Genomic DNA, 144,179 nt, shown 5'->3' on the forward strand with positions numbered 1-144,179 from the left:
ACCGAGAGATGTGTGCGCTCCGACCGGCCCCGCACGCCGCTCTTTCTTGGCTCATTCGAGTTTACTGTCTTTCGCTCTAACATGCCTTACCTAGGGTTAGGTTAGTATGCTTGCACGTTTGTACTTTAACTTTTTTCGGCTCGGATTCTTTCGACGCCGATGCCGGCGACGCAGCACTCTCTCGCCCGCCAGCCACCGAGAGATGTGTGCGCTCCGACCGGCCCCGCACGCCGCTCTTTCTTGGCTCATTCGAGTTTACTGTCTTTCGCTCTAACATGCCTTACCTAGGGTTAGGTTAGTATGCTTGCACGTTTGTACTTTAACTTTTTTCGGCTCTGCTTCTTTCGACGCCGATGCCGGCGACGCAGCACTCTCTCGCCCGCCAGCCACCGAGAGATGTGTGCGCTCCGACCGGCCCCGCACGCCGCTCTTTCTTGGCTCATTCGAGTTTACTGTCTTTCGCTCTAACATGCCTTACCTAGGGTTAGGTTAGTATGCTTGCACGTTTGTACTTTAACTTTTTTCGGCTCGGCTTCTTTCGACGCCGATGCCGGCGACGCAGCACTCTCTCGCCCGCCAGCCACCGAGAGATGTGTGCGCTCCGACCGGCCCCGCACGCCGCTCTTTCTTGGCTCATTCGAGTTTACTGTCTTTCGCTCTAACATGCCTTACCTAGGGTTAGGTTAGTATGCTTGCACGTTTGTACTTTAACTTTTTTCGGCTCTGCTTCTTTCGACGCCGATGCCGGCGACGCAGCACTCTCTCGCCCGCCAGCCACCGAGAGATGTGTGCGCTCCGACCGGCCCCGCACGCCGCTCTTTCTTGGCTCATTCGAGTTTACTGTCTTTCGCTCTAACATGCCTTACCTAGGGTTAGGTTAGTATGCTTGCACGTTTGTACTTTAACTTTTTTCGGCTCTGCTTCTTTCGACGCCGATGCCGGCGACGCAGCACTCTCTCGCCCGCCAGCCACCGAGAGATGTGTGCGCTCCGACCGGCCCCGCACGCCGCTCTTTCTTGGCTCATTCGAGTTTACTGTCTTTCGCTCTAACATGCCTTACCTAGGGTTAGGTTAGTATGCTTGCACGTTTGTACTTTAACTTTTTTCGGCTCTGCTTCTTTCGACGCCGATGCCGGCGACGCAGCACTCTCTCGCCCGCCAGCCACCGAGAGATGTGTGCGCTCCGACCGGCCCCGCACGCCGCTCTTTCTTGGCTCATTCGAGTTTACTGTCTTTCGCTCTAACATGCCTTACCTAGGGTTAGGTTAGTATGCTTGCACGTTTGTACTTTAACTTTTTTCGGCTCTGCTTCTTTCGACGCCGATGCCGGCGACGCAGCACTCTCTCGCCCGCCAGCCACCGAGAGATGTGTGCGCTCCGACCGGCCCCGCACGCCGCTCTTTCTAGGCTCATTCGAGTTTACTGTCTTTCGCTCTAACATGCCTTACCTAGGGTTAGGTTAGTATGCTTGCACGTTTGTACTTTAACTTTTTTCGGCTCGGCTTCTTTCGACGCCGATGCCGGCGACGCAGCACTCTCTCGCCCGCCAGCCACCGAGAGATGTGTGCGCTCCGACCGGCCCCGCACGCCGCTCTTTCTTGGCTCATTCGAGTTTACTGTCTTTCGCTCTAACATGCCTTACCTAGGGTTAGGTTAGTATGCTTGCACGTTTGTACTTTAACTTTTTTCGGCTCTGCTTCTTTCGACGCCGATGCCGGCGACGCAGCACTCTCTCGCCCGCCAGCCACCGAGAGATGTGTGCGCTCCGACCGGCCCCGCACGCCGCTCTTTCTTGGCTCATTCGAGTTTACTGTCTTTCGCTCTAACATGCCTTACCTAGGGTTAGGTTAGTATGCTTGCACGTTTGTACTTTAACTTTTTTCGGCTCGGCTTCTTTCGACGCCGATGCCGGCGACGCAGCACTCTCTCGCCCGCCAGCCACCGAGAGATGTGTGCGCTCCGACCGGCCCCGCACGCCGCTCTTTCTTGGCTCATTCGAGTTTACTGTCTTTCGCTCTAACATGCCTTACCTAGGGTTAGGTTAGTATGCTTGCACGTTTGTACTTTAACTTTTTTCGGCTCTGCTTCTTTCGACGCCGATGCCGGCGACGCAGCACTCTCTCGCCCGCCAGCCACCGAGAGATGTGTGCGCTCCGACCGGCCCCGCACGCCGCTCTTTCTTGGCTCATTCGAGTTTACTGTCTTTCGCTCTAACATGCCTTACCTAGGGTTAGGTTAGTATGCTTGCACGTTTGTACTTTAACTTTTTTCGGCTCGGCTTCTTTCGACGCCGATGCCGGCGACGCAGCACTCTCTCGCCCGCCAGCCACCGAGAGATGTGTGCGCTCCGACCGGCCCCGCACGCCGCTCTTTCTTGGCTCATTCGAGTTTACTGTCTTTCGCTCTAACATGCCTTACCTAGGGTTAGGTTAGTATGCTTGCACGTTTGTACTTTAACTTTTTTCGGCTCTGCTTCTTTCGACGCCGATGCCGGCGACGCAGCACTCTCTCGCCCGCCAGCCACCGAGAGATGTGTGCGCTCCGACCGGCCCCGCACGCCGCTCTTTCTTGGCTCATTCGAGTTTACTGTCTTTCGCTCTAACATGCCTTACCTAGGGTTAGGTTAGTATGCTTGCACGTTTGTACTTTAACTTTTTTCGGCTCGGCTTCTTTCGACGCCGATGCCGGCGACGCAGCACTCTCTCGCCCGCCAGCCACCGAGAGATGTGTGCGCTCCGACCGGCCCCGCACGCCGCTCTTTCTTGGCTCATTCGAGTTTACTGTCTTTCGCTCTAACATGCCTTACCTAGGGTTAGGTTAGTATGCTTGCACGTTTGTACTTTAACTTTTTTCGGCTCTGCTTCTTTCGACGCCGATGCCGGCGACGCAGCACTCTCTCGCCCGCCAGCCACCGAGAGATGTGTGCGCTCCGACCGGCCCCGCACGCCGCTCTTTCTTGGCTCATTCGAGTTTACTGTCTTTCGCTCTAACATGCCTTACCTAGGGTTAGGTTAGTATGCTTGCACGTTTGTACTTTAACTTTTTTCGGCTCGGCTTCTTTCGACGCCGATGCCGGCGACGCAGCACTCTCTCGCCCGCCAGCCACCGAGAGATGTGTGCGCTCCGACCGGCCCCGCACGCCGCTCTTTCTTGGCTCATTCGAGTTTACTGTCTTTCGCTCTAACATGCCTTACCTAGGGTTAGGTTAGTATGCTTGCACGTTTGTACTTTAACTTTTTTCGGCTCTGCTTCTTTCGACGCCGATGCCGGCGACGCAGCACTCTCTCGCCCGCCAGCCACCGAGAGATGTGTGCGCTCCGACCGGCCCCGCACGCCGCTCTTTCTTGGCTCATTCGAGTTTACTGTCTTTCGCTCTAACATGCCTTACCTAGGGTTAGGTTAGTATGCTTGCACGTTTGTACTTTAACTTTTTTCGGCTCGGCTTCTTTCGACGCCGATGCCGGCGACGCAGCACTCTCTCGCCCGCCAGCCACCGAGAGATGTGTGCGCTCCGACCGGCCCCGCACGCCGCTCTTTCTTGGCTCATTCGAGTTTACTGTCTTTCGCTCTAACATGCCTTACCTAGGGTTAGGTTAGTATGCTTGCACGTTTGTACTTTAACTTTTTTCGGCTCTGCTTCTTTCGACGCCGATGCCGGCGACGCAGCACTCTCTCGCCCGCCAGCCACCGAGAGATGTGTGCGCTCCTACCGGCCCCGCACGCCGCTCTTTCTTGGCTCATTCGAGTTTACTGTCTTTCGCTCTAACATGCCTTACCTAGGGTTAGGTTAGTATGCTTGCACGTTTGTACTTTAGCTTTTTTCGGCTCGGCTTCTTTCGACGCCGATGCCGGCGACGCAGCACTCTCTCGCCCGCCAGCCACCGAGAGATGTGTGCGCTCCGACCGGCCCCGCACGCCGCACTTTCTTGGCTCATTCGAGTTTACTGTCTTTCGCTCTAACATGCCTTACCTAGGGTTAGGTTAGTATGCTTGCACGTTTGTACTTCAACTTTTTTCGGCTCTGCTTCTTTCGACGCCGATGCCGGCGACGCAGCACTCTCTCGCCCGCCAGCCACCGAGAGATGTGTGCGCTCCGACCGGCCCCGCACGGCGCTCTTTCTTGGCTCATTCGAGTTTACTGTCTTTCGCTCTAACATGCCTTACCTAGGGTTAGGTTAGTATGCTTGCACGTTTGTACTTTAACTTTTTTCGGCTCGGCTTCTTTCGACGCCGATGCCGGCGACGCAGCACTCTCTCGCCCGCCAGCCACCGAGAGATGTGTGCGCTCCGACCGGCCCCGCACGCCGCTCTTTCTTGGCTCATTCGAGTTTACTGTCTTTCGCTCTAACATGCCTTACCTAGGGTTAGGTTAGTATGCTTGCACGTTTGTACTTTAACTTTTTTCGGCTCTGCTTCTTTCGACGCCGATGCCGGCGACGCAGCACTCTCTCGCCCGCCAGCCACCGAGAGATGTGTGCGCTCCGACCGGCCCCGCACGCCGCTCTTTCTTGGCTCATTCGAGTTTACTGTCTTTCGCTCTAACATGCCTTACCTAGGGTTAGGTCAGTATGCTTGCACGTTTGTACTTTAACTTTTTTCGGCTCGGCTTCTTGCGACGCCGATGCCGGCGACGCAGCACTCTCTCGCCCGCCAGCCACCGAGAGATGTGTGCGCTCCGACCGGCCCCGCACGCCGCTCTTTCTTGGCTCATTCGAGTTTACTGTCTTTCGCTCTAACATGCCTTACCTAGGGTTAGGTTAGTATGCTTGCACGTTTGTACTTTAACTTTTTTCGGCTCTGCTTCTTTCGACGCCGATGCCGGCGACGCAGCACTCTCTCGCCCGCCAGCCACCGAGAGATGTGTGCGCTCCGACCGGCCCCGCACGCCGCTCTTTCTTGGCTCATTCGAGTTTACTGTCTTTCGCTCTAACATGCCTTACCTAGGGTTAGGTTAGTATGCTTGCACGTTTGTACTTTAACTTTTTTCGGCTCGGCTTCTTTCGACGCCGATGCCGGCGACGCAGCACTCTCTCGCCCGCCAGCCACCGAGAGATGTGTGCGCTCCGACCGGCCCCGCACGCCGCTCTTTCTTGGCTCATTCGAGTTTACTGTCTTTCGCTCTAACATGCCTTACCTAGGGTTAGGTTAGTATGCTTGCACGTTTGTACTTTAACTTTTTTCGGCTCTGCTTCTTTCGACGCCGATGCCGGCGACGCAGCACTCTCTCGCCCGCCAGCCACCGAGAGATGTGTGCGCTCCGACCGGCCCCGCACGCCGCTCTTTCTTGGCTCATTCGAGTTTACTGTCTTTCGCTCTAACATGCCTTACCTAGGGTTAGAACACGGCAAAGTCATTCAAAAGGAAAGTTTGATTTTAGGTGTCAACCAACGTACCACTGTGAAGCTAGCAGCACTTTCAGCCAGAATATTTTTACACATTGAATATAGGTTCTACGCGCAAATAGTGTTCACTTATAGTTACATATAGAATTGAAAAAATTGATCAAAATATAATTTTAGCACGGAAATACATGAAAAATCTTCAAACTGACTGAATACAATGAATTTGACAAAAAATATAGTGTTTAAGAAAAGACCAACTGAGCGAAAATTGAATTTTCAAGTATTCCGCAAATACGAAGTTTCGAAAAATTATCGTATTTAAAACGTCGATTTCTCGAAAACCGCCAATAAAGGCAGCACCACGACACATTCGGAGAAAAGCAGATTCCTTATAGATTTGACTTTGATATGTCAGAACAGTAGTAGCACGTTTTGACTTGGCCATATATAATACAAAAAATAGCGTATAATTTTCAATTTTATTAACTATGTAGATATAACAAATTTAAAAACGGTTTGGTATTTCAACAGAATTTACTGGATAATTCATCAAATACTTTTTTATCTTGGTCATACATCAAAACTGTACGTTCATTAAACTTGTAATAAGTGGGCAAATCCTAAAATAACAAAAAATGATTTTACGCCCTCTTGTGGATTTTTTCCGGAATTTTTAAGAAAATATCGTTTTTGAAAAGGCGATTTCTCAAAAGCCGTCAATAAAGGCAGCACTACGACACATTCGGAGAAAAGCAGATACCTTATAGATTGGATTTCAATATGTCAGAACAGTAGCAGCACGTTTTTACTTGGCCATATATATTACCAAACATAGCGTGTATTCAAAATTTTATATAAAATGCGGACGTAACATATTTAAAAACCGTTTGGTATTTCAACTAAATTTACTAGACATCTAATGGAACATCTTTTTCTCTTGGACATACATATATACTGTACGTTCATTAAACTTGGAATAAGTTGCGAAAAGTATAAAATACCAAAAAACATTTTACGTCCCCTTGTGGATTATTTCAAAATTTCAAAAAATTATCGTATTTGAAATAGCGATTTCTCGAAAACCGCCAATAAAGGCAGCACTACAACACATTCGGAGAAAAGCAGGTACCTTATAGATTCGATTTTTATATGTCAGAACAATAGCAGCACATTTTGACTTGGCCATATATAATATCAATGTTATGAAAGATAACAGGATACCGATTCTAGGCTTTATCAAACATAAGAACACCACTACCACAACTTAACACTGTAAACAATAAAATAACATGCAGACAGTAAAGTATGCAGTACGACAGATCTAGGGTAATCAAGAGTAAATTGTTTATCTAATAATTACACTGTAAAGAAATACTAACACCACAACCAAACATAGCGTTTATTCGAAATTTTAAAAAAACAATGCAGACATAACATATTTAAAAAGAGTTTTGTATTTCAACTAAATTTACTAGATAAGTTATCAAACTTTTTTTGTCTTGCTAACACTTCAATACTGTACGTACATTATACTTGGAATAAGTTGCGGAAAGTATAAAATAGCAAAAACCAAGTTACGTCCTCTTGTGGATCATCTTCAAAATTTCAAAAAATTATCGTATTTGAAATAGCGATTTCTCGAAAACCACCAATAAAGGCAGCACTACGACACATTCGGAGAAAAGCAGATACCTTATAGATTCGATTTTCATATGTCAGAACAGTAGCAGCACGTTTTGACTTGGCCATATATAATACAAAAAATAGCGTATAATTTTCAATTTTATTAACTATGTAGATATAACAAATTTAAAAACGGTTTGGTATTTCAACAGAATTTACTGGATAATTCATCAAATACTTTTTTCTCTTGGTCATACATCAAAACTGTACGTTCATTAAACTTGTAATAAGTGGGCAAATCCTAAAATAACAAAAAATGATTTTACGCCCTCTTGGGGATTTTTTCCGGAATTTTTAAGAAAATATCGTTTTTGAAAAGGCGATTTCTCAAAAGCCGTCAATAAAGGCAGCACTACGACACATTCGGAGAAAAGCAGATACCTTATAGATTGGATTTCAATATGTCAGAACAGTAGCAGCACGTTTTTACTTGGCCATATATAATACCAAACATAGCGTGTATTCAAAATTTTATATAAAATGCGGACGTAACATATTTAAAAACCGTTTGGTATTTCAACTAAATTTACTAGACATCTAATGGAACATCTTTTTCTCTTGGAAATACATATATACTGTACGTTCATTAAACTTGGAATAAGTTGCGAAAAGTTTAAAATACCAAAAAACATTTTACGTCCCCTTGTGGATTATTTCAAAATTTCAAAAAATTATCGTATTTGAAATAGCGATTTCTCGAAAACCGCCAATAAAGGCAGCACTACAACACATTCGGAGAAAAGCAGGTACCTTATAGATTCGATTTTTATATGTCAGAACAATAGCAGCACATTTTGACTTGGCCATATATAATATCAATGTTATGAAAGATAACAGGACACCGATTCTAGGCTTTATCAAACATAAGAACACCACTACCACAACTTAACACTGTAAACAATAAAATAACATGCAGACAGTAAAGTATGCAGTACGACAGATCTAGGGTAATCAAGAGTAAATTGTTTATCTAATAATTACACTGTAAAGAAATACTAACACCACAACCAAACATAGCGTTTATTCGAAATTTTAAAAAACAATGCAGACATAACATATTTAAAAAGAGTTTTGTATTTCAACTAAATTCACTAGATAATTTATCAAACTTTTTTTGTCTTGCTAACACTTCAATACTGTACGTACATTATACTTGGAATAAGTTGCGGAAAGTATAAAATAGCAAAAACCAAGTTACGTCCTCTTGTGGATCATCTTCAAAATTTCAAAAAATTATCGTATTTGAAATAGCGATTTCTCGAAAACCACCAATAAAGGCAGCACTACGACACATTCGGAGAAAAGCAGATACCTTATAGATTCGATTTTCATATGTCAGAACAGTAGCATAACGTTTTGACTTGGCCATATATAATACCAATCATAGCGTATAATTTTCAATTTTATTACCAATGTAGATGTAACATATTTAAAAACGGTTTGGTATCTCAACTAAATTTACTGGATAATTCATCAACTACTTTTCTCTCTTGGTCATACATCAAAACTGTACGTTCATTAAACTTGGAATAAGTGGGCGAATCTTAAAATAACAAAAAATGATTTGACGCCCTATTGCGTTGTGGATTTTTTTCGGAATTTCAAAAAATTATCGTTTTTGAAAAGGCGATTTTCTCAAAAACCGCCAATAAAGGCAGCACTACGACACATTCGGAGAAAAGCAGATACCTCATAGATTTGATTTTACTATGTCAGAACAATAGCAGCACGTTTTGACTTGGCCATATATAATACCAAACATAGCGTATAATTTTCAATTTTATTAATTATGTAGATATAACATATTTGAAAACGATTTGATATTTCAACTGAATTTACTCGATAATGCATCAAATACCTTTTTTTTCTTGGTAATACATCAAAACCGTACGTTCATTAAACTTGGAATAAGTGGGCAAATCTTAAAATAACAAAAAATGATTTTACGCCCTCTTTTGGATTTTTTCCGGAATTTTCAAAAAAATATCGTGTTTGAAAGGGCGATTTCTCAAAAACCGCCAATAAAGGCAGCACTACGACACATTCGGAGGAAAGCAGGTACCTTATAGATTTAATTTCATTATGTTGGAACAGTAGCAGCACGTTTTGACTTGGCCATATATAATACCAAACATAGCGTATAATTTTCAATTTTATTACCAATGTAGATGTAACATATTTAAAAACGGTTTGGTATCTCAACTAAATTTACTGGATAATTCATCAACTACTTTTCTCTCTTGGTCATACATCAAAACTGTACGTTCATTAAACTTGGAATAAGTGGGCGAATCTTAAAATAACAAAAAATGATTTGACGCCCAATTGTGTTGTGGATTTTTTTCGGAATTTCGAAAATTATCGTTTTTTGAGTGGCGATTTCTCGGAAACCGCCAACAAAGGCAGCACTACGACACATTCGGAGAAAAGCAGATACATTATAGATTCGACTTTACTATGCCAGAACAGTAGCAGCACGTTTTGACTTGGCCATATATAATACCAATTATAGCGCATATTCTCAATTATTTGAATAGCGTAGATGTTCACATATTTTGAAAATGTTTTGTATTGTAAATAAATTCACCTAATAACGTAATATTCCGTTTTCTTACTTTTTCAAACACAGATACTGTGTATTAAGTAAACTTGGAATAATTTGCAACTTGTATAAAATGTTAAAAAAGGTCTTACTTCCTATATATCATTTTTTTAATTTCCCAAACATGCTGTTTTTGGAGTGATGATTTCTTGAAAACCGCCAATAAAGGCAGCATTACGTCACTTTAGGAGAATAGCAGATACATTGAAGATTCAATGTGATTGAACCAGAACAGTAGCAGCACGTTTTGATTTGGCCATATATAATACCAATGTTATGAAAGATAACAGGATACCGATTCTAGGCTTTATCAAACATAAGTACCACAACTTAACACTGTAAACAATAAAATAACATGCAGACAGTAAAGTATGCAGTACGACAGATCTAGGGTAATCAAGAGTAAATTGTTTATCTAATAATTACACTGTAAAGAAATACTAACACCACAACCAAACATAGCGTTTATTCGAAATTTTAAAAAACAATGCAGACATAACATATTTAAAAAGAGTTTTGTATTTCAACTAAATTTACTAGATAATTTATCAAACTTTTTTTGTCTTGCTAACACTTCAGTACTGTACGTACATTATACTTGGAATAAGTTGCGGAAATTTTAAAATACTAAAAAATCATTTCAAGCCCTCTTGTGAATTATTTTCAAAATTTTATAAAATTGTCGTTTTTGGAGTGGCGATTTCTCGAAAACTGCCAATAAAGGCAGCACCACGATACATTCGGAGCAAATCAGATAACTTATAGATTCGACTTCACTATACCAGAACAGTAACAGCACAATTTGACTTGGTCATGTATAATACCAAACATAACGTGTTTTCAAAATTTTATATTAAAATGGACGTATCGAACTTAAAAGCTTGTATTTCAACTTAATTTACTGGATAATGGATCAAATATATTTCTCACTTTGTTCAGTATTGATGTGTGACTGGTAGGAAATTATATTTGAACAAGTATTCAGTAAATTTGTTTAAAATACGACAGCTTTATTAATTTTTAACGTCAGCATTATTCAAAAGTTGAAGAATACACGCTATGTTTGGTATTAAATATGGCCAAGTCAAAACGTGCTGCTATTGTTGTGACATAATGAAATCAAATCTATAGGGTATCCGCTTTTCTCCGAATGCGTCGTAGTGCTGCCTTTATTGGCGGTTTTCCAAAAATCGCCCTTTAAAAAACGATAATTTTACGAAATTTTGAAAATAATCCACAAAATGGCTTAGAATGATTTTTTGGTATTTCATATTTTCCACAACTTATTCAAAGTTTAATGAACGTACAGTATTGGTGTATGTTTAATAGAAAAAGATGTTTGATGTATTATCTAGTAAATTTAGTTGAAATACAAATCACTTTTTAAATATGTTACGTCTGCATTGTTTATGAAATTTTGAATTCACGCTATGTTTGGTAATATATTGGCCGAGTTAAAACGTGCTGCTATTGTTCTGACATAATGAAATCGAATTTATAAGGTAATTAATTTTTAACGTCAGCATTATTCAAAAGTTGAAGAATACACGCTATGTTTGGTATTAAATATGGCCAAGTCAAAACGTGCTGCTATTGTTGTGACATAATGAAATCAAATCTATAGGGTATCCGCTTTTCTCTGAATGTGTCGTAGTGCTGCCTTTATTGGCGGTTTTTGAGAAATCGCTATTTCAAAAAGATATTTTTTTGAAAATCCGAAAAAAATCCACAAGAGGACGTCAAATCATTTTTTGTTATTTTGAGATTTGCCCACTTATTCCAAGTTTAATGAACGTACAGTTTTGATGTATTGCCAAGAGAGGAAAGTATTTGATGAATTATCCAGTAAATTTAGTTGAAATAGCAAACCGTTTTTAAATATGTTACATCTACATAGTTAATAAAATTGAAAATTATACGCTATGTTTGGTATTATAAATGGCCAAGTCAAAACGTGCTGCTACTGTTATGACATAATAAAATCGAATCTATAAGGTATCTGTTTTTCTCCAAATGTGTCGTAGTGCTGCCTTTATTGGCGGTTTTCGAGTAATCACTATTTCAAATACGATAATTTTTTGAAATTTTGAAAATAATCCACAAGAGGATGTAAAATGTTTTTTGGTATTTTATACTTTTCGCAACTTATTCCAAGTTTAATGAACGTATAGTATATATGTATGTACAAGAGAAAAAGATGTCTCATAAGATATCTAGTAAATTTAGTTGAAATACAAAACCCCTTCTAAATATGTTACGTCTGCATTGTTTATAACATTTTGAATACACGCTACGTTTGGTATTATATATGGCCAAGTCAAAACGTGCTGCTACTGTTCTGACATAATGAAATTTAATCTATCAGGTATCTGCTTTTCTCCGAATGTGTCGTAGTGCTGCCTTTATTGGCGGTTTTCGAGAAATCGCTATTTCAAATACGATAATTTTTTGAAATTTTGAAGATAATCCACAAGAGAACGTAACTTGGTTTTTGGTATTTTATACTTTCCGCAACTTAATCCAAGTTTAATGATCGTACAGTATATATGTATGTCCAAGAGAAAAAAAAATGTTTGATAAATTATCTAGTAAATTTAGTTGAAATACAAAACGGTTTTTAAATATGTTACGTCTGCATTGTTTATAAAATTTTGAATACACGCTATGTTTGGTATTATATATGGCCAAGTCAAAACGTGCTGCTACTGTTCTGACATAATGAAATTTAATCTATCAGGTATCTGCTTTTCTCCGAATGTGTCGTAGTGCTGCCTTTATTGGCGGTTTTCGAGAAATCGCTATTTCAAATACGATAATTTTTTGAAATTTTGAAGATAATCCACAAGAGGACGTAACTTGGTTTTTGGTATTTTATACTTTCCGCAACTTAATCCAAGTTTAATGATCGTACAGTATATATGTATGTCCACGAGAAAAAAATGTTTGATAATTATCTAGTAGATTTAGTTGAAATACCAAACGGTTTTTAAATATGTTACGTCTGGCCAAGTCAAAACGTGCTGCTACTGTTCTGACATAATGAAATTTAATCTATCAGGTATCTGCTTTTCTCCGAATGTGTCGTAGTGCTGCCTTTATTGGTGGTTTTTGAAAAATCGCCCTTTCAAAAGCGATATTTTTTTAAAAATTCTAGAAAAAATCCACAAGAGGGCGTAAAATAATTTTTTGGCATTTTAAGATTTGCCTACTTAATTCCATGTTTAATGAACGTACAGTTTTGATTTATGACCAAGAGAAAAAAGTATTTGATGAATTATCCACTAAATTCAGTTGAAATACCAAACCTTTTTTAAATATGTTACATCTACATAGTTAATAAAATTGAAAATTATATGCTATGTTTGGTATCATATATGGCCAAGTTAAAACGTGCTGCTACTGTTCCGACGTATTAAAATCGAATCTATAAGGAATCTGCTTTTCTCCGAATGTGTCGTAGTGCTGCCTTTATTGGCGGTTTTTGGGAAATCGCCCTTTCAAAAACGATATTTTTTTGAAATTCCGAAAAAAATCCACAAGAGGGCGTAAAATCATTTTTTGTTATTTTAAGATTTGCCACTTCTTCCAAGTTTAATGAACGTACAGTTTTGATGTATGGCCAAGAGAGAAAAGTATTTGATGAATTATCCAGTAAATTTTGTTGAAATACCAAAACGTTTTTAAATATGTTACGTCTGCATTGTTTATATAATTTTTAATACACGCTATGTTTGGTATTATATATGGCTAAGTCAAAACGTTCTGCTATTGTTCTGACATAATGAAATCAAATCTATAAGGTATCTGCTTTTCTCCGAATGTGTCGTAGTGCTGCCTTTATTGGCGGTTTTTGAAGAATCGACCTTTCAAAAACGATAATTTCGTGAAATTTATTAAAGAATCCACAAGAGTGCGTAATTTTTTTTTTGGTATTTTAGACTTTCCTCAACTTATTCTAAGTTTAATGAAGTGCATTATTGTGTGTGACAAAGAGAAAAATATCTTCTTTGATTAACTATCCAGTAAATTTTGTTGAAACACAAAATCAGTTTTAAATTTGTTGTATATACATTGTGCATAAAATTGAAAATTATACGTTATGTTTAGTATTATATATGGCCAAGTCAAAACGTGCTGAGACTGTTCTGACATAATGAAATCGAATCTTTGGGGTTTCTACTTTTTACCAATGGTGTTGCAATGCTGCCTTTATTGGAGGTTTTCATGAAACGACCGTCCTAAACGACGAAAATTCAGTCATTTTTAAACAACTCTCAAACAAGTATAAAAAAAATTTTATGCACTGTAGCAGTCGCTTTAGCTTGTTTACTATGTATTAACAATACGAGGAGTGTAGTTAATGATTGTTTTGCTTTATTTGCCATTGTGAAACTAATTAAAATGTACACTTTCTTTTAAAAATCATTGGGAACATTTAATTTTACGCGTGGGTATTTTCTGCGATTCTGTCAGTCACAATTTCGTGTTTTGCTGCTAGCTTCACAGAGGTAACCAAACGTCGTAGTTGTCAAGTCAAGTTTATTTTTTCCAGTTGTGCTAGGTTGCTTTAGTTTGTTCCATTTTTAGAAGTCAGTATAATTCAGAGAATTTTATAGGATGCGTTCATTTTTATTGGGGCGTAAAATAGGAAAACCAATCAATTTCACAAAGTATTCTAGCACCGAGCACCGAATTCGCTGAAAAGACGGACGGACAAGCAATAGGGAGGCAATTTCGTGTTTTGCTGCTAGCTTCACAGAGGTACCGGTACGGTATCGCCTTGATGGCGATGATGCTGTACTGGTGCCGGGGCGGCATCGTAACGTTATATCAGTATATAACTTATTTTGGTTTGTTACCTTTTGACATTTAGCACGATTCTGTATGTTTTAATTTTAGGTTTTTTTCCTATATTCATGATATTTAAATTCAACGCCGTCGGATACCGGTACCCGTAAGTTAGTAACCAACGTTGTAGTTGTCAAGTCAAGTTTATTTTTTCCAGTTGTGCTAGGTTGCTTTAATAGGGAGGCAGTCGAGCAATATAAAAGTGTTCCGTTCTTCCGTATGACAGTATGATTAAAATAAGTAGATAAGCCATTTTAGTAGGGAAATAAAGGAAATCTTTATTTTAGCAGGGGCATAACGGGATGGCGATTTTAGAAGAGACATAACACTTGCCAATGTTGGTCAAAAAGATAATCTGCAATTACAAACATGCACGTTGGATCAGCGCGATTACGGTACACCATCAACATAGCCATTTTAGTAGAGACATAGCCATTTTAGTAGGACTATATCGGGATTGCGATTTCAGGAAGGACATAGCCATTTTAGACGTCACATAGCGGACATAGTCATTTCAGTAGGGACATAGCCATTTCATAACGACCCTGGCGGGTATGACTACTACTGTACTGAGCGTTAGGAATACGCTCGTCGCCGCTAGCTACTGTATCTTTTTTGTTTACTAAGTACCATATTATTGTCTGTTATGTTGATTATGGTCCTGGAACGAAATGAACACAATTTAGAAAGTTTTGAAGTATCTGATCATGTTGGATCAGTCAATTTATTTTTGTCATTCATCACTGTCTGACTGTAGCAGCAGTATAATTTATCTGTATATAGTCAACCATTTTTAGACAATTTTGTTAATACAGCGATAACCGCCAGATATTTTTTGTTCCAGCGTTAGGTATTTTTGTTGATGTGTCCATTTTAAACATTACAGCATTTTGCCTGTACCTTCCTTTTCCAAAGATTAGCAAACAGGATCAAAAAATAGCCCATACACAGAGTTTGGAAATGTTTTTTCATTAACCATCATTCCAATACCACTTCTCATGCATTCTTTTGTCAAAATTTTGTTGAAAATGTGATCATACTACAGTAGTAAAGCTTTTAGCAATGACACCTGTTTACATCTGTACGCATTCACCCAAAGCATTATCCTTGAATACCATAATTTTATGGTTTGTCTAATCTTCTCTTTGCCTGCATGATGCCACTGATGTCATTTTAGTGCAGTAGTGATAACTCAACAGCGTTTTTCTAGTATATGTTATTATATTATACTCATTTGTAATAATGAATTTGAATTCAAATTACTCTGAAAGTTTCATCTTTCAAACATAAGTCACTTTTACCTTCTGATGCACTGATATGTTCTATATGAATTTGTAAGTTAATAATATGTCTTTTATCAGCTAGTCGATTTATGGTGAAACATTATTCAAACAAAACATTCGTATATTCCCAGTCTTCAAAATCTCAATCTTAAAGAGGAAGTTATTATTACTTCTTTATTTTTTTCTAATTGACTCTTGAGATCAATGAAATCGGTAGCCTATTTCATAAAAAATTTTGCTTTTTATTTTAATTGCGAAGGACTTTTTTATATTTTATTACTCAATTGCCTCCACATTAATCATTTGTTCGTCCGTTTGATTTCCAGCAAACTCTGTGCATTCAGGCCTTATGGCAGTATGGTATTTCCTTGTTCACATATTTGAATATTGCTTTTTAGTGTTTTGTGCGATCAATACTTTAGCGACCTTTTAATGATATAGTTTTTATTAAAGTTAGTCTCTGTTTTTATTTAGGTACTTTAATTTAGCAAATTTACAGCCAGCAATAACAGGGAAATATTGCTAGTTATACAGCAAGATGGGTGTCTGTTCTTGTACTTCGAAGTTTATAATTATAGTCATCAATCTGATATTTTGGGTATGTATTACTAATTAGTTATTTAATTAACAGAAAACGGTTTTTGTATTTATAAGGTAGAAAAGTGGCTTTTGCCTGCCATATCAAATTAGCGTATGTTCGATCCACTTTCATTGATTGTTAGCTTTATTACCGGTATGTATGAAAATTTTTTTTCCATTCCACTTAACGAAAAGTGTTGTTGCTTATAAATTGAACACGCATCACATATATTTATTCTATGCTTCGCACCACAATAGAAATTACTATTAATTCCTCATTTCACTGGAAGTCAAGCATGAAGTTTTGGTCTGTAATATGTACCCCAGCTTTAAGCTAACTGTAATAGGCTGTTAGTATGAACAATTTTTCGATTCAAATGGCAAATTACTGATCACCATCAGATCTTTGTGAGACATGAAATGTTTTACTATAGTTTGTGTTGTGTCATAACAAAAAAAAACATTTGAAGATATATGTTTTATTTATAAGCGAATAATGTTGATGATTGCCTTTTTATTTACTCATTCAATATCAAATCATATGTTTTAGATTCAAAATTCCTGTCTTTTCTGTTAGTAATTAGATCGAAGTTTGCATTGTATGTCATGGCACTGTGCTTTATAAGCAAGTTTACACAAATTCATAAGTGCTCCTTGATATTAATATTATAATGGTAATATATATTTAATGTTTCAGCTTGGGACTGCCTTCTTTATATATGCTGGGGTTGCTTATTTGGTCAGTACTGATGGAGTTTTGGGTGATGTGGATTACAAACCCGCATATATTGTGTTCGCAATTGCAACTCTTCTGTTTTTATGTGGTCTCGCTGGTATGATTGGAGCATTTTCAGAGAAAAAAGTTTTTCTGGGAATAGTAAGTTCAATTTAGTTTTAGTTATTTTATAGATGTTGTTGAATATAATTTTTTTTTTAATAAAGAGTATTATTAATGGAAAAATATATAAATAAAGAATTTGCAATCATAATTATTATTTCATTATGCATATCCTGACATTTGCATCATATTAGTATATGATTGTCTGTCTTCCTTCCACCATCTGTACATTATTTTATTTGACTGTCTATCATAGACCCTGTCTAATGTTGATTGAGATTTTAGAATATTATTTGTAAATCTTAGCTAGCTTATGAAAAAAAATTATTATATGTTTACCGTAACCTTAGCATATCGTTTTCAGTTTGTTTTTGTTGTGACTGGGACCATGGTTCTTCTTGTATTTGTTTCTGCTACATTATTCGTGAAAGAAGATGATGCAATGAATAGCACTGATACCTTTGTACTGAAGCAATTTCACCAGTAAGTTGTACTAATATAAATTCTGTTGCGGTAGGGAATGTACCTATGTGAATTTTAAACCACTTCAGATATACGATATATCTACAGTTGGTGGCCTTGTGGGTATATATTAATTTAAGTCTAGATTGTGTACAAAATCATCCTTTCCACTGGTTAAAAAAATTTGGTGAAAAGTACTATTCTAATACTCATTTTTCTAGTACTTACTTCTAATACTTCTAATAAGACCAAACTCACTGGATCTATTTATATTTAGTTATGACAGTCCCAATCTGACTTCCACTGAAGATCAAACAGTTGAAATTGGTGGTACGAACACCACTGGAAATATGTCAACAACTGCGGCACCTGCCACCACTATACCGACCACCGTAGCACCGACTGGACAAACCAATTCAACTGCTTTTATCGACTCTATACAGAAGAGCGTGAGTAATGAGTATTGATATTTGTGATTATATAGAGAATATTAAAAGTGTTTTTATTTTAATTTATTCAATTATTTTGACAAATATTATGTACATTTAGCTGCATTGTTCTTCGAAAGTTTACTAGGGAACTAGGGGCCTACATTATATCCATCATCTTAATGGTAAGTTCCAATAGTAGCAATAATAAAATATCAATATTTTTTATGCCAAACATGTGATAATGAGAGAACAATATGTTATACATTAGCAGTTTCATGGCTGGTTGCTTAGTTATGTATGATCCATTTGAATTCCTTAGCAATTTTATGCTTCAATAAATTTGCATCCCCATTAACATATGTTTCGTTTTAAAAACTTTTAATAGCTACTTATTTTGAAGTGTTAACTGTTGATATTTACTTTATACCTTGTAAGTTCCAAAAAATCTATTGTGCAAACATTGAGTCAGCGTCACATGACTATAATGACAATTTAAAGTCACAAGACCTTTGATTATGGTAGCTTCCTGTTAAGCATGTAGTGGGTGTTAAAACAAAAACGTTGGTGTAGTTCCATCAAACTATTTTAAATGAATACCTATCTTGTCTTTTTGTTTTTCTCAATGACTGACCCTCTTATTGTTTCACAAAAAATTTATTTGTTGTATACCTCAGCTTAAGCTAGCTAAAGATTCCAACTTCTCAATTCATAACTTAGGTTTATGAAGTGTTGTGGGCGCTTGTACTGGTTTTGCTATACCCAACAATGTAGCTGTATAACTGGCTAATATTGCTATTAAAAAGATATGAATAAATGCAGTTAACAATGTCTTGACTTGTATATATTTGTATACATCCAATTCAAGCTTCATTAAAGGTAAATTATCACAAAATCAAGTTTAATGCATATTTGAGACAGCAGTTTTTTCAACAAATTGATCTATTTTATTTATATTTTGATTCTCCCAGCTTCATTGTTGCGGATGGTACAACTACACAGACTGGAACCATTTTGACTACTGGAGCAGTCTTCCTAACCACAAAAATAAGGTTCCCTACTCTTGCTGCAACCATACAGCTGCTGATGCCATGAACAGAACTTGTCCGACTTCAAATCACACGATGGATATGAAGGATCCACGAATCTATACTCAAGTATACAATTTTATTTGTGGATTAGGCTATTGTTAAATTTGTTTCATATTTGCTACATATTGATGAAATCTTCAAACACTTCCATATAATGGAGCAAATTGAACATTCTATCTAATCTGAGATGCGTTGAGACTGTAAGATTACCTACCGGTACTATTTCATGGATAAATCTATATTATAAATAATATATATGGAAAATAGGAATTATCGATCAATAAACATTTCTTTTTACTAAAAATATCATCTGAAATAAGAAAAAATCTTATATATATATTTATATCTTTTATGTCTCTTGTTTTGTTGTATATCTAATTTGTTTAATTAAGAAAAGCTTACATCAGTTTTTATTTCAGAATAGTAATTTCTTTCAAATTTGTTCCTTTTTTAGTGAACTCGTTTACAGAGTGTTGCATTTTGGGGATATATTCGTTATAATTAAAGTTGATTGATAATGAATAATGGATGCTTTGTTACCTCAATACAACAAAAATTGGTTTCATATTGCTCTTTGGGTGTACTTTTTAAAAAATTTCACATCGTTGTTGTATAGTAGTTTTTGATTATTTTCTAATAAAATTTCAACTTGAAAATGTAATCATTATTTTTAGAATTGCAAGCACGAAGTTGATGTTGTTGTGAGTTTTGTGTACAAATTCCTGGAATGGACTGCCGTTGCCTTCTGTATCCTGGTGGTATGTTACTTTATGATTAACTTCATGCTTAAAATTTTCCTACATAGTGGTATACAGTATCCTACTTGCACTTTATGTGTTGAGAATTGAGGTTATTAACTGTCTGAAACTAAAGTCTAATTTCCCTTAGTATCCCACAGCTTCGCTAGTTTTCTGACATTCCGAATTTGCATATATCACCGTCGTATCTAATGAAATAATTTTGTTCTATAGTTCCTCGGCTTTTGCTCGTCCGTATATCTGATGTGTAGAAAGAGAAGATCTGATGGATTCAATTATTCCAGCATCATCGCATAGTTTGGAATATGTTCAATTTGAGGACTGTGGATTAACCACATCTTTTTCTTTAAGAAAAAAACTTCAATTTTACTTCGGTTCCATTACATTTGAACCCACGTGCATTTGGACCCACAACAATTGCACCTATGGAAATTTTATTTGTTTTACGTATATTTAAACCCATACTAACCCTAACCCATATGTTTTAGCACCCGCATATAGATTGAACCCGCGGATATACACATAGGTTCAAATGTATGGGGGTTCAAATGTACGGTCACCTATTACTTCATACAAACTTCATTAGGGATGGATGGTCACTTATATTGCAAATGTCTCGTTTCGAGTGTAAACTGATGATGGATGTAAACTTCAATATTTTGTTCTTATATATAATGTACATATTTATATTGTTTCTCGTAAAATTCTTAGGTAGAATGCAAAAAATTGATGTATGACTTCCACCAGAATTTGTAATAGAACCGCAAGGATTTGTTTATGAAGTAGTAGACTTAACATCATCTCTTTATTACATATTCTTTGTTGCAAGAATTTACAGCCACATCATGTTGTTTTTATTAGGTCTTCTGCACTGCTAAACATAGATTTCCAAACCTATGTTTGGTAAAATTCTTCTTGACCTAGCTCTTGACTGGGATCGTTCCAATTTCTCTGCATAAAAGACCTTGCATAAAATTAGCATCACATGTTCTTTCGTTGGCATTGTATTTAGGGCCAAATCACACATTGAAAGGTTTCGGTTTGACGAAATTTGCAATCAGAAATAAGTTTATTTAAATAAGATGTCGGTATTTTATGATAACTACTTTTCTACTACCATATGAAGCACCGCGTTGATTTTTGGATGATTTAATTCAGTTTTTAAGATCTCTCTCTGTGTGCTTGTGAAAACGGACTAAATGGACAAGCGTCTTTTACATCTTTACAATGCAGGACCCAATCCATTGCTTTTTAACAAAACACCGGTAGATCGGTCCGTATGAATTATGAACTCTATTTGAGCGTTAAAGTGTCTTTGATTGCTATAGAAAATGTTGTTGCAGAAATTTCCAATAGATGACGCATGTAACCTGGACGTAACCGAGACTTCATAACTATTTTGAAGCAACTGCAATTTGTTTTCGCAACTAGTTTGTGTTGCTATGTCAATCGTTAAGTGCGTGAATATATTTTTCATTCGGATTGATTTGAAGTGTGAATATTAAATGCATTTTCACTGTACTGGTTTCTCCCTTGAACTTTTGGATGCTTGGAAGATTTATCTGAACAGAATGGCCATGCCTAAAATTCCCCTTGTATGTACGAAATTTCCAGCGTGTACTAGAGACTTACTTCTTCAAAAATTATGTCGGCACAATGATTCTGAAGTATTGCGTTCTTCTTTGTTTCACCCGTTTGTGGGTGGATCAGGCGAAGAATTTTGAGGAACAAGCTTTGAATCGTATCCGTGATTCGCCAGTGTGCGATTGGTGGTGAATATGCACAAATAAGTCTATGTATCTGAGAGAATTAACTACTCAGATGTTCGGCGGGTAATTACCGCGCGCATTGCTGTTTCTTGTCGGTTCCCGATGAAAAAATTCTCACTCTGTCATAATTGCCGGTTGACGCGATCCATTTCTATGCGATGGGTTTCATTTGATGGGCTCATGTTTAATTAACTATGATTCACTTCGATGCAATGCCGCAATACCAGGGATTAATGGAACGGGTATTGGATTCACCTATTGCCTCGGTCGACCTCGCCGAAAGGCTTTTGCTGTGATCAGACATCTGTTTTTGCGTAGGCTACTATCATCAATCAAACGGCCAGTGGCTTTAACAATTTCATTTTTATTTCAGAATGATTAAAATAAATTTCATAAGATAAATAGTAAAGTGATCCAGATCTTAAAGCCAGCTCTTGATTGCGGCTGTTTTTCGTAGAAAACCATAAAAAGGAAGTGCGCCATCATCAATAATCAACTTGTCCTTCCAAGTCTTTCATGAGCAAAATCCATTCTGAAAATTTTGTGAAGGTGTTAAAAAGTTGATCGGACTCGCGGATTGAAAATGTAAGATTAGAAAACATGAGTAATAAGAAGTTTCGTTGTTTTTCAAGTTTGAAAGTGCTAGTATCTCGCTTTAACTCAGATTTACGTAGTCCCGGGGAGAGGAAAACCGATAAGATGGCTCAATGATATGGCGAACAACAGCCTCTCGTCCAGTTACCAGCCCATGTCGGGTATAAGATTAGTTAGCCAGTTATTTGTTTTCAAATGTATGAACTATCGGATCAGACTTACCATCGAAATCAAGCGCGTTGTCTTTGTTATCATCGGCGTTGTTCAAGAATTCATCTACTTCCCATTCGAAAACTTTTTCTCCTGTTGCGTTCAGAGCTGCCTAAAGAATAAATTTACTAAATTTTAGGCAAGAGGCCATGTAGTGCTAACCCTGTGATCAATAGCGAATGAGCGAGTCATCTTGCTATTTGCCTGAGCATTAATTGTGAAAAACTATTTTATAAATTTTCTCCGTTCAATTTGTCAATTCATTTGTCGATTAACAAAATTTGATTAATGGGAAGAAGTCAATTTAATCAATTAGTCGAACTCAGTCAGTATAGAGCAAATGAATTTCAAGACGCTGAGAGTAAACTGACGAAAATCAATGGGAGAAAATTTCAGCGTCATCTATGAAGTTTTCTAGAAATTCTATTCTACAAAGTGATTAGCGACTTACTGTCAATTCCTCTTTTGTCAAAAAACCATCCCCATTTTTGTCGTACCAGCGAAAAGATTCTTGCAATAACTTTTTAAATTCTTTAGATAAATCTTCCTCCCTTTTATCTTGAATTTGTCCGGATAGTTGGCGAGTCATATATCCTAGAAAATCTTCAAGACACATGGTACCGCCTGTAGACGAAACGAAAATTCGGTCGTTGCTTATATATATATATAAATATATGTGCAAAAATTTCCTACGGGTCTCTAGAATGCACATCGTCTTTTAAGAGGTCTTGCTACAAAAGTTGATATTATTCATATGCAAAGTCGAATACAAAATAGGCGCACCACTTCCATTATCTTTAATAATTTCTGAAAGTTCATCATCCATTGGATCTTGTCCAAGCATACGCAAAACTTTTCCTAATCCCTCGTCATCGAGAAAACCGTCCGATTCAGTTGTGAAAAGCTCGAAAGCGGCAGTGAATTCTGAAAATCAAAACAAATAATTAGGAATTGACATTCTCTATTTGAAACTCGATGAAATAATTGTCTAAGAAACTTACCGTCTCTTAGTTCCTGTGTGAGTGCCTGTCAATTGAACGGAAAAAACATGTTAGATTGACATTAACGATAGTTATTATTCAAATATCTTAGTATGTGCTAATCTTACCATTTTTACGCGTTTGTTGTATCTTTGTTGTTTCGTTGGTAAAGATGTATCAGACTGAATAATTTTTGAAAGCTACTCGCGATTTTTATAGGGCGACGCGATTGAAGGTGATGATGTGTTCTCCACAATAGGTGCCAATTGCTAATATGTTTATAACCATTCCATGTCACCTTCTGAGTACCTGTTGATCGATTTGCAATATTGCGATAGTCTAAAGGCAACCGGCAATATATGTAAACGATCGGTTTGTGTATTTCAACACCCGCGTACGAATCATTCCAAATATCAGATAAGCTCAAATTTCAATGCTGCGGCGCGTCGGTCCCGGTGGTTAGTATCAAAAAATAGTCATGAAATAAAGCACCCATGTTAACAAATTGTTATTGGGTCCGAATCGCCAAGTCATTTCTTTTCCTCTGACGCGAGTCTACTAATTTTCCAGCTCTCATACTGTTACTGGGTATCGTGCAGACGCTATTTAAATAGCGATGTTATCCAAACTTTTCGTATAGCTGACAGACACCGAACGAATAAATCCCCGACACTTTTAATTTCCATTTAATCTAATTAAAATACATCAAACAGCAAAATCTCAACTCATAATTTTAGTAAAATATTTCAGTTCGGTTAAATGAGCCCAGCAATTTAATAACTGGTGGAATGCGAGATGAGGAATTTGTTCTTCAGTCGGGTAACAAACTTAGAAATCTGTTGCACTCTGGCAACAGACATTTCGGTGTTTATGGTAGTTGATATGTGTAACAAACTGATACCGCCATAGCGTCGCTGGTCACAATTAAAAAAAATGCAAGGTGAGCAAGCTCGATAATGATAACTGCGAATGGTATGACTGTTTCCATCTCAGTTCTGATTATTTAATGCATGACAAAGAAATATTTACTACGCCATAAAAAGTGAATGAGTTGGGCCAGGTTTATCCAAACCCAGGCCCACATGTGGCCCGCAGCATCAGTACATGTGGCCCACGTCACATTTGCTGGGGATTTATAACAAATATCATTGGGCGTTGTTTCGTCATGAAAATAACCAGGGAAATCTTTTGACATATTATTACATCACTTGCGTTATTAAATTGACTAGTTTTATTGCTAGCTGAGACAAGATCATCAGCGAAGTCTAAGTCGGCTTTGCCTACTGATAGCTGTTTTGGCCAATCAATATACTCCCTGTCGGATTGTCTTTTGCAACCAGCCTAAACAGTAACACAATATGTTGCCTATATGTCAGAAAGTTAGTAATTACCCACCAATACCTTACATTTGGCAAAATTTAGTAATAAATCAATCTGCAGTGATTTGTAAGTTATTTTGTACACATCAGTTTGAAAAGAAAGCTTACCAATTCCAATAGATTTTTAACTGGCTATGCTTGATATGTCTGCAATCTGTGTCGTTGCCAAAAAACTAAAATGCTGTACTCATCCAACCAAACTCAAATCTTTTAATAAAATTGTAAGTTGAGATTTTGCTGTTTGATGTGTTTCAATTAGATTAAAATGAAATTGAAAGTGTCGAGAATTTGTTTGTATATAAGACTGCTCTGGATTTTGCTTACCGATGTTTGAAAGCACTTACATTTGCGAACGCACTTTCCACGTTATGAAGAGACTGAACTCTAGTACTAAATGCTGACATACAAAGATTAATCGATGAAAAATATCGATGAAACGTTAAAGGTGTTCGTTTTGTTTTATATTACGATGTTCACCTATTACTTGCGCCAATGTGAACCGCGAACAATGCAAAAATAATTTTGCGGTCCTCGACGCCGACAACCGTAATCGGTCCGTCGTCGGGCGCCATCGAAGGCCCGACGAAATAGCTGTACACTGTAGATCCTCTGTTGGTCGCCAGACCATGTTATCTGGGATGTGGCATGAAAACGCCTCTGCACTTTTCATTCATTAGAAGATCTGGAAACACCCGGACTTACATTAGTGCTAACCTAAGGTAGGAATTGTTCGTTTGTTTTACCCAAGTGGTGCTGATGTCGCATCAGCGTTCTACCATCGGTAGACGCATCGTTACAGCTGGTTGCCACTCTTTTTCCTCTCGAAATTGAACATTGAGTCATTGACCTTTATTGCATTACTTGATATATCTATAGCACTCCTTACAAAAAAAAATGTTCAACATTTTTTTTTCAAATGCACCTTTGCGGCATTTGCAGTTAGACATAAATTCTTAAGCCTTTTCCATCACCATTTTACTCTATTCTTGAACGATTTTCCTGCCTTGCTATCAAAAATCCTTCCACCAAATGAACCAACCGAGATAGATAAAAATGCGCGCTTGTATACCTTGGATAACTTCGACAGCGAAGTAAGTCTTTAGAGAAATTCTTTATAAGATATTGTTGGATACCAGTGGCCGCTTTTATCTAGTCTTGTTCGGAGCAAAAGGCACGAGTAAGCGTCATATTACGTCATTATACAAAAAAATATCTGTTTGAAATGCGAACATTGGCATTACAATCTATTGTGTGCTCATTGACCTCTGATGAGTTCAGATTGGAGTTTACTCCGCTAATAATACGGAATTAAGGACACGCAGATAGGGACATCCACCCCCACAATGTAACAGTCATAGGCATGTCCGCTAAACTTATATCTGCGCGAAGCAGGCGCGCAGCCAGGATTTTCAAAAGGGGGGGGGTTCATAATCATAAATTCCCATTGCGGTCTGTAACAGTCTTCGAATTACGCGCTCGTTAAAGGGACGTCTTTTCAGCGTATAATGATTATTCTTGTCGTGTGAAATATTCAATCTCTGACAACTACAAAATTCTAAAATGTCTTTATATATTAGTTTAATTGTGTCCAATGTAACTCGCGGTTGCTTCTTCTTACGTCAAAATTAAAACATTAGTTCTCTGAAATGCCACGGAATCGGTGGACATAAAAATATGAGGATAAACGGTGTATTTAATTTTAATACGTATTTTTGGAATCTTGCCAACTCAGTATCGCCGTTAGAAAAATCTCAACAACTGATATAAAATCCCGAAAAGTACAATTTTATTTCGTACAATGAAAATGCGTATGAAGTATATGGTTAAATCAAAAATACATATTCATCGCCGCGATTACGCCACTTGTTAAAAGAGCCGACGTTTACAGCGAAAAATGATTTTTCTGTTGTGCAAAGTGATCAATTCGTGACCGATAAGGGCATATTTAAAATGTCTTGCTTTATTAATTTAATTGTCTTCAATTTAACCAGCGTTTGCGTCGACAAAACAAAACAATTTTTTACAATTCACAATTTTAAAATACCTCGGCCATTTGCCGACATAAAAATAAAAATTTGTGGTAACTGCCCGTCGCCTATCATATATTGTTTTGATCCGTATTTTTTCTATTCTGCAAATTCGACAAATTTGAGATGTGCTTGTAACATTGACTCCGTTCAATCGCAATGCTGACACTCCGATTATTTTTAAAGATAAAACCTCCTGAAAAATCCGTAAATCTGCTGTGAATTCTCATGGAGTAAAATTTATTTCAGTACAATAAAAATTGATGGATATACTTCGGGTTAATTATCTTATATATCATCACAAACCGGGAAAAAAATCGCGTTTTCAACCTTGTTTAATGATAACACAAAAATTTTCTACGACAATTTTAAAGTAATGGATAAAAGGCAAATCCCACCCACAATTAACCGTGTTTCGATTTTAGTGACGGTATGTTCCTAAACGGCGACCAAACATGATGTGCGCCATAGGCACACGAAATTTTGCGATTTTGCGACTAGAAAAGCGTTTTTAGACTGTCGCGGGACTCAACAAAACTCATATTGTTTACGGTTTTATTTTCAGTATTTTATAATGCCGCTTTTCAATCAAATTTAGATCGCGGTTTTACTCCTTCTTTTGTCTTTAGAACCTCGCCACCGATGAACGTATAATAACTCACGAATTCACAATTCCGTGCAAAGTACAAAAATAAAATAATTATCATGTTTATCGTGGCACAAATTTATGATTTAGAAAGAATAAAAACCGAGGTAAGGGCGTTTACGGCCCGAATAACACGCTGATGAAAACATGGGCGATTTTAGCAGAAGGCAATTGCACGCTTTTTCAGTTTTCACATTTCCGTGCGGGTACAAAAATAAAATAGTTACCATTGTTCCCGCGGCACAAATTTGTGATTTAAAGAGAATAAACACCATGTAAAGGGCGTTCACGGAATAAATAACATGCCGCGTTGATGAAAACGAACGGCGATTTCAGCAGAAGGCAATTGAACGTGTTATCGGCAACTTTTTCACTTTTCGGAAAATTCAAAAGGGGGGAGGGGGTTCGAGCCCCCACCCCTGGCTGCGCCACTGGCGCGAAGCAACACAAAACTGAGCTATTCTATGAGTTGTATGAACTATGGGTAATTTTGCATAATTAGTAGACCGACACTGCTCTAGTGGACCAGTACCTGGTCTGAAACCCATTTTGCATCCGGGGAGCCGAATATCGAATGCTTAAGTCGCGGTTTTTTATTGAATAGCATTTTGCAACATATATAATAATTAGTCAACGAAACCAATCCATAAACTAACTGCAACGAGTTTGAAACAATTGCATTATCTTTGCATCTACGTGCATTTGCACCCGTAAACTACATTCACACCGCTTACAAATTGCACCAAACGACGTTTGGCCCATGGACATTTGCACCCGTATACATTTGCTTTCGCGTTCATTGGACCCGTGGACAATTGCACCAATTGACATTTGCGCATACATATATCTGTGCTAGCAAACATTTGCACCCATGGATATGCATGCATTTATGCCCATTTGCGCTTGCATCCATTTGCATCAGGGTCATTTTCATACACGAATGTTTGCGTTTCACGAAAGTTTCATTTCATGCTCGTGAATTAGTTGGACTCCCAATTCTGGACAGGTTAAAACATCTCGCGACAATATTATGGAGTACCAGCTCACGCAAGCAAAAGTGTATTAAAGTTAACTCGCTCCATGTAAATTTTGCCTTGGTCGAGTCGAGAGCGTTTGCTATTTTCGCTAACCTATGTTTATATGTTCGCGGATGCAAGTCTCTATGGGTGCAAATGTACGTGAATTGAAATTCCATGGGTTTAGATATACATTGCTGCACACGTCCACGAGTGCAAAATATGCGAGGGTAAAAATTCTCACGAGTGGAAACGTAGGTGAGGACACCGGAACGTAGTTTGTGTAGTTTGATGGAGGACACCGGAACGTAGTTTGTGTGCCAGGGGGCCATAATTTCAGGTACAAATACTACAGATAGTCACCTTGGTAGTCCCCGAACTCGTAATATAGCTAAAATAAGCAAAATTGGAATAAAATTATGGCCTAACCCTAACCTGGTACACATACTACGTTACCGAAAGTATTCAGGCCTTGTCTACGGATACAATTGTCAGCGTTTGGAACTATGGTAATCGTGATAAAAAATCTTTGTACGCGGTAATAAGTTGGCCAAAAACTAAATTTTATTTTGATTTTCATATCGCTTTCAAAAGTGGTAAAAATTAAAAGTCATAAAGATTAAAACGGCAAAATAAGCATAAGATGGTGATATCATTTGGCGATATGAATTGAAAATATTATCTGGAAGATTTTCGTCATCTAATCGCGTTAGAGATCAGAAGTAAAAGATTTGGACTTTATGTGAATATTATACAAGACATTCACTTTCTCTACATGTATAGCATTGGGTGAGTCATATCTATTAGCAAATGAGGTCATAGTTCTTTATTGTGGGATGATCAAGATGCCGTAAGTCATTCATGCCTTTCATACACCGCTTACGTCACATCTTCCGCTCGTGCCTGTCGTTTATCCATCGTGGTTCTAAAATTAAAGAGGGCTGTAAAGTCAGAACACATGTCTGCCTGACAGATCAATGACTATTCCCACAATTTAATAATAATAAATAAATTTGTCAAAACACTATTTGAGAATTTATACGTTACTTCGGACATATATTACTTTCGAAATACAGAAATTTAACTACAGCTAATTCAACTACTTGCCTAAGGCCCGGCGTGAATTATAAGACGCTCCCTTAATAGTCGTGGGTTGGCTTGTAACTCTAAAAGCTTGTAAATAACTTAAAAGTAGCTTCTCGTCGCGCACGCTCATCATAGCAGTCAAATTTTAGTGTCATGTCTGGGTCGAAAACTTATCTCAAAATGTCAAATTTCAAACTTTTTTTGTGCGATATATTTTGAATAGTTGTAAAAAAAACACGAGTGCATTTTTGCCGTGTGTAAATGTAAATGAATTCAATTAGTAAGACTCATTCCAGATGCATATGAAAACGTAAATTGTAAGCATAGGTCAATAAATTATACCTATCTCATGATTCTGAAAGTAAAGATTTCGTGTCAGCTGTTGCCACGTCAGTTTCTAAATTCGGAAAGTCAAATATCACAGCGGGGTGTTGCGGGTTTCGTAATGCATCAACAGAGGAACAGTTGATATAGACTGTATGGCCGTCCGACTCCATTCCATACCCATCGTGTATGTGACCAAATAAGTGATATTTTGGTTTTACCCGAAGCTGAACTTCATTTAAAAGATCGACGCATCCCGCCCTAGTGCCTCTATTTACTTGATCCAAGCGCCCTGCGGGAGGTCCATGTGTCAATAAAATATCTATGTTTTCTGGAATGTTTTGCCACTTCTCCATAATTTCTTTACCTCGTTTCAGGTTGAATGCTAAGCTCCCACAATTGGGTTGCCAGGGTGACCCATATATCCTAATTCCATTAATAGAAGTTTCCGTATCCTCCAAGTACGTACAGTTTGTCAATACGGCTTGCCAGCTTCTCCATATACTTTCTGGTATATTTCTGTGAACTCGAAATCTCATATTTTCCGATTTTTTTAAACTTTCCATTATTTCCTTGTCAAATGATATTTCGTGATTACCCGCGATGACAATCTTATGCTTATGAGGTAACTTGCCCAACCAATCGTTAAATTCTATCACCTCCTTCATAAATCCCCTTTCTGTGAAATCGCCACAATGAATTAACACGTCACCATGTGGTACATGCATCCTTCTGTGAGTTGAATGCGTGCATGATATACAAACAAATCGGGTGTGTCCTTCAGGAATTGGCGAGTCTGGAGGCACAGATGTTACTTCATATCTCGATAAACGATCCCACTCGATATCTCCCGTGTTTTTTTGTAAGTTTTCCAAAAATTCTTCTGGATTTTGTGAGGGGGTATACTGAAATATATCGGCCACATCCGATCGCTCTTCACTGCGACGTATAGTATGGAATAGTCTGCGAAATCTAGCCATAATTCCCGGTCCTACCGTGCCTGTTAATCCGCTAGTTTCAGGCGGTAATGATTGTTGTTCTTCACGTGGTTTCACATGATGCTTCGGCTTGTTTGTTGGAGTCTGTGGCCTCCTGTAAAAACTCCGCTCCCTTCCGAAAAAGCTAAATGAGTGCATTTTAAAAATTAAACTAAGAAAAATAAAATCTAGGTTAAAATAGATAAAAACTGTTTAGATTTAGACAATATAATATATTAAAACAATCCAGATTTCTACGCATTGTATTTTCGATGTTGATTCACAAGCGAAAGCAACTCGTTGTTACAATGATAAAACGACCGATATGACGAGACAGACATGCTTTACATGCATTGTCGGCATCACTTCTTCCGGTAGCGCGTACTCATTCTTACTACGTCATCTCATATGTCGCAACTCATTGTTATTAGATAGATCACAAATGGATACTTTCGTTGCTGTTTAATTTAAATGAATCGAGATCGTTTTTTGTTTATTTATTCTTTCATTTTATCAGAAGGAAAGATCTCTGTGACTACTACTACCTACTGCAGTATACACTGAAAGTGCTAGCACTTATATAATTACGTGAATAGACGCGTGGGTTAGCGTGGTATTCATTCATTATTAAGCGGATAATATTGTGATAAGTCAAGGATTGTAGGTTTAGAGAAATATTACCAAAATTGCATCGCGCAATGGATTTTATCTCCGACACTTGGCTTAGTACAGTAAAAAATTTAAAACTAGATTATGTATTGCAAACGTCAACAAAAATAGGTCTCGGCAATCGGCATTCAGTACAACTTGGCTGAAAATGCAAGTAATCTCGTACAGTGCAGACAGACCTGTTTGTGCCAAGTCTGAATGCTAGTTTTGGCCGACTATTCAGCAATATATCGACTTGGGTGGATTTCAGGCCATTCGCAACTTAACGAAATGGTACGGATACGAAAGTTTCCAATATAGTCGTGGTCTATATGTCGATACCTGTGGTGCTAATTTAGAGTTTCATATTTTCAAAACCAAGCATGAAGCACATTACATTGTATAAGCTATAAGGGTACAGATACTCTTATTTCCGAAAAATAGGCTGAACATGTTCTGCTGAGATCGTGTGACTCTCACTTTTTATCTCAACGTTCGCTTACTTGTCTATGTACTAACTCTAGAGTTGTTATCTACCATACCACACATAACTGTTCGTCGAAGGTTCCGGTTTAATCACGTGAAGACGGCTACATATGAAGAATTCTGGTTCATATCAATGTTATATATACCACAAAAACGTCCAGGGCCTACTGCATCACACTGTCAAATTCGGATAAGCGGCCAGAAAACCAAGGTTCCTCTATATTATATGATAGTTATAAGCTTACTTTCATTCGGGTTTAATATGAAATTCCATTTTCATTCAACGTAAGAGTTGTTGCTGGTGGTTCAGGAAATCATCGACAGCCTATTTTTACCAACAATAAGCCAGTGTGCTTAGCATTGTTTTGTTTATGCGAGAAGTGAAATGTTATTCCAGTTTCATTCCCGTAAGAGTTGATGCTTGTGGTTCAGTAAATCACAGACAGTATATTTTCACCAACAATAAGAAAGTAGGCTTTGCATTGTTTCGTTCATGTGGGATACACTATACCTTCCGAAAGTCGTGAAGTGGGAAGTCGTTTTTTAACGCGAAACAGAAATATGACTAATATTGTTTATATATATCACATTTATTTATTGAATTCAAGCTATGTCGAGCACGAGACTATTCCAGATAAATGTTTTGGCAAATGTCTTTATACTCTTAATAAAAAGGCTGAAACCTTTTCTATCAACTTCTAAGTTCATCCTTCATTGTCACAAATTTCAATCGCATTATTGTGCTATTGTGAATGTGCCTTCACTAAAAATTTGTCGTTGATATTATACCGTATTTATCTTATAATATATGCTGTGTACGTAGAATGCGAAGTTCTTAACTATTTCTGTCAGGCGTGATTGTATAAAGACGTAGACGTAGTATTGTATAAAACTTTAGAGATAAAGGATCGTAGAATCACAGACCCATTTTCTGCCATTGATTCAATTTAAATCTCTGTGTAAAACTATCTAAACATCCCCCTCAAATATAAAACATCATTGCCGTCAAATATGACGTGGTGCAAAAACCCAAGTACGAACTACCTATTCCACCTATATGTAAACTGTGTATTGCATCGGTCTAAAATCTGAATAAATGCAATTTCCGCACCCTGTATTTTTAGCGTCTGTAATTTTTTTTGTTCAGTCCGTCTTCCAATTAATTATAATTGATCTGGATTTGCGTCATTTCCGGCTATTTCAAAATGCAAACGTATCTATTCTTTGATTTATGATTGCATAGTTCGGCATGGTGCGTCTAACAAATGACGTGATGCAAGCGTTTGTGAATATACTCAACGCAAATCAAACCAATTACTAATTGGATTTGTATTTTCTGCAATAAATCCAACTACAAAAGCTTAATCAAACATTTTTATACATAACCTAGACTAGAATACATGATCATACATCCTCAAGTCTATTAGTTTCGCAAAAATTCTGTCTGGACGGTGCGGCACTGAAGATTGTCAGATATGATACAAGATCCACGCCCAATAAAATAAAATTTACATACATAGAAAGGAGTGAAGATAAATGCATCCACATAAGTTTGCCAGAAAAGACCAGTGGGAGTATCTCGCGATTTTAAAGTTAGCACGAGACAATGTCAAAGTTCTATACCAGATATTATTGATTTGGAATAATCCCATGCATGAATTACGCGCTGATTTTATTCATATGTTATCCTGTGTTTCAAAGGCTGTAAGAATTTTATAAAAATGCTGACTATTGCGCATAATTTTACCGCACTGAACGCGTGCTTTCTTCAACATAAACTGTAACTCAATTCAACGTCTGTTTTGTTTGCCACTCCACTTTCAGTGTCCTTTGAGTTTTGCATTTCATTGTTAGGTGTCGCCAACAAATTTTAGTATAGGTATTCATCTTTTTGAAGGTGTCAACCATCTGATGGCTACTAGTCAACTCATACATTCTTCGCATACAAATTTATAACTTTCGAACGATTAATGTCAGCTATTTGCTTACCTGATCTGTACTGTTGCACGGCTGTGGTTCACCATGTGATTAGGACATCTTATCGGCTTTCTGTCTAAACTAAATATCCTATGCTCTTGCCCCAACTTTGGCAATTTTATAGTTTTGTTTATTGCTGTTTTGACAATCAATACTTTATAGTGCATCACTGATATTCTGCCTTCATGAATGGACGACAGCTTGACGTTGGACTTGTTTTTCCAGCCTGCTGGAGAAATGTCAGATGATAAATCACTTGACAATTTTTTCGAAAAATAAGATGCTCCTGAAATGAAAAAAAAACATGCATTGCAATGCTTATATGCAAAATCAGAGCTCTGTGTAGAACGTTGTGACCGTAGTTCATATACGGTCACTGTGGTGACAGCATATTTGCATCCGTAAATTGCGGTTAGGGCATTTGCACCCGCATACTGTTGTACCTACCAACATTTGTATCAACAGATTTTTGCACCCATATATATAGGGTTACCATATTTTTGTGACTTCAAAGCGGGACGCCTCCAAAGACAACGACCCCTTGTGAGCTGTGATTTTTTTAATTTACATTTCTCGATTTTACTACATAGGCCTACATTTAAAGCCATCCCGGCTGTACTCATTGACCATATTGCTATCGAGATTTCATGCGCATATTCTCTGTCTGAATATCGGGTTCAGTTCGAAAAATAGAAAGGAATTGACGCTAACGATACTGGTACAAATAATTCGAATTTAGATTTTTTTATGTACAGCAAAAGGAAGAAAGATAGCCTGCCGTTTTCAAGAATTGAGAATTTACTTATTTCCCCCCAAGCATGCTTTTCCGTAGATAACGCCTTCGTCAAAAAGACGTTGTTCAAAGTTACATTCACGTAAACGTCAGAACAAGACCAATTAGTGTTGATTTTACATGTGATAGGGGAAAATGGGTCACGTTGGGACATGGGGCACGGTGGAAAATCAGCTCTCACACTAATCCTATAGTCCACTGCTATCCGCTTTAGTCCACTGTAAATGTCCACTGCGAGTGGATGCGCCTTCCGAATTTCGTCGTGTGATGGTCTAAAAATAGTTGTTTCCTATGGGGAACAATGGACCGGGTTTCAGTGGGACATGCTCTACAGGGCACAATTTGACAATGTTTGATACAATAAATGCTTAGAGACCTAGGCATACTTTATATTTTGTGTAATATTATGGTATATTTCGACCCATAGCCCAATATGAAATATATTCGAGAATCAAAAATATTTCCAGATTTAGATTCGAGAAAGGAAATAAATTAATTTGTTTGCGAAATTTTTTGTTGAAATATCTGAAATATTTCGGTTGAACCTTACAGGATTTACATATTTATCCCGGGGGAGAAGAAAGCCAATAAGACGGCTTATCCATATGGCGAACCACGCCTCTCGTCCGGTTACCATTCCAAGTCGGGTATGAGATTAGTTATATTGTTTGTTTTCGGAAGCATGAACTTGGTGGTGGAGGAAGCCGTAACCGACCAGCGGTTACGTGAACCACCCAACGACGGCGAGGAGTCCAGCAATCCTCTTGCACATAACCATCCCTGCATGGGATTCGAACACATGCAGAGTAATTAGAGGTGCGGTGGCGAACGTATTCCTAACGCTTAGCCCGTTGAGCCACACCGCCGCGCGGTGATTTTAAACATCTCAAATCTTCAAATTTGAAGTCTCCATGTTCTTTGGAGTTAGACGATTATGCTAATTAATTGCTCATTTTTAAGGGCATACTTCGTTGAATTTTAACAGAATGACCCTATGTGCCCCAGGGTCTGTCCGAATGTGCCCCACAAGTGGGGTACAGTGGGACAATTGACAAACATTTTTCAAAACATTTTGGTGATAAGATGTGTGTCGCAAGGGAATTTCTTAGTCGCTTAATAAAAAACTACATTTACCCCTCACTGCATGAGTCCCGCAAAGTTAAGTGAAGGTACAGATTAAACGGCTCAAAATCTGCATAGGGAAAAAAGTGTCCCAACCTTCCCCACTTTCCCCTACGTTACGGGAAACAACGAAACAAACAAAATAACGCATTCACCTCCAGCAAGTGGGCTAGCGCTGCGCTGCACAGCAACAACAGTAACGAGAACATGTTCGTGTATTATGGTGGACGGCTGGACGCAACACGCTAAAAACGGGACTGTTCCGCCTAAAGCGGGACGTATGGTAAGCCTACATATATATATTGATTGCACCTGCGAACATTTGCACTCATGTACATATGCACCCATGTACATTTTCGCTCTAGACATTTGCATTGACGTGCATTTGCGCCAGGGACATTTGTACCCACGGGCTTTGCATCCATATACATTTGGACCGAAGGTTATTTGCATTTATGTACATCTGCCCCCATGGACATTTGCACTCAAGGCTGTGATAAAACTTCATCGGACCAGAAAACACGAGGTCATAATTCCCGTTACTTGTCGCTAGACTACTATCCTGTTTTTTTATATTAACGGGTCTACGATGAAAAAGATTTAATGGGTCGGACTACTATCCTGTTTTTTTATATTAACGGGTCTACGATGAAAAAGATTTAATGGGTCGGAAAATTATCCAGTTAATTGCTACAAAGTCGAATCTCAATGCAGCGCAATCCTCCGTGTTTTTTTATATGATAAATCGAGTAAATGGCGGAGTTACTGGAGCGCAGAAAAAGTGGCTAGTATGAACCAATTGACAGGGCCTATTATGCAGTTATTATGCTACCGTGTGTTCATGCAATGACCATTTTATAGGCCGGAATTAATACGTTGTGTTCCTATAAACGAAAAAATTGTTGGGGGGAAAGGGGCAGATACGTCCGCTCCTAAACTAAGACACATAAATATCTACTGCTGTCTTGGTCTTGAAAAAAATCCGTCTGCCACCTGGTTTTGTGGAACTTTGTCTCTTCTAACGAGGAACAAAGTTTTATAATACTAGCATGCTCATTTCTATTCACGATTGAGAGTCACGGCTTCTTTTGCCCTGAGAGCTCCAACAACCTTGGACACAAATTTCATTATTATTCCAGTACCCTTTTACGGCATCGAAAGCTATACATGATTGTGGTGTAACAAATATTTATGGTGATAGACGAGTACGTTAACGACGTCAAGTAACTATCTCAATGTAAGATAATTACTAATTGTGTCGTAGGTGCTCTGGTCTCATGCCCATTTCGCAGTTAAAACACATCAGTGCGTCGAAGATTTCATCTAATATAGACGCATATTGCGCACCCGTCACACAATCGAATGGATTTTAAAAATGGAAACGATCGCCATACCATTTTACCAAGACGGCGTTATTCGTTCCTTTTCCATCCGATGAACCAGAAACCTCGCAGGTTGCACAACAGTGACCAAGCTACCCGTAAATATTTCCGGAGTCTTGTCGCAAATAGGAAAAGAACATGAACACCTTTTTACATAATTATGAACTATGTATATTGTATTCTTTATCAGGGAATACATTGTCCTGCCCGTGCCTTGACAAGAAACAATTGAAAATAAACAATCGTGAAGAGCTGTTTGCAGTATATTGTTCTTCGTACACAACTTATATTATTTACCATACTATAAAATATCGAATTTTTTCGGGATCAGGAATACTGACTCATCTATTCCAAAGATTTCGCTCTTACGGTGCTTAAAATGACAATCAATAACCTTTACTTTGGTTAACTGTATATAAATTGACAGCACTGCAGTTAAAACTAATAAAACGTATACCATGCTACCTAATAATGATAGAGGCAAACGCTTTGACACAGGGAGCCAACAGTACTTGAAAATGTATAAAACAAAAAAATCTATTTATTCATTTGCTTAATTAGCAAAAAGTAATATATTACTTGAAAACATTGTACTTTTTACATTAATATGTTATAATTTGAGATGCAATCGATTAAAAATACCAAATCGACATTGAGTCTTCACCGCCTTGGGTGCTAAATCACGAAACAACTATCACATTAGAACAAGGTCCCTTCCCGGACAGGTGCATTTTTACAGAATTCACACACACACACTTGTGAGAAACACTGGTTACAAAAACTTAAAATACAAAAAATGTCTGTACAATATTTAGCACCCGCTTTTTGTCTTGAATTGGTAAAATTGTAGACATATGAAAGTGCATAAGATAGAAATAATATATTAAAACAAGTTGCAATTGTACAATCGCCACAGTTGCATCTTGGAAATATCTAATTGATGACAAAACTGCTGGTCAGATGTACCCTTTACCATTAATAAGTAAAATTTGTTAGAATAAACTTAAAAAATGAATTCCTTGGCAACAAATAAAAAGCCTCAATTCAGCTTTATAGATAGAGACTCAGTAACACATAAACAAATAAAAATTTGAACTCTCTCACGTTTTGATTTAAAACATCACATACGAATGATGATAGGATTACAGATTAATTTTTGGTACTCCCGTAGTATGTGAACAAAGATGACGAACACCAGAACGTAGTATGTGTACCAGGTTAGGGGTTGGCCATAATTTTATTCCAATTTACCTTATGTGACTCCCAAGGGATCCCTGTAGTATTCGTACCTGAAAATATAGCCTAACCATAACCTGGTACACATACTACGGTTCAGTGTCCGCCACCTTGGTTCACATACTTCGGGAGTACCTAATTTTTAATATCATAAATGAAACTAACAGTGAATATCTAGACTGAGTGAATCTAACATCTATTTAGCTATTGCAGTGCTTAGTCAAATGCGCTTAAAAATTAAATTCGTAGATTCCATTTGATTTTGCATAGTCATTCCCTGTAACTTTGATAATTCACTCAATGTTGTGATTTTTTGACCATTCGTAGTAATAAGGTAAGTGTGAATATTCAGTTGCAGGGGAAGCTGACATTACACATAAAATACTCGAACACGTGATTGACTCACAAGAAGATCTTCATCATAAAAGTTGGTTTCTATAATAACATTTCCGCTGAAAAAATAAAAGCAAAATCATGTAAAGAGAATATGATAATCGATAGCTAGGATCAAGCAAATACGTAACATCCACAGAAATCTCAAGCAACAATAGAGCTGGATTGTAGTGACTATGATGCGGTTAAAATACTATTGAAAAATGCAAATATTTCAGACTGTAATGCTCTTCCAAACCCATTTAAAACCACAGAAAGATTGCCGCACCATTTTGGCAGTTCATAACAATGCAAAGCGCGCTTTTGAGTAAATGGACTACCAGAATTGCCTCAGTCCTGATATGAATGGTGCATGTGAAAGCATGAAAGTACACAATACCAACAAAAGATTATAAGTAAATTTGCAACAGCAACTTTCTCATTGATGCCAAATTTTTTTAAATAGCTATGACCCATGGTCTTCTTTTCTACAATAAAAATATAATTTTCAACCCATTTATCAGAAAGGGAAGTGTGTGTACCAATATGAAAGTAACCAATTTTGTTCGCTTACTTCACATCAAGTTATGTAAAGAGACTGAAAGTTATAGGCAGGGGGTATATTCACATGGCTAAATAGAACTAAAATAAGAAAAACCGGAATAAAATTATGGCCTAACCCTAACCGGATACACAAATACGGGAGTACCTTTGGGGTTGAATGTCTGCACTGGATAAAATGAAAGAGCAAACATCACATCCTGAAACATAACTATTTTCTATATAGTTCAGCATATGCATCCAATTCATTAAATTGATATTATTTGTACATTGAGTATTTCCAAAGAGCGGAACAAAACTTGTTAAGATGTTACCTTAAAGCACTAGCAGGCATCATTTGCCCCTGTGGTGCAGCTTCAATTGTCGACTGCCATGTATTTGTTGAATCAGGAATCACAAATCCAAATTGGAAATACCATTCTGCAATATAATGAATTATGATTCATACATTATCAAATACCACATTATAAAACTATTAAACAGTGGAAGATAAAGAAGATATAAACTTTGTTAGGCAGGTATGGTTCGATAATACAGTTGTTAGTACAAGAATTGGAGCTCCAGAAGTACGTGTATGGAGGTAACTAATTTTGTTCGCCTAATTTACATCAAGTTGTATAAAGGGACTGCAAGCTATGGGCAGGGGGTATTTTTACTTGGCTAACACAACAGGCCCCAGACTCGTAATAGAACTAAAATGATGAAAATCAGAATAAAATTATGGCCTAACCCTAACCTGGTACACACACTACGGGAACCAGTATCCAAGAATTTAACAAGAACATATTAGAAAATTATACCTATTCATACTCTTGCAAAATGAATATGTGATTAATTAGGAAGTTCAGAATAAATTAGTTACTATTCCATAAAACGCATGTATACTCAAAATGCTAAAAATCCCTCATTGAGTAGTCAGTTAGAGAGGTTGAGGTTTCTCAGTAAAGGGTCATCCACTCAACAGAACACGGTGAGTAACAACAATGTGTTTCACAATAAGTGATTGACTTAAAATGCCAATACTAGTTCAGAATTACTAAAAACAAAAATGTAGCAAAATATACCTTCAAGTACTCTTCCTTTGAAAATTATTTTTTGTTCCAGTCTGAATTTTTCCATAGACTCTTTTGAGGAAAAATTGATTTCTCTTGACACAGCTTTGCATTTCAATATTTTTTTAGGTACTCGAGCTAAAAATAATATTGATAAACAAATATAACAGAGGATGTGAGGCCACATATTTACACAGCTAATTTTGAGCATAAATGACCCAATAAATTTTAATGACAACATCAAATTTTAAAGCCGCTCACCATGAACATCACTGCCAAAAAGTAACAAAAAAAATAGGCTGAGGTCTGCTAATCAATTTGTTTTTGTCTTGTGGTAGCCTTATATTTTGAAAACTGGACTGGAATTTCTTTTTCAACATTTGCTGTGGTGGCATAATGAACTTTTATCATCTATGATAATTGACCCAACTTAATACATATATTGCGCAATACAGATGGGGAAAAAATATTTCATCAATATTTTACCAATTCTGCAAACCATGTTACCTTCGTGCTCCTGCTCTGGCTTTGACAAATCTTCGCTGCCCTGCCATAAAACTCGGCCAGAACTGGCATCGCGCAAATTCATCCAATTTCTATAAATAAAAAGTTGAAAATTGATACATGAATCTTGAATAAATAAATATTTAAATACACAGAAGATTGTAGCATAGATTTTTTACAGACAGACAGTTATGATAATTCATATTTGTGTGCTATTTCTGTATTTAGTGCTGTTTACAGTCTGTGAATATTTACCTACAGCTCTTAAATAATATTTGCTGAATTCAGTTCCCTAAGTTATTTGAACAAAGTAATCAATAACAGTAAAAAAGGAAAACAGAAAAATACTAAATCAAGATAATTTTCTCATAGAAAGCTCAATGTTGAGAATCAAGACGGATCATGAATAACCACAGCAGTGATTTGAAATATATAAAACATCAAAACCTGCAGTAAAATATTTCAAAACATATGCAAATATCATAAAGTACGGTACTGTATTACAATGAAACATTACAATTCCATTTTTATTTCGATCATCCAATGTATTTCAATCATTTAAGACTGCCTAATGTAAATATTGAACAAAAACTTACAGTTGAAAACCTTCCAATATATTTTTGGCCTTTTCTGTAGTCATATTTGTAATCCAGGTATTAAATTACCACGTACTAAGCTAATTTTGTCACTCGAATAACTCAAGTCCAGTAGTTCAAGCCTTTGTTGCAGATATACGGTAACTGGACAAGTAATTACAGTTTCAGAATACGGTACCTAATTACAAATGCTGTAATGTGACTATGTCATTATGTGTAGTGAAGATAATGCCATCCTACTAATACATATCCCAGTGCCCGTATTCAGTTATTTGTGCTAACATGACTAAGCATTTCTTGTATATATATATTCTATATATTGTTATTAAGAGTAGTGAAGATAATGCCATCCTACTAATACATATCCTAGTGAAGTGCCCTTATTTGTGGCTACAGAACTAACTTCACTACTTGCTAGTATAGATATAGACACTGCAATACAGCAGAACGAGCCCTTGGTTGCTATTTACTGTTAGACTGTAGAGCGATATACCCCAGGCAGTCAGACGAAACTCGAAAAGGCATCGCACAATGAGGCAAGATGGCGTCTTACTGACTGTCTCTCACAGTACACATTTTATAATGTGTAGGCCACGTTCAAACGATCGATAACTGACAGAAAAACGTTGCATACTGGTATGCAGTTTTCGGTATTGATAAATGGTGTCGAAGCGAATTCGATCGCTAGTAGATTAACATACAAATAGGGGATTATATCGAAACGCAATAATCCCCTATGCCTGTCACATTTCTGGCAAAGATTTGCTGTTGTCATGTTCCTGTGTTCGGTCGATATATATGAACATTTACAGTGAAATTTATCCTGAACATTCGTGAGCAAAGTGAAATTTGGTTTTCTTAAAGAGTACTCGAGCAAAAATTCAAAGTTACCAACAACAAAACCAATTAATCCAAAAAAAAATCCACGAAATTCAATATACCCATGAAGTCGAGAAGTCTACTCAAAATGTGCAAGCCTTCAAACTTGCTCGTGCTGTCACAATCATCATTGGCCAAACGTAAATTTCTACCAGATAAAGCAGGGCTCCCCAAACTTTTGAGCTCGCGGCCCCTTTTAATATAGTAAAATTTTTCGCGGCCCTTGTCCACGTTAAATAATGCCAAACAGTTCGAATTATGCCTTTTTGATGTTTTATTGGCAGAGCTAATTCTCAACTTTAACATGTCTACTCAATAACAAAAACAAGCATATATTTATTCAGATTAACGTTTCTCAATTATTCAGTGTAATGGGTACGAATGCTTTTTGCTGCATAGCAAGGCTCAATGTATGTTTATACAGGCCTAAATGATGAATTACGTTGTATGGCTACTGACGGCATGGTCCTTATCTCGAATTGTTCACTCTAATTGATCAAACTTAGCATAAGGCAGCATTTTGTTCGACGCCAAATTATCAGGGAAAAAACTCATGGCGCACCTACACGAAAAATATACTGCCTCGAAACAAAACACAATTTTGTCATCGTTAATATGAACTAAATGTCTTTTGAGGTTTTTAATCATGTAAGCCCGATGAATAAAGGCAAAAAGTTAACGTTTCTTTTTTATCACTGCCTGGTTGCAGCATGTAGGGTTCATCTCTTATATTACGTAACAATAGACCCTACGTACAGAAAGTAAACACATAGAACGGCAAAATGACTTTGATCCATAAACACGTCATTTGAAACAATTAAACATTTAGAATAAATATGATATGTAATATGTTTCGAGGCGCACTCAGCAAATCGTCTTCGGAAACCGCTAGCATAACGATTAGAGCCGTCATTGTTATGCAAACCGCAAATCGGGTTTCACGATCAGAATATGCATTGTTATGCAAGCGCCATCATTCTACCGTGTTTCCCCGAAGATAAGACCAAGGTTGAATTTTAAAAAGATTTCAATATAAGAGCTCGGCTTCAAAAAGGACTTAGTCGATAGCGCGAATTTTTTTTTTTTTTTGACTCAATCTCGTGGAAGTGCGTCGTTTTAATTTTGCTAGGACGTCGCAAAATTTCGTGATTCGTGAACCTTTCAAAAACCCATATCTTCTACTTTCACTGGAAAAAAGAAAGATTAAATCGATCCTACCTGTGATGTTGCTATAATAGGAATGTTTTATTCTGGAAATTCGGTTTTCTGTAGATAAAGATTATTTGTCCTTGGTTCCAAAAGCATTGCGCACTCCCAACTTCTTTGCGATTTCGTATTTATATAAAGCAGCCTTTTCTACCAAGGCCCATTAATTGCGATTTCACTGACTGTCGTTAAGTTTTGTTTAATCGTTTATATGAGCATATTTTTGAAGGGCGTCACAATACAATGAAGTTCGAGAACCACTGCGTCCCAGTCGATAGCAAGAAATATTTTCTACTTTTTTAAATGGGTAAAAGTCTATATGTAGCAGGTATTTAAAATAAAAACGTGCTATTTATAAGTAAATGGAAATAGGTATTCATATTTTGCATATATATATAATAAAAAAATCTCATTATTCTGTATCCCAAAAATAAGCCCTAGTGTTATTTTCGAAAGAAAATTGGAGACAGTGTCTTATTTTTGGAAAAACACGGTATTATGATGATGTATTCACTCGGAATCGTGAAATCTTTGTTTTACACTATTTGTATAATAATTGTATTTCGAATCAAGAGTCTGAAAAAAGTACAATAGTCAATATATATGGTATTTTGTGTAAAATTGGTGTTCTCTTTGCGGCCCCTAAAATTCGTTTCGCGGCCCCTAGTTTGGGAAGCCCTGAGATAAAGCACTAGTGTCGACATGATCTTTTAATAACAACAAATCGGTATGTAGGAAATATCCATGTCGAAGGACAGGGCCGGATTTAGAGTTTTTTTAGACAATGGAAGTCCTGGGTCAATGTTGTTTATTCCCATAAACCCAAATCATACCAAGATCATAAATAGGTTATACATCTGAGAAAAGATATACGAAGAGTGTGCAGCATAAGTCTGGGTATCTAAATTCCAATACAATACAAAATTCAATCGGATACAACAATGCAAACGCGACGCGCATGGTATTTCGGCGGCCATGATCGTCGAAATAGATATTCACGTTGGGGACTCTACCAGAGTTCGGATCCTTTTCTTTTTGCAAACTTTCTACCATTCAATAGTTTTGTAGGCTCTTTTCTTCTGATTTTGAGTGTGGAAAGTTGCTATCCGAGACCGCTCACCAAATTTTTGAAAAAGGCCTATTTGACATAGGCCTAGGCCTAAGACATCCTTCAGCTGGCGCAATGTCTCAATTTACATGGTGGCAGCGGTGTCTGAAATTCGCTTACTGTCGATCAGGAGCATTCAAGAAATGGAAGAGCCAGATCAAATATTTTCATGAGCCAGCGGACCTAAAGGAAGAACAAAATCCCATAATCTCATATTGCAGGTGCTGAAATGATAGTGAGACTGAAGACGAAGATGACTACAGAAGATGGCTGAATACTAGGGCTGGGAATTTCAGGGAAAACACTTTAACCGTTAACCGGGTAAATTAACCGGTTAACCGCCGCGTGACGTTTGACGTAATAATCTATAATTTCTGCCTGTTACGTCTCAATGCTTATAAAGCAATTTCGCGTGTTCTTATCCCGGTATCGCTTATTAAAATTATTCACGAATCGAGATAGTTTCATGATTACTCTGCTGCACGAGATAGGCAGCGTGGTTCGGGCATGTGGAAGTATTTTAGAATACCTGATTCCGTTGTTAAACGTCATTTATGTCACAAATTATCAGTGTTCGATGTGCAAATTTTACTTCGGAGTATATATCATATAAAGAAAAACGCCATCAACTGCGCACTTGTTGTATGACATTGAATATCCGATTTTGCAATGAAATCGTAAACACTATTTCGAAATCGACCGAAAACTGATTCTGAATTCATCATTGTCAGATTTCCATAATCAGCAATCTTGGTACTTCCATTATGCACAGTCCTTACTCACACAGTTAATAATATTCATTAAATGCCACAAGAGATAAATTTGCGATGACGTAATCATATTTGAAGAAATTGTACGGTATGAAGATGATTTGTACCTGAGATGTCAGTTAAGGATTAAAATAAATCGTAACCGTTAACCATCTGAAATCGGTTAACCGGTTAACCATTCCCAGCCCTACTGAATACTATAATCTCCGGAAGAATGAAGTGATAGAGACATTTCGCTTTTTCAATGCCCAGTACAAAGACAATATTAATACATTTCTCGTTGAATTTCGTAGTAAAGCGATTCCTGTAATTTTAAAAAACAAGGTGCGAATGATAAGAAATGAAAAACGTATGTACATTGAATGGCAAATTACAAGAAATTCTGCATCCAAGATTCGTGCATCATCGGAAAGCGAGCAACGAATTTTGTCGACTCAAAATTTACAACGCCGAAATATGAACCTAGCTCAGCAACACAAAAAGCGAATTCCGAATGCAAACTAAGAGTTCAAATTTTGTGGACGAAGGCGCAGGTTCTGAATATTTTTGCCCTGTCTACGTGAAAACATGTCCCCCGTGCAATGATAGAAATAATTTCCGGGTGAAGTGTAGAACCTTAAGCCATGTTCGATAAATGAAGAAACATGACCAAAATAAAAACGCTTGAAGAAGGTGTCCAGAATATAAATAACGTCAAATCATCATATGTCTAAAACGTCATTTTGCCAGACATGGTATTTATCATGGATATTTATCCCAGATTGTGAAAGTACTGAAAGTACTGAACTCGTCGAATTCATGAGAGAGTGAAGAGTCAAGCATGCAAGCTCTTCGCATGTGCATCAACAAGCGAATGGAAAAGCTGAATCGTGGGTGAAGATTCTGAAGAATATGCTGAAAAGGACTACAAACACGAATGAAGATCAATTCATTCATTCATTCAACTCTTCTAAAAATAATCGTGAATCGTGTTGCAACCAGACCTCGTCGAAATCGTAAACCTCATATTTGGATGAAAGACTATGTGACTGAGTAGTGGCTTTAACTTGAATTTGAGTGTTAAATATTATTGCTCTCATTTATGTGCCTTGATGGTAATGATCATGACTTGTGTAATAAGTAAAAGTGAATATTTTCTATTTTGAATTTGAAAATAATTTGTGAAATTTATCTTAAACAAATTGGGATGTTGTCGTTGATGATGGCTAAAATCAGTGGCGGCGCGTCAATAGGGCCAACCGGGGCAATGCCCCGGTTGTTTTTTCGGTATAATAAAAAATATTCGAAAAATACCTCAATATCGGTTGCACAGACTGTCTACACCAGCCATATTCTCCCGACGTGGTTCATTTTTCGCTCGCAAAGCCTTCGCCGAACGTCGACGGGGCGACGCCGATTTTGCCCCGGTTGCTCATTGTATATCGTATTCTCTCTTTTATCTTCCACTCGCCGCGTTTGTTTTCTGTTTCTTTTACAAAATCATCGGGGCTAGCCCCGAAATTATGACGACACAATGCCAACGTTTCTTACAAAAATGTGTTGACATATTCTCGCATTCCTTCTCGTTCGTTGGTTGCTTGAAGATTTGATAGTTTCCTCGCCTTCGTTTTTGTCGCGTGTTTCGCTATTTGAATCAGTTAGAGACCTTTAGTCCATTTGCTTTCGATTTTCCACATTCCTTTTGAGCTCCTCACCTCTATCCGGCTTCGCATTTCTTAGCCTTAGACCTCATAATGAATAAGGTTGATGCACTACTTCGCACTCCGTTTTCGCAGCTGCCGCTGGAACAAAAATTAGAGGTACAACGTCTTGGGCCTTATCAACCAAAAAATTGTTCACTGGAACAATCCCATGACGGAGGAAAGCGTCGGCGTACATTCTGCGCAGAAACTTGGTATAAAAAACACGAATGGTTGTGTTACAGCGAGGACAAAAATGCACTTTTTTGTTTTTATTGCCTACTTTTTGCTACCGCCCCAGACTCACGTTGGTGTAAATTTGGTTTTAGAGATCTTAAACATCTTTCCGAGCGTGCCAGGGATCATCAATCTTCTATGGAGCATCTGGACAATGCAGTAAAATACCGAACATTCGAAAATGTTAATATTGCAGCACAGTTGGATGAAGGACGCGCGGTTTCTATTCGTCGGCACAACCAAAACGTCGAGAAAAACCGCCATGTTCTCGGTCGATTGATAGATGTTTTGAAGTTCATTGGTTGTCACGAGCTGTCCCTTCGTGGGCACGATGAACGGGCTGGCTCTTCTAATAGAGGGGTATTTTTGGATATGGTGGAATACACCGCATCCCTAGATACAGTATTGAGAGATCATCTTGATGCCGCAACTGTTTCGAAAGGGACTTTTAAGGATATCCAAAATGATTTGCTCGACTCAATGTATAAAATTTATTTATTATTTACCGAGAGATTTCACAGCTTTGTACCAATCGTTGATCGCACGGCTTGCGGGATATCGGCTGTACTGAAAGAAGTGTTACAGCCTTACAACGCGAAGTCAAAATTGATAGCTCAAACTTATGACGGCGCGGCAGTCATGAGTGGGTCGAAACATGGTGTTCAAGTTTATATAAAAGAAGATTTTCCTCATGCGCATTTTCTACATTGTTATGCACACCAATTTAACCTCGTTATTAAAAATATGTGTCTTGATACCCCTCTCGTCCGTATATTTTTTGCAAATGTTTCGGGGTTTTCTTCATTTTTTTCCGTTTCGCCGAAGCGCTCTGACCTCCTTCGCCAGATATGTAGCCGCCGTCTCCCAGCTTGTGCACCAACACGTTGGAACTTCCAATCACGCGTGGTGCAGGGCGTGTCCGAAATTAGGTCTGAGCTCATTGAGTGTTTCAATGGCATTCAGAGCTCTCCGGTTTGGGACGAACGCTCTGTGAGGGAGGCGGCAGGTCTAAAGCGTCTGCTAGAAGATGGTGAGTTTTCATTTTTTCTCGCTTTTTTTTTCACAATATTCTATCATGGATGGAGCGTCTGTGCAGTCGTGTATTTCAGACTTCTGCGATGCTGTATCTCGTATCCGGGAAACAATAAAATACGACGACACATGGAGTGCTCCTTACGCCGCGGGTAAACAACGCAGCGTTTGATTTTGTCTGAAAGGAATGCTGTGACATTCTGGTGAATCAAATAGGCGATCGTCTGCGCACTGAACACCTTGCCGCGTTCTCTTTGATGAACCCCAAAAATTTTTCAAATTTGCACGTCAATTTCCCATCCATTTGTTGGCTACTGTCTCCAAATTTTACCCCATGATAAACGTGGGTAAATTGGAAAATGAATTGCGATGTATATACACCAATCAAACTTTTTTGAACATCACATCAACTTGCGCGCTCTATGGGTTCCTCATAGATAACACTCTAGTAACTACCTTTGCGGCGTCTGCAAAATTTCTGGACATCATTTTGACGACGCCTATTTCTTCCGCCGACGCAGAGCGAACATTCAGCACGCTGAAGCGTATTAAAACGTATCTCAGAAACACAATGAAGCAAGATAGATTAAATTCCTTGGCTTTTTTATCCATTCACAGAGACGTTATTTCTGGGATGCATGACTTTAATCAGCGCGTTATTGAGCATTTTGCTTCCAAGAAACCGCGGCGTGTTGCATATATGTTCAAGCAGTAGAAGTCTAGCAGCATATATCTATGAGTGAGCGACGCATGTCCCTATCTTTGCATTCTCTTTCCTTTGGTAACGTTTTAAACCTTATTTTAGGTTTTGTCTGCTTTCCCGAAGTTTCTGTTAATATGTCATTGTATTTATCATTGATATGTCATTGTATAGTGATTAGTTATCACTACACATAGATTGTTTGTAGATTGGTCTGGTTTATGTGTTATAACCCCAGCATTGACTGACAATAGTTTTGTCTTGCGTTCGTTAACTCGAACTGTCTATCAGTCGATAGCCTTCGGCTGTAGTAAAGAGACGTTTGAAAACACCTTATGAGTTTATTGCAATTCCGACAATATATACAGAAATACAATGTACACACAATTTGATCAAATCTAGTCTGATTAAAACAAAACACGTTGCTGAATATATAGCTTTCTACCAAGCAATTAAAATAGAATAAAGAAACAGATTTTTACATTAACGATTAAAGAATCACGCGTCATTCCGGTTTCTGGTTAGCTTTCGGTTCACTATAATCAAACATTATTAAAAGTGTTTTCTTGAAGTTCATTACTAGCAATTAACTTGTTATTGCCAAGTCACCGTGTTCCTGGTCACGTACTTACTCCAATTATGAGATGTAAAAAGTTGTTCTCAAGTGGATAATTTGGTTTTAACAAGATATTTCGAATTTACGTTATTGGAATATTACTGGAAATAAATTTTATTTTTACATGGGATGGCACCGAAAGGCTATTGAATCTTGAAATTGGATTTTGAGAAATTGATAATTGCTATAACGGGAATAATTAATTTTGGTTTTCATGAGTTTCTCACGAATTGGGCCAATTTGGTGTAGTTTTGTAGTTACATAACAACTAATTGGCTACAATTGTATTATTGCCTTTCCTTTTGAAAGAGGTTTCAAAATAAACTATGTCTATATTTATTAATCCCTTGACTTGGACCGGTTTTAAAGACACTTTCTTATCGTTAAAAATTGTCGCTTTTGCCGATTGGTTGTTACCGATGGAATAGTTTTTATACTCATAAAATGATGGGAGAACTTACAGCGCTCATCCTGTCCCCGTAGATGGGGGTGGCTTGGTCCCGCAGTAGCTTGCCCCGGTTGTCAAAATGACCACGCGCCGCCACTGCTAATAATGTCTCGTCGAGTAACCTCCCTAATAATTTATCGTGCTATCTGTCTAGTCTAGTGTTAACGTGTCGCAGTCGCGTCATTCGCTAGTTTGATCTGTTGCTGTACGCATTAAGTTGTGTGTTATGCTGGTGTAATAAAGAAGAGTGAAACACGAAAATAGTTTGAAAACATAAATGCCAAATGGCGGCGATCAATTGATCCCGCGCTGAGACAACGCGAAACGAAAGAGAATATCGTCCCATATATTTCCAGTTCAGTGAGGTTTACCCAGATCCACGACCTTTGACCCTCGGAACATTTTTCCCACACTTTACCAAGTTTTTAATGCTTATTATAGAAGTGGTTTTGCAAGTTGGCGCCCATAAACTGGTTTATATATTCCTAACCAGCATTTTGATACAAAATATTCCACAACCGGCCATCCCAGTGTTGCAATTGCATGGAAACTAAGAAGTTGCTGAGTGTTGTCTGATGCACCTTTTCTTTTTCATTTCGTCAAATCAGGCCTTTTGACACAAAAAAAATCGTATCAGCTTTCTGGTGACTCCATGAAAACTCGGGCATGTTTGACATTTTTATGTAATCATTTCTATGAATAATTAGTACGGTACGGTAGAAATCAATGCAGTAATCTGGAAATTTAAAAATTAATATATCACTGTCAGTAACAAGGTAAAACAGTTGATACAATAGATTAGGAAACAAGGGAATTACTTGAAATTGTTAAACTCTGAAACAAGACTATTTTAGGACTTCAGGTTATAATTTATGAAACGATACTTTATTTGATACAGTACTCTTAATGGCGATGAGGCACCGGTAGGCCATCAGCCGACCAGTAGACAAGTAGACCACTGAGCACTATGCATACCAAAATGAATACAGAGAAATGCAACTTCAATACTCATTTTTTGTGCACATAGGTTATATGTATTTGACTTCCAATCATTGCATGGCAATCGTGCTGATATGGTACAGTATCTCGTTTTCAGCTGATTACCATTCTCCACCGGCTACGGATGAGGACGGACTGCATGCAGCACAAAATCGCTTTAAAAGAATACGATACAGCCGCACTCAAGCGTAGCGAGAGAACAAAGCAGTGAGAGCACGCATATTGTTCAAAAAAATTTCGAAACTAAAATAATAAAAAAAATTATTTCATTCCGGCAAAAAAAAGAGTGACATACACGAAAGACTAAGGTAACCTAAACCAGTGGTTGTCTACCTTTTTTAGTTCGCGGACCGGTAAAATTTCAAAACAAATTTTGCGGACCGGCGGACCTTCAAAATTAACCAAAAACACAAAACTTCATCAAAAGAATGCAATTACGACTGTCAAATTACGGAACGTTCGAACTGCGAAGTTCTCAATCATGTACCGTACTACAGCGCTTCTCAAACTTTTTTTTATGTCGCGCCCCACTCTCACGGAAAGTTTTACTTCGCGGACCACCTTTATTAACATTTTTGTTTCAAGGGCTAAAATAAGTCAGGGCAGGGTTGCCCAAAACAAATCGAATATTTTAATACTTTTTCGGCAAATTTTTGAATAATTGCGAATGTTAGCCATTTTTCGCTCTCAGCTGGGTGTTTCGTTTTCGAGTGAAATCTTCAAGCGATTTTCTGCGTCTTTTCACGTATATTAATGACGATGAAATAGAACTTTGATTGGTTGTTATCTTCTGTTCGAGCGTGCGCCGCATATTGTTGCGACAATTTTGCACGGTTGCGTTATGGGTGATGCCATAAAATAATTTATACATTTTCACGCTTTTGGGCAAATTTGACAGCAGACGAATCCGATAGTCACGCTCGAGCGCCTAAATTGATGGAATTGATTGAGATTCTCACGAGAAAACCATTGCTATCCTACTAAAAAGTCGAATTAATTTCAATTCTAACACAAAATATAGAAAAATACGTATAATTTAGCAACGAGTTCGTGGATCACTGGTTGTGAAGCGCTGCCGTACTATGTGCTATTAAACTCTTCCGTTATGACGTTATCCCGTTATGAGGTCATAGACTTACTCCTTTCACGGCTCGAAATGGGCGGAGTTTAGTTGTTAGACGAATACCGTACTACGATCTAAGAAGAATAAAGAAAAATCACAAAACTAATGGACATGTCATCAATATTTTGTAATTTGCTTATAATACAAGAGAGCTATGCTCAAATATATGGACACGCCACCCAATGGCAATAATTTTGATGACGTCATAGCGAAAAAAAAGTGATAGCCTACTGGAGAAAAATTTTATCTTTAACCACTGAAAATTTCAAAGCAATTGGTCCAGTATTCGGAGAGAAAAGCGATTTTTTAATGATAATGACGAAAGAAATTTGAAACGATCGTTATGGCCACTAAACGTGTCCAATAATAATATTGGAATATATTTGGCGGACCGGCAACAAGGTTGTTGCGGACCGGCGCCGCTCCGCGGTCAGGCGGTTGAAATTAATGTGGGGCATTTTATCAATCAAAGTCAAGCCAAGAATAAAACATATTTCTGGGGATGATATTTGTGTGTTATGTAAACAAGATTCTGAATTTGTGTCTCATTTGTTTTGGAATTGTGTTTTTACTCAGAATGTCTATGATTATATTTTTTCTGTGGCATTAAAAATGAGTAACTGTGTGATAAAAAATAATTATAAAACTTGCATTTTATTGGACTTAAATGACCACTGTTATACAAATTTATCCATTATACAAAGTAATGCTATTATATTGTTATTTTGTACAGCAAGATATAAAATTTGGTTAGAGCGTAACGCTGTAATATTTCAAAATCATAACCCACGCATAAATAATGTTATTATGAAAATTAGGAACTCACTTTTAATGAGAAGAAATATAGAAAAAGTGAGAAAGGAATTTTGTTATATAAAAGAACTTGCCATTATTTGTAATAACTTGTGAATAATTATAAAATTATATTTTTTCATGCTAAATAATTAAATATAAACTATGTAATTTGTATTACGAAATCAACAAATGAATTATTGGAACTCCCTGGATTATATGGAATATTATATCTGATGGAATTATCTTGATATTACTGATATATATGTTTGTTCACTTGCGGTACACAATATATAGGATAGGATAGGATTTACATATTTATCCCGGGGGAGAGGAAAGCCGATAAGACGGCTTATCCATATGGCGAACCACGGCCTCTCGTCCGGTTACCATTCCAAGTCGGGTATGGGATTAGTTTTTACTGTATTGTTTGTTTTTCGGAAGCATGGACTTGGTGGTGGAGGAAGCCGTAACCGACCAGCGGTTACGTGAACCACCCAACGACGGCGAGGAGTCCAGCAATCCTCTCGCACATAACCATCCCTGCATGGGATTCGAACCTGCGAACCCACGCAGAGTAATTAGAGGTATCTTTATTTATATTTAATTTATTTATTATTTACATATTGAATAATCCACATTGTGGATCCATTTAAAAAAAAAAAAAAAAAAAAAAAAACACTGACCTAAACCAAAGAAAGGCGAAAAAGCGCGCGCAAACTGCATTCAGTTAATTCTGAGTGCCAGGAAATCTGCCTGACTCGAAGTGGTGCCGTAGCTGTCTGAATGGCTGCTTAAACGTTTATTGTTACGTCATTTTCTACATGTTACTGATTTATCATTGTTATGGAAGTAAATATGGAAGTCGCTACTCGAAACAGTCATTGTATTACGGAGCGTACGGTAGGTACGGTACCGGTACCGTACCACGGTATGGTATGGTTTAGGGGTCTAGTACCGGTATAGTTTAGTACCACGAGTTCTTCCAGTGGGCGTAGCATAACGAATTTTGCATATGTTATTCCTAACCCTCATCTGACTATGTCATACAAAAATCACGTCACTACGACGTCACCAGCACGTCATAAGGCTTGCCAAAGTATCATTACGATCACCCGAAATGGCATCTGCGCCGCCGTTAACGACTCGCTAACGCCGGCGATCTCTCTTCTATCGTGATCGTTGTGACGAGAAAACGAGAGAAATAGCTTGCTCGATTTCGGGTGATCGTCTGCGCGTTTTGGACGACCATCTGCATACTTTGGTGGGCCTTATTACGCCACTGTGACGTCGCAATAACGTAATTTGTTTTAGTGACGTATTCAGGTGGGAATTAGGATTGACATATGCAAAAATTGTTGAGCCAGGCCAACTAGAAGTGTAGATGTGGTACTAAACTATACGGTACCAGACCCGAAATTACTGTACTGCTGTACCACATTGCGACACGCTCCATGTATTATTTAGAAATTGTGCCGCTACAGTCGCTTGTGTGCATATGTACTTACGAAGTACTGGTATGCGTGTTATGTAACTTCTGAACGTGTAGGCAACAGTCTGAGTTGATATCTCATTTATTTTGGAATCGTCTTTTCACACACAATGTGCTCATTTATATTTTTTCTGTTGCACTAAAAATAAATCATTGTATATTCAGATATTGCTGTATTTAGTAATAATTATAAATATTGCATTCTATTTGATATAAATCATGGAACAGTCTGACAGTCTATGTCTGTATGTTATTCTCATTTATCAATTTTGGAACATAATGCTTTTATATTGTTATTGTGTACCGCACAATATAAAATGTGGTTAGAGTGAAATGCTGTATTTTTTTAAAATTGTCTCAAAATGTCATAGTGAAGAGAAGAAACTCTCTTGTAGCAAGGAGAAAACATAGAAGAATTTAAACACAATCTTCAGATCTTGTTACACAAAAAAACTTGACATGATATGCAATAATTCTTTGTTTTTCGTTTTCGATAATTAAAAATATATACAAAATAACTAATTAATAATATTTCACATTCACTTTTGCAACTTGATGCAAAGGCAAATTTCTCCTAGCATTTACCCAGTTATCACCACTGATGACCGACTGATGTATTTGAGATCAAAGCAAAGCACTGTTATTTGGTCTGGACTTTGACTTTGTTTACTAGAAATATTAATGAGCACAAATATTGAAATATCACTAGGGCTGTCCAAAACCGAATAATTTTTTGATTCGAATCGAATATTTTCGCCGAATCGAACCGAATAATCGAATATTATTGCGCAATCCTAAATCCTTCTCTGATATACAATAAACGCCTGCCCTTCGATGTTGTGGTAACTTATGTGACTTACTGCTGGTATTTTGCAATACCATGTTTTCAGATTTATGAAAGGAGATCACACGCTTGTATGAACCGGTCAAAAAAATTAGGGTTTCGAAAACTGTTGAGTGTTGAGATTAAAAATTGCACTCTCAATTGTAATGGATTAAGTTTTAATAGGGCATGTAAAGCTTGTAGATGCTATTTTAATCCTATTATTACTAGTCTTATGTTTTTTTGTGCAATTTCAGCAAAATGATATCAATCATTAATATAGATAAAATTATTTGTCTTGGTAAATAGATGGATAATGCAGTACATTGCCATCATAAGAAATTACAAATTCCATTGAAAGAAGGTATTGCCATCATAAGGATCCCACAATACCTGTTTTAGATCTGAGTTGCCTATACCATGTTCATATGATAACTGACTCTATAGCTTCAAATCGATTCTATTTATAGAACTATCGTTTATTAACGGTATTAAATTGCCTTTTTTTCCTTGTTCTCTCTCAAAAACGAAACCAATTAAGCTGGGAGCGAAAGTGATCTAAGCTCGAAGCGCCGCATGAAAAACGTCCTCCAGAAGTGGTTTCAAGCCTTTTCTGCTTTATGTACCTAATTTTAGCGATTCGAAAATTAGCCGAAAAACGATTCGAATAATTTGCGATTCGATTTCAAATATTTGGTTCGCTTGGACAGCCCTAAATATCACTGTTCAATAATATGCATAAAATCAACCTTTTTTGTAATTTTTTTTCTAATTCTGTAATTCTAATGTGGACTTGTTAATTTTGACGAAATAATGTGTATTCAAAACATGTCCTCAATGATTGATGTAACCTCAGAACTGGTTAGCAGGCGCAGAGGTGAATTAAGGCCATTATACACCATGAATGGATTGCGCAATCTTCCAGCCAACCTCGAGGAAAATTTGGCCAAGACAGTGGAGCATGTTTATAGACAACAAGGCTTTCCAAGTTCGGATTTATCCAGTGTTCTTCAGGCTATTCTGAAATCTTTGAAACTAGGAAAAGACTATAGTAAAATTATCAGTAATCCCAAGTGGGTTAAAGGATTTTGTCAAAGATGGGGACATAAGATTTTTTGTGTGGATCTGGAAGATACCGAAGACAGCCAATCGCAGAATTTCAATATCATAGGTACAGTCTGACAGTAGGGCACAGTTCTCCAATTCTGGGATGTTCTGACATTTGTCTCTGAAACAAGGGCATCTGGCACGACGGCAGATTTGTTCGATTGCGCCGTGCTTATATTGATAATAATCTAAATTATTCAAGGCAGTCATATGACCAAAATTGCGTTTTTTTTCACTATAAACACTCTAATGCTATGGTTATTTTATCTGAGGAATCTGATGGGGACATTTTCAGGTTGCGCTCCCTTTTAGTTTATTGTGCGGTGCTCGATAAGGAGGCCAAGACTGTCTCGTAGGGGATGGGATTGCACTCATTGTTATATTTGATATCTTCCAGTGTGGGGGCTATTCTTGGTATCTGAGAACCGTGCCGTACTGCTGTAAGAGAAGTATTGCCTTCTACTGTTCTTGAGGAAGATTATATTGCAGCAGTGGTTATTGCCATATCACATATGATAAAAATCCATGGCCGCTTTATTGGGTATTTATCATTCAAAGTGAAACAACTTTTTGATCTATGTCATGTCTTTTCAGGTTCTCTTACTATGTTGCCAACTTCAAGTTCTATCAGTGAGATTGTCGAGGAACCATTAGTTGAAAACTTGGTGAGTGCAGTAATTGGTAATCTTTTTGGTGATGCATGCCAATAAGAATATAACATAGCATATACATACCAATAAAATAGGCACGAATCAAGAAAGTTAGCTGCAGGAAACAAAAACATTTCATGTATTTCATACTGCTCCAGACTACACAGTGCTGATCTGCACCATACCTCTCTAGAAACAATATGAATAAAAAGGGAGTTTGCATCCTCCCCATTTAAATGTTTTAATTATGCACAGTGCACACAATTCGGTACTCCTTGAGTATGTGAACTAAGATGGCGGACACTGGAACGTAGTATGTGTACCAGGTCGGGGTTAGGCCATAATTTCAGGTACAAATACTACAGGAGTCACTTGGCTAGTTTCCGAACTTGTGATAGAACTAAAATTGGAATAAAATTATGGCCTAACCCTGACCTGGTACACATACTACGTTCCGGTGTCCGCCATCTTGGTTCGCATACTACGGCAGTAGCAGTACCCACAATTCAATGCTTTTTAGACTCTAGAAATAATTTATAGTGAGACTTTCCTCCTAGGCAACCAAAACCAATCATCAGAAAGGAAGCGTGATTGAAGACATTGAATGGAGTACTGACTTGAATTTATCTTCTCCTCAGCAATATAGAGAACATCAATATAGCTCAAATCGCGTTCCTAAATCTAAAGTGTTAAGTAACGTAAGTTTAGTACAATTTGAATTTAACCTAGCTCAAGTAAACCTCAAAGCGATAAATTAAATCTTGCAGCAATGATTTCCAACAGCAACAGAGTCTGAACCATGCAGCAAAATGACTAATTCTAAGGTATGTTTGTACCATGATTGTGTTTTTTATGTGAACCTGAGCAGTGCAATTTTAAATATTTTCCTTCCTTATTTTGACAACAAGTTGTCAGTTTAATTGCTAGTACTCCTCTCCCATTCTAAAACCAGGGAGCAGTAAACAAAAACATCAACCCGGTTGTTACGCTTCTGTCTTGAAATGTCGTATTACATGGATTCAACCAAGTGATAAGTCTCACTTATAGTTCTTATGACATGTAATGATCCCTGTTACTGCTCATTACCATGTTATTAACCATCTATTCATATTCTCAGATGCGTCATCATATTTCATCAAAAAATGCAAAAAGAAGGAAGTGGGAGGATGATACTTATGATTCATGTTCATCAGAGAGTGATATCGTATGTTCCTACCGTAATTCAATTTATGTTTTTGTGATTATGGAGGCACAATATTTTGTAATTTTTTTAGAAATATTTACATAGTGTCATATATTTAAGTATTATCTTCTGTAGGCTCAGATGATTTCTACCATTATAATCATCACACCTTCAAGCTAGCATTCTGCCTCAGTCATTTTCTATATTATTCATACTTGACATCTATATTGATACATATACTCTTATTCTAGTCTGATGATATGTATGCCAAGAAAAAAAGTGGTCTGAAGTATCAAGTCCCATGTTGGAGTGAAGACACAGAAGAAGAATCATCTGAAGAAAAAGATGATTGCATAATTATATCCTGTTCTGAAAAGGTATTTCGCGAGATATTTTGGACGCAATATATCCAATGCCCAATTTTTTTAATCAATTTAATTTAACTAATAATCAACCCTGCTTTTCAATGAAATAGGAAAATAGTGATGAAGATTCATCACCAAATGAACAAGATACCACCAAATTACTGACACCTGGAAGAGTAAGTTTAATTTAAGTATTTAAGTAGTTTACAATTTTGTTCTCAGATTACTAAAAAATTGGAAAGAGAACCTTGGCATGACTTTATTAAGGATAGGCTATTATTTCGGTACTCCCGAAGTGTGTGTGCCAGATTAGGGTTTGGCCATAGTTTTATTCCGATTTTCTTTATTTTAGTTCTATTACTAGTTCGGGGACTAGCCAAGTGAATATACCCCCTGCCCATAGGTTTCAGTCTCTCACACAACTTGATGTAAAGTAGTCGAACAAAATTAGTTACCTCCATATTGTGCTACACGCACTTCTAGAGCGCCATTATTTCTATATATTTCAATTTTATCCAACCTATGCCTATTCATATTCTTACTGAAATCTCGATGTTTCATACTGACAAACTATTCTTGATAATCACTGATCTTGCCATTGTTTGACTGTCAGTAAGAAAATAGTAGACTCTTCCTCAATTTTATCTTTGGCAAGATTTTTAGAAAAATTTGTGTATATTCGCTCATGTTGAAGAAAATTCATTCATTTCTCATTCTGTTTACAGGCTGATTTGGGTCTTCGAAAGAAAATCAAACCAGTTGAACGATTTCAAGCTGGCATGTTCAAATCGAAGAAGAAGAAGAAAGCAAAGTTCACAAGAAGAGAAGTTTCTGAGTCATCTAGTTGTGTAGGTCATTAATAAGTATATTTAAAATAGAGTACAGTGGTTCTCAAACTTTTTAAGCCACACCCTCTTTTTAGAATCGTCGAGTCTCGCGGCCCACCTCAAAAATAACTAGCTGACAATAAGGCAACTAAGACAAAAGTATGTTTTATTCAAAAACATGTTTAAAATATGTGGATGGAACGTAAATATCCAAAATAAAGAAATGTAAAAATTTAAAATAAGTCTAACAAATATTTTCATTTTTAATCAGCTTCACGCCCCCTCAAAAAATGGGCGTGTCCCACAGTTTGAGAACCACTGTTTTCGAGTATTAAAATATAAGTAGGCCTAGGTTTTATCACAGGTCTATAAAAAAACAATCAAAATTAGAAAAACTTATTGGTGCTGTGAACACGGCCAGGTGGGGCTCTCAAACTTATAGCCTACTTATCTCGTTTGCATGCGTCACATCTGCGCCGACCTTAAAAGCTACTCACTTGTTGCACAACTTACATCCATACCAGGGTTGAGCAAGGTTTTTTTACCAGGGGCCAACGATTTCGCCCACCTAGACTGGCGGGCCATCTGTGAGTGTGACTTGAAAAGAATATTAACATTGTTCCAAAAGCAAAAGGGGAAAACAATAAGCCTCGTGCCAAATATAAATTTAATCGCAATCTCAACAAATTCTTAGAATTATTTTCAGCGAGTCATGGTTTGCCCATGTCCAATTTATACTTGTCTTGCTTTACCTCAGAAGTGTTAAGATTTGGAAATAAACGTATCAAAGCTGTTCTCGTGTTATTGTCGACTGAATTTTATCGCAATCTCAACAAATTCCCAGAGTTATTTTTAGCTAAAACATCAAAATTTGGTTTTAGTTCGGTTGTGGCTATTATTCTTGAGGTATTGAAGGTAATAAACTATTTAGTGAAATTATTCAAATGCAGGAAGTGTCCTCTGATGAAGAATCATTGGCTTCGAATTCAGACAATTCTAAAGAAAATCAAATGGAAGATCGGGACGAAATGAATTTTAAAAAAGTTATGAATGGAACTATGAAAATAGAAGGTAATCTTGTTTATGTCCCAAAAATTATAAACTTTTGAAACTTTGAAATGAACCAATTTCTTTAATCATTCAATTATCGGAAAATATTTATCAAAGCTATCGCCAAACACATTTGAACTTAAACATAATCTTGTCAAATAATCACATCATCTTTATAATTCTGTTTGGAAAAGCTTTATTTTATGAATTTGAGTGATTGATTTGGCTTTGTTGCTTGAATTTAGTAAAATCTTCTATAATTGGAATGGAATTTACATACAGTACTATATTGCTCCTAAACAGTTACAATAGCAGGTGACAGTATAGATCCCCACTCCACTTGGTTTAAATTCTCTGTGATTAGTAACAAGCTATCTATATAGTATATATTGATATTTTTTATTCTTCTTATCATTCTGTGTTATTGCTAGATATATGTCTGGCCTGTGGAACCACTGAAGAAATCGTAGCCAAACATCCTCTATTTATCGGTGGTTTATGTAAAGAACATGAAGAATTATTCCATGAATGGTTCTTTAAATATGATTCTGTGAGTATCATTCTTTTAACTCTCTATTTTTAGTTGGCTCTGAATTTAAGATGAATGCATTAAAACTACAAGTACAATATGGAATATATGTTATCAAATTTATTTTGATTACACAAATACTGTAGTTTATTGTGTCGAATTTAGTAAGATTGACATAACTTTTGCTCACCTATATTTGCCTGTCAAAGCTATTAGCATCTATAACTATAAGATTGAATCATCAATGATACATTTATATTTCTGTGAAATGTAGTACCAACTTTAGGGATGTTCATTTCAGAATATCGTATCTGGAAAATTCGCATCCTCAATTTAATCAAATTTGAAACGTTATGAATGTAGGATTTACACAAAAGTGAAATATTGTCAAAATTCTAAAATTTTATTGTCCCATTTGTATAAAATAACATCCAATATGTATCATAGTCATGGTCCAGCAATTTCATGATAGACTTTCCACCATGTCAATATAATAGAGTAGGATTCAGTGTTCTGAGTTTGAATATGGAATGATTATCTGATTATGGAATGATTATCAAATGCTCTATGTTAAATGCTCTTTTTTTATTTTTAATATATTTTTCAGGATGGCTATCATTCATGTTGTTCTGTGTGTTGCATGGGAAGTAAACTTGTGTTATGCGATATAAAAGATTGTTTAAGGTGAAATTTTTACAGAAGACTATTACCAAGATCGAGTAGCAAAATCCTGCATCACAAAATTTTTATCTTTTGATTAGATATTTAGGATAGGATAGGACTTTTATATTTATCCCGTGGGAGAGGAAATATGATAAGACGGCTTAATCATATGGTGAACCATGGCCTCTCGTTCGGATACTAATCCATGTTGGGTATGGGATTAGTTAGCCAGTTATTTGTTTCCGGAAGCGTGGATTTGATGGTGAAGGAAGCCATAATTGACCAGCGTCTATGTGAACCGCACTAGGGCGGCGAGGAAACCAGCAATCCTCTCGCACATGCATATCCCCATATGGGATTCAAACCTGCGAACTCACTCAGGGTAATCAGATGTATATTTCTGTTTGTTGATTCGACTTGTGACATTGTGCGTCATTTCATTTTAACATTTCAGAATCTATTTAAATCACTGACTACAATTCTAAGCTCAAGCCAACCTTGGTGAAAATAATTCTGAGAAATATATATGTTATTGTAATCAAAACTTATTTATTTTCCCAGGTGTTACTGTAAGAATTGTCTTGATTCTCTTGTTCACCAAGGTCGTTTCGATGAAGCTGTGCAATCAAAGCACTGGGTTTGTGATTTCTGTAAAGAATCTGAAGAGGGTGTGCTCAAGAAGCGTCCTGAATGGCAGCACGAAATACAAAGACTATATCAGTGCAAAACTGAATCTAAATTTGTGAGTTGTTACATGTTTTATAATTTGTTATATAATATACTCAATGCTTATGCAGGGTGTTAAAAGAGTTACGCAAAATTAAGGTAAAATTTTTCGTCATGGCAACATTGAAAAAGTAACTGTTAAAAAACGTCAGTTGTGAAATGTTTAAATGGCATTTCACTGCAATTCAATACTGTTAAAAGGTGTCAGTTGTAAAATGTTTTAAGTAGCATTTCATCTTAACTTCTTGTAATTTTGCATTACTTTTTTAACACCTTGTATACAAAACTGTATTTTTATAATATCCACGCTTTTTGAAACATTGGGATTATGGGATATGCTATTTGCAGTTTACACGATATGATGAATTTTATGCAGCAGAACTATTTATTGTTCATATATTGGATTCAAGTTTCCTTACTAGGGGATTGAGTCAACATCAACTGGCTCAATTTTGTTAGCTATTGAAGAAGCTGATGAATAAGACCTAGCCGCTGATCTTTTGTTTTACAGCCACCATTCCAAGTACCACCTCCAATGCCAGTGCAATCAAGAAGACCTATCAGAGTTTTATCGCTTTTTGATGGAATTGCAACAGGAATTGTGGCACTAAAACAGCTAGGACTTGAAGTAAGCTTAGTAGGGTTTTGAAACAATAAAAAATGCATTTGATTGTGTTATGTGCTTTTCAATTATTATGTCGGGTAATATTTCGAAACCTGTGTAAATCTACAGGTCTGACAGCTGATTTTAATTTATTATTTAGATTGGAAAGTTTGTTGCCTCGGAAATAAATGAAGATGCGATACGACTCGTACAAAACAAACACCCCGAAGTAGTTCATGTCGGTGACATCACAAAATTAACAGATGATGAAATTTATAAAATGGGTCCTTTCGATCTTCTTCTTGGCGGAAGTCCATGCAATGATCTCTCTGGAGCTAATCCTAGGAGAAGAGGACTTCTGGGTAACTATTGTTTGTGTCAGTCAATTCATTACAAATTTCAGACTAGTATTTATATCTCACCGAAATAGTAATGTTTGAAATGAATTGACCATGGAGAGATTATTTAAACATTTAATGCTACTTATATGAAATAATTCAATATTTTTTCTAGAGTTGCAATTTGAACTAGTATATGTTATAAGATAGTCCTTACCAAACATGATGATGTCTTGCCAAACTCTGTTAAGATATGTTCTTAGGTATGCTATGGCTTTTTACTGGGTGTATTTTATTTTCTATAGAACAGCTATTAAAGTGTTAGGAGTGCCCCACTTCACATTACAACATATAACATTATGTATGATATATACTTTATATACTTCCCCATATAAGTAATTGATGGTCATGAAAAAACATAGGGATAATAGAAGTCATTGCTGTTGTGGATTAGCAGTAGGAAACAGAATATTAAATTCGTCTGTTATAAACTTTAGAAAATGACTGATCATGTACATTAAAAAACTTACGATCTCATGACAATATAAGACAATTGACAAAAAATACTGTGAAAATTGAAAATTTTTGCTTTTTTAGTGGGCATATTGTGTATGAGTTTAAACCTTGCAGGTTCCACGGGCCTTCTATTGCCAAATTTCCTATTTTATATTCAAGTTAAAATATAGAATAGAGAAAGTGCTCAAATGTCAAAACGATGCATACAGATGTTAGTGGTATATAAGTCTAAAATAAACTCACTGGAGAATGTGGTAAATAAGCTTTTGCTCTGTCCGTGGCCAAGGTCACATAAAACTTTTTTAAGCAGACAGCAACACACATAACAATTATCAATGAATATGGGTTCAAAGTTGCTCTCAGAGAGAAAATTTCCGAAATTTGACTGCCACAATATGACAATTTAAATCTTTCATTCCAGATGCAGAGGGCAGCGGTTGTTTGTTTTTTGATTTTTATCGGGTTCTAAGGACCGTAGAACCCCCACGATCGCAGCAAAAAATACCATTTTTTTGGCTATTCGAAAATGTTGTGTCGATGAAAGGCATAGAAAAGCAGAGAATCTCACGCTTTTTACAGTGTGAAGCAAAAATGGCTGATGCACGTAATGTCAGTGCTGCTGCCAGACCAAGACTATTCTGGGGAAATATTCCTGGACTGAAAGAGTAAGATATTATATTTATTGGTCAGTGGTGTATCGGGATGGTTTCATATTTTAATATCTTGTCTCTCTCACCTTCATTTTAATTTTAAAATATTTAAATTTATTTTTCAGAAAAATCATGTCTTGCAATTAGTTTTTCTCCGTGCTTCTTAAAATCCAGCATAAATTTATTTTAATGGAAAAATGTTAAATTTAACAAAATGGGTAATATTTTGAACTTAACTTTACCAGACTTTTTCATTTCTTTTTGCAGTCGTAAAATTACTCCTGGTATAAATGATAAACTCACCGTTCAAGAATGTTTGGAGTCTGGCAGAACAGCAATGGTAAAACAATTGAACACTATTACTACAAAGTATACCTGTCTTTATCAAGGTCAGGCAAGACAGGCTCCAGTAAAACATGGTGACAAAGAAGATGTTTTATGGACAACTGAAGTTGAAAGGTATATTTTCATTTTCGTTGAGTCAATTCAAACTATTATTAAAATATAATTTGATTTAAAGAAAAAAGCATTACAAATATATAGGTTAAAACAACTTGGAAGTGGATACAAGGTAATGTAGCCATTGGCAGGGCTTCTCAACTATTTTCACTGAAGGTCTGTACACAAAATTTCAAAATGATCGGGGTGCAGTCATTCGAGAATATTAACAAAATTTCAAATGCGTGATTTGACAAAATATAATAGCAATGCTTAATATTAGCTTTGGTGCCAATATGACAAGGCTTCAGTTGTGTAATCGAGCGTGTAGATGTTATGATATATTCACCCCCATAGTACCATAAAAACAATATTAAGAAAAACCACAACATCCATAAGAATTTTAATAGGACGATTCATTAGTCTACTTTCTGTCCAATAGCAATGGTATTTGTCAATAATTACATTTCATCGTTTTTGCCAATTATTTCAATCTTTCAATGAACTGACTGCAATATTTCACCAACATGAGTAAATTTGATATTTTAGAATATTTGGTGTTCCTGAGCATTATACAGATGTCAACAACCTAGGCCCTCGAGAAAGACTAACTCTCTTGGGAAGATCTTGGTCTGTGCCTGTTGTCCGTCTTCTTTTATCTCCTCTTAAAGAATATTTCTCGGGGGTAAAAGTTGAAAATAATCCCAGTTGTTCATGGTGGCGTTGATATTATTCAATAAATATATAGGGTATCCATAAAGTCCTAACAATTTTAAAATTGCAAAGGGAATTTATTGATAACATATATTGTTTTGGCCCTCACGGATGTATCAAATGAGGTAAAAACACTCGAACAATTTCTGATTAAAAAACAACAAACCTGGTTGAGATATATTGAGAACTAACTTCATAACAAAATTGAAATTATAAAGAGACACTATGGACACCCTGTATATTATGTTTTCATGTGATATAAAGTATATATACTGCCGTTTTTGAAATCAGTTACCTGAGGTAAAATACATTTGTAACTTGTTATTATTCATTTCAACTATGTAGATATTGCTCATATACTTATGTGCATATATTTTAGCGTGAACTAAATGTTTATTCTACCTCAACATTGATATCAGCATCTGGTTTTATGGTGTATTGAATTTTATTCATTGTATATATGCAATACCTTTTATGGGTATTCTGTTTTTATTGATGTAGCATTTTGCTACAACACCACTTAGCCAATTTCACTGTTTTTATTTAGCTGCTTTTGCATTTTTTTAATGAATTTCGTATGTCAAACATACTTTTCACTGCCACACGCGTTTATTGATGTTTTACTCTTATATCAACCAGTGTTATATTACAAAATATTGCACTCAAATCTTTCATTTTCTATAACTCGTAATAGTCAAACAGGTTACTGCTGCCCCAGGATAGGATAGGATTCACATATTTATTCTGGGGTAGAGAAAAGCCCTCGTCTAGTTGACAGTACATGTCGTCTATGTTTGAACAAAATATCGCACAAATTTGAAAGATTTGGTACCAGTATTGAGAGTATTATCAGCGAAATAGAGCCAGGTTACGATCTTTTGTGTGAGAATAAAGAAAGGTCTTGTCAATTTCATTATTTTTTTAATAATTTTAGTTCCATGTGTCGCAAAAAAATGTGGCAGTGCCAAGTGGGTCGTGATGAATGAAGCCAGAGCATAAAATTATTGGTGGTAGCCTCGAAAATTTTAACGAAGTCATCAATGATTCATTAGCAGCCGACCTCAAAACAATATGGATTGAAGATGAAAGAACATTTAGCACCATCAGTGTCGTGGCTAGGGATTTTTGTTCTTTGAATATGCTTTGAGGTCGGCTGCTAATGAATCATTGATGACTTAGTTAAAATTTTCGATGCTACCATCAATAATTTCATGCTCTGGCCACAATTTTTGTTGTTAGGGCGAAAAAAAATCGTTTTTTTCCACAATCACATGATCAATCATTTTCACTATTTAAAAGCGGTTGAAGATAATCTAGCAGCTAGAGCAGGTGTAGGCAAGGTTTTTGAACCAGAAATTTTGCATACCTAGACTGGTGGGCCATTTAAGTGAATGAAACGCATTCTTTAGTGCAGGGTGGTCCAACCTTTTTGGCCGAAGGGCCACATCTAGTTCACGAATGATCGCGCGGGCCCACTTGACATGGTGGTTATGTTCTAGTTTTTACTACGCCGACTGCAGATTAATGAAAAACAAACAAAACCGCAAAATAAAATTACAAGCACAATGAAAATACGAAGATACAGTAAGGTCAAAAGTTTTCACTACGCATATATATTTCAATGTCAAGTATGAATCCGCTTTTATCTAATAAGTTTGTCAATATTCGGTGCGATGGACAAGGTAGCAATGCAGAGCGAATTTTTCATTAGCGAAATCAGTGATCTCATGGGGGATTTGACATGGGTCATCTGTGAAAAAACTTGCTCGCACAAGTAAGTGCTGTCAAATATTGAGGTCATGAAAACTGCCTCTTTTATAGCTTCGCAGAAAAAAGACAGGAAATCAGATTGAAATACAAGGCAGACGATAAAAATAAATTCAAACATCTTTCTCCAGCAATTACGCTCACAAAGGGACATAAAAAAAAGCAGGATGTACAAAGTCGAAATGAGAAAAAGTATTTGAAAGAAATGGGTCCAATCAGAAAATTGCACTCGAAATGTTACGGATAATCTTTTAAATGTTTATGTAAATTTGAAATGATAATTATACGGCTATGTGCTATTCGGTGGAACCTTTTAAATTACGGTAGTCTGTTAAATTCTAGATTCGCTGGATAACATTGGATGCCACATTTGAAATATACAGGGTGGTCGCTAGAAAAGCAGAAATTTGGAAGCTCGAGTGAGATCAGGGATAAAATGCATTCTTACTAATTTCTTGGAATAAGATAGGCTACTGCTTTGCACAGACGCCATTTTTAGCATCCATGAATGTAATATAGCATTTGCCTTTAATTTCATTAAAGTTATTTTTTGTAAAAATTAAATGTTTGATAAATTTTCTGCTTTTATAGCGACAACCCTGTAGTTTGCATAGACAAGCAACAGTAGCAATGAATAAACTGTAAAACAAGTATGGTGAGAATGATTGATAACAGTTTATCTAATGACTCGTTTTTAGGCAGGTATTTCTCGATGACCTCCAATAAAGCCAACATTACGATATATTTAAAGAAAAAGGGTAGCTCTATAGATTCGATTTTATTATGATGACAGAACAGCAGCATGGTTCAACATGGTCATATATATTGCCAATCATAGCGCATATTCAAATAATTTAATGAAAAATATATATGTATCATAATAAACTAAATTTACTGAAATATTGAACAAGTATCTTTTTACTTTGATACTGAACGTCTAATACATTTAAAACAAGTATCGGAGAGTATAAAATAAATAATAAAAAAAAAACATTTTACGCCACCTCGTTAATTCTTTAGAAATATAGAACAATTACAGTTTTGAATGAGCGATTTTTCGAAAACCTGCTATAAAGCCGGCATTACAACATATTAGGAGAAAAATAGAAATCTTGTAGATCCGAATTCACCATGGCAGAATAGTAGTAGCACGTTTTAACTGGCCATATATAATACCAAAAACATAGTGTATATTCCGATAATTTTATAAAAAAATATAAATTTATCATAGTTAAAAGTGGTTTTGTATTTCAAATGAATTTAATAAATAATTGAACAATTACCTTTTTTATCGTCTCATACACCGATACGGAATGTCTAATACACTTGGAATAAGTTAGGAATGGTATAAAATAACCATAAACATTATACGGCCTATCGTGGATTTTATTTTTCATTTCGAATAATTACAGTTTTGGTTGGTCGATTTTTTAAAAACCTCCAATGAAGCCAACATTACGAAATATCAGAAAAAAGAAGAACCCTTCTAGATTCCATTTCATCATAGCAGAACAGTAGCAGCACGGTTCGATATGGCTGAATCCCAAACACAGCGTATAATGTTCGATTTTTTAACAATTCGAGAAATGTTTCAATGGGGTTTTGTGGTTCACTCAAATTTACTAAACACTCGAGTAAATATTTTCTAAAACTATTGTCTAAATTTCGTGTTCTACGTCTAACAAGTTGTTGTAATTTGTGTAAATTACAATGTAATAGTAGAACAATTTACGTCCTCTTGCGGATTCTTTCAAAATTTTTCGATAGTAAAAATAGATCTTCTTCAAACAGCGATTTCTTAGAAATTTCAAATAAAGGTAACATTACGACACATTAAAAGAGAAGGGGAACCTTTCTATGTTCCATTTCTTCATAGCAGTAGCAGCACGGTTTGACGAGGTCGCATATAATATCAACCGTAGCGTATATTCTTCGATTTTGTAACTTAAATGTAACTTATTTAAAAGAGGTTTCGTATTTCAACTAAATATTCTGAATAATTGAACAATTATCTTTTTAAATTTTGTCATAAATTGACACTGGACATCTATCAAAGTTGGAATAAGTTGCGGATAGCTTACTTTGAAAGAACAAAACAAATTTCACGCCCTCCCGTAGACTCTTCAAAATTTTCAATATATCGTTTTTGGAATGGCTATATCTCGAAAACGAAAACGTCTTATAATGGCAGTATTATGACACATTGGAAGAAAAGAAAAACCCTCATAGATTCCATTTCATCAAAGTAGAACAGTAGCAGCACGTAATACCAAACACAGCGCATATCCTCCGATATTTCAACAATTCAAACGTAAAATATTTTGAATTGGTTTTGTGTTTTATCTAAATCGATCAATGTCAACGTCATCTCGAGGAAAATGACCTTTTCCAAGAAGCGATTCTCGAAAGCATCCAATTTAAAATATGTTACATTTATACGCTATGTTTGGAAATACATACTTCCATACTTCCATTAAACCTTGCTGCTACTGTTTTGCCACGATAAAATCGTATCTATTACGTCTCCCCTTTTTCCCAGTGTGTCGTATTGCTGCCTTTATAGGAGGTTTTCCAGAAATCGTCCAACCAAAATTGTAATTTTTCAGATTAAAAAAAAATCCACGAGAGGACATATAATGTTTATCGTTATTTTATAATATCTGTAACTTATTCCAAGTGTAAAAACGTTCAGTATCAGTGTATGCGAAAATAAAAAAGATAATTGTTTAATTTTTTTGTAAATTTAGTTGAAATACAAAACCACTTTTAACTATGATAAATATAAATTTTTCCTAAAATCATCGAAATATACGCCATGTTTGGTATTATATATGTCCAGTTCAAAACGTGCTGTTACTATTCTGACATGCGGAAATCAAATCTTTGACGTTTCTTCGCATCGACCGTATTTCGTCACCCCAAATCTGACACGCACCGACCGTATTTCGTCACCCCCAATTTGACACGCAACGACCGCATTTCTCCAGCCCTATTTTGCCCCCCAAATATGACTTTTGTGCTACCACCCCTGTAGGATTTCCCCGTCAAACTTTTCTGAAGCCGGGGAAAAAGTTTCATAAAGTCGAATGTCTAGGTTTCGATCATTTGCGAAAGCGTTTTGTTACTTCGCGCACGTGTCTAAAATATATGAGTTGCTTTTGTCCACATCGCCTCCGCATAAGGTGAACTATTTCGTATTGCAATATTATCGTTTATTTAGACGTTCATACATCATTCTAAAGTTTTCCTAACAGTCAAACACAAAACAGCAATAAATTCTAGCATAACAAAAGTCTCTTAATAAGATGTGATCCCGTACTCGTTTTTTTCTGTTTTACTGCCCATGCTCTCAGACACTGTTGGAATCAACTGGTTGGAATATATCGCCACCGTAGAACCTGCCACTTTTTATCAATTCTGTCTATGTTTCACCAACCACCGTTGTAATTCTATCTCAGAGATTTTTACGCCGTTTTTATACGATTTCGTGTGTTATCAAATCTTCTGACGTTATTCGGTGCATTGTCGGACTCGTTCATATATTTGTGGGCTTATGTTCACCAACCACGTCCACTTGCAGTCGATATACAGGCTCATTGTTCCCATTGAGCGAATGAAATTGAATATACTGATTTTGACGTTTCTGTTGTGGGATCGCAAAGAGCTGTAGTTTTTGATTGTACGAAAATTGAGGTCGCGAAAAAAAGTTTGGTAATCACTGCCCTAAAACATTCGGTACGGTAAACCTTATCGAGTGGTACACCCTTCAAACTTTTTTGTACACCCTGGGTGTACTATACATCCGGTTGACGAGCACGGATTCAAAGCATTGGTGCATTTTGTTCCCAAATTTTTATGTTGACAAATAATAAATTTATCGTTCTCACTCGCCTATTTGTCTTGAGAACGGATCGTCATTCCCAGTCCAAAAGCGAGTCGATACGCAAGGCTGGCTTCAGTTCCCATGACAACGACAAACTCAAATTGTTTCATTTCCTGATCTGGGGTTATCATCAGGCATCGAGATGCCGCATTTGAAGCATTCGAAAAAAGTCGAACCATTGTGGCACACATGGGACTACAAAGCTCAAAAGAAGGGGCTTCGACACACTGTTTATTCTGTTAATGGTGATCAATACACTGGCGAATGGGACGATAACAAAAAACATGGTAAGTTGGAAAATACCAGAATACAGCTAGCGTTACCGGGGTCTAGTATAGTTTGGTACCACAAGTACTTCCCGTGGGAATAGCATAACGAATTTGGCATATGTCATTCCTAACCCCCACCTCACTATGTCATCAAAAAATTACGTCACTACAACGTCACCATCACGTCATAGGGCTTGTCAAAGTATAATTACGATGGCCCGAATAGCATCTGTGCCGCTTATAACAAACTCCACCCAGGCGATCTCTCTCCTAATGATTGTCTGCACGTTTTGGAGGACCTCCTGCATACTTTGGCGGGTCTTATTACGCCACTGTGACGTCGAAATGACATAATTTTTCGGTGATGTAGTCAGATGGAGGTTAAGATTGACAGATGCAAAAATTGTTGAGCCAGGCCAACTAGAAGTGCATGCGGTACTGAACTATACCAGACCCCGTTGCTGTATACTATAATATAGCTGTATAGAAAAAAATGATAAAATTCTCCTGGAGCCGGATACATCCATCACTATAGAAAAAACATCCCTATATATGGGGATATAGTATTTCAATAATATTTGATTGAAAAATGTATGTGATTTCAGGAAAAGGAACAAAACTTAACAAGGTAGATGGTAGTATATATGATGGTGATTGGAAAAATGGAAAGCGATCTGGATTTGGCACTCTTAGTTATCCTCATAAAGCATCCGCAAAATATAATAAAACATACTCAGGAGGGTGGAAAAATGACATGAAACATGTGAGTTGACTATCTAAGTCATTATTATGATATATATTTTGTGATTTTGTTTTCTGTTAATTATGAGGGATTAAATTTGTATAATTTTTTCGTCTTTCCTTCAAAACTTCAGCCAACAGGTGTTGCTGACCCGATGACTGTCACAGTCTTTCTCGACCTGTTATCTATTGTTATGAATCTTACACTTGTATAAATTTCTTATGTGTATAATTACATTTTTTATGATCGTCATTATACCGGTACATTTTTGACTGTTTTTTGTGCTCTAATTTTTGTATTGATTCTTGCATGATAGAAATAAATTATCTGAATCTATTGTACTTTCAAATTACTGGTTAATTGAAACCTCGAAATAGTCATATTTTTGTTTCCTTGATCACATGCTTTACAACAAAGGAGACTAAATATTTATCATATTGTTGAACATTTTTATTTAGTTAATGAAGTAATTTATTTATTCAAAAGTAAATAGTCCCATTAAAAATGGCCATAATTGAATCAGTTTGCCAGAGGAGATGATATATTAAATCAACTAGACATTTAACTTGTCTTGTTGTAAGCATGTTGTGACAATTTAGCGACGTTGATTGATATTTAGAATTACTATGGATTTTATATCATTGCTTGAATCAATTTACCGTGAAATAAAGTCAATTCAAATCAATTAGATTTAAAATTCTGAAACTTGCATTCCTACTTTGAACTATTCCAGGAAGATTGATAAATAGTATTTTTTATATATAACTTTGAAATGATCACCTTCCACAGGGTTATGGAACTTATTTTTATACTGACTCTGAATATTATGAAGGGGAATGGACAGCTGACCAGAGATCAGGATGGGGTAGGATGTATTATAAAGATGGATCAATTTATGAAGGAGAATGGAAAGATGATAAACAATCTGGGAAAGGAATGTACAGACTAAGTATGAATATATTAATTTCAAATTTGTATATGATGAATTTCAAAACTGTTCTCTTTTAATTTCTCCAGATATAGTTGCGTTCAAATGGACATGGTCAAAACATAGCTACTTCCTTAATTCTTCCCGGTGTTTCATGTTGAATGATAAAATAAATTGCTATGAACTCAAATAAATTTCATTTTTTTAAAAGGTACAGAAAATAGATATGAAGGAGAATGGAGAAATGGAAAGAAGAATGGACGAGGAAAATTTTACTATCTAGATACCGGCCAAGTGTATGAAGGAGTTTGGGTTGATGATATTGCAAAATGTGGGACAATGATAGATTTTCTAAGGGAAAGTGCACCATCACCAACAACTTATCCAATACCAAAGGTGAATAGCTTTTAAAATATGGGATAATTAATAAAGTTGGAACATGAATTTTTTTTAGATCAATGTGGAGAAGAAAGTTGATAAAATAACCTGATCTTCTGGCAGATGACAGTCTCTAGCTAGTTAGGACATGGGTTAGGATTTACATATTTATCTCGGGAGAGAGGAAAGCCAGCTCAATAATATGGTGAACCACGGCCTCTCGTCCGGTTACCAGTCCATGTCGGGTATGGTGCTAGTCAGCCAATCATCTGTTTCAGATGCATGGACTTGATCAGTTGATTATCAGTCCGGGTTTGATCCAGTTAACTAATATAGATGCAGTGGTGGGATTCAGCCAGTTCTATAGAACCGTCTCACAAAATTTTATGAGATCAGCGAACTGGGTAGCATTACTGGTTACTGTTAATGACTTTTTGGCAACAGAACCGGCTGAAACAAATGACTTTTGTGATGGAACCGGCTAACAAAAAATTGAATCCCACCACTGTATAGATACAATGAGTTGACTAGCTGAAATGAATTCAACAGTGGTGATATGAAATTAGCAGTATTATGACAAGCTTGGTCCGAATTCTCAATGCATGGTTCAAATGTCACACAATTTCATTGAGCACTGGCAGTGAATAGAGTTAAGTAATAAAATATGTTAATCCTTCTTAGGTTGAACTTGAAGACTCTGCCAATGTGCTTGAGGAAGCTGAGAACACTTTTCTGCCAGATGAATGATAACATATGATCTCTTCTAAAGACGTTTCAATTTTCCTATGCACTGTATACAACTACAGTGCAGTGCACTATCACTGTTTTATAAAATCAAATACTTTTGTTATGTACCTTTTTTTTTATCAACACAGCCTAATAAAAAAGGATCTTCATTTGGTGCGAGATAAACACACCATAACAGCGGTGAATATGTGTAGCATAGATTCACAGTTTATCACCCCGTCAGGTCTGAGCAGTTACCGTAGTTGTCTTCAGAATCCATCATCTCAATTTTGCTATTGTTCAACGCATATATATGTTTTTATTCTACCCACTCCTACATCTTTCTCAGTAATATTTATTCGTAAGAGATTCACTAATAATAAGGTGTTTTTTACCAACCAACCGAGAAATTGGAATTTTTTTAAAACTCCAACACAGGAGTAACACTTCCGAGAGTTTATTTTTATATCAGTGGCTGCCTGATCGTGTTCGGAGCGACTAAGTTTCGTATTAACCCGCAAGCCTCCCATTTTAAACTGTCTTGTGCGCTTGGTGGAGATCCTAATCGGGTACCTATCTGCTTGAAAAACTTTAAACAATTGAGATATTAATTAATCCCAGAAATATCATACAGATATTAAGGTTAATGCAAGTTTGAGATGTTGGTGTGATGAGATATTGGCATGAAAAATAGAAGGTGGTCAGATAGTTATGGTCATTTTATTACAATGGAATTAATTGCACAGCGACTCATGTATTGAAACAAGATTTCAAAGCAACTGAGCAAGCGTTGAAAATTAATTTTCCTCTATCCCGATAGGTAATTTATGTCGGCTCAAGCCTGAAGACTATCAGCAATCTCAACATAATGCAATAAAACAAACACAATCTTGTCGCCATATTCCCATCCACAAAGAAACCCCACACAAACCAGATATAACGTCATAATGTACAAATTTATTCATAATCAGCACTGCTAAACCAGGTTATTACAATTGGTTGATTTATTGTAATAGGTCATCCGACATTCATCTCAAAGCTTTATCATGAAGGTGATTAGATTTCATATTCTCAGCGTTTCAAATCTCTGAAACACAATGAATAAGGAAATTAGAACCAACTATGCACATTTTTGAATCTCATCTAAACTACATACAATTTTCTTCTCTCCTCAAATTTCAGATGTCTTAAATTTTAAAATCTTTTCTCATACAAAGAGTCTTCAAATATTATCAATCCAAGCAAGTAATCTATTTCAACTAATTCGAGGAGTTCAACTGTTTACATTAAACAACCATAACTTACTTTTCAAGATCCGTAGCTTTCAGGTTCAACAATAAACTATTCGCATCCAGATAAACTTTATTTTGAGATTGTGATATCTAGAAGTAATATAAAAGCATATTCATATTACATGAAAAAGAATAAACTAGATAGCGATCGGTAACCGCCGACTTATCGATCTGCGATTTCGATTCCTTCGCTCTGACTCAATAGCGACACCGTGTGTATCATCACTAATTAATTAATAACTCGCTAATTATACGACATGATTCATCCAAAATCAATAGGCTTCTTTCTGGTCCGAGATATGATGAATGCACATGCAAAATTTGGAGCAGATTCAACTTCACTTTCGTGAGATATAGCATAACATACGAAAGCGTCTAACAGACAAATACCTATCAACACACTTACTGATCGATAATGATCACAATATGCATAAGTTTTACTCTTGTCGAGTAACTGAGTGATTATTCATCAGAAGATCGAAAGTGAATGTGAAAAGCTGTTAAAAGTCTTTCATAAAAGATGATGTAAAATAGGCTAAAAGAAAAAACTCATACAAGTAAATTATCTGTAGTAATTTCTATACTTTTTGCAATGAACAAATTCTGAAACAAAAAAACAAACCGTTTTTGCGATAGCTTGAGCAGCTCGAATTCTTCTTAACTTCAAGTATGCAGGATTCTGACTGATAGCTTCTCCTATGTACAGGTTAAGAGTCAAGAAAAACGATTGTTTAAACTATTTACAGGAGAAAAAACTGTTCAGAGACTGAATGAAATAAGAAGACAATATTCTTTAATAAATGATCAAATATAAAATCTCACAAATATCAATGAATATCCACAACAGCAAGATTCTAATTGTGTGCGCAAAACATGAGCTTATCACTCAGACTGATTTTCTAATATTTCCTCAACAGCTGGAAAATGATAAGTGTGCAAAATTTGTAACAATCAATAACAGTAGCAATTTCAGCAACTTATTTTCAAATTACCAAGTTCACCAGTAAAATGAATTTATTCATTATTGTTGCAAAACTACTGAAAGCCCCCATTTTGCTCTCGAAATACTGTATCGACCTGTTGTTTGTCTTATCTGTTACCATCAGATTACTAAATATGCGGGCATATTCTAATATCATAGAACTGCATCTACGGCCATAGATGGAAATGACAATGCTGTAGTTTTCTATTCAATCTAGAAAGATTCAAACTTCAATCTTCCAGGAGTCTTATATAGAAATCCAATTAATAAAAGCACGAGTTTACAGAGAACAAGCACAGGGCAAGAGTGACCGCCAAAAAAGGTATCGCACTAATGCAGCTTGTTCACCAAGATTACATGCCATGGCACCTTAAGAGCAGTCAAACATGATATTAATTCCCATTCGCCTTTAATCATCATTTGGTAGAATATGTTCGAATAAAATAAAAATCAGCATAATTATTTTTTCAAAAAGGATATCATCTTAGCAATAGTAGCTTCTCCTTCTGCTTGCACAACTTTTTGTTGGCGTTCCTGTTTCGCTTTCTCAACAATGAATTGAGCCCGTTGAGCTTCTTGTTGAGCTGCATGATGAAGTTAATTTCAAAGTGACTTATCTCGAATTAGTCAATGATAGATTATTGATTTGAGAATAGCCCTCAAAAAAATAATCTAACTCCTACATTCAGAGCCAAGCCTATGCATCTTTGTGCAATGATACCAAGTGCATCTGATGGATTCTTATAATGTTAACTCAGTTCAAAAGTATTTAATAAATGTTCCAAACCATTACCAAAGTAACCTCTAAGCCACTCCAACAGAACTGGACTACTAAGAACACATGGCCACTTCACCTTCACAGCTGGTTGGTTATGATCAGTCACCTGTAACTGATGACATCACAGGACATGCTCAACCATCTGGGAAAATGCTAGTTGCCAGAAACACAATACAGATACAGTTAACATCTTATCCACAGAATTTGCAGATTAGCCATTCAGCATAAAACTACCAAATAGTCCGCAATCCGAGTACGCCAAATACACATCTTCTACTAATTCTTGAGAATACCATTTGATTCACACAGTTTGACAGCAAGAGATATATAACAGTGCCTTAATAAAATTTGATTTTGCTAACATTGCCCATTTCTTCTCGAATATATGTAGAATACTCACCAACTTGTTTTGCTTCAATGGCAGCTGCATATTCTCTACTGAATGTTATATCTGTTATCGCAACATCATCCAAAACTAGATGAAAATCTTTGGCACGTTCAGTTAATTCACGTTTAATCAATAGAGACACCTGAATTTTTAAATAATATAGACAAAAAATTAGACTCAGAAATTTCTAAATATATTTTTGTTCTTCGCTTCAATACATATAAAAAATCTGTTAAAGTAAGATACCTACTAAGAGATTGCTTTTCAAGTGTATTTTCTCAAAAAAAAAAATTCTCTCACTGATTGAAAAGTTATTGACAAAAAATGACATGTTCAGGGTCAAATGTGAATATAACCACTCATAACTGTTCAGTTATTACAGGGTCAATAAATCAACATATTCCCAGTGCTCATATAGGTTTCAAAAGTTACTTCCATTAATATTCACACCAAGGTACAGGTACTGAAAAAAAAATACAACTTGTACAAATTGTGCCCGACGGCCCCAGGGGCATAGCCAGAATTTTTCAAATATAGGGGGGTCTGAAATTTCTACCTGCCAAGTTAGATCGAAACAGCCTGCGGGTCCAGCGTGTGTGTTTTTATGAATCTTGAGGGTCTAAGAAGCGTTTCAAGCTACGAAAAATTGCTATGTATGATAGAGGAAGATGATTTTGGTGACTTGTGAGATATTGACCGGACTCTCATGGACCTCAGAGAAGTCTGTAAGATGATCAGATGAAACATAACCAATAAAAAATTTATTCTGTACCTGAATAAATGTATTTTATTTTATTGACGGTACCTGCACCTATTTACAGATATCAAGCCATAAGATAGCCATAAAATTTTGCTAGCTTCTCAAGCAAGAAGTAACATATTTCCAGCAGCAGTATAATAATACAAACACATACCTGTGCTCTCTGTGTTATAAGTTGAGAAGCATTAAATTTTGCTGTGACACTTTTCAAAACTTCATTAGTAATTGAAGGTAAAACCTGAAATTGAAACAGATAATGAGCTGAATTATTAAGAGTTGAACGGGCCGATGCAATGACTGCCCATAATTAGCTTCTTTAAAATCTTCCCAGTTGACAAAATGCGTTACACTTGTCCTAATTTCCATACATTATACTGAATATTGTTCTTCCCTTGTTGCCGACTTGAATTGTTGCTAGTTTTTTGTCAATCGACGTCCACCGAAGATAAACCTACATAAGGGCTCTTAGTGTGACAGTAGTTATCTGCAAATTTACTATCATATCAGTACTGTTTCCGCTTTGACTGGTCAGAGCTTTGGTGATCAATTTAAGCATACCTATATAAAACCCGAAGTCATAGCTTCGAGCCCGGAGCAAACTCATTAGTTATACTTTAGTAGCTAAACTACAGCACATAACAGGTAAACAAGTGGTAAAACTTCACCTTTTCATCAAAATCCACACCGATCGTCTGTGTGATTAAAGGCAGTTTTGAAGCATTTGGTCTGGTCAAAACACGAAGTCCTATATTGACCATTTGTAAATCTTTGCTTCCTGTAATAAATAATTGGAACAAAAGCATTTATCAATAGAACCCAGAGGTGCATGACAAGATTTGGTGCTTCTCACCACCGGTCTTACCTGTAGGTGATTGGATTCTTGTTGGTCTAGATCGGATGTTGTAAATAATTGGGTATTGGAACCATGGAATTCTGAAAATAAATATTGCTATAAATCATTTTATGTTCTCGAATATGTCAAACCATTCATCAATATTATGGATGTGTAATATTCGTAAGACACTGTAAGAGAAATAACAAAATAATCAACATTATCAACTACTAAACCTCAGATTCATTATTTATAAGTGACAGTAACATTTTTTTTTGCATAGGTTATGCATAAGTGGAAATATGCTCACCGAAAATGAAGTCCTTCAGCATATATTCTGTCTTGTACGCCTCCAATTCTGCTGAATATTACACTTCTGTGTCCTCCTTCCACTGTGTAAATGGATTCCTAAAATCATGAATAAAATTATGATAGTTATTAGGATATAATACGAAAGCTGGAATCCATCACTAATAGTCACACATCATAAAAATCAAGCAAGTGTGAGGATTCATATCTAACCCAGTTTTTTTTTGGTTAGCCTATCAAAGATTTATGGGTGACAGGCGAAGTTTTATGTTATAGTTTCCATGTAAGCCATATTAATCAGTTTCACAATTCATATGAAATCTATGACCGATGGACTTAACACTCTCTAAGTTTAAAATATGAAACGATTTTGATTGACTTCAATAAGACTTGGATGAACTGTGACACAACTTTGCTCCCAACTCAACGTTTGAACCCTTCTACCAACACTGTATTCCACTATTTTCATGGTGTGCAAGGTTTTTGAAACGAGGGACTAAAATTTCGCCTACCTAGACTGGTGGGCCATGTAAGTGTGACGTAAAAAGTTACATTTTATGAACAATGTTTACAGTGTTACAAAAGCAAACTGGGAAAACAATAAGCTTCGTGCCAAAACTAAGTTTAATCGCAACAAATTCCTTGAGCTGTTTTTAGCTAAAACATCAAAATTTGGTTTCAGTTTGGTTGTGGCAGCATCAGGCGGGCCAGATTGAATTACCCAACAGGCCGGATTTGGCCCGCGGGCCGTACTTTGGCCATGGCTGGTCTATAAAGTCCAGCAACCTCTTTCTTAATTTTTTTTACAATGATACGGGCTCAAGCTCGATAAATCAAAGTCACCTTAATTCCATATACAACGGCTGCTCCTCCAAGTATAAATCCAAGACCTCCACCCACAGGCTTTGCATTTTTGAGCATTCGCTTTGCAGCATCTTGCAAGCCAGCCATTATGGTCTATAGCTATTACAATATTAAAAATTCTATGAAGGTTTATACAATGCAGAGATTAGTTGAGTACAGTAATATAAACCAGCCAATAAAACTATTAGATTTTTTTAGATTGCAGTTTCCTTGAGACTGAGTTAATTCAGTACTTTGGTTTAGCTAATTTTGCAATTCTTAGAAATTATGAATCAAAACTTTGAATATTTGTATATTAGGTAGTTTGTAATGTAACATAATATGACCATGCCAATTCGCATCGTTTTCAAACATTCATTCAATGGCATATTTTTGTTTCTGTTATATTCTGTATGCATACCTTTTTATTAAGAATATTGGCCTCATCAATCCAGCAATTACAACTCTGTTTCAGCTGTTTACATGCAGACATGTGATTAGTGTTTTTCCAAATACAATTGTTTATTATTTACCAGCATAGTTTCAAAAATATGCTTTAAGTTAATATGTATCTCAGTATCTTGAACCACTTTTGACTTTATCACCTCTTCACCAATGCCCAATCCCGCAATCAGTGTAGTTTTGCATGGCTTTTCACCATATTTCTTACCTTGTTTTCACATTCAGACATTGCATTCCATATCGTATCGGATTGAATTGGTCCTTATTAGCTTAGGTAAGTATTTCAAATATACAACAGCCCAAAGTTGAATACATTCGCATATTTTTTGTGTGTTTATTTCTGGCCTAAGCTCCGTTCAGTCGTTTTACAAAGTTTGAGTTTTTCGTGGGTGTGTGGTTGGTAGCGGGCATTCAAACAATTTAACGGTTTTGCTCGCTTTCCAGAATTCTCCATTTCCAATTTCTGTGTATTATGGAGTTTTACGGCTATATTACGTCCCTGTGGTGCCGTAGTTACGTAATTTTTGTATGCCATAGTCAGGTGGGGGTTAGGATTGACATGTGAAAGAATTGTTAGGCTGCGCCTACTGGAAGTAGGGTGGCTTAGCCACTTTGCGGCCACGACGTATTTGCTGACATCAACTTCATCGATTTAATTATTGCAGAAGAATTAACAATCCGCGATGATATTTCTCATGCGTTAGCGTCCACTTATCCCTCGTAGCTCTGCGAAACTACCCTAAAATGCGGCCACAAACGACGAATTTACGACAGAAAACCAGACCAAAGAAAAAAAACGGACCATTTTTTCATGTCGCCAACTACCCATTGTCCCTGTAGGAAAGCTTGAAAATCCATAGAAATATAAGAGATAAAAAGATGAAACTTGTCAGGTGGGTAGAGTTGTGTTTCTTTTAATCATCTTTAAAGTTTTGCATTTCTACATTTATTGAAGAAGGGGGAATGGGGGGTGCGCATTTCCAACAGGTCTATAATACATGTAATATCTTTGTCGACCAATTTGCGACCACCATGTTTTTGTGTGTTTGATTGCTGCGATGCGGTGCTTTGTTTATAATTTGACAAGTTGTGTTCGAAATAACCATGTTCTTCAAATATATGACGGTCAGAAATGCAATTAAAAACCCAATTTTTTCACGCACAGACGCATGGCTGCGTATGTTGTGGTCTAGCTTTAAAAGCTGCAGAAATGATGTTCAAGGCTCGAAATCCGTGGTCGCACACTGGTCGTTCGGTCACAAATACATCTTCTGAGTGTCATACTTTGGTGGTTTGTATAGCTTTAACCCCGGTTCGTAGAAAGTTAATTCGAGTTGTACCGGTAGCGTGTAGAATGAATGCCAATGCACATATGGTGAAAAATTTAACAGGTAAAAAGTAGTCTATTGGTTTTTATTTCATAGCGGTTTGAATGAAATCGTCCACAGACTGGCTGCACCACCCTACGTTAGGTACTTAAAATGACTGAATGAACTATCTATAACCCAGTAATCACAGTACAGCAGCCAAATAAATCTGAAATTGCCGTTTTTTATCTGCCACTAGTCTACCGCATTATTACTTCAGTATCGGTACTTAATACCAGTATGTTCTAAAAAAAATACATAAAGACCATGCTTGCCATTCCAATCCAGCAATTGCAGACTAAATATCGGCCGGCGCGGCGGTGTGGCTCAACGGGCTAAGCGTTAGGAATACGCTCGCCACCGCACCTCTAACTACTCTACGTGGGTTCGCAGGTTCGAATCCCATGCAGGGATGGTTATGTGCGAGAGGATTGCTGGACTCCTCGCCGTCGTTGGGTGGTTCACGTAACCGCTGGTCGGTTACGGCTTCCTCCACCACCACCAAGTCCATGATTCCGAAAACAAACAATACAGTAAATCTAATCCCATACCCGACTTGGAATGGTAACCGGACGAAAGGCCGTGGTTCGCCATATGGATAAGCCGTCTTATCGGCTTTCCTCTCCACCGGGATAAATATGTAAATCCTATCCTATCCAATACAGCAACAGCAATAAAGCACCTCTTCGCCCCACACTTGTCGTCACGTGTTTGCGTCATGTTTGCGAAACAACTGTGGAGGTTAATCTGTATGACCTTTGACCCAATATAATGTCAGGTTTTGTCACGGCAATATCGGGTTCGGAGAGAGAGAGTTGGATTGGAGTTTTCTTAATTATCGTGCCGGTTGGATCCCCGAACACGCGCAGCATTTGTAAACAACAAACTTGAAGTAAAGATTTTTGCAGTCGATACAAAAACAATATTTTGTGCAATTTTGGTTGTTTTGGAGCACATGCATAAACTATTTTGACACCTATTTTTCTTACTCTTACAGTTTGCGAACTCAAGAACTGATTTGGGGGATAGAACTAGATCCATCAATTCAGCTCGCAAAACATCATAATCAAAAACCTATCCATGGCCAATAGGTAAGGGCGGGGGAATAATTGGCTTTGATTCTACGCAACAGTGATGAATCCCCTCCTGGTAATTTGCCCTCAGAACATGCTTCTTTAGTGAATCATTGTTGGGTGGCGGAGTATAATTCATATGTTTGCCCGTTTTAAAAAGACGTGTAGGCCGCGAGCCGAGGCCCTGAAAAACGCCTAGAAAGTGAGTTTCGTAGCGCACATCAGGTAACTACCTGAAAATGATTTTAAAATGTTACTTAAAAATTTAGTAACAAATATTGCCTTGTTCCCACTTCCAAAAGTTGCACGTTTTACGGAAAAGACGCTTTTAATGCAAGAAATATGTGCTACGATCTGTCCTATATTTACTACATTTTCGGCAATGAACAATGACTTCTAACAATTGAATCGAATCAGCTGTTAGCGAGCGGATGAATATTAGGTATTACTGCTCGACCTTGCGTTGAGTTGGGCAGCCTTTCCATAGCCCTCTTTAGTTATTATTAGTTAAGTTATGCTAACACGTTGTTGAAAAATGTATAAATAAGTTATTAAACACTTGTAGATCCTTACCACGGATATGGGCCGTGAGACGAAGCCTTGAAAACGCCCAGAAAATGAGTTTCGTGTGGCGCACATCTTGTAAATAAATAAATTCTTCAGTTTTGTGTGAAAATGAACATACTGAACGCATTACAGCTTGTTCCACAATCCTGATGCGAAATTGAATATAAGAGGTTCCCGGAAATTCAATAACCATAAGTTTACAACACATACATAAGAACTATGCAATTCGAGAACCCTACAGCACACTAACACAAATGTATTCCTGTAATGTTTTGCCTGACCAAAACCGGACTTCCTCAATCATAATTTATTAGGGAGATAACGAAAAATATGGCATACATGTAACCAACAACAAAAAATACTTTAATTGTGTGACAGGAGTCGCGAGTGACCTCGAAAGCAGCGACACCAACAACGCTGATTCACATTAGCGAATAAATTTTATGTAATAACCACAAGCAGTTTACAACAAGAACAGCATAAAAAGCTACATCCATTTTATAGAAGCTATCAAATGTATTTATTTTTAAGCAATGAAGTCACAATCACTCACAAATTAAGATCGTGAGCACGAAAACACAAATAAATCAGTTATTTCTCACTTAGAAATTTACCAGAAAAGTCAAGAAAATTAAACGAATGTAGGCCTACAATATGTACATAACATAGTGAACAGAAATATTACAATTAGTCTTTTTTTAGTTTATGTGGTTATGTATTTGAACAAAGGCAATATTATTTCTAGAAACAGGACTACGACACTAACAAATGTCCGAAAAAGAACCCAAATAAATGATACTTATTAAATCAACTGCAATATCTAATTCACTTTCTTCTGAATTGTTTTCGAAATCCACTATCTCGAAAATCGACTTTTCCTCTATAAGTGTACTGTGATTTTTGCAGTCAATACAAAAACAAAAATCTGTGCAATTTAAGTTGATTTTGGCACACTTGCATAAATTATTTTGACTATTTTTCTTACACTTGCAGTTTGCCAACTCAAGAACTGATTTGAGGGCCACATGCTTCTTCAGTGAATCATTGTTGGGTGAGATAACATAATCCTTATGTTTGCCAGTGTTAAATAGACGTGCCCTGGTATCATTTAGATTCTTCATATCCTCTTAATACAGTGAACAAACAAATTCCTCAGCTTTATTTATTAATGCCTCGTTAACCTCAAAAGATCTTCATAGTTGAGAAAAAATAATTGAAAACCCCAATGAAGTCTCCAACATGAGTTTGATGGGCAGTTCCAATTGCAAAAAAGGCTAAATTATTTCAATATGAATAGCCCATCTAAGCTGTTTGCAACTATTATGATTCTCATATACCTTTACGCTTCAAGACTTCTTGTTTAATCCATTTTATAGCACTGATAGCAGCAGGGATTAGAGCCTGCGTTAGGTCGGATTGGTGGAACATTGCCGTTTTCTTTTGTGGTACAGTATCTAAAATGAGGAAGAAAATCATATTTGGAACAGCATGAGTGTAAAAATACCACTAAATACTAACTAATACCTTGAATACATAATGCATTTTATCTGATGTACTCAATGAGCGTATATATGCTCATTGCATGTACTACAGTCCAGCAGTGTTTGCATACCATTACTAGACTATATCTACACTAAATTTTGATATATCACAGTCTAAAATGCCCTATAACAGTATGAGTATGGACTATAGACTATATTTTAAAACATCAACCGTCTGTCTACAACTTGATTTCTCACCTCACAATCGTTTCCAATGCTACTTTCTTTCCACTCCGACATAACTTATCATTGCTTCCCAGGTTCTTGTCGACTCTATGAATTTAGATTTAGACCAACCGACATTAGTAAAATTGATTATTTTCTTCTCTTTCACACAACCGTGCATTACAGAAACAGCCATTTATTTCTATTTCCAAATATGCTGTGGCCTATATGGCAGTATAAGTCTGCTGAATAGTCAAGAAGAGTCATTAAATTAATCATAAACATTTCATGCAAGCCAGAAAATATCGTTGTTTGTGACATATTATTCTACGTCTAGCTTTCCTTGGAGTTACCGCACCGTACCTATTTAACAACGTCTTATGAGCTAGTGCTCAACTAAAATTGCTATTTATGGTAAGGATATACAAGTGTTTAATATCTTACTTATACTTTTCAACACCTCCTTAGAATAACTGAACTAATAATAACTGAGAAAAAAACTATGGAAAGGCTACTCAACGCAAAAGATATTCATCTGACCACTGGGGATCCACCTACAGCTGACTAATTTGATTGTTACGTCATGCAGAAGTCTGCGTTCATTGGCTCATGATACCGGAAAAGCAGAGAAAATAGGGCAGATGGTAACACATATTTATTGTAATAAAAGCGTCTTTTCTGTGAAACGTGCAACTTTTGGAAGTGGGAACAAGGCAATATTTGTTACTAAATTTCTAAGGAACATTTTAAAATCATTTTCAGGTAGTTACCTTATGTGCGCTACGAAACTGAAAGATAAATGGCCTCGGCTCGCGGCCTAGTGCCCTGGTATAATTTTCATTCTCCATATCCTCTCTATACAGTGAACAAACTAATTCCTCAGCTTTATTTATTAATGCCTCGTTGACCTCAAAAGATCTTCATAGTTGAAAAAAAAAAAAACTCTAATGAATTTCGAGTCCTCCAACATCAGTTTTATGGGCAGTTCCAAGTGCAGAAGGTTGCCAAAGTATTTCAATATGAATAGCCTATCTAACCTGTTAGCAACTGTTATGATTGTCGTTCACGCTTTTCTCCGAGACTTTATCTTCGATGCATTTAATTCTTACATGTGTAGTGTTGACAGCAGCAGTCCTGGTAGCATGCGTCAGGTGGGCTTGGTGGAACCAGAGACAATGCATAACATTATTATGTAAAATCTATGATGGAACATTGCCGTTTTCTTCTGTAGTACAGTATCTAAAACGAGGAATAAGATCATATTTGAAACAACATGAGTTTTTTTCGACAAATAAAAATACTATAGGGAGACAAGATGCGGTCTTAGGGATAAAGACTGTTCACCCTAATATTCAAAGTTCGATTCCCACGTTATTAATTTCACGTGTTATGGAATGTACTCCAATATGGATTCCCTCAGATGATAATAAGCACACAATGTATTGAATGCCAATTGGTATATTGTAAAGTTGCACAATCGAATTGATCAAAATAACGAATTACACTTGAAACCTTAAAGCAAGTATATGTGATGAAACCAAATTTCTAACTAACAAAAAACGGCAAAGACAAGCTACACTGAGCGAGAAAAATATATCATAAAGGAAATGAATTGGGACAACGACCTTGTTTCAGGCAAATAACATGCACTCCTAACAATAAGTGGTGAAAATATTAAAATACACAGTAATTATAATTATGTACTTGCTACAATACCATCAAATACCGACTAATTCTTATACATAACGCATTTATCTGATGTACTGCAGTCCTGCAGTGTTTTAATACTACGATGAATCTCGATAAATCAGACAGTCTGAAATGCCGACAGCTGGCTGGGAAAGTGATTTCAGGTAAAGCTTATCAGAAGTCAGCAGTGACGTCGAATGAGCACTTCATTCATCGGACTTGAGCCCATCACTTTTTTTTTAACTTTAAGGATTGGCTGTATATGAATGTGACGTTACCTATATATGAATATTTGGTTGGTTCCATATGTGTATGTTTCGGCTGTATATGCATATGACGTTGTATGTATGTGCATAGGACAATTTGTATGTAAATCACTTAAATCGCTGCATATGTACGGGGTGGCCCAAAAGTAGGTACAGTATACAGTTATTAAACTATTTTATATGCTTTGAAGCTACTTGCAGTTCACTTTATGCTACTTGTTAATTACCACAAAAATTGATTATTTTTTTAGATAATAAATCTAGTGTGAATTTTACATTAGTTTTCAAGCTGCTTGGAAGGTAATAAAAAATAAATAAAATAACTGTATACCTACTTTTGGGCCACCCGTATATTGAGTTAAGTACGTATGCTGTTTATAGGCTATATTACTTGGGTAAATGCATATTATATAGAATTGGCTGTATACCGTATGCATATTTATATATATATATATGACTTGACTGCTTATGTGTATCACCCGAATGGCTGTATTATGTATATTGTGTTAGCTGTATATACATATGGCGGACCTCCTGAAGTATGCGCACCAAGATTGCGCACAACCTGAACTCAGGCTGTGCGACATCTTGGTGCGCATATCTCAGGAGTACCCATATGGCAATAACTGTATGTGTATATTGCATTGGCGCTATATTATGTATATGAATTGGTTGTATATGCATATGTTTGGCTGGCATTTCATATCACCTTACAACCCCCACTAACTTCTGGCATGAGTGATTTTGATCAGAGAAATCCAATTCGTGTACAGTTTTTTTCCATTCAGTTAAATATAATAATAATCCGGGCACAGAGCCGGGCATCTCGAAATGGCAATTTTTATCATTACACACACGGAAGCAAATATTATAATTGCATTCTTTATCATGGTCGATGGTCAAGAATTCAGCAATAAGACCAATAATATTTTATTAGCATACTGAGACTGGAGGAACCAGTTGGTCATGATATTTATTTCGGTCGAAACGGTGCTATAAATTATTAAACGATTGAACGCGCGATATTTTTGCACAGAGCAGGTTATTCATATTAAATATTACAACTTTTATTTTGTCGCATTAGTTTGTGTCGAGCTGTTCATAACCATAATATTATTTAACATGATTCGATAATATTTCTGTGTAAAAAGGTAAAGGCGTTTCATGAATTTACCACGTAAGCAAACAATCTTTTTATAGAGTTTGACATTGTAAATCTCAATACTGCTATATTAGACCCATTTAAATATTATCCATACGACCCTGCGTTGAACAAAGGTAGGGTTTGCTAGTGTGGCGGCTTCATTAAGTTTTCATCGAGTCAACATCAGAGAATAAGATAATTTTTATATTGACGTAACATTTTACTCAGCTAACTAAACAAGTATATATATTATATAGATATCGAAATAACCTACTAACATGTTACATCTCCCTCATGCTATAAAACGCCCCGTCAGGTCGGGTTCATAGCTTTGCAAACGGTGCTTTTAAATGTTATTATTGACTTTGTGACGTGTTGTTTGCTTATCTTGTGTGTCTGAATCTCAGACGGCGATGCCGCCTTGTCGTAAAGTTGGGTATGTGGTTCATTTTTTCTGTGGTTATGCTTCTTAGTAGTGGATTTCTAAAATGGGTCTTATAATAGTCGCCAGTGATAACTATTTCGTTACTACAATAGAAAGTGTGCTTGCGGTTAGTTTTTGTTCTTTGTGAATATTGAGCACTATTGCGTTGCCTATTTGCCCCCAGACAAGCGTTGACTGATTTAAAAATTTTATACAACGTTTTACGTGGCCATATTCCTAGTGACATACAGTGTTGGACCGTGACTTTTTGTTATATAGGTCACACAATAAATGTTTAAAAGAATTTGGGTTTCAGTCAATGCCTGAACCAATGAGAAGTTTGCTGTGGATTCGTTTAGTACACGTATTGTTGGATTGAATTCAGGTCACCCTTATCATAAAAAATGGTTTCCTTCCACTAACGGATTTGAAAAACTAAATGAATATCAATTTCATAATGGTTTATAACTCATTTGCCATGTTCTCGTTTTCGGAGTATCATGAAATTTCTGACAAAAGTGTATGAAACCTGTAAATATGTCACGTCTGTTTCTGTGCTGAAAGTGAACAGAAATCTCATACTGAATACCTAAATTGCGGGGTATAGCGTACAATTAAGTTCTATTATGTCTCATATCACAGCGGTTTGCTTAAATTTTTTTTCTGGCCAATTAGTTCGGTCAAAGCGTTTTGTCTGCGGGCTCCTTAATTATGGACGAGATTTAATGTTGTAAATTGATATTCGAATTTTCCGTACAATTTACCACGTTTCACATGGTAAACCAAATTTAAATATTTCACTATACATTAGTTTGTAGTTCTAACAATGCAATGCTTGTTCAGTTGCGAATTTGGATATATTTTACAACATTTTGTTTAGCCAGGCTTTAGAATCTATATTCGTTAATTTACTTGAAATGCGATCGTTAACATGCTGCGTCAATTAATGGTAGCATTACGGTCGTATCGTGTTTCGTCGATAATCCTGTCCTCTCACAATTTTAATGGCCTAAATTAGACCCAATTGGATACTCCTACTCGTGGTTTCAAGCGGTGTTAGGCTGCTGTAATATCCATAGAGACGTCATATTTTTTTCGTTCAAAAACATTCATTACACTCGCACAGCGAAGTGTGTTGGTTGTATTTCTGTTGTAACCGGCATAGCAACTGCCCGACTTTTTATGTCTCAAAAAAAACAGACGTTGGCGATAAAGAAGACATTAGAATGTAGTAATTGAAAAATAATTCAAATGATAACGATTGGAATATTAATATAATATTATGCATAAAGTGATACGAATTCTTGTCAAAGAAAAGAATTACTGTTGTTGATTACTGATGCAGTAAGTGCCGTATTGATATATTATAACATGATTGTGAGCGAGATACGCGTTACCGGAGACTCATCTGACACGATTATTTTCTCCACGGCGGAGTTCGGATATTAATCATATCATGTTTATCATTGACAAAATTGGATGGAAAATACATTGACGTCACCCAGGTTGTGCACTCTCTCAAAGGAAGTCAGTGCGGAAATTATCAATTGGTTGTTGCGCATTGCACTATTTCAAGCTGAGGATTGTGGTGTTGTCTTGCATGATGCAATTATTTCACCGCAATAGAATGAAAACAGTGTTGGCTCGTATTTAGATAAGGAATAATTTGCCAATACTTATGCTTCGCCCATATCACTCTTTAGGGTTCAAAATATACTTTTCTTGGCATTAGCCTTTTAACTGGAGCAGTGCGATCATTAGCTAGATCAGAGATAAGAGTCGACAGGTTGTAAGGATCAGGTAAAGTGGTCTAAGGAAGGTCGACGTACGGCGTACTGGTTTTTGTATGTTATAAACCTTACCAACATTAAACGTGATAACAACATGGTGATAGAAACCTTGGCCGACGGCCGGTTTCCGAAAAATTTTATTAATTCCAACTACTGGTACAAATATCGAGTAAAAATTTTACGCTTACTCAAAAGAATAAACTCCGAGGTTTCTACCCAAATTTCTACCGTAATAGATTGAAGATAGCATGTTTATGAGCCGCAGTTTAAATCTAATAAATATACACATGTGTGTAATAAAACGTTTTGGTGTAATGTATGCAATATTATTGTGCGCTGGGGCGTCAGTCTCTGTTAATTTCAGGGTTACGTCATGCATAATATGCGCAGTTAATGTAGCCGAATCGAGTTAGTTATCATAAACAATTTATGTCACGTATGCAACAAACAGATAAATTAGTAGAAATTGTTATATACGTAGCAAAAGTATATCGAGATGAAACGTCAGGTGAATAAATAGACAATCACACTAATATCTCATTATAGTGAACGAAGCTTCAAACCAGTCATCAAATAAATCCTTTGTTCGCGAGTTTCTTAACATAGCCCTGTCGGACACATACAGTTGGACATGTTTTTGTCGTTTCCTTGCCAAAACTCGTATTTGAAAAGATCATCTTCAGAAAATTGTCGGTAGATCTGAGTCTATCATTTGAATTCACTTTTGAGTAAAGACCTGTCGTAACAGACTTGAAAAAATGAAGAGCGAGGAATATAAAATAGTTCTTAGCAATTTAGACTGAAAAGGGCTCGGAGAAGTATCGTCTTGTATTAACATAAGATAGCTCATGCTTTGGATATACCGTGAGAATAGTATAGATAGTGATATAGATATATAGGGAGAGCTTGTCAATTGCTAACGTGGGATAAATTTATTGAATCGAAAATATGTATTAGAATGTTTTAAAACCCTTTTAATATATACTTATTATTTAATTGACTTGAAAAGAAAGTGTGAGATACTGCGAAACGTAAGAGAAATCTGATTTTTCTTATATACGTGTAGATAAATACGCAAGTCATATTACGCTCTTCGGCACAGTATAATTGAATTACATTTCCGCGCATGGATTGTTGCATGCATTATCGGCAGCGGGAGACAATCAGACAGTTTTGAATTTATTTCTGTCGACAATTCATGGAAAGACAAACAGTTTTTAGAGATGGCCTTTCAAGATTGCCATGTTTTTTTCACGGCCCATCTCTTTGTTAACGATAATATTTTTCCTATCGAGAAAATCCTATTAATGCATAGATTTCAAACTTTACAGAAAAGGGGTCGTTTCATTTTCTGGAATTTTATACGATATATTGTTTGTGCATGCGCTTGTGTGCGACATAGTTGTAGATGTAGTTGTCGATAAATGTTATTAATATAACCCACGCACGTTGTTATCTTTGGTAGAAGATAAGAAGTAGCTATTTTATTTATAGACATAAATTTACAAAATTATCCATCCGTGTATACATAGCGATGTTAACATTCGATTGACCAACATTCGTGATTATATTTTAGTGATACTACGTTCTTTACCGTTCTGACGCATCGAATATCTTACTTCACCTTCACGGTCGTGGTTTACTGGCCGATCGATTAATTCCTGTCTCGGAGATAAGTCGGGAAATGCTTCAGGCAGATTAATTAATTACCGGTGGTACGAAATATCCCACGAGCGAGCATTCGTTCGGTAAAGGCCCCTGTGTTAACACAGATAAGAAAATAAATGTTTGCTGAGAAGGAAGAACATCTGTCGTTCTCTTCATTTATATCTTATTGTGAAAAGCGGTAAATCTGGAAAAGCGTAATGCTTTGCATCTACGTTAAATCGCTATCTAATTGTGATGTTTTGATTTATTCATAATTTTTACAATATGATTAATTTAACTAGTATTTATGCGAAAATCTTTTTGCTCACTTGAATTTAAAAAAAAACGATGGAATAAAATTACAATATTTGCATAATATGTGTCAAATGAAAATTGCGAATAAATCAGAAATCCCATCCATGCTGTAGGGTAATAATTATTAGATAAAAATTACTATAGCATTACGATTATCGGGATTATGATATCATATTCATGATTGCGTTTTCAAATTGACAGTGCTTGTAAATTTCACTAACGCGTCATGTGAACAACGGATGTTCTCACTTGCTTTGTACACCATATACTGACATTTAAGCGTCGTTCAGGTCGAGGTAAATCGATAGCTTTGCCAACAGTGTAGTTTAAAAATTAAATGATTAAATTCATTCAAAAGGATCAATTTATGTCTGGTACCATTCTATTAGTCACGACAGAGTGGGACTAGATGAGCCAGCCCATTTTATAAAATATTGTCCATATTGTATTTTACTCCGATAATTATTTGAGCATTATCATCAAACAATCAAGAGTTATTTCTGCATTCATGGTACATGTATTCAGTTAAGTCTGAGGTATTTACAAGGTTGACATTGAAATGATCCCTTGTATCAGTATTTGTTCCCCCAAGCTGACTGTTTTGCAGATATAATTATATAGATTCGCTGTTCTCAAGTAACCTATTCAAAAAAAAAAAATAATTCCATCGCTTATATGTTGCAATCTCTCCTACCAATATAAAGCGAACACAATAGGATTTTCTTTGAGTTCTAAAATAGATGCTTTATAATCCATGTCATGCGTCAATATTTCAGAAAATTTCGGTGAGACATTTTTATCAGCGTAACAACAGTAGCCTACAAGCTTAGAAATACGAAGCAGATCTTGCAAATAGATATTGTGTGTGTATAGCCAATGTGTGAACACCGCCCTTTCATTTAGTGCGTCGAGGTCCGGATGCTGACCGTGATCTGGAAGTCGTTCTACAACGCCAATTATACCATCAAACAACGGGCAATTATATGTTGTATTCATTTTAATTACGTCTGATTTCTGCTAACATTCCAATCGACGTTGCCGTGGATATTAAAGCATTGTTTCTTTTTAGACCAGTCCATAGACCGTTAGGATAGGTACGAAACTATAAAGAACTATAGGAATCTATTTGCTTGTACTAGTAATTAAGCTACAGAATGCAGAGTATTCAAAGTCGAATGAAAAGCCGGAAAATCCTAGGTGTAGGTGAAGCAGCTGATGGTCAACTACATAGGTCAAAGGTAACTATACTGCTTTTGATTCATTTTTTTGCATCAAGTACACATCGCACGAAATGATTCCATCAGAGCCATGATTTGTTCCATATTTGCCAAGAAACGATCAATGTATGTATAAATCTTATATATGTCTAAATGTAATTCGAAATGTATGGGAACGCTGTGTGGAACTAAGTTCTATATAAATAGCTCAGAGAAGACAAATAGCCAACACTTATGCAAATGTGTGAACACGTACATACTCAAAAGCGAAGCCATGTCAAAGATAAGTTTTATGTGCCGCGCATGTCCTCAGTCTCGAAAAAAGAAAAATCAATTTATATATATAAATTCAAAGTTAACGAATATTTTATATGAACGTACATGGATATTGCGTCTTAAATTGTACCTTTTTGTTTTCGATATCCGTCTAGTCGGTAAGCATAAACACCAAATATCCGTTAACAGGATATTTAAACATTTTGATATCCTAACCTCGTTTCAAACGCTATATAACTAAGAATTGTTTAACATACTTGTATATTAGTATATCTTTACTAATTGGCTATTTTAAATAATTCGTGGCGTGGTGGCGGCCAAAAATCTATTGGGTCCATTCCACGACGCAAGAGAAACTGAATCACGCTACAGTGTTCCCATATCATATTATATGACGCGAAATGAAGGAGTATATTTACTTGCGTGGCGTTCCAGTAGATAACGCTTTTGTGTGGAATATATATAATCGCTAAAAGTTCTTTTCAATCACCAAGTCCAGTTTTAAAAATATTGATAATAAATGTTAAATCTGACGTATTTGGACAGAAATACGCAAATCGGTGTTCATAAAGTCCCTTTACAATTTCAATTTTGTTATGAAGTCATTTCTCAATATATCTTAACCAGGTTCGTTGTTTAATAATCAGTAATTGTTTAAATATTTTTACTTCATTTATTACATCTTTGTGGGCCAAAACAATATATATATATATGGTATCGATAAAATCCCTTTGCCATTTTGAAAATTCTTAAGATTTTATGGACACCTTATATATACTTGAAAATACAAACGGCTGACAATATGCCAATATTGGCAAAGACGCCATCACAATACTTTCATGGGCACATATTTATTTATATTGCGTTAAGAACCACGATTATAACTAGGACGAAAAGAGTATTTTGTTTTATAACTGCTTCATTCATAATATATAAATATTTTGGGCTCGGTTGTGAGTTGGTTATTTTCAAATACACTGTAATTGCATAGGTCTTAAATACCTGTTAAAAAACGTAATGTGGATCCGTAGGGTTGTAGAAGTAAAAGTAAAAATAATGCTTTCGTCGACAGATAACACAAATTCTTGGAAATGATTCTTTGACGAATTGGCAGATTGCTCGAGCAGAATATCCAGTAGGTCTTCAAGCATTACAGTGGTTATCTTGTTTATGGTTTTCTTCCATTGGATTGGTAAGTAAAAACCTATGATATATATATATATATATATATATATATATATATATATATGACATCATACTTGGCCGCAGATTCCAAGTTTTCAGATTTTCCCATCGTCATCGGATCACCTGATAATGTCGTTTGAGCACGTTGACACTAAGGTGGAAAGGAATTGAAATATTTTGAGTATTTTCCACTACACAACCCGATGGTTTAAACGTTCGGAATTATCGAAAAACTATTGAAATTCATGATTATATATTTTTTTAAAACTTTGGTAAGCACTGGGGATATCGTTCTATGATGGGAGTTTTGTGCTGCTACATCAGGCAGGCATTATCTGGGAAAGTTCCCAAATTAAACTGAATAATTCAAAATTTGGCAGATCAGTCTGTTTTCTCCTGAAAGTATTTTACCGCCTACTTTACTGAAATCGGTCGACATTTCAGAACAAGATGCAACCCCCAACAGAGACTTATTAGTCGGAATGCGACTATCACTAGTAAGTAATTATATTTAATTATTAAGTCATAATATCACCTGATTTGTAAATTACTCCATATTATAGGTCCACATTTATAGCGTGAAATTACAAAAATTGTTATGTCACAATCACATTCAATTCTCCTAAGTGGACCTAAGAGATATGGAAACTATTACGTTTATGCAGAAGGAGAATATTTTAAAGTCCTTGCATAATAATACACGCTTCAGAGCTAAAGGTCATATCAACGGTCTAAAAGGTTTCCAATAACAGCCTTACTACCAACAGAAGCGTGCTGTTTCATTGAGTTGTATTCTATTTCACAGATTTCAGGAACTCGTCTGTACGGTGCTGCCATGGTGGCTTTGGCATCATTATGTTTAATCGTCACCTTAGCTAATTGGCAGAGCCGACGAGCAATCAGAATCGCCCTTCTGGTTCAAGGAATATTCTGTACATCTGAAATTCTAGGTAAATAAAAATAACAATCAACAGATTTCATATTGTGGCCTTGAGATATCGAGATCAATAAAATATTGTCTTTCCGCGTTCTTTTCTTTGCCCATCAATTAGGGCAGGGCTCCCCAACCTTTTTATTCAAGTTCAATTATCTTCTGTCTTAATAGAACTATTTAGTTTTAGTGTAATCTGTATTCAACCATATTCAATTTTGAACTGCCAGGAAGATATATATGCCTGTAGCGCTTGCTTGTTGAGTTTGAGCTTTTCTTTTCGTTTGGTTCGGGTATTAGGTTTGCATATTCATTTCGATTCCAATTTCGAATGTTTTATGATCGAAGCACCTAAATTTGTGTGGCTATGATAGGTCTATTCAATTGTTCCCCTTTTCAATTCAGAACCCTAGAACACCTCGCATAGATTGGGGCGGTTTTGTCACCCTGCTGCCCGCTGGTACCAAAAAAAAGTTTTTTTCAAATAAATTTAAGCTTTTAATCCTCTAACAAAATTAATCGGTAAAAATACTAATAGTAGTTTCAGTGAGAATCTTGTGGCTGTTTGTTGTTCACAAGCCCCGAGATCCAATTTACCAGTAATCCAACAGGTGCTCTTTCGTTTATCTAACAATATATATATGAAAAGTGCATAGCTTTGATGAAATGTACTCGTTTATTATAATTTGTAGTTAATCTGTGGACTACCTGTAAGAGCGCTGTGGACCCCGTTGGGAGGCCCTAAATTAGGGGGAGACAATCAGTAGATTATTTTGGCAATTTACCTAAAGTGGCAATACACGATTTAGCCATCACACAATATACATCTCAATGCAGCAAATACATAACATTTTAACCATCTATTGCTTTCCAGCTTCATTTTTGTCTGGCCCTTCACATTGGGATCAAATTAGTCGACATCCACTTATTTGCTGCACAATTCGCATCTTAGTCAGCGTTGCTTCATTCTACTATTTCAAACAAACCAGACCCTGCACACATGGAATCATGAAGAGAGCATCGGAATAAGTTTTAAATATGCAACCGAAACTGAGATATCACAGCATGCTCAACGACAAAACTCATGAAAGAGTTGTATTTACCTCGATAACGACCTATGTAGCGGCAAGCGGAAATACAACTGAAAGTCAAAATGCGTCGAGACCAACGTTATGGGAAGTAATCGATTGCTCGATCGCCAACTATTTCCAAACATTTTCACAGACTTTGGAATGGAAAATGAGTACTGGCGATAAACTCCATCGCATTACACATCTCTCACTTTCGAAAAAGCCTGCCGTCTTTATAACCACGTATTGACTCTTCCCAAATTTTTGATATAACTTGGCTGTGCAATTTAAACCTTGTAATATCAAATACTGCACATTGATTGTGTGCATAAATATTTCTATAAATAGTCTCGGTATAAAAATCAGTTATTCGACAGGTGGGTATTTAATAACACAGTTCATAGAGGCAGGAGATGGAGCAGTTTTCCGAGCAAATGAACCAAAATCATATTACGTATAAGGTGATATTTTGATGGAAAGATATACTAGTCATTAGAGAGGCTTACATGAAATACATACGACAGTATAGGAGTGAAATATTTTTGAAAATGTAGCGTGTTTAAAATAACGTGTCACGGACAGTTGGCATTTAGCGGTAATTTGAGGTGGCGACCGAAAAGCCGTTTGAAAAAACAGAATTGTGACAGAATTCGGTGCCTGTATAATTTGGGTTCTACAAGCAATATTCAGTGACATTACGGAACCATGGTTAATAATAACTGCTTGGAATGAGCTTTAAAAATGCAATCAAAGTGAAACAAGCAATAACTGAATTGCTTCATTAGGCAACGCCTCATTTGTTGGACAAAAGCGTCAGATGCGGGTGACTCAATGGTCATAAATTGCTCGACAAATCCGATAGAGTTAATAACATAATGATGGAAGCCATCATAAGCTATTGAAATGTCAATCCTATTTAAACTAGATTTGATACATTCAACAATATTTTATTGGGCGGTGACTATGCAAAAGTCAGTAGGATTATTATAGTTTATTACTCCAAAACTTTTCGAGGTATTAAATGTATGCTTGGTCGCCGATGCACCGCGGTCCGCTATTAGTTTATGGAGGATTTACGCATAGTCTACATTCTATAATAATTTTGCCATTGAAACAGAACCGATGAAAGCGAAACTAAAGTAACGTTAGAAAACAATGTAATATGATATTCTTTATACTGAGTGCTTTATGCCGATAAGGAAGGATGAGCGAAGAATTCATATATCATACCATTTCTATATTTAATGACAACATAAGAAAGCGAGAGCCCATAGAATATGTTCAATAAGAATCGATCCGATTCAAAGTAAACAATGGTTCAATTAAGTTTAACTTCCCTGTATAATGCATTAGAATGGAATTGCAAAGTTATAGCTGTTACCAGAATGGTTTTAAAATTTGAAAATCGATATCGTAAACGCGTGCGTAACTCATGCAAGAAGCAAAAAAAAAAAGGAATATTGAATAAAATCGCCCCCAGCGATATCAAATAAATATCGAATTGTGGGCTTAAATTAAAATTAATTGCTTCTAAATTAATGGTATGCTTCCATTATCCCATATTTATTGATGGTATCTTAATAAATATGAAGATATATATGAAAAAACGATGAAACAATTGTACATCATAGATAAAAGAGAGATGATGTTGAGGTAAAAGATCTTTTCATTCAGTTTTCATCATCCATTCAGTAATATCAAAATATATCGCGTCATAATTTCTTTTTTGTTGTTTGCTGAAAAAAATGAATGCGTTATTATTACGAAATTCGGGATTCCCTCCCTATTTTTAACGTCTTTACGAGCTTCCAAACTATTGTAGCCGCAATAGCGAAGGTGGAACCAATGCCCGCGGAAAACAAGTCCATGCTAGACCGGACTTGCGTTACCATTAACTTCAAATTATTTAATTCAGTCTAATAAATCAAAAGTCAGTAATAAAAAATAATAATTATTTATACCTCAAAAATCAGCCTGTTTTAATACATGAAAAATCCGATTGAGGTTAACTTCATTTTTTTAAGACTAAAAATCGCATAACTATAAAAATATATTAGCCAACTCAATTTTTTACCTGCTTTGCACTAAGATATCTTAATAACGGAGGTACAGGTCTTTTAGCAAGAGCAGGGGTAGTGACGAATGGTTTTTCATCCGAACCTCCATCCATATTAAGAGAAAGAGAATTCATTGCCACTATATCCTGGCGAGGCACTCCTGTCGAATCAAATTATCGGTTCAGAATAAATATTAAAATATTCTACATGCAAACTTACCCAGGAAACATGTAAAAACAGCAATTCATAAGTTTAGAATAACAGGGCAGATTTTAATCGGGACAAAGCATTTCTCCTAGTCCGGTTGTCAACCCACGGGATATCCTGATATTCGAGACTACCTATTGACTTCAATGAAAAATAGCTCGAATAAATTTCTTTATCTTCCAAACTATAAATCTTATTTGACACATTGACCGAACATAAGATTGCCGCAAAAGAAATTTTTTAATATCCATTTTCTCTCCCCCAAAATCATCAATATTTGATTAAGTGATCAATTCGATTACAAAATCTAAAATAAGTCTAAATATATGGGGGAGATTTATTAATTAATATATAAATTATTTATGGCTTATTTACTTCCAGATTTTTTTTATAAAACTTCGACCGCGTGTTTCGTAAGTACAACAAAAAAACGGTAGTGTTTCGTTTTGTTGGCTTCCTTCACATTAAAAATGTTACAAGTTGGCAAATTGTCTAAGCCAAGATTTCTTATCAAGCGCTATGTCAAAACTTGTCTTTTTTCCAAGAAACTTTATCATTGAAGATTTTGTTGATAAGGGCGAACGTTGACAGTGGCTAAATAATCAATGAGAAACGAGTAAGGTGATGGAAAATGTTTCTTGGTGGGAATCCAGTCTGTTGTGATATACATAGGCTATGTGATTAAGGTCAGTATATCGTGCAAAGCGTTAGGACCACGCTTGTAATCGCACCGTTGATTATCCCAGGTACGATGTGAGAGAGAATTGCTGGAGTCATTTGGTGGTTCACGAAACTGCTGGCCGATTGTTGATTCCCCATGCATACGGAACAATTAACTGGTGAATTATTACCATACCAGTATCATTGTTATCTTGTAGGTGATGAAAGCCGAAGAGACAGCCCAACCATCGTGGTCCAAACAATCTTATTGGCTTTGCTCTTCCTAAGCACGATGCATTAACCGCAGATCTCAATTTAGACTGGTAAATAGACGAAATAACGTGCGTCACCTTATGATGTCACAATGTCTTACTGTTTTAACGCACGTCTTATCGGCTTTCCGATACGATGGGATAGATGAGCTTAAAATATCCATGATCTTTCAACCGAAGTTACTATCAATTCAACACCGTGGTTCGCCATATGGTTAAGCCGTATAATCTCTTTCCTCTCCCCCGGGATAAATATGATAGTTTATCTATGTAAGATAAAAAATCCTAAACACCAATATTGAATACCTGTGATAACTTGTCTTTGATGGACATCTATCCATTGTTCCCGGAGTCTTCTTCCATGCTCATTGCGAGATCCAAATCGTATACTTGTGAGTGAATGATTACCAAGTTTCTCTATTGTTGCATTTCCCTGAATGTGCACATTTTTGAGTTTATAGATGAGAGAATGGATGTTTGATACAAAATATCGACTTTGAATTAGGTGGAAGATACATATGTGCAAAAAGCATGCTAGAATCTATTGTTGCATTTCCATGAATGTGCACATTTCTAGTTTATAGATGATAGAATGGGTGTTTGATACAATACATTGATCGACATTGAATTCAGTGGAAGATAATATGTACAAGAAGACTAAAGGAATTTATTGTTGCATTTCTCTGAATGTGCATAATTTTAGGTTTACAGATCGGAAAATGGGTGTATGATACAATATATCGACCTTGAATTCAGTCTGATACATATGTGCAAATAGCTTGCTAGAATGCCTGTTGTTCCATTTCAGAGTACTTCACAGTCATAGACCCTTTACCAGATTTCAGAATGAATGATTAGCTATGATTATCATGTTTATAACTTTTGCGCCAGCATATATATAAAAAATCAGTGAATTTACTGTTATATCATATACTATTCACAATCAAGGTAAGCTGCAGGAAGCCAAACAAAATGTATATTTCAATAACTCTATCACATACTTGGGAATATCTTCTAATTTCACTTTCATTAGGTGTCGGCCATTTTTCTTCAACAAGTTCTTCAATATCACTGGAACTATGAGCCACAACACTGTTATTAGCATAGTCTGCATTTCTCAGTGTAGTAGGAGAATGTCTTCTACCATATTTTTCTCGAGAATACTCATTAGACGTCAGAGGCTTTATGGAAGTCCCTGCTTTACTTGCATATTTGTCAGAATTTGACCCTAAAAATTACAGCAATAATTCAGAAATGTCCTCATTTAAATTCACCTAGAATCCCAGGTAAAAGACAATCTTGGTGATGAAATCCGAGTATTGGATAGCTATCTATAAAAAGCACAGCAAAATTATTGAAAAAAAAAACAATTTTGCCAAACAATGTTAAACAAGCACACTCACAGTTGAAAAATAATAATACAAAATGGGAATAGGTATTTTCCTTATAAAGCCCAGTCTTGACAACATTCTATCATTATATATACGACACATATAGTATTTTCTAGAATTTTATGTTTATTTGACAGAAAAAGAGTTACATACATTATTATATTGATAAAGGATTCCAAAACTGAGTGCTGGTAAGCTAATCGAGCGATATATTATATATACTTTCCAGAAATACATACCAGGTTCAGTATTATTATACTGTTCTGCAGTTTCATTTTTTTCCTCAAATAAAGTGCTGCGGTACATTAAATTCGCTCTTGGCCGTAAATTAATTTTCCGTGTCCTGCATAAAATGATAAAAGTTAGGTTAAGTTTTAGTAACCTAATATAGATAAAAAATGATCTAATGTTCACAAGTTATGTAGAACGTGATATAATAGAAATAAAAGTCATACCTTTCTTCATTGGTTCTTGGCTCCTCAGCATTCAGGTCATGTTGCTTGTGTTTTGGTGGAGATACAGACGATGCTTTTATGCTAAAAACAAAATATATAATTCATAAAATGTACCTTTTCGACAACACCAAATTTTAGCGGCAGCATCTTCGTTTTTATCATAATGCTTAATGTAATATATCAAGTGTCCAAAGTGTAATCAAAACTTCTTTATTATTTTCATTAATGGTCTTTGGAGAATTATATGCCTTATTAAATCATCAATTTTTATCAGGGAATTTCAGAGTCCCTAGTTAAGCAACGTCAAGCTTGGTTGGTACGTGCTTTGGTGACAGTCTCGATATACCGGGTGTCATCGTTTTTTTTTTATTAGTATACTATAATATTAATGGCGCTCCAGAAGTATGTGCACCAAAATGGCGCACAACTTGATAACCTTAACCTGGTTCACATACTATGTTCAGGTTGTGGAACATCATATTAATTTGTAGAGATGGGACGAGTCCGGCATTACAGAGATTCGACTGATCCGAGTAATAGGTCAAGGACTCGAATCAAATCCTCCGAGTCTGTGACGTCACAAAGTAAAAGCAGAGAAACACGTTTTTGACTATGATACAGAATCGTGCGCCCACAAGCATGCATTGTAGCTTATATTTAGCTCAATGGATCGGCAGGTAGCAGTTGAATCATTTTCAAAATATATTTTTCCTTTTTTTGGCGGCCATATTACAAACGTAAACGTGGGTTAATGTGCACTTGGCTGTGAAATTTTTACATGTGAATATGAAAAATAAAAAGCTTCGGACTACAATGCTTTCCCATAATTCCAGATATTTCTAGCCGTAAATTTACTATGACACGTGCGCAAATGGTAGAGAAATGCCACTCGTTGTCAATACAATGTGGTACATCTGCTTGCAATTTAATAGTTCATGTAAACGTTCCAAAACTCTCCATGCTTCCCATTGCTCTCTTTTAAGAGAAAGGATTGAATGTAATAAACTCGATTTAAAAGAGGTATTAATAAATTCCCCCCTGGGTTGATTCAGCGCATGTTTCTTTTATGTGAATCGAAGACTCAAAAACATTGCACTAATTTTATTGTGTACCACATGTATACTAGAAAGGATAGATAGTTTGAAGGCGACTGGCACAACATCATTGTTATCTGGATATCTGTCTTCGTTTTGATTAGGAGTGTTTATAATACACACAAGGGATATTGTTACAGATATACCCTTGAATTTCAACTAGTTCAGGTATGTACTGAGATTTATAGAGGTAAAAATACAAAGATAGGAGTAAATTAGTAAAAACAGAATTGATTATAGACTCGGTAAAAATGATGTGGACTCGAAATCGAATCCGAGTCCAGAAAACGCGTGGATTCGACCCGAATCTGAGTCCGGATCCGAATCCCGGCCCATCCCTATTAATTTGTGCCATTTGTTTATTTCAATCCAAGTTGCCTTCCTGAATAAATTTTGAGCAAAAACATTGAAGTCTACAAGGCCATACTCGGTCATATTATACCTTGTCTCATCATCCTTTCCCTCTCGTCCTTGTCCCATCAATGATCTTCTTAGTTCTGCAATATTGGCCACAACAGGAGGAACTCTCACGCCATGTTTTAATGTAACCGGGCCAACATTATCTGACATTCCTAAAATACAAAATTAATACAATCAACTTGTCAATAGGATTAGCGTTTGTCATTGATTATTCTGTACTTTTGAATTCAAATATTTCGTTGAGAGATCTTGAAAAACTTATATGATATTCTAATTTTCTAATATATTTAGAAAGTATTAAACACTTATTCAGCTTTAATGCAATAAGAATGACTGAGTTGGAATTATTTTTATTGCAGGGAATAGAGATTTGTGATATATATCCTGACAGTTAGGAATGCTAAAAAGTCGGGTTATGATGAACTACAGTTTTGCCTTGAACTACAAGTTACCAGTGCAGGGCGAGAGTGAAAAAAGTTAGGTAATTAGCTTATTGTCACAGATGCCCTTGGATGGTGGAGAAGGTCAATCATGTATATTACTTTTGCATATAACAAACATGTATGAAACATCTGTAATCCATGTGCTAAGTTGTGTGCTTATATCACAAAAATCGAAGGGTTAAAATAAGAAAGTGACAATTATTACAAAAATAAAAAAACAATTAAGACTTTTGCCATGCATGATATAAAAACCATAGATTACCAAAGTAACTTTCTGTTTCATTGTTTCCCTGATAGTTCTTTGCTCGGTATCTACTGCCATGACCTTCAGCAATTACATTCGTCAGTGCATTTCGTTTAGCAGAAAGAACTCTGAAATTACAATAACAATGTCGGGTTTAGACTATGTTGATAAACAATAAAAGACCTGTATCCTACTATCATATTTTAAATATTTACTGAATCGGAAAAATGCAACCATATATTAGAGTCAGCATTTTGATTTATGTACTTCAGTATCGAATATTGGTAATATATTACAAAAAAATTGGTTAGGATTTACATATTCATCTCGGGGAAGGGGAAAGCCTATAAGACGACTTAATCATATATGGTGAACCCCGTCCTCTCGTCCGATTACCAGTTCATGTTCGGTATGAGATTAGTTAGTCAATTATTTGTTTTCAGATGCATGGACTGGGTGGTGGAAGAAGCCGTAACCGACCAGCGGTTACGAGAACCACTCTGCGACGGCAAAAAGTCCAGCTATCCTCTCGCACATAATTATCGCAGCATGGGATTCAAACCTGCAAACCCATGAAGGGTAATCGGAGATGCGCTGGCAAGCGATTCCTAATGATCAGCATGATGTGCCACACCGCCAAGCCTGGTACATTTAAACAAACATATATAATGGTATTTTTACATGTATTTAAATCTAGATATAGTAATTTTACAAAATGAAACAATTGACAGTAATACCTTGGTCTTTCTCTTTTTATTGGCTCTGGAGAACTTTCAGAGCTTACTGCAAGAGTTACAAGCTGTTTTTTACCACCCCATTGTTTCAGAAGTTTGTCCAGAGAAAGTTCGTTGGCACCAAAGGCATTCTACATATAATATACACAATAAATACTATTTTGAATAACTGCCAATATTACTCACATAAAATAGTTCAACATTAGAAAGATAGGGTCTACTCCCCCCCCCCTCCGAAAAAAACGAAGTGATAACTGACTGAAATTATTTTGGTAAGTATTCGAAAACGGAAATATTTGCCCAAATATGCCACACTTAATAACTTTAGGACAGGGTAATTTTTCACCTATTTTGTGCACTTGGATAGTTTAAATAAATCACTCAAAATTTGATCTGCTTGAAAATCATAACCATCATATTTTAGAACATTCACAATTTTATTATATCTTCATCTAGTATCAAGATATTTGCTCTTAAAAAAATCATGTGGTGTTATATTTAAAAAATTCAAAGTTGGCTTCACATGTAAAATAAATTTATTGCTTAATCCTAATCTGAAAGAACCAAAAGTGGAATGTTGTCAAAAGCATTGAAACACTATATTGTATCCAAGAAAATTGTTTGTCGTCTAAAATACGATTCCTAGTCAAATGAAAGTAATTTGAAACATACTACAACAAATTGAAGATATATTTTAGATATTCATATGAGTAGATAACCAGCTGCTTGGTTCTATATATTTGGTACGCGCCCCACCTCAAAAATAACTAGCTAACAATAAGCTACAAATAACAGATAGTAAGGCGAAAGTATGTTTTATTCAAAAAACATGTTGAAAATACATGGATGAAACATAAATAATGAAATAAATGAAAAGGTTTGAAATGTAAATATCCAAAATAAGAAGGGCAAGATCAAATCTAAAAACTATTTTTATTTTTAATTAGGTTCACGCCCCCTTAAAAAATTTGATAACTCCCCGCTTGTAGGGCGTGCCCCCCTCCCCGTTTGAGAACCACTGTTATAGGTGTAAAGAAAGTGAAATGATACCTCACTCAGAACTGGTGATTGATTTGATGACTTCATTTTGGATCTCTGTTGATGGATTGGGCTTATTTTACGAGCATGAGGATCATCCATTGGTACAAGCGACTCACCAAATACTGGATTATGTTTTGAAGTTTTATCTAAAACGAGATATTCAAATTATTATTAGTTTTTGACAGAAATTATGGACAACACTATTGACATTGACAGTAATCCTAAGATACAAAAATGCTGGAAATATTAGCGCTGCCAAACTTTCTCAATAAATATTGCTTTAATAGAAACATTCGACTTTCTCCAAATGTTGTCAAATGAAGTTGCAATTTTCCATAAATACATAATAATGCTATAAATAGGTATTTAAATGAGAGTAATTAACAATATAAGCAGATTCATTAGGAATATGGCCATTGTAAATGTTCACTCACTTTGATTTGTGGCATTAACATTAGATTCCTTTCTCTTTTTATGTGGGCTTGAGGTAGATTCGTTCAAGTCTTCAAAAGGCAAGAATTCTTTGGCATCTTCTTTCATATCACTAAGATTTATATTTTTATCAACAGCAAACTTATCAGCTGTTGCAAAAAGCAGAATTGACTGACTTTTGCTTTTATCTTCCAATTTCGGCTTTTCAAAATCCGATTCGAAAGAATTCACAGTTTTCTTTTTATATTCACTACTTGAATGCATAGTTTTAGAAATAAAAAAATCGGAAGAATTATCATGTGCAAAAGGTTCATTAGATTGTAATGCATGTTTGATTGTATTTGATAGGATTGTCGATGGAGATGAAATGTTTACAGTTTGTTTTTGTTGTTCTTGTATGATCAATTCTTCATCCGCAACTGAAATTTTCGTGCTGCAAGGGACGGCATTGGACGTCTGTGGGAATATAAGAACACATTCAGTAAAACAGCATATTAAAATAAGAATAACAACGCATCAATAAATAGATTATTAATAAGAATTGGTGCTACTCTGTGACATGAAATATTGGTAAAAATACAACTGTTGCAAGGGACGGTAGTGATCGTCTGTGGGAATATAAGAACACATGCAGTGGAACAACATGTTGAAAAGTACAATTAGAATATGGAAAACGCATCAACAATGCGATCAGAAATGGGTGCTTCTGCTACCTTTGGAGATGTACTGCTACCTTTATAGATGTACTGCTACCTTTGTTCACATCAAATGAATTTTCATTTTGGTGAAAAATAAACTACTGACTGACTCCATAATATATGAACAAATACCTTGTTGGTTGAGAAGGATTGATCAATGGCAGACTCTGAGATTTTGTTTGAGAATGAGGTCGTTCTTTCAGGACTGGCTCGGAGAGGTGGTTTTCTGGTACCAGGACGGCTAGTTGATTGTACAGGGATTTTTCTGTTAAAGATTAGAAAAAAAAATGATGATGATGATTAGATTCATAAAATGCAAGACAACCTGACTGGTAATATACAACTGCTGCATATTGATCTATACATATTATAAACTTTATCTTTAAGTTAAGTTTTTTCGATTTTAGACATCCTAAATATATATTTGATTTGTTTGTTGTTATATGGATTGTTGTGTTTTCAGGATGCCAAAATAAATCCGCAATATTTTAAAAGTAAATTGCAAAATCACAGTATACATATATGACTATGCAAGAAAGCAAATTTAACAAGGCAATGAATATAATCATGATTTAAATAGAAATAAGATTGGTTACAATGATAAATAAATGCCAATTTACATGAACGTGCTAACAAAAAAGTGAATCTTACGTTCATCCACATTAAATTTAGAACTGAATTGAATTAATGTCACAATGTTTTAATTCAATTTTATAAAATAATATTTCGAAACAGCACATTTGTTACGAAGTATTCAGCACAGATTGAAAAATATTAGTAAAAGTATTAAAAAAATTACCGCTATGGTTCATAAACTCAAAAATGTTAGAAGTTAAAGAAGATATCGATAAATCTATAAACCAGTTCAAACAAGAAGTACAATTCAACACCATTACGAGCGTTACCCCATTGCATTGTTTATCAGATATATCAAAACCACATAAACACATATCGTAAGCACAACAGAGAATAGAAGCTATTACTACCAGCATGGCTAAAAACTAGCCTGATGAAATGAAACATCATTCATTAAGACTTAGCAACTAGCAACTAGTTTTATTTAAGATTTCATAAAAAGCTCCGACTTATATTTCAAATGCATCTATTTTTCTACATTTCATCATTAGTAATTTTAGTTTTCCTTTTCACTACAGTTATTGAGTTGTTGGTTAGCAAATGATTTGGCTTGAAAACTACTTGTACCTTGCTTCTTGTTTCAAAGACGCAGAAGCACAACGTGAGTTGGTTCGCGATGTTCCTACCGTAGACAATAATTATCAAGAAATAACATAGTAGTGGTAGTGTAATTTTAGTGATGAAATTTAGGAAATGATAACCAACATTATATAAATGAAGAATTATTAAACAAGATGAACATGACATGTATGCAGCAAATAACAACAGTCATTATGTTGCATGATAAATAAAAAAAATGCTTGAATCTGTAAACTGAAAAGATATTTGAAATATGAATTAATTTTTACACCAGGCAGAAATCCAGGGATAAAATTTAGTTTTTAGGGTGAAATGACAAAGGTGTGTTGAATTTTGTGGAAGTGTGAAGATAAAAAATGCAATTAAAACCAGACAGTCTGTAACATATATAAAACAATATTCCAATTTCTAAATTCACAAATGTTCTGAAATTCTTCACTTTGAAATGTTCATACAAAAAGAACTGTCACATCTCATGAAATTAAAGCCTAGAAATACAAGTAAGAGATCAAGTCATAGTGGAGGATGGATGGAAAGAATATATGCTTAAATCCACGCAAACCTGGATTTTCTCCTTTTTCATCAAAAGGATTTGGGTGCTGTTTTATTGGTGTTCCACCTCGTTTAAGATCTGAAGTAGCTGGAACCGTTCTTACCTTCAAGAAATACAAGATATTATTTGATATGAGAGTTTAGGGAAATTGGTGTCGTTCGGACAAAAATTCCCCCCTTTTTCGTCTCCAATTTTTCAGTAGTTTAAGATGTTCCATGAAAGACATTCGGAAATTTCATGTCAATTTTTTCTAAATTTATTCCGATTGACATAATTAAGATACTGAATTGGAAAAGTAGAAATCAAAATCAAGTATTTGGTTTAACATAAGTCTGTTGTTTGATAATAAGAATAAACAGCGCAAACGATTAAATTATATTCATGACATCACAATAAGAAGTTATTTGGCCTTCAAGATATGTCAGTAGTGATTGTTTGCCAATGATATTCATACGACATATCGCAATCTGTATCAATCACTCTTGCCATCATAATCAAATATTTAAAAAGAAACACATCATAAACTGTGAACCCACGAAGAAAAATTAATTGATTGCTTTCCTTCCTTAATTCTTGTGATGATAAATATAATGATAGTTATACATATATTCTGCGATTCGTATCAGAAACAACAATAGCAATTTTCAAGTCCAAATTTAATACTTTCAACAGTACATACTTGCTCTCGTCTTTGCTGCATTTGAGCAACTGCTACAAGATGTCGCTGAGCAAGTACTCTTTGCTGAGCAGGTGAAAGCTGCCGCCTGATTGCTGATCTCCTCAATATTTCATATTGTTCTTCAGCTATGAAATTTAGTTAATATTTTTGTAACAAAATCCGTTTTTCAGGCAAGATAATTTTCAGCAATATAAGTAGCAATATAATATTTTGATATAAAATTTTCAGTTCAAAGCCTTGCTGGAAAAGACACAAAGTCCAGCTAAAATGTATGATTGCAAATGTGTCAACCAACAACTTTTGAGCTTGCTTAATATAACAAAAACCAATAAAGAATAACCCCAAAAAAATTCAAAAGTGTACTATATCTATATGCAAAGATAAATATATCAAAAACACTCAGAAATTTGCTCAGTTCTTAGGTAATGCATTTGTTGCACAACCAATAGTATTAATTTAGTAAGAAATGAGTGCTTTTAAATCATACCAAGATAGTATGATAGTGGAAAGTAGATAAAACTGTTAGATAGATAAATGGAGAGTTCTTCAAAGTCAGATGCAATCACCATAGATAGCATCATATGGATATTGACTATTCACTAATCTGGTACTTCTAAATTAGTAGATCAACAGTTTTTTGAGGATGAGGAAAATGATGACAGAAAGTTACGGTACTTAAAAATGGACTTTGTACCCAGTGTAATGTGCACGGTATTTTCATTACATATCCAAGAATATCCCAATTGAAACAAAAATATTCTGTGATTACATCCCTGACAAAATTTTACCTTATAAAGCTGTCGCACAAACTGTTTTAGATTAAGAGTAGTATCACACCCAGATACATGCAAAAAAGTTAGTAGTTAATATTTTAATATTTGCAAAATTTATGATCCGTATCTATAAACTAAATGCTTTCAATACATCATAACTTGTTATGTTTTCTAAGAAGATTACTTTTTATTTGTATCATTGGATAGTTACACTCATCAGTTTTCACAAATCATGTGTATAAATCAGTTCAAGTTGTCATCAACAACACTTTAATTTAAGAAGAAGAGTGTTATTCCATTTTTCATATATTGATGAAAAATTTAGTAGACTGTTCTCATATTTTTAAATTTCTACCACACACCGCAAACGATTTACTGAACCTAAAACTGCATCTTTTGTCTCTTCATTGTAAGACTTATTGTCAGAATCAAAATAATTGTACGTATCAGGTTGCGGTGACCACTGGCAAGACGCGTTTCGCATGAGTGGAATATCATTCTCCGAACCAGAGTCAGCTAAAAGTTTTAGTCATCAGGTTAATATTTGTACTTTTATAAATCTCACGATTAAACATGCGAACAAAATATTGCAATAACTTAATTTATAAAACTCCTATATCATAATGTTTTATTCACAGAATTTGGCTTTCTTTCACTCATTCCAGAGGTTACAGACTTGACACACTCGTAACAAATAACTAAGGAATGAACCCCAGGTGAATTAATAATATTTGCATAATTTTTTAGAAAATTTGTTTAGTTCAATTACGAAAATATAATCTGATGACAATTTCACTTGCCCCACCTGTTAAATCAGTCAACTGGTTTGCCAAATACTGGACAGTAAGATTAGAATCTTGCTTTTTTCCAAGCCCATTTGTGTAACGCATCGAGTATTCTGCAATGAAATTAAAAATACCTACTGTATCGCCGGTAGTTAGTAGAAAAATACAGTGACATGGTTCAGAAAATTTCCAAAGTCAGAAATAGATCTATGGCACACAAGATGGAGAATCTGATTTGTAAATACAATTAAATCTGAACCAAACATAATCTGATGCATAATTTCAGCAAAAATCAAGAAGTCCTAATTTGAAGAATAGTCAAATACAAAAATAATAAATGATATATACCTTTTTTATCTGGTACCATAAGAACACCACTTCGTATATAAGCAGTTGTGAGAGCTTCAAGGTAGTCAGACTGATATAAACAAAAATAAAACAAGACTATAAAAACATAAACATAATTCAACTAAACAGATTGCTTAAAACTTTCGATCCATTCGAGTGTTAAGTCTTGGTATACAGCGAAGAGTGAATACTTTTACTTATTATGCAATTTTAATTGCTTGCCCTCTACATGCTTTTGTTGTATAACTATTAACATAACTTATTAGGTACATGGAAGAAACATTTCAAAATAAAATAATTAAAAAAAAGAAAGGTGATGAATTAAGCAGAAGAAATGAAATTAGGAGCATAGCATAAACTACAAAAATTAATGAGAGTGAAGAAGAAAATCAAACTTAATTTGTATACAGTATATAAAAATTTGGTCTAGTATCAGAGAAGTAAATCGCTCCATTTGATAAAAATTAGAAAATTCACTTACTACTTGTTGTTTATGTTTTTATACTCTACATATTTACTGATTGAATTTCTCATAAAATCAAGATGCATCTTTTCTTTTTTAGCCACTAATGCATACTCTATATTTTTAATAAAAATGTTGTTGTAGCTCAATGAATGCATATATATTATTTCGAACATGGATGTATACAGAAAACACAGCTCACCAGTAATTTAAGCTAAAAAAGTGGAAGCAATTAAAAGCAATCAGAAAGTGAATACATAAAAAGAATCATAAGAGTCAATCTATAATTCTATCTTGATTCTGAAGGTAATGAATAAACAATTGTATTTTTAAGTCAAAAGAAGAAATAATTTTTGAGCTGGAAAATTTGAAATTCTTGCACAAATTGTTATGCTTAATACTTGGTCATGTTAGTAAACTTGTCTTTAAAAAGTGCTATAAATCACAAGAATTTAGTTTGATCAACACTATCAAGTTATGTTGTGATTAGACTGGTTAGCATTGTAGAATTAAATTCATTCCCTGGTGCAGAGTCAGGAAATCCAGATCAATTTGAAAAAAAAAATGGGTGCTGTTGTCCCAACAAACAGAGATCTTTCTGCGTCAACATGTTTGCAACAACAAACGATGAAAAGCGGAAAAATTGACTCAATCGAGATGTCACACTAATGATAAACTTTTTACAAATAGGTAGAGATTATTTGATGTGGAGAAGCATGATTCGCACTAATAATTGGACAAACTTGATGACATGCAGCAATGGTGCACTGATAATGTCGTTTACTCAACTCTACTGGTGGTATGTGGCCGCTCAAGATTTTGAATGGTCAATATTCCGACCATTGGCTCAAAGTACTTGACTGTAACTTTGTTGAGCTGTAAAAATAATTTTTAAGTTTTTTCTTGGTGCCTTCATGCACTGTTCATCCGTTGTTATCAGCACAATAGGAATAGGTCAAGCAAAAATAACTCTACATTGCCTCATGCTGTAGATTTTCATAATTTAAAAACTTGCCAAGATCATTTGAAAACATCATGAAAAACCAAGTTGAGATGGTTACAAATTAATATTACGCAATAAATCCAATTGAAAAAAACTGTTCAAAACAAAATTTTCCACAGCTCAAAGATAGTGTTCAGATGAAATTGGTAAGCATGAGAATATTAAATTGATTTTCTGGCCAAGTATAAATAATACTTCTAAAGTTAACTTCACTACATATACCTTTTCTGGTTCGGTGATGCTAATAAAAGTATTTGCAGGTGCAAGAGACTAAAAATATAGTACAGTGTTGCAATATAGTCAGCCGAAGTGCGCTCAAATTATTATAGCTAATTGAAATTATTATAAATTTGTAGAAAGAGTCAGCATAATTGTATATATCAACAACTGGTTACTAACCAAAGCATCCGATAAATAATTGATCAAAACTTAGGCAATGTTGTAAACAAAATTACAATGCGCTTCTGTTTACCATTCAGATTTCAATCTATTCAACTATCTCTATTTTTCAGTCACAGATATCTTCAACATAAACAACAAAATCCCTCAACATTGGGCAGTCTTATCGACTTAATCCTATCGATGTAAATCCTATCCTATTTATTGTTTCTCAGATAAAATGTGACCTCCATTAAAAGAAATAATCTAATTTTATCATACATTCTTACCTTCATCTTTTCTTTGTATGTTATGTGTTTCAAAAAATAAATAAAAAATGTACTTTCTGCATTCTGTAACTAATGAACAGATGATCTGTTCCTCAATGAACCTTAAACCCCTCAACATTGACAACAACAACAACAAAGTACTCTGATATTTCAATCTTTACTTATTCAAACAAAATCAAGATTTGACTTTATCTTTAAAAGTTGTCTTGGGATCATACATTGCAATCTTCTTTCTAAGAGCTCTAGATCTTTTGGAAAGCATATAGAACATCGTTTTGTCCTTATCTTCTAAAGGTTTGACTGGATCTCCTTCAACACTCATATCGTTAACAGATGAGCAGGTTGAAATGTAAGCATTGTTTTGACGAAAATCAATTCGATTAAACGTATATTTGACATGATTCAGCATTTCTTGTTGACTTTTAGTTGAACGTGAAGTGAGACGTAGATTTGCTGAAGGAAACTTAGGTTTGGCACCTTGTGAGATTTGTGGCTTAGACTCCGATATTTTATGGCTCCAATACATAGGTGGTGACACTTTCTGGGGGAAATTATCTTTAGTTTTAGATTTAATTAGTGGTGGTCTTGCAGGTTCCTTGATTACCGGGAGATTGCGAGAACGTGGAGATGAAGAAACAGACAGTGACGGCTCAGTGTGTGGTCTAACGCGAGTTTTTTTGCTAAAAACTTTGGACATCTTATTAGAAGTATTCATTGAAGGCTGAAAAAGTCTAGATTCTACTTTTTGAAAATTTGGTTTAGGTTGAATTAATTTCACAACATCTACTTCATCAGTTGATTTTTTATCGCCATCATTTTGTTTCTGCTGATCCATTGAATATTTCATTAATTCTCCAACATGCATGCCTTCTGGTAGAATTTGAGAATTTTCAGTTAACATGGAAGGAGATAGGTTTATTGCCGTGCCTGTTTCATTGGTGAATTTGATGGTGTCGCAATAAACACCCTGGCCATCAGTTTGAATATTGTCTGAATATTGATGATTATCTGAGGGATAAACATTCGACATTTCATTCGATTTTGACAGAACAGCATTTACGTATTTTTCTATCCTAAACTTATTACACTCAATTGACCTTGTGCGAACACAAGTAGGTATTGGAGCATTTGATGACAAAGGTTGGGTGTTAGTTGTACGATGATTTGACGAATTGATTTTTTGTTGCTGTATAATGGCTGCATTTGTGATCAGCTTTTGTGGAGGAGAGAATTGAACAAAAGTTGCTCTGTTGGTTCGTAATGGTCGATTAATCTGTTGGAAAAATGTGTTAAAACCCTTTTAAATTGACTAACAATATTTTTCATCACTCACAAACATTTAAGGATCCATCTTAGTTACAATCAATAAACTTCTTTGTATCTGAAATAACTTCTGTGTTTATGATATGCTATCCTCCGATTGAAAACTTTCTGTTCTTTCAAACTAAACTTCAGACATTTCCTGTTGTTGCTATGCAAAACCTGCCATTCTAATATAATCTACCTAACTGTTAGTCATTTGAAAGAATATGATTACGTAATTACCTTCTTTGTTGCTCTTTCCTCAGAGAAGCCAGATAAATGAGAGGTTGTACCAACACTTACATGAGCATGATCTTCTTTTCGTTTACTACCAGCAGTTTGAGAATATCTTAAAAATGAAAAATTTACAGCCCCATGCAATTTGCAAGGCCAATGCAAGTATGGATCAGATAGAAAAGCTAATTTTTATTTCAGAACGATATAGCCAAATTGAAATATATTAAGGTGTTCATATTTATCTAAAGTTAATGCATTTTTTTAAATTTTCACATTATCTAGGCCAGTGGTGTGCAACCTGCCCACAAGAAAAAATTGTACGCATGTGAAAAAGTGCCAATTTTAAATGGTGTGCGTCCTGTGAAATGAGTTTTTAATTTAGCTTAATCTGGTATGTGCGAGTAATTCCAATCCCTTTGCATTGCAAAGTCTATAATTGAGTCCAATTCATCATCTATGCCCATCACGTTACAATGCCCTAACAGCTAGCTTTTGCGAAGCAAACAATGCATATAATAAGTGCGTAAATAAAAATTTTGTGTTTTCAAATTCTAGAAAGCCTATGTTAAATAAAGGTGAGACCCGTGGTTTCCCCCAGTTATTTGTATCGAGTCCTCCTGTATTGAAGGTTGCACACCCCTGATCTGGACAATGAGTAAACTTATTCAAGAGCAGATCTGCTTAAACAGACTCATCGCAAACAAAGACACAAAAAGGATATCAAAGGATTATGCAAATATTTAAGCCTATTCTCTGTGGTTACTAGGGTATTTTGTATTTAACTGTAGATCCTTCTTCCTTGTTTACTTTCTACTTCGAATTCATATGTGGCCAGTTGCCGATTAAACAATACAGTTTTATCAAAGTGATAAATAGGAATATCAAAATCTTATTCTACATTTCTCTTCCTACCTGATAGGCTTTGGTTTATCTGCAATTGTTTTTGCTCCATGGCTGGGTGTAGGTTTCGCATCTTCTTGAATGTTTGGTGCAGATGACTTCAAAAAACATATTTAAATAACATGTAAGATGAAAAAGTGCAAATATACAAAGAACATGATAATACTGGCTTTACAAACAAATGAAAAAAAAGCGTTTACAAAAAGAACTCAATTACCAATATTATTTTCAATATTCTAAATGAATAAATATTGAGTTTCGATATTCCCTAAAAATAATTTTTTTAAATTTGACACAAACATGATTCCGTCATACACTAATTTTGATTGTTTGAATGATTAAATGGCTGAATTATATTCGGTAATCAGAAGTAGAATCTACAAAACTGAAGCCTAGAAACTTATAGCGACGAAATGAAATATCCAAAATAAATAAGTAAAGAAAACATGAAATTTTCAACTCTAATTCACACTCTCAATTTAACTAACTAATTGCTCCATCGAAATAAATGATGTCTGATAGTTTTCGCCAAGAAATAAATCACAACAAACTCTTACTTTTCGAGACATTTGCTTGTTTCGATCTCGTCTTGATTTCAACCTTCGTTTCCTTTGTAACTTTGGAGCAATAGCAAGTAGATGAACTGGTAGCCTGTCATCACATGAAGAATCGGAACCAGATGTATCTGACTCATATTCACTTGAATAGTCATCAAGATTCACATCTCCAAGATTGCCTAAACAAAATTTAGGAGAGAGATTTAATTAACGCTATATCTGCCAAAATTACAGATTTTTATTCGTTTCATTCGTTGGTATATTTACTTGTCTTATTCAGCCATACACAGGATAGGATTTACCGTACATATTTATCCTGGGGGAGAGGAAAGGCGATAAGATGGCCTAATCAGATGGTGAACCACGGCCTCTCATCCAGTTAGAAGTCCATGTCGAGTATGGGATTAGTTAGTTAGCTAGTTATTTGTTTTCGGTAGCATGGTCTCGATGGTGGAGGAAGTCGTGAACGACCAGCGGTTATGTGAACCACTTTACGGCGGCGAGGAGTCCAGCAATCCTCTCGCACATAACTGTCCCTGCATCAGATTGGAACCTGCGAACCCACGCAAGGTGATCAGATCAGAGGTGCAAGGTGATCACGATGCGCCACACCGCTGAGCCCAAAGAAACAAAGCCAAGCCAAATACAGAAACATGCCCATGGTGACACATAAAGAATCATTTATTTATTCATGTACCTTGCATGTTACGCATCTGCATTCTCTTTAATATTTGTTTCTTGACCCTATCTTGTATTTCTTGATAACAAGCATCCACTTTTGATGTATCAGGATCACAATAATCAAGCAATGTATCACAAAAGTTATGACCCATTTCTTCTAAATCTCTTGTACTAAAATGAGTTCCCTTCCTTGATCCCAAGGTTGTTCCACCAAATGTAGCTTCCATAGTGTAACTATGATTTATTAGTAATGATAGATGATTACCGGTAATCAATGTGTTTTTTATGCAACATTACCGTACATAACAGTATTTTCTGGATCATGACACTATAAACACACCAAATGTGCCAAACACTTGAAACTCACGATACAGTTTTTGCATAAGTACTAAATTGATTATTGGTCACCAATTTTTGATGGGTCAATGTGCTTGAACAGCATTTCTCAAACTGTGTTCTGCAGAACACTGCTATTCTGCGAGCTTCCGAGTGTTCCGCAGGACAGGGATCAAAATTGCGACTAAATTGGTTTCCATGGCAAACTCGGTCGTACTTCGCTGCCTCTATTTGTAAATTTGTCTTCCAATTGGCAACAAACATGCGGCCTTGCTATCTAAACATGTCTGGAAAGCATGCCGTTTTTGTTAACCATCTAATATCGTTAACCTAATTTCTTAATTGTCAAGTCTACAGCGAACTTTTTAATTTTACCATGGGCTAAATATTTTGGAAACCACCCTTCTCAATGGATTGTTAGCTTATAACACAAAACTTCAAAAGATGTCGTGATAAGGCCAAGTTGATGAACAAAGTAAATCCTTTACACCATTTTTTATTATCAATTTTACCTTCTTATTTCTTGGTGTTCTGCGAGGCAATATAAAAAGCAGAGGTGTTCTAGGGCGGAAAAAAATTTGAGAAACGCTGTGCTGAAAAACTATCACCTACCGGTAAGTATCTCACTACCAAATGGACAATATTGAGACAATGAATCACATGTCTTAAATAAAAGAATATACAAATGCCCACAAGTTACCAATAATGAAGCTTATAATAATACATTTCATTTTTAATCATATGAAGAAGAACAATAAAAATAAACCTGTTCATGACCCCCATGCACCACATTACAACTCTACCAGTTCCTTCTTTACTTTTCTGTATTTTAAATTTACAACTTTCGTATTGAAATTTTGTGTTTGCATTTTTTGATAACATGAGAGGAAATATCTGAAAATAACAAAAGTTGGAGTTGAAAGCAATTGAGTAAAGAGTCAATTCTTACCATTTATCTTAAATTCAAAATTGTTTTCGGTTTTAAACAGCTTTTGACTGTACAAAAATGTTTACCCATTTTATTATCACTGTTCAATATGAATGAAGATTAAACTGTACGGAGAGTTTTTATTGCTTCCTTAAATGGCTGCGTTTTGATAAGAAATTGAAAAATGTCTTGCTACTGAGTTACTGATAAATAAGAATGACATAATCTCATTCCATGAAATAGCAAGTTTATTTGTTAACTTTCGTCAGATCATAGTTCAACTTCTTAATGATTATTCACTGTTTGATTAATTTATATCTTGTTTTGTTTGAAGAAGTTAGACTGTCATCTAACGAAAGTTAACAAATAATATGTTATTCTCATTTATCCCTTTGATACTATCTCGTCTAAGTGTCTTTGTGGTTACAGCCATATACGTATCCGAAGTAGACATGGAGAAAAAAAAAGGCAGTTCAATATACAACAGAGGTGGGCAAGATTTTCAAACCAAGAGCCCAAAATTATGCCCACCTAGACTGGTCCAAAAGAAAGAGGTGTGAGAAGCATACCGTCCAATCGATTGAGCGAGAAAGCGTTGGTTAAAAGCAGTTTGCCCATGTCAGAGATATACAATATCCTAGTACCACTATTTTACACCATACTTTTACTACAATTGTTCTGTATGAATTCTTTAGAACTTGTAACTCAAATCATTGAAAAATTACAGATAATAAAAAGAATCTTACCCTTTCCCTGAACTTTCTTTTAGGATTGTTTTTGTTTTCGCATCCATAAATAAAAATATTGCTTTTTCTTGAATGACCATGAAGATCACAATATAATATAACCTCTCTTTCCATGTTTAACCTTTTCACCATCATTTTTACATGCCACACAGATGGAAATGAATCCTTCAACACTGACTTGTAATTTCTGTTGAGATCACGACCAGCTAGTGAACATCTTAAAGAATATTTAATAAAAATGATTAAAATTTAGGGCGGCACAAAATACCAATCAAAACATCAAACTAGAGGATAGAGGAATCTCATTAAATTATGTCTGCTTCACAAATGTTGTAGGCATTGAAAAACAAATAAAAGTTATAGTATAGTCATTGTACTTCATTATTCAATTACGGATGGTTAGTTCAATTTCAAATACACAAAAATCGATACCACTTGTATTTGATCTCACTTGCTCAACATAATCTCAATCGGATACAAAAGTGGCACCAATCGTGGTGCCAATTTGGTATTTGTTTAATCAAATGAAAACATTCTCATAGAATTCAGTGCCTAACTCTGTCATCATTGAGATAGGTTGATACTAAAATCACTGAGATCACACAACCGCTGGAGTCGCATACCAAAGTGGCACCCAAATATTTATAAATCTACTTATATAACAAGACCAGCATTAAAAAAATACTAAGTTCTGTTATGACTTCGAATCCATTTTATTATTAATGTTTTATCTTATAGATTTGTACAACATAGAATAATATTAAAATGAAAAAACATGAATAAAAGTTAGTTTGCACATACCTGTAGTTTCCAACAATCACTCCATCTGGGTTCAACATTGGAACAATTTTAAAAATAAAATTGTTTCGGAGCAGCTGAATGAAAAACACATTTCAGTGAAAATAAGTTAAGAATATACATTATTAAATCTACATTTAAAAGTATTATTCATGCTTTCCTATAGAAACAAATTGGCAGGAAAAAAGAAGTCACACCCATAATTCTGTTGCACATGAATGTGTTTACACTTACATTGTAAATGTGTTGTATGCATTTCATTTTAGTGTTAAGGTACTTTGGTCTTGTTTAAACAAGCACAGAAGTAAGTACACACAAAAAAAGTTGAGACATTTGGTAAGAATTGGTTTTTACTGATAATAGAAAAAGGGGCGCTCCAGAAGTATGTGTAGCAATATGAAAGTACGGTAACTAACTTTGTTCGCACACTTTACATCAAGTTATGTATAGGGAGTATTCCCTTGGCTAACACAAACAGTTCCCGAACGAAATAGAACTAAAATGAGGAAAATCGGAATAAAATTATGGTCTAACCCTAACCTGGTACACATACTACGGGAGTACGTAAAATCATGCATATCATAATGCTAACGCTAATCTATATATCGAAACTAACCTTAGCATCAGCTGAATTTCCAGACAAAAAATCAAGAAATCCTTTCATCATCCACGATGAATTAGTTTCACCAGGATGAACTCGTGCTGTGATTACAACTGCTTTCTTCATTCGAGCAATTTCTGGATTTCGAGATGGTGACGTTATGGTGAGAATATACACAAGATTGCCTGAAAGAATACAATATGACAATAATAAAAGACAATCTTGGCAATCACGACTGAAATTCTGCTTGAAAGAAAAACAGCTCAATGTCCTGCCCTAGGTAGATAAACCAAAGATTTGTTACAATTCCTCATATCAATGCTTGAAATGACCAGCATGTCATGCGAAAATTAATTTAAAATATTAATCCTGATTCTTCTGAAGAATATTGAATATAATATATACCAGCTAGTGTCCTGCACAGAACCCTTTGTTTGCAGAATCGTGATCGAACTGGATCGTTGGCAAGTTTCAGAAGATATTCCTGTTTTAAAAAAACTTTAAATTTAGCAATATCCAAGCATCAAAAGATGGTCAAATATCATCCAAGTCTAACAATAAAACATCTACACATTTTTTGTAAAAAAAAAAATGGGACCTGTAGTGACCTGAAGTTTCAAAATTTACCAATCCTGACATTTGACCTGGCTGAGAGTGTTTTAATTTGAAAGTCATTCTTTGAGTCGCACTGCTTTAAAATACTCAGATCTTATTTGAGCTAATAAAACCCTACGCATGCACTTGTTTATTTATGTGTTATGCTCTTCACAAGGACTACAATAAAAGCACAAGGTATTTTTCAAAGTATTTGTCAACAACAAATTTACATCATTCTCTTCATCTTTCATTTAATTCAAATACATTTAATGGTAAGTCTTATTTTCCTCATATAAAAAAACAAAAAAGTAATTTCTTTCAATCATGCAACACACACCTGTAAATCTGTGTAGGTGTAAGGATAACAGTGAGCAAAATAACAAGTATCTCCTTTGTGTGGAAATTGTATCGTCCATGTCAATGAATAATACGTTCTACCCGACATAGTCCCTAAGTTATTTCTATAATATCGAATATCATTTCCAGCTCGGGTCCATCCAATCTAAAAAATAAACAAATCAACTAAAAGGTTCCTGTGACGTGAAAGGACATGCTATTATATCCTGAAGTGAAAAAAATGGTCAAGCTAACTAGCAAAATGTCCCAAATATAGTGAATGTAGCTATAACTGACCAAAGACTACTTGAAGCACTGTAAATCACAACCACAAAGTACATAAAAGCGACTAGTTTGAACTCAACCATTGACCAGTTGACCGCAATTGATATGTTGACTACCACCATATGGCAGGATAACTATTAGGTATACCTTTAGTGATGTGCATGTATATTCAATGCTTCATAATGTATATTTATTATTATTTGTGCCTAAAATATTTTGATTGAATTTGCATGTTTTGGAAGATGGTCAGTCAGTTAGTTAAAATCTAAATATTTTACAATCTTTTCAGTGTCAAATATCTAATAACACAATAAATCTTTACGGAATATTTCAATTACAAGAATTTTACATAAAACAAAATTTTACTAAATATAGATTCAAACAATGTATTTGATCAAATTTTAATTTCAACAGCTTCCTAATAACTTAATTACAGCATATAAAAATATTATATAAATTGAATTATATTGTGTTATTTTAAAAGTGTATAATGACAAGACGATATCTTCACCTTGCTTTTCTTTGCATTCATATCGGAATAAAACAAAGGCTTCATTCCATTGTTATACAAACTTGATGGTTTCATCAAATTTACAATTGTAAATCTGTAAGTTTCACCAGGTACCATGTTTTTCACCCTGAGAACATAAATAAAATAAACTCATAGATACGTTCATTAAGAACAAAAGTAATAAAACATTGTCTAACTTTACAGCCATTTACATGTTTAAATTGATTTCATCACAACCGTATTATTGAAATAAGAACTCATTTGCCAAGTTGGTTATAAAACTGACAGGATCTACCGTAAATTTATTTTAACACAAAAAGTAACTCAAGTTGCAACTTTAAGGCAAGTGAAATCATTTTCTAACTTGTCGAACAAAATATACAGCTTTCAATTAAGTTCATGATTTCTCATATCATTCTACAATAACATCATTATATAGCTCACCTGAAGAAAAACCATTGAGTATGTCTGTCAGTATAAAGATCAGGTCGAAGTGTGAGTTCGTAGTCATAATTATTTCTGCAAATAAACATTGAGTAAGATGTGTGCTTATATAAATAAGAGCAAACTTTCATACAAAAAAGTAGTTTTTTGATACAAAAGGAAACAAAAGTGTATTGGGAAACAAAGTAGCATTGGATAAAATATAAAAAATAATATACTCTTAAATGAAAAAAAAATCCATTGTACATTTCTTATATTGAAGCACGCATTTCTTGTATTAATGCATGTATCTATGTTTTTCAATATTTTCACTTCATATAAAAACGGCGGATAATAATGGATTATGTGAAAAAGGTTCTAGCAAAATTGGCAGCAGGAAATATCGACGTAGAAAATCACGTCGCAGGAAATTTCACAGCATAGGAAAAATCGCCACATGAAAAAACGCTGAAAGAGCATTTTGCTGTAGAACAAGTATTTGTGATTTGTAAAACAATTACCTAAGTTTTTGAAGTTACCTTTTCATTTAAAAAAGATTCTTTATTTAAGAGCATACCCTAACCCTATAAACCTAACTGTTTTTATCACAAATACTTGTTTCACAGCAAAATGCTATTTCGGCCAGTTTTCATGCTATTGAAAATACTTGTTTTACAGCAATTTTTCATGCGACGAATTTTCTTATGCTGCGAAATTTCCTGCGACTAGATTTCCTGTGGCTAGATTTCCTACGACGAATTTTTCGGACACGGTAAGATAATTATTTATAAGATAACTTCTCTAACATTTTAACAACTTTCAGCAAATTTCCACACTCGAATCTTGACTCAAATTCCAGAGTAAAGTTTCCTTCATCAATTGATTCTCTAGGCGTCAGACTTATATCGCGCATAGCTAGTCGACAGCCAGCGACCCTTGACCTCATAAAATAAACATCTCGACCAGGATCATTCAAATATATAATCTGAAAAAATAAATGACAATAAAAACAATGACTTAAGATACTTCACTATAATTTTTTTTTTAAATTTACTCAAAGAAAGATCATGAAAACTCACTCAGATATTTTTTCTTGTAGAATAAGTAATCAATGCAAGGTAACGAAAACTCACTCAAAAAGTATTTTTTGAAGAATATTTGCTCAAAGCAAGGTCACGAAAACTCACTCAGAAATTTTTTTGAAGAATATTTGCTCAAAGCAAGGTAACGAAAACTCACTCAGAAATTTTTTTGAAGAATATTTGCTCAAAGAAAAGTCACGAAAACTCACTCAGAAATTGTTTTTTGAAGAATATTTGCTCAAAGCAAGGTAACGAAAACTCACTCAGAAATTGTTTTTTGAAGAATATTTGCTCAAAGCAAGGTAACGAAAACTCATTCAGAAATTGTTTTTTGAAGAATATTTGCTCAAAGCAAGGTAATGAAAACTCACTCAGAAATTGTTTTTTGAGAAATATTTGCTCAAAGCGAAGTAACGAAAACTCATTCAGAAATTGTTTTTTGAAGAATATTTGCTCAAAGCAAGGTAACGAAAACCCACTCAGAAAAAAAGAGAATGATATCCGAGTAATCTATGTGCAACCACTAAAATAATTTACCAACACTAAGTACCATATGTTTACAGATTACCATATGTTCCGAATAAGCATACTTATCAACAGCATATTTGTTTTACCTCTCCGTTTGGAGTGCCTCGAACAGCAGGAGTTGACTCTTTTCCGGTTGGAATATAAAAAGGATCAGGGACTGGTGGTATATATTCAATGAAATGTACTGATGAACAAACAACTTGCATATGGGACGGCCATCTAGGTAAAGATAAATTCCAAGTCATATGAAGAAAACAAGATAATAAAAAGACTCAATAAACACAGCTATCACATTTGGATCTTTAAATAATCTCTGGCATATGGAAACCACTTGTGATTTAATGTAGCATTAATTTGAAGCACATTTAGATATGGAAAAGGGGAAAAAATATCAAAACAAATATTTGTTATTCTGTATATTTGTAAAAAATACTACTAAATAGATATACTGATACTGTTTCAATACTGATACTGAATATGACGCTTCATCAGTATGTGTAACAATATGGAGGTAATTAATTTTGTTCGCCTACTTTTTACATCAAGTTGTGTGACGAGATGTAAGTCTATGAAAAGGGGGTATTTTCACTTGGCTAACACAAACAGTCCCCGAACTGGCAATAGAACTAAAATAAGAAAAAAACGGAATAAAATTATGGCCCAACACTAATCTGGTACACATACTACAGGAACACTTAGATCATATACATTTTATGTCAATACTTTTATACTTGGTAAAACTTTTACAGAATAAAAGAGAGATAACCATACGCTTGAAGCCGAAACATAATTTACGTAATAAACATTCCCTGACTAAGTTCAGAAATTATAACATTGGTAAAAAAAATAAACTTGGAATTAAATAAACGTGGTTTTGCTACCTTGTAGCTTGTTGTGGTCCAGCCTCTTTTGTTAAAGCATATAAATTCCTTGGTTCTCTTAGTTTAGGTATTTTCTTCCCAGCTTGATAATGAAAAACGAGCTGTGTTGTTCTGGTTAATAAATCATCTGCTGGTTGCCCTTCACCAAAAACTAAAAAATGTAAAGTTTCATAAAATATAAAAGTGAGATCAATCTGTAAAAATATATTTTTAATCATGAATAAAGTCTGTCCACACCAACAATATACCGGAGAATAGTATTGGTCATCCCTACTCACAATATCGCGAGGTAATTTTATGTAATAAACAAGCAGATGGTAATAACTCATTCATACAACGAAAAAGTTCCGAATTTCAAGTAAACATTTTTGGTGCATAAGTATTTATTTATATTGAAGCAATAGATATATATTCAGCACTTGAACACATATTCAATACTAGGTGATATAAAAAAACCTACATTGGCCTAAATTAGGGTCCACTGCTGCATTTTTGTGAGCTGAAAGATGTCCCCTTTTTCGCAATTGTTCGTCATCCACAGATAAGTTCTGCATTCCACTGAGACGTAAATCGTAATTTCGATGCCAATTTTCTAAACCATCATAATTATTCCTATAAGATGCATTACGGCCTGTCAAAAAATAAGTGTATACAGTGAAAGATTTAGGTTTTTCAAAATATAGTACTTGTTAGGTATCAGTGCATACTTATACAGCGCCTTGTTTTGAGCAAAAAGCATTTGTACCGGCTATATAAAAAAGAGTGTCTATTTCCTATATTTTTTAAGCTTATGCATAATTAAATAATTTGAAAAATTTATCCCTGCTAGAAATAATTTACAAATAAATAAGTTTTAAATGATATTTCAAATTGAAAGTCAACAATATCGTTAACATTGAAAAGATGATATTTCAAATAATCTAATCAATACCTTGCGACTAATACGATTCATGACGAATACAAAAACGTAGTCAAAAAATTTGAATAATTCAATAGATACTTGTGTATGTATTCATATGGTATAACAAAGCATTTTTGTTAAACACCTTGTTATTTGGGACAAACTCAATTTGTTGCATTTTTTCCATTTTATTTCGAAACATTGTTACATCCCCAAATCAGTATTATTTCAAGCTGTATCATACTGAATATATTAGTTTAGATCATATTTAGAGCGATAACCAATTATCCAAATTAATGAATCCCTTATTTGAAAATGGTTTAATCAAAATAACTACTGCTATGTCTGCATAAACTAATCTGCCTACATGAAATGATGAATTGGTGTAAATAAGCAATAAAATCTCTCAAAGTCAAATATTCATTACACAACAATTAAATTAACTAGATCCTTCTCATGATGATCTTTTATTATGAATCCCGAAAATATGTCCCTTCTTGTCTAAATATCTACCTAAGTTTGAGTTAATCATGTTGGTTGGTCACTGGGCAATGATAACTGACAGTCCTGTCTGACAGACAGACAGCCTGATTGCGATGAAATTTAGCTTTGGCACGATACTTATCGTTTTCCGCATTTACTTTTGTAACACTGTATATATTGTTCATAAAATGTAACTTTTTACGTCACACTTAGATGGCCCGCCAGTCTAGGTGGGCAAAATTTTTTGCCCCTGGTCCAGAAACCTTGTCCATCTCTGATCTACACCATTCATTGCATTCAAGCAACATCAGGTGAACAATGAAAACTGTAGCTGTAGTAATAGTAACTACATGGCAAGTTTGTTACAAGAGGATAAACTGTGTAACAATCAACTTAAACATTAATCTTACATTAAAGCATTATATATCTCATTAAATGACAAATTCTGAATCTTGATATTTCCTAACCTTTTTAACTAACTCACGACTACAGAATATGACAGAATGGAAATAAAACTAGTCGTTAGTTTCTTCATTCCGGATTGTTAAATCCAATGTTTCTATATCTCACATAACAATTATCTAACAAGAATTTCTAACACACAGAACACAGTCAAACAGAACTTTTACAACAAATGTAATTATACTTTGTTATGTGAACAGCATGTAAGCAATTGTATGAAAGGAGACAATAGATGAAGACAATTGTTATTTTAGAGTACCGCCACTCAATAGCTAGCTACACAGTATTACTTTAAACAACTGACACACGCAGAAGCTTCTCAAGACGTAAGCTGAATAATCACTACATCTCTCTTCAGTGCTTGATAATCATTACTACAGACAGATGTCAGATTGTATAGTTAATGAAATTGAAGCATTTAATAAATGGCCAGGAGTATGCTTGAAATAACATAAATAAGATTATTTATGTATTGGTTGGAGCTATACCATACATCTGCAACTTTGTAGACTACTAAAATGGTTATCCACTTGATAAAAGTGAAAAATGAACTGTATTTACACAGTAAAAATCCTCCTAAATAAATATTTCAAAATATATGTGCATAGAATTAAGATTTACCCAATGGATTAACAATAATTCCTAAACCTAATCAATCTCGGCCTACTTGAAATATGATTAATTATGACTCCTATTTTCGAAAATAAAGTTATGGTTTTGATGGACAAAACACCTGTCCCTACAAATAAACAGTATTCTCTACACCAGTGGTTCTCAAACTTTTTAGAGTTGGGACCCACTATCTATTACTACAGCTTATGGTGACCCATCTCGTGATTTTCTACAATGTAATTTTATTTTTGATAAATGAACACAAACGACCTCTTCCAAAAAAAAAAACATAGTGTTCTTCTTCAAAAGAAAATAAATCTAAATCCTGTCTAAATTTCGGGGGAAACACGGTAAGAAGTGCTTACAGTGTATAGAATTGCTATGCGTAAAAAAGCCACAGGGTCATTCTTTGTGTAGCAAATTTTTGTTCCTTTGAGAAGATCATAAAAAGAAAACTTTCACAGATTAGAATTTAAATTCAATTTATTTTTTTTTGTTTTTTTGAAGATTTACGTATTCAAGTCGCCACCGATCCTAATAACCAGTATAATTAACCAAAGCTTTTTACATCTTTTCACGACCCACTAAGATTCCTTTTGCGGCCCATTGTTTGGAACCGCTGCTCTACAGTATCCAATTCAAGAGTCCTGCTGCACACTAACACAAATATATTTCTGTAACGTTTCGTCCGACCAAAGTCAGACTTCTTCAGACAAGCAGTTTACAACAATGGTGTCTACAGTGCTATTATAAGAAATCCAATAACCACAAAACTTGTTTCGAGATTTTCTCTCTAACCAATTAAAAAATCTTTTTGTGAATCACCACACGACATCATCTCAAGAAAACCAAGAGAGTTCACTTAAGAGTTCAAGATGCCACTGAAAAAGTATTTTCCACTGACATGTATGGGAAAAATTCAACGAACAATTCAAGTATCTCTTGACACCACTCCAGGTATCTTAGTAATAGGTGTGAATAACTGATAACAATGACTAATTCACATCATAGGTAGGCAAATATGACGAAAGACTTTCTTTTCATTAAGTTCAAATATTTGTGCTTAACAAATAACTAGTAATGTTTTTCATTTGTGACAATATTCGTGGTGCATCACAATCTAGTCAGTATACCTGGTATGGTGGTTGTTTCCTAACTAGCAACATATGTAGTGCTATTCGAAATAATCGCATAATCGAAATAAAAAAGAATTTCCTCGCCAAACGCTAAATTCTTCAGTGGGGGTGTTATATAAAGCTCTTCTTTTTCAGATAACCTTACTCAAAATAATATGACTTGTATTGGTTTGATAGCGGAACATCCCTGATTGCTAAAAAATATTTGTTTTCTAAGTTATCACATGCCAGGTCCTAGAGCTTTCCAGGAGGTCTTTTTAGTAGATATTTGAGAGGGTCTCCGACCCCTCATGTTGTTTGAGTTTATTTTTTATAGTATTGTTTAGAAAAAAAAAACGAAACCCATAAATTTTTTAAATACATCTACAAAAATGAAAAAAAAAATATTTTATTTTGTTTGAGCTTGAACTTCTGTTTGTGTATAAATATAAAAAAAATTTCAAAAAATTTCAGAAATTTAGGATGCTCATACAAAAGTCATGTTCTGTCCAGGACATGTTCCAAATTACATCAGAGACAGGCATCCATTACACAAAATTGTCAATCACCCGCTTGGTTTTCTGCTGGAGCGCGCTTCCTGCTGTCAGGACATGTCAATAGCAACAATAATGTTTATTGGGAGTTTGGGACGCAGCAGCTCAGAAAGATATTTAACATAAATTGTTACACCCAGTAAAATGCATGGTATGGGTAAACATTTCCATACATGCCGTAATCGGTCCTTAAATAATTAGTGCAACTGCAGCAAAAAACTAAAAAATCCCCATACAGGAGTGTGTGCGGGTGATTGACAAATTGGCCCAACAGATGCAAGTCCGTTACTAATGTTGAGGTAGTAATTAGGATCATATTCAAGATCCTCTTATAATACTTGAAGTTTAAAATTTTCGATGAAAACTTTATAATTTACAAAAAAAATAGTGTTTACGATTATTTCTGTTATCATATTCAGTTTTTCAATGTGATAAAAAGCTATTCGTGTTACCAATAATCTAACCCTGACATGGGCAAACTACAGCCCGCAAGCTAAATTTGGCTCATTGGATAATTTAATCTTGCCCACCTGATGCTGCCATAACCAAACTAAAACCAATTTTAATGGTTTAGCTGAAATATAGCTCAAGGAATTAGTCAGAAATGTAACCCAGATCTTTAGCAATAAAAAAACCTCAGACAAGAGAATAAAGCATACCAGTAAAGTAGCCATAATGTTGCAAATGTCTTCGCATGAAGTTGTCGTAAGGATCCTGAAAATAAATATAATGAATTTCTGAAGTATATACGGTAGTTCCACTATGAATAAATACATATAATATAGAATCAATGAATATTATGTAAAAAAAAAGATAAATTAGTTCATAGTAGAAAAAAATTAAATTACTGGAACAAATCGGGCTGTAAGTATAAACTCTTTAACAGTCTTCTATAAAAGTTCTATTAGTATATCTCTGTACTTTATTTAGACCAGTTTGTTCCAATTGTCTTTACTCGACTGTTTCTCTTTCTTTAACTTTTTGAAATTATACGTAAAAATTTATATCAACCCCTACTTTGTTGCTAAACTTTGAAAAGTCTCAAGTTTCTCTTTGTGTCCATTTTTTTTTACTTTCTAATTTTTATTTTAACTCGTTTTGAATCTTGGTGTCGCATATTTTTGAAGACCAGATCTGGTCCTTCGCGACCTCCTGTCAATTGCGATAAAATCTGGTATTCTAATGTATAATAATATGTGTTTGCCTGACTAAATTATCTGTGATTCTTCCCATGATGAAATAAACTTTTTGTCTACTGTCTTTCTGTCACTTTCCAAATCTTGAACATAGGCTCTAAATCCTTTTTCTCAAACATATCAGTAATTTATGAATATTTCTTACCAAACACAATCTAAATCATCTATATTCTACAAAGTTTCTTTTACTATAACTAGTATATAAATATATTGTCACTCACTCCTCCCTGAATTTCCTCAACACATTCGATATCACCGTCATAATCGCGTGTCTCAGGATACCATCCTGCTCTTGGCTTGTACATCCAACTATATCTGTTCTATCAAATACCATAAACAATAACATATAATAGGAGAAGAGTTTAAGCTGAATATATAATAACATAAACATGGCCTGCACTTGAGCACTGGATTATTACTCATGGTAAACTATATGGCAGATTCGAATGATATTTCACAATTACAGACATACTCGAGGGTTTATCAAAATATGTATCCCAAAGAAAATATGAAATTTGAAATATATTTCTATTACGCCATATTTTATAAAAAAAAAGTGGCACCGTCAGACAACAATAAAGAGAAATTCGAAAAAGAACTGCATTGACAATTTTCACGTTAAACTATTTTATGTCATTCAATAGATTAATGCTTGATATAGCGCGCTGCTATTTGCTTTCATTTTTTTTAGTGGACCGCATGTCACCAGAAAAATTTCAAGGGGACCGTTATGCAAAATTTTTCAAAAAGTTTGAGAATCACCTTTCTAGAAGCATATTCCATTATCTACCTACCGTATATTATTTCATATGCAAAGTGGATAATGCTAGCTTATCCCAACTCCAACCTCAGAACAAAATGGCAAGGAATTAATTGAAAACCCTGTTAAATTCCTATTTATTTTCACTCACATCTGAATAACCCAAATTTCATCTGATTTTTTGACTTAATTTGAAAATTTTTTAATATAATTATATCTTACTGACACATATCCTTCAGTGCCGCATTATTAATACATTCCCAATTAGAGCATCATATGCACACCACAAAATAGGAAAGAAAGCTGTGGTTCTGCTATAAAAAAGCTGGAAGTCAGTGACTTACTAGGTGTCATATATACCACAGTATCATATTGTTAAACACTTAAATTACCACATAGACAGGAGTATGAATCATATGAATAGGCCTTAGTCTGTCCCAAAAAATAAAAAAAAATATAATATAACAATAATGTTACCTGTGCATCTAACTCATTTTTGTCTTCAACGTCATCCAGAATGACATTTGGATCTTCATCATCATCCAATATATCTTCATCATCCAGAATCACACTACTGGAAAGTTCATTCATTTCAAGACCTTTGTCCTCCATCACAGTGTTGTCTGATAATGAATATAACACAAGTTTAATGTTTCACACAGTGAAAGTGATTTTGAGTAAAATAGCAATGGTGTCAATGTCAAATCATGAGACAAATCCAGCCCATAATTCAGAAATCACATTTGAAACATTGGCAAAATGGAAATTAGGCTATTGAAAAATGTGAAAGTGCAGGTGAACACGAAAGAAATCTTTAAACAATTGGACTGTTTGAATTCGCTTTTCCTATAGTTGAGTATAAGACAAGAAGTCGTCAGCTAATGATAACCTGATTTCTTCTTCTTCGAGTCACAGATCACTAGTTCACAAAACGTTCAAGTTATTGGACAAGTAATGATTCATATCGAGCTACTTTCCATATTTCAAGTCGATTCATTCAATTTTTATAATAATTTTTTTATAATAATTAATTTCTCCGAAATCATATAGCTAACGTTAGACGTAAGCAAAAATGTGAGTCAAATTATTCCACCAATCATATTTATGCATTTAGGTTCTGCTTACCTAAACCTGAAATAACATTACATTCCCCCTTCTTGTATGGCTGTGGATGATGTGGTATGGCTGATGTAATATATTGATGGGTGAATTTTAACAGGCGAGAGACTTTAAAGCAATAAAATAAAAAAACATCAGACAAAACAAAACATCAAACCTATTCAACTCAATGCTTTGATTTATCATAAAAGAGTTTGTTTACCTGGCTTGCTAGACTATTCCAAAGATTGCTTAAATATCTGGAGATAGTGAATTGCAAATTACTTGTATGAAAAACCCAGCATTGGAAACAAAAAAGTGTACATTTTATTGTAATAGAAATCAAAAAAATTATTCCTAACCTCTGAACAAATAGTAAATGATTAATTCATCAGCATGTCAGCGACGTCCAACTTGTATAAGCCAGTTAAATAAAATTCAGAACCAGTAGATAGATACAGAGATACATTTCAATAGACCTTTGAAGCAATCAGAATCATGAATCAAACGTTGTAGCTTAGCAACGAGAAAATCTGCCCAATATCGCCATCTTCCGTCAATCTTTTCGAACCTGAAGGATGTTTCCACGCGCATCGATTTTCTCGTTTAGGTCCGTAACAATTACAAATCAGCGATAAGTTCACAATGACATAACAATTGACATTTACGTCGCTGCTCAGACAGATATTCAAGCGTTGTGGTTGTGAACATTGCCTCGTTTTCGTGGTTTCATGTATTATTTGTCAGATTTCAAGTAGTTGTATAACAAATACCTCAATTGTCGTTATGTCTTTCGAGGAGCTTTAGTTTAGTTGCAGTAATTAAAAATTAACATCACAATCTCTGCGATAGACTAGCGCGAAATTAGGTATCGGTACCTGTACGGCGTACGCGGAACGTTATTTAATGTTTTAAATAAAAACGACAGTTTTGAAAATTTAAGCAAGCTTGTGAGCGCTAACTCTCTAAAACGCTCTCAAGATTAGCGTAAGCGTTGAATATTTTGCAATGGTAAAGTATAATAGCAATATTTAAGGGGTCGCGGGTCGAAGAAACATCCATAGATCGTTAGTAATCATAAATTCATTTCTAGCTAAATTGAATTAATAATCCACAAGCGTTCCTTCGAAATTGAGGTTCAGTTTATTTATTTTCTGTATTTGGTACTTTAAATTTTCGGCGCTCCCGAAGTATGCGAACTAAGATGGCGGACATCGGAACGTAACATGGGTAACAGGTTAGGGTTAGGCGATAATTTTTTTCCAATTTTCCTTTTTTTAGTCCTATTATCAGTTCGAAGACTAGCCAAGAGCCTCCCGTAGTATTTATACCTAAAATTATGGCCTAACCCTAACCTAGTACACATATTACATTCCGATGTCCGCCATCTTGGTTCGCATACTTCGGGAGCCCCAAATTTTTTATCAAAATCAAAACTTCAGTTCGAGTCGTCAGAAATTAAGAAAATGAGTTCGGAGGATTTCAATATCTAAGTACAGAACCGAGACCCAAACAAATGCCAATTTCATTACGAATCGTTTTAAAAGCGGAATCAATAAGGAGAATCATTTATCAAATTTCTAGGATTCCAGAGGTATTTTCCAGTGTTTCAGCAACAAAACGTTTGAGTAACCCAAAGGGATTACTTTCAAGAGCGCGTTTGTAAAACAAGCCCCGAGAAACAACGTTTTTAGCGACTATTTCAGTCTTCAGAAAAAAATTTTGCGCCCCTGATCCGGCCCGCAGTCGCAATTCTAGTCCTATCCGACTCTCTGAGAAACGGTTTGGTGACCCATGCATTGGACACTTATGATCATGATCGACATTGTGGCTGGTCAAAATCGCGCTGAAGTTGATTGAAAACTTGGCTTGCTTAAAGTATAATAGGTTATCAAAACGTAAAGTGGCTCAAAAAACATATTGCAATTATATGACTAAACCGTCTTATCGACTATCCTCACTACCGATGATAGATTTAAAAACTTTATTTCATCATCAATTGCAGCAAACTATACCGGCTCTTACGCGATTGCTTTTTAAGTTAAGTAATATTACGTCACTAAAGATTTCAATGACCTTATATAAATCACTCAAGTTTATGGATATTGTATTTCACTCTGATATCAACGTCTATGTGGTAAGTTGGCCTTTGTTGTTCGCTGACTGTTAGATAGCCTTTTGGATTTTACTCACCTATTTCTTTGCAGGAAATGGGAAAAGGAAGGAGAATTAAGAGTTTTTCGCCGTCAACTCGACTGGCAAAAGTCGATTAATATAGCTGCCAAAGCTGTGAAAAAATATGCAAAATTTTGTTGCAAACGACAAAAAGAGACTTTGAAAAGGTTGGATAAATAGATGTTAACTAGTATAACTCTACAAAGCTATTTATATGAAAACAAGGGTTGATTTTCTCTGCATTAATGGTGGGCAGATAAGGTAGCGTGATTCTCTTTTTTCTAATACAAGTGTTAAAGGGTTGTACCAAATGCAACATTAACAGCTTAGAATAGCCACTTTTTCATTACGCCAAAGCAATTTTGCAAAACGATCTTTAGGTCTATTTCTGATTTAGTGTGCCAGAAATTGGGACAACTATTTTTTACAATTACTTTTGCATTCATAGCTTTATACAAGGCCAAAGAAGATTTAATTCGGACCGCTGACGGAGACGCAAAAGGTAAATATAGTAATACAATCAAAGGCATCTGAAATGAATATATTTCTTCTAGGACGTTAATTAATTTAAAATTGGCTCACGCACCAAGTGACGAAAAGGACAATGAATTGAAACTTTCACTTTTTCTAGACATGTTATTACAACAACAAGCTAAAGTCATTGTGGACGAAGGTGATTGTAATGTATGTTGGATAAGATAGTTCAGAAGAAACAAGGTTTGGCAAAATTTTTCTTTGCAAGGGCCGCATTCGGAAAATATTTCTTGTAAAGGGTCGAATTTAATGATGGATGACATTGTTGAACTGGAGAGGAAAAAAACCTTAATATTATTGTAACAATTCATAATTTAGATATTTTGAATAAAGTTTAAAAATAAATCGAAATTGTGTAGTTGTGAGAAAGAACTTCTCCACAAGCATGAGCCACACAGAATACTTTAGCGTGCCACATGCGACCCGTCGGCAGTATTTTCCCCATCCCCGATCTAAATAGTAAGGTTAGCAGCCTTGGAACAATTGATTTGCCAACAGATCTATGACACTAAAAGTTCAATCACAATAAAATTAATGAAATAGAAGTAAATTTATTTCTGTAACGGGAATGATTTTTGCCTTAGTAAGGCCTCACACTCACTGACATTTCTTTTTCTGCTCACAGCAATTTACGTGGCCATGAACATTCTCATGAAAGACCCTGCTGTGAAGCAGTCAGGTATGTTCACCTAAGATTTACATTAATTCAATGGATTGGATTTCAAAGATTTGATTGAAGTCACCAATTTCACAAAAGTCCTTATCCTTATTATATATATGTATATATTAAATGATAATCTCTTTACATTTTTCAAATATTGGAGATGGCAAATGAATGGGCGTATTTTATTGTTTATTTATTTTCTATTAATAAAACTTACAAATAAAATCAACTCTGGTATTATCAACGAATTGTACGTTACGTGAGAAAGAATCCAACATTGAATTGTATTATTACTTAAACTTAGATATATCAAAGATTTTTTGACGGATGTAGTTCTGAGATATGATCGATTGTAGTACTCAATATCGATATTTCACGCAAAAAGTTGGGGTACCACTGATCTAATACATGACTCCAAAATGTCAAATAAAACGTGAATTGTGCGGCTGTCATCTAATGCCTGAAAAAGAACAGGTACGATGATATTACCTATATTCCAAGAAAGGGTTCGCGCGGACCCACATATTGGTTGCATGGCTACGATGATTCAAATATTAGTGTAACACAGGTGAGAAAAGAAATAGAATTCAAATCTATACGGGTGCAAATATTTTCGTAGCTTAAAATGTTCGCGGGTGCAAAGGTAGCGTCGGTGAAAATGAACGTAGATGCGAATTTCTGTGATTGTTAACGTTCGTGGGCACAAATCATCAGAGGTTCACGCGAAAACTTCCAAGTGTACCATACGGTACTTGTATGGCGGTTAAGATGTCGCGTATTTCTATTTTCAATATTCTATACAAGGGGAAAGGCGTGCTGACTGAAAAGTACATGCTGATCATGTGTTGCCTGTAGTTGTAACCTGTGATAATGCTCCCAACGCATCGTTTATTCTCCTCACAACTTACTTGAGCGGGCAATCATTTTTTAGGTGTTACACAGTAAAATTAAACATTGATCGCACTAATGTTTAGTATGAAATGTTTGAAATAAATACTTTTGTTGATATTCTTGGTAATATCATTTCCAATTGCTAATTCATCGACTTTATATTATTGATTAATTTGGTGCCAGCTTGCCGAGAATTCCAGCTGATTGTTTCATGCCTCAGAATTGGGCTACTTAACGGGGAGAAAGTTAAGTTTACCTGATCTAAAAGATTCCAAATGGAGGGTTTTACTTATGACGTCATAATATACATTTGAATTGTATAAATATCATAATTAAATTGAAGTTCAAATTCAGTATTTTGTTGAGGAAGTCGTTTCAAACGTCAAACCTTTATCAAAAATGGATAACAATTCTGAAACAAGAGGAGAGAATAAACGAGGCGGCAAGGTAGGTTGTTACTTCGAATAGGATAGGTGACAAATAGGCGTTACACCTGATCAAGTTCACTACTTTGGAACAATAGTTTTCAAACTTTCCAAGTGACCCAAATTTTGTAAAAAAAATGGAGTTCGTAAAATCTTGCGATCCAACGTTATGCTCAAATACTAAACGACATGCAGTGCTTTTATGATGGCAGAATTTATTTACTACTTAAAAAAATAATCTTTCTTATTTAACAGTTTTCCTTATTATTTATTTCAATATTTATTATTGTTTGTCATGAGCGATTTGTTGAAACCGTCGCGTGGCTTTACTTGAGAAAAATAGATATTTCACAGGTTTTAGGCTGCGAAACCTCAATACCAAGTACAAATTAAATATACTAGAAATGAAAACCAATAACTTTTGGGTTTTTGTTCAAAGAATTTTCCGGCAACCAAGATTTGAATCGCGACCCATAGGTTGGGAATCACTGCTTTAAAAGATCAAAATTGATGATTCATATTTTAATTTTGTATTGAAACAATATAATTAATAATTTTAGACTTTTTAATTATATTACGCAATTAGAAATACTCATCAAGCTGGTGTAATTACCGAATATACAATATATATATATATATACGTGATTTTATTGAATAGCCTAATTAACTTTATTTATGTGAAATACATAAATTTAAACTACGTCCAACGCAGCTAGTACGCAAATAAATTATATTTATCCACATTACAGAAATGGAGGAAATTCAAAGGCTTTGTGAAGATCTTCTTTTGTTTGGCATGCATTTTTCCGAAAGTAAGTTTGTTTTTACGAGGTATGAATAGGTACCTATTGAGCTTTATTGATTTATAAACAAAGAAAACTACATTAAACATATAGCAATGTTAATTGCCTTCACGTAAAACTAATGTTCTCTAATTGAATATATATACATTCACTTAGAAATCTAAAACAAGAAGACGCGGAGATGAATCAGTTGGTAAGAAAATTACTGCTAGTATTTAGAAGTTATATTATCGTCAATCAATATTACAAAACTTGGAAAATGGACGTAGTATTTTATTAGAAAATGAATAACCCAAGCATTCATTTGTTTTGGAAATGTGTTTGTTAATTCCCAAGTATTATATATATATATATTTTTGGCAGGGGTAAACAATATTATTATAAATAAATATATGTACAATCACTCAAATATCAATTTATGAAACAATCAGAGTTAATAATTACAAATATTTGTGTTGTCTTTCAATATATATAAATATAAAAGTTAATATTTTTTATTCGTTTGTATGTGTGATATGGAAGTATATGGCGATTTTAACAATTTAGGTTTTTGTGCCATGCAATTTTTTCGGCATTACTTTTTTAATTTTATTCAACTACAGATTGTGCAACCTTGACTGAGGAACATTTCCGTGAAAACGTCGAAAAAGAGATCGCAAAATGTGAGTGTGAAGTATAATTAAATGGTTTCTAATAATCGTCGTGTTGACAACCCAAAATATCAAAATAGAATATTTCAAACAAGTGCCGTAAAGATGTAATGATAACCTGATTGTTTAAAAAATGAGACATTCCTATTTCTACCGTGATCTCACGTATGATTGTCGGTTAGTATGTGGAGTGAATCGCGTAGAAATTATATTTTTTTCTTTAAAAACTCAATGTTTACGCCCAAGCTTTAGGTGTAGGCTCAGAGAGGACATAAATGAATGAAATCATTTCGCACAAAAATCTATTCTACTTCTCTTCAATTAAAAGCGAAGAATATACGTCGTAACAATGTTTATGTATCCTGTGGTAATTGTTTAAAATGAATAAAAAAATGTTTATTTTATAACCAGGTACGTTGAAGACTGTTGTGGTGGATCCAAAGATTGAGGATGAGAAATCAGTTCACAGCATTGGTAATGATAATACATTATACGAAATATATGGTATTATGTTTAATTCAGGCACTTTTACATGTAGTAACCATAAATGAATATGATACTTACGAAAAATGACATTAAAAAAATATTGCACATGTTTCGAATTTTGCTATATTAATTACAGTTATGCTCATATTTAACTAAATTTATTAATTAAAATACCGTACTATAACAAATATTTCTAACTCGATTGCTCAAGAAAATATGTGTTTAACCTTCGTCATAACGGTCACTCAGTCAGTAACAAAATACGAAGGAATTGATGAAAGCAAGTGTCTATAAATATTGAAACTGTGTTTTCTGTATTTTAGAATCAGTTGCGAAGCCACCAGCAGTTCCAGTATCAAAAATGCTCCAGGGAGGAGGTTTGATAATAACATTTTTAACGAAATAGAAAATAATTGTAAAACGAAAAACTTGAGCAGCTCATCTTAGATTCTCATCATTATATAAAAATCCACCAATGTTAGTAAATGTCGATTTTGTTGATTGGTTTTTGGGTCTAATACGCTTTATTTCGACAAGATTGTTACAAATTTTTCTGATACATTCAAAAATTAATTTCAGGTGATTTTCTTGTGGACCTTGAAGCCCAGAATTTAGTACAAGCTGGTAAGTTTTCAAATCGATATGCACATTCTGTTTTTCATTATATTATATATTGCAATGTTGAATGTTAGTTTCTCACTTAGCGGCTCAAGAATTTGCAACGAGCAAGATGTTGGAAACGTATAATCTGCAGTATTTAACTAACAAGAAATTAATGTTAAGAAATTAATTAAGTGTTAACGGGTTGTACCAAATGCAACATTAAGACATGTTTGTGATTTATAAAAACGGCACAAGTTGAGGTGAAATATCGAGAAAAGGCTTGGAATAGCAACTTTTTCATTGCCCCAAAATCAATTTTGCAAAACGATCCTTAGGTCCATTTCTGTTGAATGATTTAGTGCCAAAAATTGGGACAACTATTTTTTACAATCACTTTTGCATTCATAGCTTTATACAAGGCCAAAGAAGATTTAATTCGGACCGCTGACGGAGACGAAAAAGGTAAATATATCAATACAATCAAAGACACCTGAAATGAATATATATATTTTTAGGTCGTCAATTAATTTACACACCAAGCGACGAAAAGGCCAACTGATTCAAACTTTTACTTTTTTAGACGTGATACTACAGCAACAAGCCAAAGTCATTGTGGACGAAGGTGATTGTATTGTATGTCAGATATAATAGTTCAGAATTCCAAGTCCCAAGGTTGGGCAAAGTATTTCTTTGCAAAGGCCGTATTCGGAAAATATTCCTTGCAAAGGGTCGAATTTAATAATGGATGACACTGTTGAACTGCAGAGGAAAAAAACCTTAATATTATTGTAACAATTCATAGATATTTTGAGTAAAGTTTAAAAATAAATCGAAATTGTGTAGTTGCGAGAAAAAACGTTCTCCAAAAGCATGAGCCACACAGAATATTTTAGTGTTCAAATGCGACCCGTCGGCATATTTTAACCATCCCCGACCTAAGTAGTAAGGTTAGCAGCTTTGGTACTTCTACACGACTCAATTGATTTACCAACAGATCTAAGTCACTAAAAGTTCAAAAACAATAAAATTGATATAATAGAAGTAAATTTATTTTAGTAACGGGAATGATTTTTGTCTTAGCAAGGCCTTACACTCACTGACATTTTTTTTTCTGCTCACAGCAATTTACGTGGCCATGAACATTCTCATGAAAGACCCTGTTGTGAAGCAGTTAGGTATGTTCACTTAAGATTTACATTAATTCAATGAATTTGATTTAAAAGATTTGACTGAAGTCGCCATATCCCTAAAAGTCATTATCCTCATTATATTAAAAGATATTCAATCCCTTTATATTTTTTCAGATATTGGAGATGGCAAATGAATGGGCGTATTTTATTGTTTATTTATTTTCTATTAATAAAATTTACAAAATAAATTTACTCTGGTATTATCAACGAATTGTACGTTACGTGAGAAAGAATCCAACATTGAATTGTATTATTACTTAAACTTAGATATATCAAAGATTTTTGACGGATGTAGTTCTGAGTTTATGATCGATTGTAGTACTAAATATCGATATTTCACGCAAAAAGTTGGCGAACCACTGATCTAATACATTACTCCAAAATGTCAAATAAAACGTGAATTGTGCGGCTGTCATCTAATGCCTGAAAAAGAACAGGTATGCTGATATTCCAAGAAAGGGTTCGCGCGGACCCACATATTGGTTGCATGGCTACGATGATTAAAATATTAGTGCTTGTAAATGTAACACAGGTGAGAAAAGAAATAGAATCCAAATCTATATGGGTGCAAATATTTGCGTAGCTTAAAATGTTCGCGGGTGCAAAGGTAGCGTGGGTGAAAATGAACGTAGATGCGAATTTCTGTGATTGTTAACGTTCGTGGGCACAAATCATCAGAGGTTCACGCGAAAACTTCCAAGTGTACCATACGGTACTTGTATGGCGGTTAAGATGTCGCGTATTTCTATTTTCAATATTCTATACTAGGGGAAAGGCGTGCTGACTGAAAAGTACATGCTGATCATGTGTTGCCTGTAGCTGTAACCTGTGATAATGCTCCCAACGCATCGCTTATTCTCCTCACAACTTACTTGAGCGGGCAATCATTTTTTAGGTGTTACACAGTAAAATTAAACATTGATCGCACTAATGTTTAGTATGAAATGTTTGAAATAAATACTTTTGTTGATATTCTTGGTAATATCATTTCCAATTGCTAATTCATCGACTTTATATTATTGATTAATTTGGTGCCAGCTTGCCGAGAATTCCAGCTGATTGTTTCATGACTCAGAATTGGGCTACTTAACGGAGAGAAAGTTAAGTTTACCTGATCTAAAAGATTCCAAATGGAGGGTTTTACTTATGACGTCATAATATACATTTGAATTGTATAAATATCATAATTAAATTGAAGTTCAAATTCAGTATTTTGTTGAGGAAGTCGTTTCAAACGTCAAACCTTTATCAAAAATGGATAACAATTCTGAAACAAGAGGAGAGAATAAACGAGGCGGCAAGGTAGGTTGTTACTCGAATAGGATAGGTGACAAATAGGCGTTACACCTGATCAAGTTCACTACTTTGGAACAATAGTTTCCAAACTTCCTTCAAGTGACCCAAATTTTGTAAAAAAAATGGAGTTCGTAAAATCTCGCGATCCAACGTTATGCACAAATGCTAAACGACATGCAGTGCTTTTATGATGGCAGAATTTATTTACTAATTAAAAAAATAATCTTTCTTATTTAACAGTTTTCCTTATTATTTATTTCAATATTAATTATTGTTTGTCATGAGCGATTTGTTGAAACCGTCGCGTGGCTTTACTTGAGAAAAATAGATATTTCACAGGTTTTAGGCTGCGAAACCTCAATACCAAGTACAAATTAAATATACTAGAAATGAAAACCAATAACTTTTGGGTTTTTGTTCGAAGAATTTTCAGGCAACCAAGATTTGAATCGCGACCCATAGGTTGGGAATCACTGCTTTAAAAGATCAAAATTGATGATTCATATCTTAATTTTGTATTGAAACAATATAAATAATAATTTTAGACTTTTTAATTATATTACGCAATTAGAAATACTCATCAAGCTGGTGTAATTACCGAATATACAATATATATATATATACGTGATTTTATTGAATAGCCTAATTAACTTTATTTATGTGAAATACCTAAATTTAAACTACGTCCAACGCAGCTAGTACGCAAATAAATTATATTTATCCACATTACAGAAATGGAGGAATTTCAAAGGCTTTGTGAAGATCTTCTTTTGTTTGGCATGCATTTTTCCGAAAGTAAGTTTGTTTTTACGAGGTATGAATAGGTACCTATTGAGCTTTATTGATTTATAAACAAAGAAAACTACATTAAACATATAGCAATGTTAATTGCCTTCACGTAAGACTAATGTTCTCTAATTGAATATATATACATTCACTTAGAAATCTAAAACAAGAAGACGCGGAGATGAATCAGTTGGTAAGAAAATTACTGCT

The 144,179-nt window shown here is 35.3% G+C and overlaps 9 protein-coding genes, 2 long non-coding RNA genes and 1 pseudogene across 27 annotated transcripts in view; 7 read left to right on the forward strand and 5 right to left on the reverse strand.

Annotated features, from left to right (window-relative positions):
* Positions 1–14,240: 14,240 nt before the first annotated feature.
* On the forward strand, positions 14,241–21,435 carry LOC144420871 (tetraspanin-3-like). Its single transcript, XM_078110605.1, has 8 exons — positions 14,241–14,870; positions 16,233–16,356; positions 17,035–17,214; positions 17,540–17,658; positions 17,915–18,086; positions 19,037–19,222; positions 19,831–19,914; positions 20,128–21,435. Exons 2-8 carry the CDS (start codon positions 16,297–16,299, stop codon positions 20,209–20,211), a joined length of 885 nt encoding a protein of 294 aa, XP_077966731.1. The 5' UTR covers positions 14,241–14,870; positions 16,233–16,296; the 3' UTR covers positions 20,212–21,435.
* A 592-nt stretch (positions 21,436–22,027) lies between these two features.
* Positions 22,028–23,721, reverse strand: LOC120342126 (troponin C, body wall muscle-like). Its single transcript, XM_039410819.2, has 6 exons — positions 23,596–23,721; positions 23,489–23,513; positions 23,271–23,411; positions 22,939–23,111; positions 22,500–22,599; positions 22,028–22,215 (listed from the first exon to the last, which is right to left on the reverse strand). Exons 1-6 carry the CDS (start codon positions 23,596–23,598, stop codon positions 22,169–22,171), a joined length of 489 nt encoding a protein of 162 aa, XP_039266753.1. The 5' UTR covers positions 23,599–23,721; the 3' UTR covers positions 22,028–22,168.
* Positions 23,722–26,722: 3,001 nt separating this feature from the next.
* LOC120342124 (metallophosphoesterase MPPED2 pseudogene) lies at positions 26,723–31,133 on the reverse strand (annotated as a pseudogene). Its single transcript, XR_013474919.1, has 2 exons — positions 29,964–31,133; positions 26,723–29,460 (listed from the first exon to the last, which is right to left on the reverse strand). The product of XR_013474919.1 is annotated as a metallophosphoesterase MPPED2 pseudogene (transcript).
* A 6,442-nt stretch (positions 31,134–37,575) lies between these two features.
* LOC120342127 (retinal rod rhodopsin-sensitive cGMP 3',5'-cyclic phosphodiesterase subunit delta-like) lies at positions 37,576–42,098 on the reverse strand. The gene is made up of 5 exons (XM_039410820.2): positions 41,652–42,098; positions 41,059–41,147; positions 40,564–40,689; positions 39,814–39,919; positions 37,576–39,018 (listed from the first exon to the last, which is right to left on the reverse strand). The coding sequence occupies exons 1-5, from the start codon at positions 41,693–41,695 to the stop codon at positions 38,937–38,939; spliced, it is 447 nt and encodes a 148-aa protein (XP_039266754.1). The 5' UTR covers positions 41,696–42,098; the 3' UTR covers positions 37,576–38,936.
* Positions 42,099–54,590: 12,492 nt separating this feature from the next.
* LOC120342121 (DNA (cytosine-5)-methyltransferase 3C-like) lies at positions 54,591–66,825 on the forward strand. Of its 2 annotated transcripts, XM_039410812.2 has the most exons (16): positions 54,591–56,726; positions 57,257–57,327; positions 57,870–58,010; positions 58,430–58,516; positions 58,747–58,872; positions 58,971–59,036; positions 59,586–59,708; positions 60,638–60,758; positions 61,169–61,287; positions 61,874–61,950; positions 62,491–62,671; positions 63,167–63,283; positions 63,420–63,621; positions 64,535–64,778; positions 65,031–65,222; positions 65,751–66,824. In XM_039410812.2, exons 1-16 carry the CDS (start codon positions 56,369–56,371, stop codon positions 65,926–65,928), a joined length of 2,403 nt encoding a protein of 800 aa, XP_039266746.1. In that variant the 5' UTR covers positions 54,591–56,368; the 3' UTR covers positions 65,929–66,824. The 2 variants fall into 2 exon arrangements, with proteins under 2 accessions (XP_039266746.1, XP_039266747.1); XM_039410813.2 differs by lacking the exons at positions 54,591–56,726; positions 57,257–57,327 and adding an exon at positions 58,080–58,136 and having other exon boundaries at positions 57,871–58,010; positions 65,751–66,825.
* Positions 66,826–71,645: 4,820 nt separating this feature from the next.
* On the forward strand, positions 71,646–74,778 carry LOC120342125 (MORN repeat-containing protein 3-like). The gene is made up of 5 exons (XM_039410818.2): positions 71,646–71,852; positions 72,440–72,597; positions 73,366–73,525; positions 73,716–73,900; positions 74,564–74,778. Exons 1-5 carry the CDS (start codon positions 71,708–71,710, stop codon positions 74,627–74,629), a joined length of 714 nt encoding a protein of 237 aa, XP_039266752.1. The 5' UTR covers positions 71,646–71,707; the 3' UTR covers positions 74,630–74,778.
* Positions 74,779–75,545: 767 nt separating this feature from the next.
* LOC120342128 (prohibitin-2-like) lies at positions 75,546–80,951 on the reverse strand. The gene is made up of 10 exons (XM_078111071.1): positions 80,793–80,951; positions 79,951–80,048; positions 79,671–79,741; positions 79,474–79,583; positions 78,963–79,046; positions 78,061–78,190; positions 77,360–77,466; positions 76,523–76,597; positions 75,914–75,990; positions 75,546–75,695 (listed from the first exon to the last, which is right to left on the reverse strand). Exons 1-10 carry the CDS (start codon positions 80,898–80,900, stop codon positions 75,680–75,682), a joined length of 876 nt encoding a protein of 291 aa, XP_077967197.1. The 5' UTR covers positions 80,901–80,951; the 3' UTR covers positions 75,546–75,679.
* Positions 80,952–94,287: 13,336 nt separating this feature from the next.
* LOC120342205 (tumor protein p53-inducible protein 11-like) lies at positions 94,288–98,295 on the forward strand. Its single transcript, XM_078110622.1, has 5 exons — positions 94,288–94,480; positions 95,808–95,927; positions 96,301–96,417; positions 96,726–96,870; positions 97,726–98,295. Exons 1-5 carry the CDS (start codon positions 94,397–94,399, stop codon positions 97,878–97,880), a joined length of 621 nt encoding a protein of 206 aa, XP_077966748.1. The 5' UTR covers positions 94,288–94,396; the 3' UTR covers positions 97,881–98,295.
* Positions 98,296–98,821: 526 nt separating this feature from the next.
* LOC120342204 (uncharacterized) lies at positions 98,822–134,200 on the reverse strand. 13 transcript variants are annotated; one of them, XM_078110614.1, is made up of 41 exons: positions 133,829–134,200; positions 133,494–133,595; positions 132,846–132,991; positions 131,830–131,928; positions 131,072–131,126; positions 126,746–126,916; positions 126,286–126,436; positions 125,491–125,623; positions 124,601–124,779; positions 123,816–123,890; positions 123,372–123,498; positions 122,577–122,741; positions 122,048–122,126; positions 121,658–121,827; positions 121,045–121,118; positions 120,244–120,460; positions 119,336–119,463; positions 118,250–118,467; positions 117,553–117,731; positions 117,008–117,093; positions 116,102–116,207; positions 114,111–114,158; positions 113,675–113,761; positions 112,423–112,492; positions 112,095–112,187; positions 111,671–111,805; positions 110,517–110,641; positions 109,847–109,940; positions 109,273–109,327; positions 108,202–108,334; positions 107,374–107,827; positions 106,949–107,085; positions 105,902–106,029; positions 105,183–105,292; positions 104,500–104,629; positions 102,964–103,044; positions 102,748–102,851; positions 102,119–102,345; positions 101,424–101,550; positions 99,996–100,138; positions 98,822–99,657 (listed from the first exon to the last, which is right to left on the reverse strand). In XM_078110614.1, the coding sequence occupies exons 3-41, from the start codon at positions 132,978–132,980 to the stop codon at positions 99,634–99,636; spliced, it is 5,052 nt and encodes a 1,683-aa protein (XP_077966740.1). In that variant the 5' UTR covers positions 132,981–132,991; positions 133,494–133,595; positions 133,829–134,200; the 3' UTR covers positions 98,822–99,633. The 13 variants fall into 13 exon arrangements, with proteins under 13 accessions (XP_077966740.1, XP_077966741.1, XP_039266869.2 ...); XM_078110615.1 differs by lacking the exon at positions 133,829–134,200 and adding an exon at positions 133,690–133,815; XM_039410935.2 differs by lacking the exon at positions 133,494–133,595.
* Positions 134,201–135,469: 1,269 nt separating this feature from the next.
* Positions 135,470–138,177, forward strand: LOC144421120 (uncharacterized). Of its 3 annotated transcripts, XR_013474971.1 has the most exons (6): positions 135,470–135,603; positions 135,674–135,808; positions 136,090–136,143; positions 136,273–136,358; positions 136,801–136,854; positions 138,085–138,177. It is a non-coding gene; the product is annotated as an uncharacterized LOC144421120 (long non-coding RNA). The 3 variants fall into 3 exon arrangements; XR_013474970.1 differs by lacking the exon at positions 138,085–138,177 and having other exon boundaries at positions 136,801–137,672; XR_013474972.1 differs by lacking the exon at positions 138,085–138,177 and having other exon boundaries at positions 136,273–136,314; positions 136,801–137,672.
* Positions 138,178–139,520: 1,343 nt separating this feature from the next.
* On the forward strand, positions 139,521–142,114 carry LOC144420834 (uncharacterized). The gene is made up of 8 exons (XR_013474751.1): positions 139,521–139,620; positions 140,020–140,082; positions 140,418–140,471; positions 140,674–140,718; positions 141,106–141,159; positions 141,278–141,319; positions 141,819–141,872; positions 142,002–142,114. It is a non-coding gene; the product is annotated as an uncharacterized LOC144420834 (long non-coding RNA).
* An 871-nt stretch (positions 142,115–142,985) lies between these two features.
* Positions 142,986–144,179, forward strand: part of LOC120342844 (uncharacterized) — a 9,004-nt gene continuing 7,810 nt past the window's right edge. The window contains exons 1-3 of the mRNA XM_078110494.1: positions 142,986–143,189; positions 143,916–143,978; positions 144,126–144,162. Coding sequence (XP_077966620.1) covers positions 143,142–143,189; positions 143,916–143,978; positions 144,126–144,162 — 148 coding nt within the window. The 5' untranslated portion in view covers positions 142,986–143,141. The remainder of the gene's footprint in view (positions 143,190–143,915; positions 143,979–144,125; positions 144,163–144,179) is intronic.

The sequence above is a fragment of the Styela clava genome, chromosome 3 (genome assembly GCF_964204865.1).
Source record: "Styela clava chromosome 3, kaStyClav1.hap1.2, whole genome shotgun sequence".
Taxonomy (NCBI): Eukaryota; Metazoa; Chordata; class Ascidiacea; order Stolidobranchia; family Styelidae; genus Styela; species Styela clava.

What these genes read in the sequence shown, in the direction of transcription:
- LOC144420871 (XM_078110605.1), top strand. Translation starts at nt 16,297, where the DNA reads ATGGGTGTCTGTTCTTGTACTTCGAAGTTTATAATTATAGTCATCAAT. An exon ending in TCATCAATCTGATATTTTGG is followed by an intron (nt 16,357 to 17,034) that starts GTATGTATTACT and finishes TTAATGTTTCAG; the next exon opens with CTTGGGACTGCCTTCTTTAT. An exon ending in AAAAAGTTTTTCTGGGAATA is followed by an intron (nt 17,215 to 17,539) that starts GTAAGTTCAATT and finishes TATCGTTTTCAG; the next exon opens with TTTGTTTTTGTTGTGACTGG.
- LOC120342126 (XM_039410819.2), bottom strand. An exon ending in TATTAAAGATAATGGAAGTG is followed by an intron (nt 23,112 to 23,270) that starts GTGCGCCTATTT and finishes TTTCGTCTACAG; the next exon opens with GCGGTACCATGTGTCTTGAA. An exon ending in CAACGCGCTTGATTTCGATG is followed by an intron (nt 22,216 to 22,499) that starts GTAAGTCTGATC and finishes CAAAATTTTCAG; the next exon opens with AATGGATTTTGCTCATGAAA.
- LOC120342127 (XM_039410820.2), bottom strand. Translation starts at nt 41,695, where the DNA reads ATGACTACAGAAAAGGCCAAAAATATATTGGAAGGTTTTCAACT. An exon ending in ATATTGGAAGGTTTTCAACT is followed by an intron (nt 41,148 to 41,651) that starts GTAAGTTTTTGT and finishes TTTTATTTATAG; the next exon opens with AAATTGGATGAATTTGCGCG. An exon ending in ATGCCTGCTAGTGCTTTAAG is followed by an intron (nt 39,019 to 39,813) that starts GTAACATCTTAA and finishes TTATTTTTTCAG; the next exon opens with CGGAAATGTTATTATAGAAA.
- LOC120342121 (XM_039410812.2), top strand. Translation starts at nt 56,369, where the DNA reads ATGTGTATTCAAAACATGTCCTCAATGATTGATGTAACCTCAGAACTG. An exon ending in GCAAAACTGAATCTAAATTT is followed by an intron (nt 62,672 to 63,166) that starts GTGAGTTGTTAC and finishes TTTGTTTTACAG; the next exon opens with CCACCATTCCAAGTACCACC. An exon ending in TGGACAACTGAAGTTGAAAG is followed by an intron (nt 65,223 to 65,750) that starts GTATATTTTCAT and finishes TTGATATTTTAG; the next exon opens with AATATTTGGTGTTCCTGAGC.
- LOC120342125 (XM_039410818.2), top strand. Translation starts at nt 71,708, where the DNA reads ATGCCGCATTTGAAGCATTCGAAAAAAGTCGAACCATTGTGGCACACA. An exon ending in GGAAAAATGACATGAAACAT is followed by an intron (nt 72,598 to 73,365) that starts GTGAGTTGACTA and finishes CACCTTCCACAG; the next exon opens with GGTTATGGAACTTATTTTTA. An exon ending in GAAAGGAATGTACAGACTAA is followed by an intron (nt 73,526 to 73,715) that starts GTATGAATATAT and finishes TTTTTTTAAAAG; the next exon opens with GTACAGAAAATAGATATGAA.
- LOC120342128 (XM_078111071.1), bottom strand. Translation starts at nt 80,900, where the DNA reads ATGGCTGGCTTGCAAGATGCTGCAAAGCGAATGCTCAAAAATGCAAAG. An exon ending in GTGTGGATTTTGATGAAAAG is followed by an intron (nt 79,047 to 79,473) that starts GTGAAGTTTTAC and finishes TTTCAATTTCAG; the next exon opens with GTTTTACCTTCAATTACTAA. An exon ending in CTCAAGCTATCGCAAAAACG is followed by an intron (nt 75,991 to 76,522) that starts GTTTGTTTTTTT and finishes TATTACTTCTAG; the next exon opens with ATATCACAATCTCAAAATAA.
- LOC120342205 (XM_078110622.1), top strand. Translation starts at nt 94,397, where the DNA reads ATGCAGAGTATTCAAAGTCGAATGAAAAGCCGGAAAATCCTAGGTGTA. An exon ending in GTCAACTACATAGGTCAAAG is followed by an intron (nt 94,481 to 95,807) that starts GTAACTATACTG and finishes TTTCGTCGACAG; the next exon opens with ATAACACAAATTCTTGGAAA. An exon ending in CTGTACATCTGAAATTCTAG is followed by an intron (nt 96,871 to 97,725) that starts GTAAATAAAAAT and finishes ATTGCTTTCCAG; the next exon opens with CTTCATTTTTGTCTGGCCCT.
- LOC120342204 (XM_039410935.2), bottom strand. Translation starts at nt 132,980, where the DNA reads ATGGAGGACAAAGGTCTTGAAATGAATGAACTTTCCAGTAGTGTGATT. An exon ending in AAAGAAAGTTCAGGGAAAGG is followed by an intron (nt 119,464 to 120,243) that starts GTAAGATTCTTT and finishes TGTTATTTTCAG; the next exon opens with ATATTTCCTCTCATGTTATC. An exon ending in AGGAAAGAGCAACAAAGAAG is followed by an intron (nt 114,159 to 116,101) that starts GTAATTACGTAA and finishes CTATATTTTTAG; the next exon opens with TCTCTTGCACCTGCAAATAC.